General features: G+C 43.6%; 2 protein-coding genes and 1 pseudogene across 3 annotated transcripts; all 3 read right to left on the bottom strand.

Moving 5' to 3' along the window:
* Window positions 1-575: 575 nt before the first annotated feature.
* Window positions 576-9,621, bottom strand: POLE4 (DNA polymerase epsilon 4, accessory subunit; the record flags this gene model as incomplete). Its single annotated transcript, XM_084235459.1, has 4 exons — window positions 576-692; window positions 7,897-7,938; window positions 8,860-8,944; window positions 9,415-9,621. 4 exons carry the CDS (start codon window positions 9,619-9,621, stop codon window positions 679-681), a joined length of 348 nt encoding a protein of 115 aa, XP_084091585.1. The 3' UTR covers window positions 576-678.
* A 28,237-nt stretch (window positions 9,622-37,858) lies between these two features.
* Window positions 37,859-93,980, bottom strand: HK2 (hexokinase 2; the record flags this gene model as incomplete). The annotated part of the gene is made up of 18 exons (XM_084234691.1): window positions 37,859-38,003; window positions 39,139-39,372; window positions 40,621-40,776; window positions 42,428-42,611; window positions 42,704-42,803; window positions 43,273-43,368; window positions 47,154-47,273; window positions 47,516-47,664; window positions 48,957-49,261; window positions 50,577-50,810; window positions 52,170-52,325; window positions 55,523-55,706; window positions 55,991-56,090; window positions 56,857-56,952; window positions 57,566-57,685; window positions 63,304-63,452; window positions 78,636-78,798; window positions 93,918-93,980. The coding sequence occupies 18 exons, from the start codon at window positions 93,978-93,980 to the stop codon at window positions 37,859-37,861; spliced, it is 2,754 nt and encodes a 917-aa protein (XP_084090817.1).
* Window positions 93,981-105,895: 11,915 nt separating this feature from the next.
* On the bottom strand, window positions 105,896-106,573 carry LOC311172121 (STING ER exit protein-like; annotated as a pseudogene). The gene has a single exon. The product of its transcript is annotated as an STING ER exit protein-like (transcript).
* Between the last annotated feature and the right edge of the window lie 37,606 nt (window positions 106,574-144,179).

Consider the following 144,179-nt stretch of genomic DNA (forward strand, 5'->3'; position numbering starts at 1 on the left):
AATACCACATAGTATGATTCCACTCAAATGAAAATGTTCTAAACTTGATAGTTCCAATATTAGTATAGTCACTAAAAACTACTGAAATGTGTCCACTTTAAAATGGATTAATTGTAAGGCGTGTAAATTGTGTCTCAATAAAGTTGCTAAAAAATTTAGTTAGTTGTATATTTATTACCACAATTTATTTGAACTTAAGACCTTAAGTGGCACCCAATAAATTCTGGAACCACATTCTGAATGACATGGTGCAAAGATGAAAATCAAATGAGAAGACTAAGATTTGGAATAACTGGCAGGAAACATAGGACAGTCTGTGACTAGGTATGGTAATTCTCCAGTCATAGAGGCAAAGACAAACACAAAGTTACAAAACACACTAGGTTGAAGTTGATCAGAGACCTTTATTCTGGCCCTCATCATTTATTAGGCAACCTACACAAAACATTTTTTTTTATCTCTGCCACAAGCAGCAACACAGCTTGTATCCCAGGCCTGAAATCAAAGACACAAGTAGTGGAAGACCTTGTAGAAAAAAATCTAACAAATGAGATCTCCGCTTATCCCGGCTTAGATGAAGGTAGAACAGGAAAGTGTAAGTACAATAATCCAGACTGTCTTCAAAGCTGAGGCCTGAAGGATGCAGGTGAAGGGTCACAGAACTGCCCAGCTGAGTAATCAATCCAAAGTACCTAGAAATACAAAGAGCAACGTGTAAAGCAAGGTGCCTCAAGAGCTGGATGAGTGTAACAATCTGGGCAAAGTTAAAATGGAAGCTGTTCTAGCACTGACAGTTTTCTAAGATCGAAATACTCATTTAGAAGAATATCCATCCAAAAGATACTTGGGGGGAAAACATGTCATCACAGAAGGTAGTCAGTTAGGAATTAAGCACAGTGATCTGCAGAGTTAGAAGTGAGAAAAGGGGTAAGTTGCATCAATGAGCACTGTAGAAACCATAAAAGGGTAAGTGATTAAAAAAAACCCATGAGATAAATTCTCTGTGCGAAGTTTATAATCTTTTTAGAAGTGCCAGTTCAAGGTGGGTGACTGACCGATAAGTTCATGGACTCTCCCACGCAAGATTCCATTCAATAGAAAAAAACAGTTCAAAAAAAATTTAATCTACATCAAAGAATAGGTGTCACTAGCAGTTGAGACTTTAACAAAGAACTGAATAATACAAATATGACTTAATCTTATTTATAAAACCATCTTGGGAAGAAAGAACCAGAGGACTTTCTTCTAAAAAACTAAATGAATTAATGGGATAGAACTAGAGCAGCTTTTGAAAATGCCTATTTGTCACAGTAAAGTTTTCTGCGTTCTGGCCCTTGGTGGTCCCCAGCATGATATGTGGTCCAACTCTGCCCACTCTAAACTGTTACATAAAGAGGACACAAACGCACGCACACACACATTTTCCCAAGTCTTCTAATTCCCTCATTTTTAAATAGAATGAAAATTACCAGGCATTTGAAGAAAACCTACACAGTGAGAAACCAAAATTTCTATTTTTTAAAGTGGTAATACAAATTACTGCTGGGACCAACTGACAAAACTATTTTTAAAATGAAAATCCTTTAGACATTGAAGAAGCATCAAGAAAAGGCAAATCCGAAATCTAGAAAAGACAAGAACATTAAGTCCCACCCTGCAAAGCAGCTTCTGGCATTGAGGGTATTTTCCAACCTAAAAGAAAGAGCCGAGAAACTGCTATGGCTTTGGCAGACTGAGAGAATCAAGAGTCAAATGCCCGAATCCTTCCAAGAGGGAAGGATCTTATAACCTCTCTTTTAAAAGCTAGAGTACCAAATGGCTAAACTCTCAGAGTAAAGCAGAATCAGAACTAAATTAGCCCCCTCTCAGATCCTGCAGTTAGGGTTTATTTGCATTTACCACAGTGATCCAAGAATCTGCAAGTCTTGGATTTGAAATAAGGATATTTTGCACTGATAAATGCCCATAGGTGCATTGCAGAAGAAAATTGAAAAAAGAAGTAGCAGTGTACATATACAACGGAATGTTTTTCAGTCATAAAAAATAAGAAAATTCTACCGTTTGCAACATGGATGGACCCTGAAGGTTAAACGAAGTAAGTCAAAGAAGAACAAATACTGTGATTTCACTTATATTTGGACTCTTAAAAAAAAAAAAAAAACCCACCAAACTCACAGAAAGAGAGCTCAGACTTGTGTGCTAACATCAGGCTTTGATAAATTAAAGATGCATGAAGCAACTGAGAATAACAATTAAAAGAATAACAGAAAGAGTATATAACTTCCAAAATGACAGAGGAGAAAATGGAATAAACTCTACTCCAAATAGAAAAAATCAGAAGCTAAAGAAAAAAAAAGTAATACAGGCCAAAAAAACCAGAAATCACAGATGATAGATTTAAACCTACACAAATGACTAATAACATAAAATATAAATAAAGTTCCCATTAAAGACAGTCTGAACTCTTAAAAATAATCCAATTACATGCCATTTACAAAGATGTGAAAGGTAAAAATGGAAAAACATACCATACAAATACTAACATAAAAAAGATAGTAACCTTTAATGTTAGACAAAATAGATTTTTAAGGCAAGAAGCACTACAAAAGTAATCACCAATGATGCCTAACACTAAATTTACATATACCTAATCACATGGTCTTATAATAAATAAAGAAAAAATAGACACAGAAATATAAGTAGAAATAGTCTACAATTGTAGTAGGAGACTTTAGTACACAACTCTTAAAAATTGATTAAGCAGACTAAAAAGATACTCAGTAAGAACACAAATAATCTAAATTGCAGTAACTACAGGTTATATCTCTTCTTTGAGGACAGAAAGAATAGTCATAAGGTTGATCATATACTGGGGCCTTAAAGAAAATTTCAAATATTCCAAAGTACAAAAATAATAAAGTATATTTTCTGAACATAATGTGATTATCATTAATAACAGTAAAAAGAGAACTATAAAATTCTCATGTTTTTGGAAATTAAGAAATATTCATTTAAATAACCCAAGTTCCTCAGAACTTGAAGGTCAACAACAAAAAAAAAATTAAAAATATTTCAAACAAATGATTATAAAAATATTTTCTATTAAAACTTGTGAGACACTAATGCAAAACTTTGTGGAAATTTTACAATGAAAATGTATACAGAAGAAACAAAGTCTAAAGGTTACAAAAGAGAAGGATAGTAAACTTGAAAAAAGTGAAAGAAATAAGAGCAGAAATCAAGTAATATGAAACAAAAATATATATACCAGAGAGAATCAACAAAGCCAAATGTTGGTTCTTTGAAAAGTGACAACTTTCTAGTGAAGTAATCAGCAAAAAAGGCTGTGATTAAGTTTTAAAAGTTACCAAAAAGCCTCGATAGCTGCATTACTAAACTCCACAAACATTCACAATAAAAGTAATGCAATTTTGCAGGAAGTTTCCCAGAGAACAGATAAAGCAGATATATTCTCCAACTAATTTGTATGAAGCTCACACACAGTATGAAAGAAAATGCTAATCTCTCTTACAAATAATGATACAACATTTACTAAGTTAAAATTAATCTGCCAAAAATCTATGGTATTTATAATTACTGGGGAATATCAAAAGTTCTCTGAAATCAAGATAATGGCTATCACCATTTCTAGTGTAGCATAGCAAGAAAAAAGAAATTTAAAAGGATTGGGGAAAATGTCACAGAACTGTCACACTGGCAGATAATTAAGGAAATCCAAAAGAATCAATAGGCAAGTCATGAGAAATAATAAGTGTTGAGCAACATGGTAGATGTAACATTAACATATAAAAATCAGTTATGTTTCCATAACTAGCAACATTTAGAAAATACAATTTTTTTCTAGTAAGATACCATTAATAAAAGCCTCAAAAATAGGAGGTATTTAGAAGAACACATCTAACAAAATATGTCAAGATTTCATCAGGAAAATAAATTTTTTTTTTTTAAATTAAAGACTTAAATAAATGGGGAACTATATCACATTCATGAACTGGAAGATTCATTATTGTAAATATCATTTCTCCCCTAAAGTAATCTATAGGTGTAATGCCATCTCAATCAAAGGTTCTTTTTGTGCAACTTAACAAGCAGCTTCTAAAATGTACAAGAAAATGCAATGAATTGTAAACACACTTAAAGAACAAGGTGGGAAGATTTGCTGTTTCAGATAAAATTAACTGTAATTGAGAAAGTGTGGTACTGACATAGGACTAGACAAACAGATCAATAGGCGAGAAAAGAAAAGCTCAGAAACAATCTTGATTTGAAGCAAAGGTAGCAATGCTAAACAAATGGTTATGGACAAGTGGATAGCTGATAAAGAAGGCAAAAAAAAAATGAAACTAGACCCTATCTCAATTCGATACACAAAAAGTCCACTCCAGCTTTACAAAAGACAAAAGTATAAAGATGTTAGAAGAAGAGAGCAATTTCCTATTAAGCAGGACACAGCCCTAGCTATAAATTAAAAAAATACATGTGACTACTTTTAAGAACTCATGTTTATCAAAAGATATTCTAAAAAGTCATAAAGCAGGAAAACATACTTGCTTCCCATATACTGAAAAAGATTCCTATTCAGAATATGTATTTTTAGGAATAAGAAAAAATGATGAAATATCCAAGCGAACTTAACAACCCCACCCTCAAAATGGAGATACATATGAAAAGATGACCAATGTTTCCAGTAATGAGGGCAATGCAAATTAAAACTACAATGCAGCTGTCATTATACACTCCTATCACAATCAAAAATTGATAGCAAAATAAAAACCTGACAATGCCAAGTGTTGGTGAGAATGAAGAGCAATGGGAACTATACACTGCTGGTAGAAATGTGAAATACAGAAAGATGGCCAGCACCTAATACACAGCCTATGCTCAACAATTTCATACACTCACACACACCAACTTTGTGGAAAATGTACAAGAATATTCTCAGCAAATTGTTCGTAACAACAACAGGATATATTAAACAACAGAATCCAACAAAGGAACATTAAAATGGTTTCACTGCATTATTGTCACATAATGGTACACCATACAGCAGAGAAAAGAACTATCTATAGATATGTGCAGCACATAGCTCAATCTAAAGAAAAAAGCTGTGGGACAGATGCTGCCCAATAAAGAAAGACAGGGTACTTCCATTTTATAAAGTTAAAAAAAAAAAAACTATAAAAGTGATGCATTCTTATATGGTACAACCAGAAAGAAAATCAAGAAAGGTATAAGTCACTATACTATTAGATCAAGAAAGGGATGGAAAGACATGATGAAAAAGAAATACACAGAACTAGAATACTCCTACAGTGCCCTACTTCTAGGCCTAACTGGTGGTTATTATGGTGTTCATTTTATTACCTCTTGATTTCAATTCTATTCTTTGTGTTACAAGGAAAAGCTTAGAAAATATACACTTAAGAAAAAAAATGTGTTACTATGTATGATGATGAATGCTACCTAGACTTATTGTGATCACTTCAAATATATACAAATGTACTGTAAAGTTGTACATCTGAAACTAATGTTATGTCAATTTATACCACAATAAAATAAAGATATACATATACAGACATATTTGCATAACGAAACTAATAGCTGCCTGCAGGAAGGAAATCTGTATGAGGGATGAGTGTGTGTAGAGGAAGACTGTCCACAGCACTGCTAGTATCTACACTCAACCTATACATAAAGCATGGAAGATTTAACTCTGCTAAGATACAGATGTTAAAAGCCCTGACAATGTCAAAGTATAGATGACACAAAATGAGAGCTAAAAGTAGGCTAAAAATGGGAAAGGAAGGAATAGATACACTAACAATTATACCTATATAACAATAGATACACTAACAATTAAGAAGTAGGAGGTCAAGAAATAAGCTGAAAATTGGGTACACAAAAAAATGGACATTTTAGTATGTCATATAAACTGTAAGGTAACAAAGGAACTAAAATTATGATGCAACTACCAAAAAATAGAAAGGAAGAAATGGATTTAATGGGGTAACAGACTAATCAAATCTTCATTTATCATAGCAGGAAATTAACAGATAACATTTTCGGTAAATAGATCACATTTACAAGGATGAAACATATTACTTACACATATTTAAGTTGCTACCAAAAAAGCTAAAGCCAGAAACAATAAACGGATGAGGCTGCATTTCCTTATAAGCCATCAGGTAATTATTTGATGTTTAAGAATGAATATATATTTGTTTGATTAAAAAAGAAAAAAAAACTATTTTCTACTTAGAATATACACATCTAAGTGCATAAGAACATTTATTTTACCAGGTACAAAATAATACTTCCTGAATCCACAAGAGCTAAAATAGCAAAATTCCAATCTATTAAGTAGCATACAGCAGAGAAATTTAAATACTAATATTCCATCAGAAGATAAAAGTGAACATATCTACCACTCAGTAAATGGGCATTTACTAAAAATCCAAGGTAAGTATTATCCCACGGAGTTAAAAATCCAAACTAAGCAGTATGCCATAAAATAGGATAGAGTCAAAAACGATATAAACTCCCCCCACTTCTATTTCAGGCACCCAATTTATTATGTACAGGGTGGTAATATTTGAATACAAATTTGATATCAGTCATCTCTTTGAAAAGCTGGTAATTAAAAATGAGCAATAAAGTAGGCTCCAAAGATTTATTTATTTATGCATACAAGGTATATGCTCTGGGTGTAGGCCAGAGGTGGTGTGGGTAAAGAATGGGTGAAAGGATTCACCAGAGACAGTGTGGGGAGCAGAACAGGCAGATCTACTGAAATTCACTTTTGAGGGGAGCAGCAGAGAGGCAAGAAAGGTCAGCTGTGCCATGTGGATTAGCTCCCTGGACTGGCATTGAGCTCATGCCACAGTGGTTGGCAACAGCCTGACAGCGCTGAGACTTAACCCCTGTACCACCAGGAAGACCTGGCTCCAACCATTTTAGACTGGAGAACTTAACAAGAAGTCAGTCACAAGTAATTGCCTGCCCTTGGTAGGCAGCTAACAAGTTATTTTTAAGAAAAGTGAGTAAGTAGAAAGATAAGCTTGGGAAAGATCTACAAATTAAGAGACTACCCAATAACATAGGTTTAAAGGTAATCATGGGAAAGCATCTTAAAAGAATATATAAAAAGGGCCAGGAACCTAGATTGATACAGAGTTACAGAACAATAGAGCAGCAACAATGAAATAAATTTTTAAAATATGAAGGTAAGAAGGCCTGAGGATGATATGAGAATACCTTGGTGAAGGTTATTTGCTTTGCAAAACTGTTCCACGAGAATGTATGTAATGGAAGAGTAAAATGTCAAATTTAGTTAGGTAGTAGAAATAGCTCAGAGAGTAGATAAAATGAGGTACTTCAAATATTTGCTATTTCAGTAACATGATTAAGCTATCATCCATGTTAACGTAAAATTACTAAGAACAAATACAGGCAAGCACAGAATCTCACTGCAGCAAAACAATCACTTTTCCAAACTATGAAAAAGAAAAAGGCACAAAAAGTAACCTTTCAATGTTGGCAACTGCTTCTGATCTCTAGTATTCTGATAAGGGGAAAGATTTATACCCAGAGACAGAGATCAAAGCAGGAAACAAATTTCTGAATCTACCTAATTCCTCCCCATTTCCCTCCCACTTCTTTATGGTTAGCAATTTTCAAGTAGAAGCGCAAATTCCTCAAGGAAATTAGAATTGCTATATCTCACCAGTTTTTCTTATCTTAATAGGAAGCAGTGAGGAAAAAAATATTCCTATACAAACAAGGAAGAACCAGGCATCCATTTTCACAAGTCTCTGAGCTTAGATCATTTGCATGGAAAAGACAGGTGGAAAGGATTACCCACTGATCCAGACTCACCTTCCAGAAAAGCAAATTCATCCACAGCTTCTATTGCATTATCTGAAACAAGGTAAAAAGACACCTGACTGACTAGTCATTTGGCCATCAGCCCCAAAAAATACACTGCCCACACTGAAAGGAGGTCTAGCAAATAAGAGTGTTTATAAAATTTGCTCTTTGCAGTCTTGAGATCCATTTCTACTCCACCACTAAATCTTGCACTTCAACAGTCTCTTCTACAAGAGTAGAAGTCTGTGCAAATAAATACTATTCAGCAGGAGGAACTACTTCTTTGAAAGTTACTAAGATGTGTTTGGCAATACAGCAGGGTGCAAATATGGTAAATGAAAGGTTACACACGTGGGTAGGCTGAATCAGGTATCAACCTATTCCCCACCCCCACCCCACCCAAGTCTAAGCAGAAAACAAATATCAAGTCTGGTGAAGTAAAATTTAAAGAACAGGGGCCTCCCCGATGGCGCAGCGGTTGAGCGCTGGGTTGCAAAGCTGACCGCTGCCTCTGCAGCGCTGGTTCGATCCCCAACCACTGGCTGAGGGACCCACATGGCGCGCAGACCTCTCCTGCCGCCCGCTGCTCCCCTCAGCAGTGTGTTTCGTCAGTGTCAGTCTGCCTGTTCTGTTCCCCGCTCTGACTCTGGTGAATTCTCTCACCCTCCCGCGCTTCTGACTGTACCCAGTGCTTGTATAAATAAATAAATAAATAAATAAATCTTTAAAAAAAGAAAGAAAGAAAGAAAGAACAGCCGCTTGGCAGCACCTACACTCCTTTCATTCTCTGTCCCACCACCCCTTCAGTCACTCAAATCAGAGACTAACTGGTATTGTGGTAGTCCCAAAGATGATAACACAGAGAGACCCACTGGCAACTCTCAACTTAGTGACTGATACCTTATCAACCAGTGAAAAGTAAAGCTCTCTCCCCGCCCACCCCCCCAATACAAGTTATCACAGTGACACTACCCAAATCTCTCCTCTGGAGCGTTTTCCTCTTTCCTTGTTGAGCACAGCAGTACGCATCTTTTGCAATGGTCTCCACGAACAATTCCTGCGAAACAAACAAATATAGGTGTATCGATGGGCTCTCACAGTTCCCAAGAGCGCTCAAGTTTGTGAGTGAAGCGAAGGGGGTGAAAGGGAGCTCGGGTATGTAGTAGATGTTATCGGGAAGGTCGGGATGTATCTCGAAAATCCATCCCACTCATACTCTAAAGTCTCTTACAACTTCTGTGTGTTTAACACTGGAGATGCAAACTTAAGCCGTCCAAGTCCTCAAGAAGAGGCAGAAGTACTAAACCAGTGCAACTGCTGTGGATACGCCTCCTGTCGTCCCTTCCCACACTCACGTCTCAAAATCCCCGCCCAGCCCCTCTGGCCCCGCCGTCGTCAGCGCACCCCGCCCAGACCCTCCTCTTCCCGCTGCAGGTCCAAACCCGGCCAAAACCACCGCCGAGCACCGCCTTCAGCCCGGCTCCCCGCCCCCGCGTCCCCGCCGCGCTCCCCGCGCCCCCGCCGCACCGCGGCTCGCGCCAGAATGAAGATGGCTTCCTGCCCCGCGAGCGTCACGTCGGGGTCCGCCTTCACTAAGGCCTTCACTCGCGCTAGGGGCAGCCTCGAGAGACGAGCCCCAGGCGCATTAGTCGGGGCTTGGGGCTGCGGGGTCGCGGCCTCCCCACCAGGCCCCTCCTCTTCCCGGGGCGTCCCGCTTCCAGCCGCCGCCGCCATGCGGGCCCAGAGCGAGTGGCGCGCGGCCGCTGACTGCGCGCGCAAGTGGCGCCGGCCCCTTTCCCGCGCGCGCTGGAGGCTCCGCCCCCCGTGGGCACGTGGCCCCGCCCCTCGTGGACACGTGGCCCCGCCTCTCCTGCTGTGGGCCGGGATCGGGCCGGGGCGTGGCGGCTGTCAGCTTTCCACCGTGCCTCGCAGCCGCGGGGCTCCTGGACAGTCCCTCACAGTTTCCCGGGCCTCACCGGCCTTCCGCCCTACTTGAGACCAGGCATCTACACTTAGTCAAAGCATATGGTGGGTGGGCCGGGTTGGAGCCGGGAGTTACCCCCATTCCCGCCCAATCTAGAGAAACCCAGACCCGGCCAGCCACGGGTCAAGTGGCCCAGGGAGGCCTGCACGTTCCCCCCTCTCCCAACCCAGCATCCGGAAAGGAGTGCAAGCTCTTGACCAGCTAATAGGAGGACAAGATGCTTTTGAATGAGGGGTAGAACTGCAGGTGGAAGTACAGTGTAGACAACCATAAGAAAAAGGTGTGGAGGTTGGAAGCAAGATGTAGTTATCACAAGGGCCCACATTCTTTCAGCCACAAGTTGCACCAGCACACAGAGTTCTCAGACTGTTCACAAGATCCCTAAATTGTAGAGGACCCCAAGGAACTTTTTTGAAGGCTGTATCGATATTTTTATCGCATTAGAAATTAAAGCTTTAAAACACTCAAAATACCAAACACATTACAAGTTGACGTAAATAACATTTTGTTGACAACTTTACAAAACCAAATAATTTAGTGAGAAAGGTCTCTGATGTCTGGCTTCATAGAAGCCAAATGGAAGGCCACTGGATTTTCTAGCTGCTTCTGTATGTTAATGTTTAAAATTGCATTAAAATCTGCTTTTCCAGAGCACATAGCTCTGGAAAATTGCATCTTCTTAAGAGTAAGGATGTAAATAACCTAGTATTATCAAGAAAATATTTTTTTTAAAAAGTTGTTACTTCACGGATCCCTTAAGATGGTCACTCAGAACACATACATCACAGGATTTATTTCCTTGTGATAAGAAAAGGAGAGAGTAAAACTAGTGTTTCCAAAGAAATTGTCTCCTAGTGGGGACAGTGAGCTGAAGTTACATGTTGTTTAGTGTGGCAGAGGGGGCTTCAGGAATGTCTTTGTTTCCGTGCTGGTTCCATTCCTTACAACCAGCCTCTTCAAACATTCATTTTTTTCATGAGAAGTTTGCATTTTACCCACTCACCAACCTCTACCCTCTGGAATAGGGAAATAGGACTGAAGTGGAACTTAAGGAGATGTTACAAATAAAGATTAAAGTGGCAATTTGGTATCATATCATGGGCTACCTGCTGGCCTGGGGACCATTTTCCAGAATGACTTCCCCAAAGATTGGGGATTCTGCCTACTGGGACAACCTGGGCTTCCCACTAGGCCTTACTGGGGTCATCTTCATCATTCCATGGAAGATGTGCAATGGCACAGAACTCATTACATAAAGTTCCTGTGCTTTTAACTCTGTCATTGTGTCCGGTAAAAACTCTCTTGCCAGCTTCAATTATGAACAACTTTACAGTCTTACTATAACATTAACTCAAGGATTGCAAACCTGATTACCTTCACTAATTGCCACATATGACTGACCCAGTCCCACTAAACCCACCATCCCCCAGCCTTGTGGACTCCTCCTCAAGGTCCTCTCCATTTACAACCATGAAGCAAGATGCTGCAAAAAGTTCTCATAGTTCTGATAATGTCATTTGTAGGTGTAGATATTATTTTCCTAGAACTGAATAACAAAGTCAAGAGGTTCAGGTGAAAGAAATTCAGCCTTGGGAAACTACTTGGGATGCTGAAAAGGCCTCTCGGAGGAAAAAAATCTCCTATGTATTTGGTCAAGGACCTCCCCTCACAATATATATGGCTTCATTTCTCTGTCCCCTTACAGAGTTATGGTCCAAGTCAGATAAAATATTATTTGTAAACACAATAGCTAAGCTTTGGAAACAACCCAAATGCCCAAAAATAGATGACTGGATCAAGAAGATGTGGTACATATACACCATGGAATATTACTCAGCATTCAAAAAAGATAAACACATGCAATTTTCAACAACATGGATGGCGCTGGAAGGGATCATGCTCAGCAAAATAGCTAAAAAGAAAAAGAAAAATACCGGATGGTTTTCACTCATAGCAGGAATCTAGAAAACTTAAATAAGGGACCAGGAAAATGAATAACTATAAGAAAGTGAAAATCAAAATCAACAAAAACTATGAACCAGAGACACTCTATGGGGGTTGGGGGGCAGGGCGGGGAGGGATTGGGGTCAAAATAAGGGGGTTGCAATTGTATGGGGAATATAAAAATAAAATTTATTTAAAAAAATTATTATTTGTAAACAAAGTTAGTAGTGAGTTTACTAAAACAAACTATATGATTATCATGACATTAAGGTAAAATAGCAGAAAAGAGATTAAGAAGTAGAATAAATAATAGAAAATATGAAAAATTTAAAAACAGAAGTTTAATAGCTAAAAGAAGCGGTGGGGGCCCATCAGCTGGTGATGAACAGTTACTGGACATTTGGTGGTGGGTGTGTTGTGATCTGGACAGTTGTTTGAGGTGAGAAACTATATACCGAAAACCTATACCATGTTGTAAATTGAAGTTGCCTCAATTTAAAACAAACCTGAAGATGGGGTGTAGGCTAGAGAGAGATGGTGGGAAGGCTAGTATTATTGCAATAAAAATAAAATAGATCAATAAATAACAGTTCTAAAAAATAAAGAAGATGACATAAGAAAAAATTAGCTAAATAAAATACAAAGAAGACAAAAAGAAGGCAAAATTAAAGGTAATAACATTATGGAACACAGAGCTAATAGTCTATAACAGGGCACACAGATGAGTCCTCTGGGCTATGGACCTAGCAAGTTTCCCACTTGACTGACCTCCAGGGGTGACAGCCACTGACCACACTCCCTGAGGATCTATTTTCTGGGGAGAATTCCCCAGGTCAGTAATCCCAGCCAGGGCAATAAGCTGTTTTTAAAATCTTACTGTTTGGCTCAAGTTGATAAGGGGCTTTTGGTCACAGCTGAGATTTATGTCTTTTACCTTTGAAGGGAGAAAGACAAACACAGAATTGAGCATATTTGTATTTTAATTATATTTATACTTTACATCAAACCACAGGATTATTAGAACTCAAAAGACTTTAATTAAATTAGAAAATCTTCAGAGAGCAGATCAGAGCTGAGATGGACAAAATCATCGTAAAGAGGCAGAATAAGTCTGAAAGCTTAGCAAGGAAAAAGATGAATCAACAGGGCAGGGCAGGGCAGCCAAGAAAGCTTAGAAAAATGAGTCTCATGATGGTGACCGTCAGCAGAGCCCATCTGAGAAAGCCTGATGGAGAGGGCCCCTCAGCCAATGGCTTGAATATTCTGTTCCCATTGGCGAGGGCATTCTTACAGTAAGAATGGCCGTGTCAGGCTCTCCCAGCCTGATGCCATTAAACATCTGAATGAATCATGGAACTTGCTCTCCACATTTGGATGCTATGTTCACTAAGCAACCTTCTGATAATTTGGCTTCCTTGGAGGTCTGTCTTCAGTGAAAGAATATGCAAGCCATGTGGAGACAATATTCCAGACACAGAAGCAGCCCTCTTGTGAGTCAATAAAAACACATTCTGGTCTCACCTGTCAACTCTGAGCTTAAATAACAAGAATTAAAGTTCAGAGATGACTGCACTGTGGATGCTGGCAGATTCAGTTTCTAAGCCTTGTGGTAAAGACCAGACTCTCTGCAAAATGGGAATGCCAAATACTCTCATGTCCCCACATTGCCTGAGGCAATGAAACTCCCCTCAGCTTTCTGTCTGCTCACTCTGACAGCATTGATTTTTAGGGAAAGAACCCAATGTGGGCTGGCAAACCTCTGGCCCTGATTAGAGAAAGGGTCCTAGAGTGAAATCAGAGCAGATATGACCCTTTTCAATAAGCAACTAAAGCAACTTCTAATGTAGTTGATGCCTGAAAATGTTAGTTGATCCTAATAGATTTTCAATTAATTTTGGTTAATGTAATGCTATTTGTGTTTCTGGGCTGTGAATATTAAGTATCTTTTCATAGCTGTTAATTTTCTCCAGTATAAAATGAGGATAATGATGCCATCATGTTGATTTATTAACCATTCATTCATACAACAAATACTTATTGAGTGTCATGGTAAAAGGTACCATATAAGGCACTAGTGATACTGGGGAAACAGAAATGCATGGTTTCTAATGGGGAAGACATAATTTAAAACAATTCTATTCATATGCTTGGGCTTCTATAATAAGATACCATAAACTGGATAGCTTAAACAACAGAAATATCTCTCTCACCATTGTGGAGGCCAAGTCCAAGATCAAGGTGTCAGTTGTTTCAGTTCCTAGGAGAGCTTTCTTCCAGCTTGTAGACAGCCACCATCTCACCATGTACTCCCATGACCTCTTCTTTGTGCTCGTATACTAGAGGAAAGCTCTCTGGTTCATGTCTTGTAAGGACACTACTCCTAGGGGCCCAACATTTATGGCCTCACTTAACCTGAATTATTAGAGAAAAGGTCCCACATCCAAATACAGTCACATTGGGGGTCAGAGCTTCAATACATAAATTTGGAAGGGGCACAGACATCAATAGTGGCAATTGATTAATTAATGAGTTGTTGTGGTCAGAATTGCAAAGAAACCTTTTCAGGAAGATAAAATGTGATCCTCTTCTTGCTTCTTTGCCCACCTCACTTATTCGAGAGGGTCCATTGTCAAAGATCAGGAGGAGACTGGCACAATCTCATACCAACTTATCCAATGTGCTTCTACTTGAAACTATGAACGAAGCTCCTGTTGGGATAAACAATTGATCACAATAGCCAAGACTGTACAAATGATGCAGCATGGGCCATGCCCTCCTCATGGCAGAGAGCAGAAGCTCAAGAGAGATAAATAGAAACATGTTGTCTCATAAATGCTGCTGAGAATAGGCACTCTCCTATTTCGACCCATGTTCTATGGATCAAATCAACTGTCATGGCCAAGATCCAAATCAATGGAGCAGAGATGGACACTTCCCTAGAGGAAGGATGGGCAAGGCCCATGTTGGGCATGGTTTTGTCATTCTGTTACAGAGAGGGGATAACAGTTAAGAACAATAGTTCATTCACAGTCAGTTAAAAAATACATATATTTACATACATGTATATATACATATAAATGTATTTGTGTATATATAGGCATATGTGTGTGTGTGTGTGTGTATATATATATATATATATATATATATTAGGAATGTGTCTGCAAATGCAAATAGAGCAGTAACCAGAGGAAGATAAAGCATAAGTATGGGTGCCGCTTTGTTTTCTTTTTTAAGTGAAGCTTGAACAAACATATGCTACTGAAGAAGGAGACATAAAGCAGAAACAATAAAAATACAAGAGATGGCACTTTAACAATTCTTTCCTCTCTCTCATGACAAAACCACAACTGTACCAATTAGGGTCCAATTAGGAAACAGAAAGCACACTGAGCTTGAGTAGGGAAAGTAGTTTGAATAGAAAAGTTCATACAAAAATTTCTAGCTCTAACAGGGGTAAAGAGATGTGTAGGGCCTCCCTGGTGGCACAAGGGGTTAAGACGCAACCTATGAAGATATCCGCAGCCACTGCAGCACAAGTTCGATCCCCAGCCAGGGAGCTACCCACATGGCGCAGCAGACCTCGCCTGTCTCGCCCTCTGCTCCCCTCAGTGTATTTCGGTCATTCCTCCCGTTCTGCTCCCCACTCTGTCTCCGGTGAATCCTCTTGCCCCCCACACCTCTGGCCTGTATCCCAGTTTTTGTATGCAAAATAAATAAATCTTTTTTAAAAAGGGAGAGAGAGAGAGAGAGAGATGTCTAAAGAATAGAGGATTTGCATGTATAGGGAGCAGCCACTACCTCCAGGGCTGAGGTAGAACACCTCTGGAGGGAATGAATGTGGGAAAGCAATCCTCCCCCTAGAGCTGAGATCTAGAAGACCTTGTTGGAGAGGATGAAGCCACAACTCAGTGAGCAGGGAAGTCCCTGGGGTGGCCACTGCGGGCCTTGCCGGCAATTCACCTTCTGCGGTGCTTTGGGATGATGCCTATAGAGACAAGCTACACATTCACAAACATCTTAAACTTTACATCTCACGCTTAAAAATGGACTCTGGATTTTATCTTTTACCTGTATCAGCAAGTTCTTCCCCTAGTTTTTCAAATAAAAAAAAATGGCTACAGTCTCCACACAGATTCTCAAGCATTTCTTCTTACGTAGCTTCCTTTCCCTCACTCCCACCCTCAGCTAATCAATCCTTTCCATTCTTTCCACCATTTCTCAAGTGCATCTACTGCTCTTCCACTCTAATGCCAACATTCTTGCTCAAGTTATCAATACCTCTCCTCTGAACTGCTCCAGCAGTGTGCTAACTGGCTCCTCCTGGTCTTATATCACCTCATGTCATGCTCTGTGGAACAACTGGAAGATCCTTTCAAGATGTGAATACACATCTTAAATCTTCTAATAGCCCCAGCTGTACACAGACCAGAATTCAAATGCCTATAACTACATAATATGGTCCTGTCAGCTCTAATCTCACACTCCCTCTCCCCCCCCCCCACTTACTGCACTTCAGCCTTACTGGTCTTTCATTTCCTTAAACACATCAAACATTTTCCATTCCCAATGTCTTTACATACTAGACCTCTTCCTGGAATGTTCTTCCGCTACTTTCTTCATCAGGTCATACCTTCGGCAGGTCCTGTGACAATCATTCTCTGATTTTGTACATACCAAAAGTAGAAACTAATTCCCCAACCTTTGAAGATGGACTGGTCTTAGTGACTTTCTCCTAGTAAATAAAATGCTGGAAAGATGGCTCTATAACACTTCTAAGACTAGGTCTAAAAGGTGACACAGTTTCCAATCTGAATCTCTCTCTTGGGAAGTTCACCCTTGGAACCAAGCTACCTTGCTATGACAAAGATAAGCAGCCAGAGAAAGAGGACATATGCAGGTGTCTCAGCTGACAATCCCAGCTGAAGGCCCTGCCAACAGCCAGTATGACCACTACACATGTACGTGAGGAAGACTTCAGGCAAGCCCAGCCCCAACCTCCAAGCTCCCTTAGCTAATGCTGGGTAGAGCAGAGTCCTGCCTAACTTGCAGATTTATGAACAAAATAACTACCATCACTGTTTTAAGTCACTCAATTTGGGGTGGTTTGTTACATAACAAGATTCTTGGAACACAGCTGATAATGTTCCCTTCTCAGAACTGATCTTCCTAGTTAAGTGTTCACTGGTTCCATCCACTACGGATAAGTGATTTATTATTATTAACCCCACTACCCAGTCTAGTGCCTGGCACACAGTAGGTGGTCAATGAATATCATCAAATGACTGAATAAGTGAGTGAATCCTTCTATCAATTTGAAGTTATCCATCATTAGTAAGACGGAGGTTTGTGTAATCACTGGCATGTCAATTCAGATAATGAATTGCACGTGGAGAGTGGCAGACTTGATGAACACCAGTCAGGGACCTAGACGACCAGAATCACTAGGCTCTGGAAAGGTAAGTGGAGCACCCAGAAATACTAGTCCTGGCATCGACAGAGCAGAAAGTCTGTTTTATGTTTTGTTGAGGAAGCAAGTGACTCTCTTTGTCATCTGGCAAGCCTGCCAGCACATGTCTTTCTCAGAGGTAGGCATATTCTCAATTTGGGAAACAGAAGACAGGGGGTGGAGCAGGAGAAGTTTCAGAGAATCATTCTTGCAAGAGACGCTGCTCTTTGGCAGAGTTGGTAACGATAAACATGTCAGACAACTGAGTTTTAAGCTGGCTCCTGGGGGCCCTGTTTATCACTTTCTGCTCTGACGTGCGGTTTCCTTGGTGACAGGACGGGTGCTGGGTGGACAGCAGCTTTGGGGCCACCTGACTAGCTCTGAGCTAACTGGCTCTGACAGCTTTGATTGGGATGAAAAGATTTAGGGTCCCTACTGGCTTTCTTAAATTAAACACTCCCTCCTGGAGTGAGTTTGTTTATAAACGTTGCATTAGATTAGGAAAATTTTCCTATGACAAGAGTTCCTTTACCATAGAGACAGACTTACTGGAGCTGCTGGCAGGGTTTCTGAGGTGAGGCTCCCTGAAGCAACCCAGCCAGGCAAGTTCACACCCTCACCTGCTTCCCAGGCAATACCTCTGAGGGATGTGTACCACCCAGGTGAACAGGAGTCATGCCAGTTATTTCAACAGAGGGAATTTAATCTAAGCAATATGTGAAGCAGGTATTAGAGGCTTAAAAGAGAATGTAAAAATGAACACAGAGGCAATAACTGCAGGAAACAGCTCCGCTGCTGGAATCAGATAACAAAGGGAAGTGGTTGGAGTTCTAACCACTCTGGAGGGTGGATGAGGGGCCCTGAAGATCTGGGACCCAGACCCCTAAGGAGTGATAGCCTATTATGCCAGAGGTTGGTGCTGGAAGTATCGGGGAAAAAACTGGAAATTGGACTCCATTGCTATTGGGATGAACTGTCACTGCATGGTGAAGCTGCTGCTGAGGTGATGCTCACAGGGATAAGGGACATAGAAGTTCAAGTCCCTCCTCCCACCTTGCATTCCACTCTACACCCCTTATTGACAGAGCCTATCTTAGGTCAGGTGGCCATAAAGAATTGTGGTTTGCAGCATCCCAGCCTCAGTAGCAGAGTCTCCTCTGCTAGAAAGTATAGAAGGTGGATCTGAGCTTAGGGAAGACAGCTTTGTAACTAGCACAGGGTGTCTGAACACAGTAGATGAAGCTAGAACACCCAGCCACAAATAACCACACCTACCGTTTCACTGGTAGAAACCACCTTGGCATATTACAGAGCTTCCTGCATTGTCTTGTTTCAGGACAGATGATGACAACAGGAGAGAATGGGAGACTATCCAGTGTCCAGCACTGGTTCCCTTTGTCCTTTCTTGCCTCTGAGCTCCTGTTCCAGGGCCTGTAACAGCCCGGTGCACCCCAAACTGTGCACCCAAATATTCTCTCATCTAGTGCATTTCCCTAGATCTAGAAGTTTTCCACTTGTTCCTTGGGAACAGGCATGTTTTAGCCTGAATAACTCCACGGCATTTGTTTCTCATTTTAGGTCTCCAGAGCAGTTTGCATTTGAAGAGGAGGTTTTGTAGGGAACAATAGCAGGAAACCCCTTACCCCAGAGAGAGATGCCGTCAACCTGCCAGTTGCCAAGTGAGCCAACAAGGTTCCCTTTCTCTTAGATAGCCTCTGTCCCTACCAGTCTGAGGCAGATTATCAGTCCCTGTTTATCCTCAGGGGCTAACGCTCCCCACTCCCCTTCATAGCATCCCTTCAAAGACATGTTGGCAGGTGGCCTGCTGAATGCCCAGTCCCTGGGACTGAGTCCATTTGTATGTAGGTATAGTGTGAGGTACTCTTTTTCATTCATTTGTTGGTTGATGTGTTTTTCTGCAAAAAGTCTTTTAACCCACCTTGAAGAAGGAAAAGTTGGGAAAGAGAAAACTCAGCAGGAAGGAAGGAATAGTATTTTTCCTTTCCTAAATGAGCCCTGGGCCCACACCTGCTGTGACATTTACCAGAGTAGAAATGGACACAGATGGTCCACACTCCCAACTTCTCTTCCCACACCCAACTCCACAACAGACATTGAACAAACACCTCAACTCAATGTTAAATTCTACCTAAAGGTCCACTACAAACTTATGAGGCCTAGACAAGCCCACCATGATGGGACAACTGGGAAGTGACCCATGCAGCCCTGGAAGAAGCTAGGCTGGGAATTTTGGACCCTGGATCCTAACCATGGTCTAAACAGAGGGCTGACCCTAACTGGCGCACAGACTCAGTCCACGAACTTCTCCTCCTATGGGAGAGGTCTATCAGGTCCACAGCAGAACTCCTGAAATCATGGTCCAGGACTGCAGCCTGAGAAAACAAGAGAGGCCGTCTGGGAGAGAACAGAGCCCGGGAGTCAGGGATCACCATAGAACCAGCCTTCCTGTGAAGCCCAGACCCAGGCCAGCACTCTCTCTCGGGATAGAGGTTACAGAAGTCAAGGTAAGGGGTCAGGGCTCACCAGCAGCGTCGGTTAGCAGAGAGTGCAGGAATTGCCACCATGCAGGATGGCCAGGGCCCCCTTCCTGAGAAAGAAGTCTGGGGGAGCTCCATTCCAGCCCACACAGGGGCCCTGGGGTCCCAGTAAAGCATATGAAGGAGGCGGGCTCCCAAGAGAGGGACTCTGGGCCCCACCCCACCCAGGCTGAAGTTATAGGGAAAGGCAGGGGAAAACAGCAGGTTACAATTAATCCTAGAAAAGCAGAAATGTGGTGTTTTCTTACCACTGCTGTCCTCACCTGCTCCATCCCTGGCTACCCCAACTCCTACAAACAGAGGCCTTGGGTCAACTGCCCCTCATTTTAGCACCTATCATATTTCTAAGTTTTCCTATGGAGAAGTTTGGACAAAAGAGTACAGTGAGCCCCACGTGCCCACCACCAAGGTTCAGCAATCATCAGCGCAGTCTTGCTCCAGCCAAACTCCACCTGTTTCTCCCCTTCTGCATTATTTTGAGGCAAGTCCAAAATGTGATTTGGTTTCATCAATTAATATTTCAGTGTATAATTCCTAAAAATGATTCTTTTTAGGGGCCTCCCTGGTGGCGCAAGGGGTTAAGACGCAACCTATGAAGCTATCCGCAGCCTCTGCAGCACGAGTTCAATCCCCGATCAGGGAGCTACCCACATGGCGCAGCAGACCTCTCCTGACTCACCCGCTGCTCCCCTCAGCAGTGTATTTCAGTCAATCTGCCTGTTCTGTTCCCCACTCTGTCTCTGGCAAATTCTCTCAGCTCCCCAACCTCTCACCTGTACCCCAGTTCTTGTATACATAAATAAATAAATCTTTAAAAAAAATGATTCTTTTTAAAAATGTAACTTCAATACTTTAACCACACCTATAAAAATTCCTTCACGTCACCAAACATCCAGGCAGTATTCCCATCTCCAAGTGTCTCCTAAATATCACTGGCGTGCCACAGGAGGGAGGGGCACCAGCAGGCACCGGCAGAGATACGCCAGCAGGTGGACCTGGCTGAGGCCCAGATCACGGCCCCTGAGAGATGCCAAGGCAAGGCATGATGCAGAGCCGAGGGGGACAGAATCCTCTCCCTTTCTTTCCCAACAAGATGGAGGAGGGTGAAATTTGTCAGGTAACAGTCAAATGAATTTGCCTTCTTAAAGCTGGGTAATTTCTATTATCACTGAGAGAAGTGTCAGCTCGGCAGGTTCTACGGATGAGACTGAATTTCCTCAGGAGATTATCAGTGTGATGGTGATATAGGAAAGGAAGAGGCAGGAAGAAGGGCTGGGTTTGGTTGTGAGTAAGTGTCAAGACCTAGGCTTGCCCCTTTGGAGGGTGAGATATAAAGGGAAAGGCACGTAGCCTTTGCCCTCACAACAACCTGATAAAAGCCTGCCACTACCAGTTACTGCTTGCATTAACTGAGCATGCTGCCTAACCTTTCTAAGCCTACTCTCTCATCTCTAAAATTATAAAATGGGGAAAGCAAAAGCTCCTTAACAGAACAGATTCAGGAGCATTTGTCCAATGGGCATCAACACCTGGCCCGAGAGGGAACTCAGCAGCCTGTTGGCTTTTCTGTTCCCTCCTTTACCTTGAGTCTAGATCCAGCCATACTTGCAGCCTTGTCTACCATACTTTGTGTTGCAGATGGTTTTCATCTGGTGGGCATTCCAGTCTTTCTCTTCCATTCAGGAAAGTCTTTCAGAATGCATATGAGGTTGGAGGGATGTTGTCCTGAACCAGGGTTTTAAGGGATAGCTAAGGACAGCAGCAGGACTAGCCAACAGGAATAGTAGCAGAGATAGCAAGTCTAGGACACCCAGCCCCTGCTGATTATTAGAGGAAAAACAAAGAGGACTGATTATTAGAGGAAAAACAAAGAGGCTAGGTCTTCAGCCTGCAGGTCTTCCGGACACCACTATTGGAATAGATGTGGTATTATGGATGGAGAGCTGGGGCTCGACGATTTCATTGGTAGAGCAGATGGTGAGGCCAGACTAGGGCCTTGGGAAGTAGTAGCTATTGATGGTGGGGCCAAGATGGCGATGGGAAAATGTGGGAAGAACGTGGCCATGTCAACTGGTTGTCTAATAGTCAAATGGAGCTAATCCTTGATGTTCAGTGTTCTGGGCAGCAGGTGGCCCCTGTAAGGACAAGGGTCTCTGCATGGTGCAGAAGACCAAAGTAGGGGACTGCTGAGCCCTGACAGGTTTCTAGCACCAAGACCAGAGCACTATTGGACAAAAATGAAGGTCAGTAGGAATGGAGAACACATACACACACAAAACCAAGTGTACTGCCTGGGAGGACATGAAAAGGCTGGCATCTCCCTTTCCCACACTTTCTGGGACACCTACGTGGCACACCCCCTCCCAAGATTTGGTCACCCTTGACAGCTGGAGGCTCCTGAAAGGGAGACTTTTTCTCCTACACCTGGTCATCCCCAACACAAAGTCCCAAGTATCTGGACACAGCGGGCTGGACACTAGCTGACTGGACTGCTGGATGGCCACTCAACTTAATGGTCAGAGGGAAGAGGGTCCCTGCATGGTGCTGAGCAGAAAGCCTGCAGGCACAGGCACCCTACCCCTGGCTCCCTGATAAATTGCAAGCTTGGCCAAGTTAATTCACCTGAGTTTCCTCACTAGAAATGAACAGTTTCTAATAATATTGTGTACCTTTGAGTTAATATATATATATAAGCACTTAGATCAGTGCTTGGCACCTAGTAAGTGTGCTGGACAAGCCACACCCTTGTTATTGTGTGTGCGAGCCTGTGTGCTTTGCAGCCCTCAGCCCCAGATATATGACTCCCCAACCTGCACCACCAGAGGCTTACATACTCCCTGAGAGGAATCTCCCTCTGCTTTCTGCTCTCCCCCTATTAACATTCCTAAAATATGTTTGAGGATACCCAAGAGCTCAGGGAGGTAAAGCACCCCAGGTGCCAACTGGGCATCCACAGGAGGAAGTGCGTCTCCCCATCCCATCAACACATCACCCATTATGGGGATCTTGCCTGGAACCAGGCAGGTGAGGCTGAACTACAGACGCTGGCACCTTTGAGTAGTTGGCGTCACCTAGAGGCCATATTGATATCTGCAGAAATGCCATGTGCACTTGGGAAAAGGGTGGTATCCTCTCACTCTACTTTATCCTTTAAACAATTATTAAGTCACTGCTGCGTGTTAAACCCTAGTGACATTGGTAGGAGCAAGCATAGTGTCTCATCTCCCATGGCATTCACAATATGAAGGAGAAAGTCTTCTCCTGAACAAATAATTCAATACGTAACCTAAGGGCTGGAAAGATCATTACAAAGGAGAGAATTAATTCCGTTATTCCCCATGGAGTTTACTGGTGGCAGGCGCTGCTGAAGGCATCAAAAACAAAGAAAGGGACAAAAGAGAACTCCTGCTCCCAAGGACCTGATCTCCTGGAGGACTGTCAGGCTACCTTAGAGGTAAGGAGCCCGCGGTGTTCAGAGCTGAGGGGAGTCAGGGAAATCCTCCAGGAAAACATATTACTTACATTGAATCTTCAGGAACATGCAGGGTGTCTCCAGGCTGGGAGGTGGGGGGAGGATTATCTAAGTTAAGGTTTGAAAGCAAAAAGAAAGGGTCTGTGTTTGGAGAGTGGCAAGTTTCTGTCTGAAATACAGGAACATAGAAAGAAACGCTGGGATATGGGACCGGATACAGCATTTGGGGCCAAATGTGAAGAGCTTGGTTTGACCAGTGAAGAAGTTCAAACCAGATCCAGGAGGTGGCAGGGAGCATCAGAGGTTCTAAAGCAGAGAGCAGAGCCATAGAAAGCTCCTCCTGAGGACAGATGAGACTATTAACAGCTCAGACTCCTATGAAGGAGGGACCTACTGAATGCTTGACACTTACTATATTTATTTTAACCCTCTAAATGGGCCTATAGGGCAAATATTATTAGTAGTCTGCTTCCCCTCTCCTCCCTCATGGAAGAACAGGCAGCCACCAAATGCTCCTTAGATTCAAGTGAGGCCCCAACTCCATTTAGCCAGCTGAGGAGCATGAGCTTTTCCTGCGTGTTGAAGCAGAGCCAGGAGCCTGGCAGAGGCAGCTCTGAGGTTAGAGGAGACCCCTCTAGAGCCAAGACCCCCTTAGTGCATGGAATCAACAATCAACTTAATGACTGTCCAGATCTGCAAGATGAAGAATTGCAAAGAGATGATGATAAGATTATAATGAACAGTGCATTTATGAGATAATGAATTTTTAAGCCTAAAAAATCCTTATTGATCATCTAGAACAACCCCCTGTTCTACCCAAGATCCCAGCACGGCATCCATCCCTGTCTGTGCCTTCAATTCCACACACTCTCCCTTCCATAAAAGACGAACATGTAGGTTGCCAAGTGCGAGCCTCTGCTGATCCACTTCATCCACTGGCCCCTGAACAATTTTTTATCTTTCTTCCTACTCAGCCATCTCTTTGAAAATACATACTTACTATCATTTCCATCATCTTAAATTAAAAAAACCACCACACCATTCTATTACTTCAATCTTTTTCAAAAGGGTTCACTATACTCAGACTGCAACTTTCTCTCCTCTTCTTTCTTTAACCCACTTCAATCAGTTTCACTCACAACTCCACCAAAACTGTTCCTGTTGAGGTCACAAGTCACCCCTACCTTGCAATCTCAAGTCAACCAAGAGTCTTCACCTTACAGGACCCACCAGGAGCATTCAGTACAGTTGAGTCTTGTTACTTGGTGCCTTAACATGACCTCCACTCTCCTCTGCCTGTGCCAGGGATCTCACCAGGCCTCACACTTAAAACTCCCAAATGTGTACCTCTCGTGTGACTTCTCCCAAACTCAGACCTGTGTCTCCAGTTGCCAACTCAACATTTGTCTTGGGATGCCCAGTATGACCTTCAAGCTTACCATGTCCAAAAACAGACTCCTAATCATCCCTCAAAACCTGTTTCACCCACATACTCTCCCATTTCAAGAAACGAAACCCCAATCTTCAGGTTGCTCAAACAAACCTTTTCATCCTATTACCTCTACTTGTCCTGGTAAGTATGGTTATGTTGTTGTAACACAGAACCCCCAAATCTCAGTAGTTTAACACAATAAACATTGCTTTTGTTGTTCATGCCCAACCTGAGTTGATTGGAGCTCTACTCATCATGTTCACTTATGGTCATGACCAAATTCCACTCTTTCAGGCACGAGAAGGAGCCTGTAAGACCATGTCAGGGTCTTACAGACTCCTGACACATTCTTCTGCTCACATTTTGTTGTGCAAAGCAGCCACACCTAACTTAAGAGATAAAAGGAAATGCAAAACTACTGTATGCCCAAATAAAAAATTTTTGGTAGACAGTCATTGCTTGAATGACAACCATCAACCTCGGCTTCTCTCCCCTTCCCACCGCACATGCAAGCTGCCAGTAGCCTTGTCTTACTTTCAAAAGTTATCCAGAGTTTGGCCTCTTCTCAGATCTCTACCAAAACACCAACAGCTTTTACCAGGATAATTGCAAGGGTCTCTTTACTGGACTTTCTGCTTCAGCCCTGCCCCCCTCGGCCTGTTATCCATACGGTATCTGAGTGATTGCTTTAAACAGGGAACTTCTCAAGGTTTCCCATCTGAAAAAAGCAGAAAAGCCAGACTCCTTACAGTGAATCATGAGGCATGTAGCCTGCCCACCTGGCTCCCTTTCTCAAACCTCATCTACCCTGGGTGGTTTCTAGGATACCAAGCATGTTTGGCCTCAAGGCCTTTACACCTGCTATTCCTTCTGCCAGGAACACCCTCACCAGGTAACAATGTGCCTTTCTAGTCCAGGTCTCTGCCCAAATATTTCCTCTTAGAGGTATTCCCTGACCAGCTATAAAATCAATCAATCAATCTCTCTCTCTCTCTCTCTCTCTCTCTCTCTCTCTCTCTCTCTCTCTCTCACACACACACACACACACACACACACACAAAGGCAAACACACACACTACTCTCCAGCCTCATTCTTCTGTATTTCTCTTCAGAGAACTTGTCACGGCCTGGCCAATTATATATTTGGTATAACTAAATACATGTTGAATGTTAAATCTTTAAAGATTCAACTCTGCTCACTGTCTCTAGTCTCTTCTGCCTTCTGGAATCCACACCGTCCCCAAACCACTCTGGTCCAGGTCACCAACGGCACAGTTAACTCTCAGTGCACATCCGACTTAACCCTGCACAGCAAAGTGACACAAGCTGAGGATGCCCCAACTTGACACAGTGATGACACGCCATCTCACTGGGCCCCCACTCTCCACCCCCTCCTCCCCGATCACAGCCACGTAGCCCTGTCTTCTGCCTCCTCTTCCAGATCTCTCAGTCTTGGAAATCCTCAAGATTTCATCTGTAGTACCTTTCCTCTTATTTATAGTCACTTTTAAGATGATCTCGTCCACTTTAAACATCTAAAAGTTTACATCTGAAAGTTTATAACTCCTTAATACTTGTCTCTAGCCTTAGACCCATGTACTCCACATATCTGTGTGGACTTCACAGCAGCAACTGAAACGTCACAAAACAAAATTAATTTTGCCCAAAACAAAATTTGTCTCCTTTCTTCTCCCTTCCTATCCTTCTTCCCTTCCTTCCTTCCTTTCTGCCTCTCTTTTTATAGTGTATCTCTTCTTTTTTTTCTTTGCTTCTTACAATGAGGAATTTCAAACACTCACAGGCGACAAACTAGTATGGCAAAGCCCTGTCTACCCATCACACAGATTCAACAACTACGAACTTATGGCCAATCTTCCCTCCACAGTGTATTAGGCTTCATTTTTCAACATAATCATCACACTATTATTGCATCCATGAAAAAAAATAACAATTCCTTAGTATCACCTAAAAGTCTAAGAGTATCATCTAATATCCACCGAAAAGTTTCAAATTTCTGGTTGTTTCATATACTTTTTTTTTTGTTTACATCAAGCTCCAAACAAGATCTACAAGGTGTGATGGTTTGATACATTTTTAAAGTCTCCTTTAATCTATAGGTGTTCCTTCCCCCCCCTTTTTTTTTTCCTTTTCAATTTAACTGTTGAAAGAGGCCATTTGTCCTAAGAGTCTCCCTCAATTTGGATTTTGCTGTAGGCACCCCCTGGTGCAGTTTAACGTGTTCACCCTACAATTATTACTTACAAATCAGTATTTAGATCCTAGAGGTGGCGGTGGAGCTTTCCACAGGGAGGAACATAATGTCTGCTTCTCTCTTTTTTTTGTCAAGTTCCGAGCAGTTTATGCTCACTGCCTTGGGCCCATTCCCTTATTAAATTGCCAACTGGTGATATTCAAGTCCTGTCACTCACCCTCACTCATTAGCTGGGATACTTCCATAAGGAGTACAGACCTTCTACTGTGTGGTTACCCTAGGGTCTAGTTTGTCTGGGAAAGGCAAGATAAAAGCTTGATTCTTTCCCTCTATTAGCCAGTTTTCAAAAATAATGAGTTGGTTCCCTATCATTCTCCAAGACAAACCTATTAAGAGACCCAATTTACTATCATCATAAGCTCATGGATTTAAACTTTGATGATGTCTCCATCCATCGAGTTTTCTCCTTATTAATGCTCTCACTGCTCCATCTTTAGCAAGTGGGAGCTCTTCTACTTGGCTGTCTTTCCCTTTTGACAGGACCCTAATTAACACAGAGTGGAGAGAGAAACAAATAGCTCCCTCACTATCTGGAATTTCAAGACACTTCAGGATCATCTGATGCTTTTCCTGCGGCAGACCTGGGATCAGCACATCTAGGCAATGGATTTCAAGACCACAGTGTGGGTGCTAGGGTGCTCACTGCTTCTAAATTGGTTCTAAATAGATCTTTTGATTTTCTCATCAAGACAACTCCTTTCCCAGTATCCCCATCTCAGAGGATAACAGTTCCATTCTGCCAGTTACTCAGGGCACAGATCTTGGAGTCAGTTTTTTGTTTTTTTTTTTAAAGATTTATTTATTTATTTGTTTGTTTATACAAGAACCAGGGTACAGGCCAGATTCACGGGAGGGTGCGAGGATTCACTAGAGACAGAGCGGGGAACAGAACAGGCAGACTGACTGAAATACACTGCGGAGGGGAGCAGCGGGCGTGACAGGAGAGGTCTGCTGCATCATGTGGGACCCTTGCCGGCTGGCCGGGATCGAACCGGCGCTGCAGAGGCTGCAGACAGCTTCACAGCGTGGCGCTCAACTGCCTGCACCACTAGGAGAGGCCCCTTAGAGTCAGTTTTGATCCTCTTCACACTTCCTTCTGTTAGCAAGTCTGCTGACTCTATATTCAGACTCCGACAGCTCCTTACCCCTGACACTGCTGCTGCCTGCTCTATCATCTCTCATCTGGTTTATTGCAATCGCCTCATAATTGGTTTTTCAGTGTCTGCCTGTTCTCTACATGGCAGCTAATATGGTCTTCTTAAAAACCTAACTCAGATCTTAGCATTACACTGGCTAAAAACCATTTCCAATGACTTCTCATTTCACCTGGAGCAAATTCCAAAAGCATTGCAACAATTTGTAAGGCCTTACATAACCTAGCTTCCCACTTCCTACTTACTTTGTCTGCTTCCCTCTTCCCTTTGCACATTCTGCCAGCCACATAGGCCTCCTTGGCCCTCTCAACAGCGCCTGCCCTCTCCCCACATGTGCACAGGCTCTTTATCTTGCAGTGCATAAAATAGCCACACTGCCTCACACCACCACTCTCTACCTTCTTACCCTGTTATACTTTCTAGAGCAAAGCAAGTGACATAATACAGCTTAGGTGCTCACTCTCTCACTACAAGGATATAGGGCAGGAATTTATTTGTTTTGGTCACTACTACATCCCCAATATCAAAAACAATGGTCCCAGAAATTGTGCAAATAATATTTGTTGAATGAATAAGTAGACTATGGCAAGGAAGAGGAATGACCATCTGTAGATGAGGTTGGACATTTGGGATGTGGAATTCCAGTGGGCACAGGCTGAGAGGAGCAAGGAGTAAACGATTAGTTCAGGGAAAGACAGTAGAGCAAGCTGAGCATGTGTGGCCATAGGAGAGGGAAGGGGCCCAGGGAAGACATGTTTGTACCACCCACTGAAGAAATCAGGGGTGCCATGCGAGCTGATTTTCACTCTGACCCTAAGCAGGACAGATGCTGAACATAATGGGCAAAAGAATAATGAGCAGAAGATTTGGCTCGCCTGTATGGGGTGGACATGTGCAGTGAGAGGCCTAAGGCCTCTCATGTAGCCTTAGGTGGGGTTGACCCCTCACCTCACTCTTCCTGGTGAAGTCATCTCATAGAGCTGCCAATAGGCCACATCATAAAGCTCTCCCCATCCCAAATGTTCTGATTAAAATGCCCCTTCTAGTCTACACAAGTATTCTTCCTTCAACTTTTAAACAAGTACTGCACTACAAGCAAGAAATTATTCCAGAGAGCTGAAGGAACTGATATTAAAATGAAAAAAAATAGTGTGAGCAGGAGGAAATCACACTCCTGAGTTTCTATAACCACAAGACAGCAAGAGTACCCAGACACATCTGCATCCAGCTGGATGCCAGTGGAAGCTCAGTGAGGCTGCTGGGAGCATCCCAGGGAGAGGCCCAGGCTGCATGCACACAGTGCCATCTTCACAGCCAGACGGCGCTCCCCACACACCACAGCATTAAGGTGGGAAATTAAAATCACTGATTTACAACAAACCTGGTTATTAATTATTTAATTATTAAATAATTGATTTACAATAAGTATCTGTGGCTTCTCTCTTAAACAGTGCAGTGTGGGCCTCCTGCCTTGGGAAGTCTGGCCATCTTTTTACGACAATAAACTCTCTTCACTTGTAGACCTCTGCAGGCACCAATGCAGAATGGAGATCTAGAGGTACTAGGGGTGATGGTATCCTAAGCATGGAATGGACAATGCCTTGGACACACATGCTGGACAAGTCATCTGCCTATTGTCCATACATATCACCACCCTCGCCCCTGCTTCCCTGTCCATCTGCTGGGTGTTTAAGCCTTACTTAGCGACTTTTCCCTATACCTTTACCCTTCCACTCCTCCCAGAAATAATGTCTATAGCACAAGATACAAAGGAAACACACATGATTTTAAACTAATCTGCTTGAGGGAATTTAAAGGAAAAACGCTTATTCAATGTCTAAGGTTGGAGCAGCCTCCAGCCTTTAAGATGAGTCAGAGACACAAAGAGTTTTGGATGCGAACACTCAAGACTGGAGGCACTCTCGCAGGTGGCTCTGGACTGTGTCACCCTCAGGAGTGCTGCTCCATCCTGGAAAGAAGAGCCACACCCCAATAATAGCTGATATTGAATACTTCATCCTCTAAGAATGGGAGGACTCAGAGTTGATTTAATTTGGTTTCAGTGCTTTGACATTTCTTGCATCCAAGTGTTATGAAGCAAATTCATAATCACTTCATGCATTATGCATATAAATGAATAATATACATGCATAAATGCCATTTTCCCATTATTTTGTCTCTATGGAGCATGGGAAAATGACCACAGGGCAACATCTAGGGTTCAGAAATGTACGGAAAGTTGCAAAGAAATGTTGGCTTGGTCCCCCTGGAACAGAAACTAAGCTGATACCCTGGGGTGATTCTGGCATCACAAGCTGAGGGCATTCCTGGCAACACTGAGAAAAGGGAAAATGGAAACTTCAGAGGCCCACTGGTACACCCTCCCATTTCCCGGGGTCAGCAGGAGGCTACAAATGGATCTGGCTTATTAAGACAGAAAACACTTAATAAAAGGGAAGTGCACACTGTCCCTTTGCCTGAGGGGCTCAGTTTATCTCTCAGGGGGCCAGAAGTCCTGGCATTGCCAAGAGCACTGACTCCTGTTAATTTCACTGCTCTATGCATCTTTCAAGTCTGCTTTCCCTAAAAATGGGTTTACAGCTTGGAGAACAGAAAGCAGGTGGGAGAAAGAAGTGCTATTGCTAAATGTAGGAAGGAGAAAGCCCACATGGTCTGACAGTGCAGTGAGGAAGGCCCTACCCCTCTCTGGGGAGAGCAGAATTACACACTCCCTCCATGTGAGGTCTCCTGCCTTGCTGGCACCGGAGCCTGGACCACAGCCCATGATCCCAAGATTTTCAGTCACAGATGGAGCTTATAAATAACAGAATATAAATGCTCAAGCTGGGCAGACACTGCAATCCCCTTACTTTAGAAAGAAGGATGGCAGGCCAGGAAGGGTGGGTGAGTCACCCACGCCATCTACATGGCAATCATTCTTTCTCCATACCAGTGTTCTTACCCACCAGGCAATGCGCACCATGTGAAATCTTTGACATCAATTTCAAGAATGTCTGGAAACACAGATAAGCAAAAGTAACTGCTGTACACAAAGAAGAAAATAAAAGGTCACCTGAGGAATATTAAAAATAACTTCAGTTAATGCTTATAATACACCCACAGTCACTCTGCCTCTGTACTTGACTCTCACCTCTTCACCCTCTCTCCATCTAATTCTATATCCAACACCAGAGAACACATAGACTTTAGGGCTACAGCAGTGTCTGTATCCTAGGCAGCATAGATGTCTTGATAAAATTCCAAAGATTCAGTATCAAACAGATCATGTTTCCATAATGCCAAAAAAAAACAGAAATCAAAACAAAGAGATAGTCTAAAAACCATATTATTAGAAACTAAATAAGAAACTATACCCCAGTTTTTGGATGCATAAATACAATAAATCTTAATAAAAAAAAAAAAGTTGGAACCAGAACAAAAGAGCAAGTTCAAGAAATGAGAAGGGGGGAAAAAAAAAAAACAGTGCAAAAAGTCACTTTAAGGGAAAAGGAGAAAAAATGACAAGGCCAAAAGCCATTTCTCTAAAAAGATTAAAGAAATAAAATTCTGGCAAAACTCATCAAGAAAAGGAGTGAGAAAGAAATTTTACCTTAAAATATACAAACATAATGAAAGGAGAGGGGACAATTACTGACACAACAAAGAAGAAAGAATAACGCAGGAACAACAGCCAACAGCCTTTTTGAAGTTGTCTTGCTAAATTATCAAACCTACATATGGTCAAGAGTTGAGATTAAACTACCAATTTATAGGAATGCAGAGGACTGGAAGATGTCAAACCACAAATGTAGTCCCGGGGAACTAGACAGGATTTCTTCAAAAGAGAGCAAAACAGTTGGAGTGGAGCGAAAGATTATGAGAGATTGAAGACAGGTTACCCCAGTGTAATGTTTGGATTCAAATTTTTTAAATTATTTTATGAAACAATGGAAGTTTAAACAGTGACTAGGGGATTTCTTGAGCAATTATTAGTATTTGGGAGGAGGTGATGGCATTGCAGATACGTTTAAAGACAAACCTTGTCTTGTGAACATAGGCAATGTATGAAGTTTGCTTTAAAAAAATATAAAACAGCATGGGGTAAAAACTAAACTAGCTAAATATCAGAGCACAGAAGATTCACTAATGTCTCTCCTCTACTTTTGTATGTATTGAGGATTTCAAGATTTAATGTTTTAAACATATTATGAACACTAAACAATGTGAAAATTTGGACATTCTTGATAAATTTCTAGGGAATACGTATGTCAGGGTATAGAATACTTGACTAGACCAATAAGCATCAAAGGAATTGAAATGGTAATCCCTCTTGAAAACAGCAGGCCCAGAAAGCTTTACATATGTGTGTGTTCTACCCACCTTGGATAAGACAGATAATCTTACTACAATTTTTTCTCAGAAAAAAAGAGAGACAACTGCCCAATCTTTTTTTGTGAAGTTAATGAAATCCTGATTCAAAACTTAATCTAAATTATATAAAGAGGGGAAAAAAAGGTTCATTTCACTTAGGAATGAAAATGCAAAAAAATAAAATACCAGCTGAATGAATCCAACAATACACAGATATAATTTGTCCAAGAGCTAAAGGAAGATTTACCAGAAAATGCACTGACATTATTCATCACAGTAAAAACTAAAGGAGAAAACTCATTTACCTCTTAATAATTTAGTAAAAAATGCCCCATGCAATATTTGGGACAAAATACTGGGCATCGGTATTCCATGTGGCAATTCTATCCCCAGGGTACAAATGGCAACTTCTGAAGACATTTTGTCACAACCGGTATCTGACCGGTGTAAGCCAGGGATCCTAAACCCCTGCGCCTGGGCGAGCCCCCAGTTCCAGCTTCCCCTGCCCCAAACCAGTAGGGGGCAAGGGAGAAATACCCTGCTTTCCACCTGCAGTAGCCAACCAGAAAAATATAATAAAAATCAGAGACCACAAGTATAAACCATCTGAGGATTAACTTAATGAAGAATTCACAAAACCTCCATAGAGAAAACTTTAAAATTTCGAGGAAACACCTCAAATATTATCTGAATACACAAACATTGGTGCTCTGGGAATACACAAAATGTCGGTTCTATTCCTAAAATCGGAATATTTGTTGCAACTCTACTCAAAATTTAAGGTGATTTTTTTCAGATTCAATAAACATATTCTAAAATTCACTCAGAAGAATAAAGGGCCACGAATGGCACAATCACATTTAGGCAAAAAAGGCGTGTGGGGGGGAGACTTGCCCCACTAGATACTGAAGCACTTTGGAATGAGACGGTGATGGAACAGCCTGTTACTGGTCCAAAAACAAACAAACGAGAACAACGGGCAGAAAGGAGACTCTTGCAAACTTATAGGTCAGAAAAGCTGTGACAAAAGACTAACGACATAAATGAAAAAAGAAAACTGGACCTTACCTGATATTATATAGGAAGATGGACTCCCAAAGGGTTTTACATTCACCCCCTGAGGTAAAACTAGAATTGACAGAAGACAGTGTCGGAGGGCTCAGGGGTGGGAAGGACCAAAGCACCGAGGTTCGCCTCGAGCCGCCCGCAAGATGGCGGCGCCCATGTTGCAGCGCTTTTCGCGGGGGCCGCGGGCTCGGTACCTCAGGCTGCTCAGGAGTGTCGACCCTGGGACAAGGAGGCGTTCAGAAGTAGTCGGTGGTGCAGAAGCTGGGGGTCTGTTCGAGGAGTTCTGCCCCCAGAGAGGTATGTAGAGTCCCCAGAGCTCTCTGACTGTGGCACTGTGGGCAACGTTGTTCCTCCAACCACGTACTGCCCCTGACTCGCTTCATGTGGGGTTTCTGGCATTGCTGGGCCTGTTTCACTACCAGGGAGAGGACCACGACGTTGTCACGCTGGCGGGAGGCTCCACGGGAGGCGGGGCCATGAGCAGGAGCCAGACACAGGGCGGGTGAGGAGCAGCGCACACCCTGGCCCGAGGGCCCCGGGCTTTCCCCACCCCCGCCTGATGGGAGGACCTGCACTGCTTGAAGATGCTGGACAACCCGGCCTCGGGAGCCGCTTCTCATGGACACCCTGCTGGAACAACTCAATGGCCAGACTCAGCTCAAGAGCCCTGGGGGCATTATTTTGGTCAAATTCTTCTACCAGGTATTTCAGGCTGCTGACATCTACCAGTTTCGACGTGAGGGATGTCATGTCCAGCAGGGCAGATCTGATCGACTGGGCAATATCAGATAGCAGTTCATCCACAAATTGACTGGTGATGTATTTGGAATCACTGCCCCTCTCATTTAGCGGGAGCTAAACTGGGAATGTCAGCTGCCAGTGCAATTTGGCTAAACAAGAGATAAAGACATGTCCATTTGAACTGTGTTAGTTTGGTGGGGGGGTTATTTGTTTGTCAAGCAGTCAGATGACTCGGTAGAAATTAGGGAGGGCTAGTGATACCTAACAGTGGGAGCAGCATCCTGGCCGAGGGCTGGAATGCCAACCACACAGCCTTCTGCTCCAAATCCTGGCCTGGTGCCTCCACTCAGGGTGCCACCAGAGGAGGGCAAGGGGGTTATCTGAGGAGCTGTTGAGGAATGGGTCTGAGGCCTCTAAGAATCCAGTGAGGCAGAGGAGACATTCTGGTAATACATTATACCTTGAATGTCATATAATAATTTCTCAACAAATTCAGTCATCAGATTATTCTGTAAGAAACTTTTGGCATGAAGCAACACACTTGTCAACACTTACTGTGATAGTAAATATTCATCTCTAACACTGTCATGGTTTTGTTGGGTACATACCAGTTCCTTAGTGCTGAGCTCCAGGCCCCACCTGCTCTGCTCTGCATCAGAAGTACACTTGCCTGGCTCCTTTGCCAGATCCTGTAGGTTCCAGCCAGTGGGCCATACTGTAGAAAACTAGGGTCTAATTTTAATTTCTTTTCCTTCACCAGTGAAGGTGAATCTTGTGTTTTGGCCTTCTCTGGTGTCTTTTTGGCCTTAGTTGACTTCCTAGCCTCAGTGACATTAAGCAAAGCCATGTCAGTGTTATTGGTTATCAACTAGGAACATAAGAAACTTATTTCCCAAGTTTGCATTTTACTTATTAGGGAGAGAAGGGAGAGATTTATAGGGAAAGGTCAGTAGCGAGTGCTTTTTAGATATGCATATAATCAAGGGCTGTATATTCTGAATGTGAATCACATATGTGTATACAGGCACCAGCCAAGTTTCTCCTGAAGGTTCTGCTCAAACTGTTTAAATAACAGACAGCTGGGCCAGTAGTTGCTCCTCAGTGGTGCTTGAAATCTAGAGATTCAAAAATGGCCTAGTATTATAAAAGTCATCTTCCAGTTCCCTTGGGACTGAGTTTTGGGGAAGGGAAATATCTGAGATTGAGGTCAAGTCTTGGCCACATGCCTGTCAAACACATACAGTCACCATCAAGGAACCCATCAATTATTCAGATTGGCCAAGAAGCATTAATGCCCCAAAAGATGACTCCACTCTTGAAAATGCTCATGAACCACACATTAAATATTTTGAAAAATGTTAAAATTTATTAATATTTAACATCACATAGTTAATTCTACTAGCTTAGGTATCTTCCACATCTTCACTAGACTGAGTGCTCAAGAATTTGAGATGATCCGCTATCCAACACATCCCAGTCAAAGATTAAGATTCATTGTATTTACATCAGGCAAAGCAGCATCAGCAAGGAATTGTCACCTAATTGTGGGAACACAAACATTCAAAATGCACTGTATAGTCTGTATTCCTTTTTAGAAACCAACAAAACATCTTTAATAGCCATACACAACTCTTTTTTTAAAAAATATGCAATTTCATAGATGGTGCCTAATTTTCAACTTTAAAAGTTAAAACCCATCTCTATTTCTTGGCCATCCTGTAGTGATACACAAACCTGACATAGTTCTCAGTACAGATTTGACAAATGTGCAAAAAAAAGGTGGGGGTGCTATTGACTTGTGTCTTTTCATCTTTCTGTTTTGATCCTTGTATCCCAAGTCAATAGTGTTACAAGGCCATTAGCACTTTACCGAGTAGTTTTCAGATTTAATGTACGTGGCTGTGCAGATTTTAGTGCAGAAGTGGGCTTTCATATTTAGAATTAACCACACTCTTACAAAGTAGAGCATGGAAATTTTTCCATATGCCATTCCTACCCCTACCCCCAGCAATTTGAAATAAATACTGCATATAAAAACTGTTCAGCCCAGGGAAGTCCTTGAAAAACTGTTCTCCTAAAACATTTACAAAACAAACTCACAGTAAAATTTGCTGGGAGGGCACAGATCCACCGAAAGTATTGTCCCTGAGGTTCTGTTTGATTGTTTCATTGTCTTGTTTTGGTTTGCTGTCGACAGTTACACACAATTTTTTTTAAAAAAATGTTTTTGGTGGCTTCCTTTATCTTATTAGAGAGCTTTAAAAAACTACTGACCGCCCTAAAAAGGAAGATTTCTAAACAATGAGTCTATTTGAAATGATTCCCGTTTCCTTTGGTTAACATCCCATATAATATTGCCCCAGGAAAGTCTTTAGACAGAGCAGCCAGTTGCTGTGGTTTCTTCAATCCATTGGCCCAGCCTCCTCCATTCTGTCCCTGACTTCCCCATGTCTTTCACCTTCTGAGTCTGCAGGGACAGGAGGAGCCAGGAAGGAGCTGCTCTCTCATCACTCACCCTGAAGAGGCTTCCCTTCTCTTCCCAAAGGCGAATGAGGTATTTCTAGTAACCAGTCAGCATCTCCACCTTCCACCCTTTAACTCTACAGATCTACATCTATGGATGAGGCTGAGTCTGAGGAGACCCTGTGTATCTGTACACATAACAAACTGACATATAAATATATTACGTACAACTATTATTACATACAGTGTCAAGATGAAGAAGCTGATGTACTTCATGAACTAAATAAACGTCAAACATAAATTAAAATGAAAATACAGTGTTTCCACTTCTGCAGGAAAAATTTAAAAACAAACCAGAAAGTCCCCCCTTCCCCAAAAGTCCACTGCCCATGGATGATTCATGAACCCACAAGGAGATTCAACAATAAGCCCACTGGCAGGATGGATCAGCTGTTGGCTTTGGCTTGCTTGCTTAGACTCAGGTTGCTTTGATTCCAAGAACAGCAGCTGCTGGAACCTGCTGGGCAAATCCTTGACGATGAGGCTGAAGAGTGGTTGTCATGACCTGCCACCCCTCTTCCCCCCAAGTCTGCCTGTGGGAGAATCAGGCTCAAATTAGTGGAGACCTCCTAGATCTCCTGATAGGAGAAAAAGCAACCTTCGAGATCGAGATAGGGGATGTTCTCCACCTAGAAATGTCATTTTGGGCTCCAAGGTAAAGCAACCGTACCTTTTTCATTAGTATCCCCATCCTGTATGCTTATACAGGAATACACAGGAATTTGGCAAGAAGATTACTAGGGTTACATTTTATGTTTTAAGAGAACCAGTGGGAATGGTTGTGGTGTGAACAAATCCTTACTTCAAATTGCATTAAAATCAGAAGCGCCAAACCTTGGGCACTGAACTCTACTGTGAGTGTACACAGAGACGAAGCCCAGTTCTACCAGGTCCTCTCTGCTAAGAAAAAGTCAAGGGGTCTGTCTCTGACACAAGGGGATGGCATCTTATAATTTGGAGCGGGAAGAGGGGGACCCAGAGGAAGTCTCTTCCAATTTCTGGAACTCTATCGTTGTCCAGCCTCACGGATGCGGCAGGCCACAGCAGTGATGAGAGCAGCCCCCTTCCCGCTGCCGTCCTCTGACTCCAGGAAGGACACGTCACACTTTGGAGCCAGGTCCTTCACGGTCTCATGCATGACTTTAGCAAAGCTGGAAAAGTTGAGAGGAAGACACAGGGAAAAAAACAGCTTAGTCATGACTGATTTGCGCCTTCAAAGGTGAGACCCTAAGAAGTGATGCTAGAAGCCCAGGAATGGATGAGGCAGAAGATGACAGCCACCATGCAGGGACACAATGTGTTAAGTATCAGGAAACTGAAACTTGGAGAGGCTAGCTACGTGCCCAAGTTCTACATCACGGAGGATGAGTGAGAAAATAATTACCTCTGGGACTCAACCTCAAATGTCTGAGGTTCGGGCAAGTTTTGTTCTTAAAAATTAGTCAGAGAAAAAGAAGGTGGAGAGTCAAGTATGCCCTGCAGCAGTGTATAATGTGTTTATGGAGATAAGTACCAAGCCCCACACGTGTAATATTTTATTTTCCAGGGGTATTGACTCATCTCAGACACAGCTAATCCGAAATGCCATTTAAAGACAAAAGGAGGGCCTCCCCGGTGGCGCAGCGGGTTGAGCGCTGTGCTGTGAAGCTGTCCGCAGCCTCGACAGCGCGGGTTCGATCCCAGCCGGTGAGAATCCCACACGGTGCCACAGACCTCTCCTGTTGCGCTCGCTGTTCGCCTCAGCAGTGTGTGTTTCTGTCATCTGCCCGTTCTGCTCCCCACTCTGTCTCCGGTGAATCCTCTTACCCTCCCACGCCTCTGGCCTATACCCCAGCTCTTGTATAAAAATAAATAAATCTTAAAGACAAAAGGAGCCAACTAAGGGGGTTTTCACAGGGCAACATTATGATGATCACAGATCCCTTCAATGTGGGACAAGAAAAAAATATCATCATTGGATCCAACACAGTAGGGTCTCACCTTCTGTAAAGCCTAGAACTGAGGCTCCTTATACCAAATCCTAGTGCTAATGGTTGGACTTCTGTCCTGCTCTGAACCCTCACCTAGAACTGAGGCTCCTATTTTCACAATGACAGGTCTACTTTTGATTAGTAATCTTGCAGTTATAATATATACATTATATTATACTCTTTATAATGTACATTATACTCTTTGAAATGCCTAGTAATTTGCTATGAAATTAAAAAAAGAAAGAGAAGGGAAGCAAAGAAAGAATGAAGAGACAGGAAGAAAGATGGACAGGGAGGGTAGAGGCCAGGAACTCACTGAGGATGTAACTTGTAGAGGGTTCCATCCACACCCACTGTCACTTTTAGGGTGTCTAGTCCACGGTTTTCTCGTATTTTGTCCACCACGGCAGCCATGCCTGCACCACAGAGCTGGGCTGCCCGCCGTGCCACCACGGTGCACACCTCCTTGACAATGATGCTGTCATCACAGGTGCTCTCCAGCCCCAAATGGCGCAGGATGGCGCGGACCTGCAGCAGGGCCAGGCAGTCACTGGGGTGAGAGAAAGACAGCAAGAGGTCAGTCCTATGCCAAGAGGGGCTGGTGGCCTGCCACTCCAGGGACCTGGTTCCTTTATCATGGGGGCATGGCCATCTGATGGAGGCCTGGACATCCGGGAGTGGGGCATAAAACCCATGCCCCTAGGAGATGGCTCCTATTCTTGAACTCAGTTCAGAACCAGTGCTCATGCCACTGGCCCACTTGGACTCCTCCTGCAGGTGACAGGAATAGGAAGAAACAGCTCCCTAGTGCATTTTGCCAGACAAGGCAGGGTGTGGCTACTACAAAACTGATACTCAAAACAAAAGGAAAGTCACTGCCTATGTATTCCACTCATTTGGAAATCATCATCAAGGCAGTGATAATGCCTGTATATGCCAGTTTCAGTTGCAAAGCTCTTTCATGTTCATTCTCTCATTGCCATTCATGGGTCAGCAGGACAAGCATCACCAACCAATGCTAGATCCCTGTTCTATTTCTAACCCCCCCCCACCCCCTGTAGTCTAAAATCTATGTGTGCACACTTGTGGAATAAATGTAAATTGGATTTCAGGGAAGAAATGAACCACTATTATATTATATATTATACTACTTGAGAACCCTGGAATCTTCTTGTGCATTAATAGAACATATTCTTTCCATTCACTGGTGCAGACAGCCTAGGGGCCCACTCATGTCAGTATTCCAATTCCTGTTTTTCTGTGTGGCTGAGAGTAATGACACAGTATTAAATTTTAAAGGGCTGATTTTTCACTGTTCTAATTTGGAGCAGACTTTTCCACCATTAGACTGGAGGAGGAAGGTTTTGCTTTAATGAGCTGACATACACAAGTTTCTGCATTGCCTGATGTGCAAACTTTCATTGATCCTGGTTGCTTTATTACTGCAGTCAGCAGTTAAGAACTCTCCAGCTGAGAATAGGGCTTTAACAGGTCATCTTTCTCTGTGTATATCAATTTGCATCCTATAAGGTGTCTTGCTACATTTGATATATGGTTTAAAATCCAACATGGAATCATGCGAGCTTGGAGTGATTTTTCATGAGAATATTACATATTTTCCCATAAAACGTCAATTGTCCATAAGGTATTTTAAATTATAAACACTATAGACATGAATGTGTTAGCTACTAAACTGACTTTATGTAAGTCTGATATTGAGTAGTGGAAATTCCTTAGCTTCTTTACTCACAATCAGAAAGGACACTGTCCCCCATTTCCCCTGACCCTAGATACTCACCTCTCAATCTGAGAGAGAAATTTGGTTTCAAAGATTCCCGGTGTCTTGAGTCGCTCTGAGATGCGGCCCCGGAAGAGTAGTCCACGCTTGGTGAAATCCATGAGGATGTTACGGACAATCTCACCCAAGTACATGCCACTGATCATTTTCTCAAACCTGCAATGTGTGTTACATTAGTGGAGGTTAAATAGGAAGGTGATGGGATGTGTCAAGACGTGACAAGCTTAGTCACCCCCAACATGTTAGAAAACAGAGAGCACTCAGGTTCCCTTTAGTGGGAACAGAAATGCTACTTGATTCATTTGGGCAGGACGCCTGGTGTCTGCACATTCTGACCCACGGCCTTTGGTGAATTGACCACAGTGCCCGAGGCCCACAGGCTTCCCACCTGCTGGGCTTATTTCTCTCCAAGGCTTATCCCTGTCTCCTCAAGATGGAACATACACCTAAACCCCACACTTCCAGAAGGGTCAGATGCTGAGTTTTAATCTTTAACTTCACTTAGCGTGCTTTCTCTCCAACCTGATCATTATCACTCAAGTAACCAGTATGAGCTGGAGACCACCCTGTCTGAGCCACTAGAACTGCATATAACTACACGGTGGCTTCAGGATCTTTTGGCCTTGCACAGAACCTTAAAAATTTTGTGGTCCCTATTGTCAACCAAGACTACATCTTGTCTTACCCCAGCCAGCTTCCTTCATTAATAAACATGTGTAGGCCTAGTGGTATTTTATAAAAGCCTTTGACCTCCACTCTAGACAAATGTTTTGCAAGTATAATCTTGTAGGACTATGGCCCCTGATTAATCCAATTAGGAAACCTTACATACAACTCCTTATTGGAGAGGGTGTGGGGTTTTACTCTCGCTCTCTCAGCCCTGAGCCCCCAACACTATACATGAGGCTTGGTGATGCTGGGACTGGCCCCTTGCCCAGTAATGACAATAATGGGTCCACGAACTGGGTGGAAGGGGGAGGAAGAGACTTGCTTCTGTTTGCTTCCTCTTCCTGTCTGGGTCACCCGAACAACACTTCACCCTGAGGGCAGCAGGTATTTCAACTTTCTACTTGTTTTTCCTCACAGTCCCAGACCAAGGTTTAAGACCTTCTCATCAGTCCTCTTGGCAAAAGCCATGTCTCATACATATTAACTCTGTGTTCTTCAGTGTCCCTGTTTTGTCTTTTCATCCCTCTAAAGCCTGTGGGACCAATTCCCTAGATGAAATTCTCCTTGCAACATTAACTGCTGTCATTTGTTTTTCCAACTAGACTTTGAAAGTGCCTCAGTCCAGCAGTAAGAAAAAATGACTTAACATAGAACTTTCTTTAAAAAAAAAAAGGGGAGGGGCCTCCCTGATGGCGCAAGGGGTTAAGACGTAACCTATGAAGGTATCCACAGCCACTGCAGCATGACTTCGGTCCCAGGCCGGCTAAAGAGCTACCCACATGGCACAGTAGACCTCTCCTGACTTGCCCGCTGCTCCCCTCAGCAGTGTATTTCAGTAGATCTGCCTGTTCTGTTCCCCACTCTGGTGAACCCTCTCACCCCCCACAACTCTGGCCTGTACCCCAGTTCTGTATGTATAATTAAGTAAATCTTAAAAAAATAATATTAAAAAAAGAAAAAAACCCACAGAACTTTCTAGGAGTAGCTGACGAGAAAGCCTCTCCAAAGAAATCTCTTCTGTTCACATCTCTAGGGATGGAACATTCTGGAATCACTGTTGTAGAGGATCACTCATCACTGTCCAGTCCTAGGCTACGTGTAACCACACGCACACACACAAACACACACACGTGCCTACCTTTGTTTGCCAGGGTTGAGGGAGAGCTCATCCACAGCCACATCAAATTTTGTGCGGAAGTCATCTAGGCAGCCATTGTCCCCAAAAGCCCCCCATTCCATGTTGATACACATCTGTCCCTCTTCCCCTTCCACCAGCTCAATGTTCCGCATCTCTTCCATGTAGCAGGCGTTGCTGCCCGTGCCTGCCAATCACAGAGATGCCAGGGTCTCAGCACCATCCTCCCACCCATCTGAAGCTGAGGGACCCCACACAGCAGCACAGCTGGGTCCTTACCAACAATGAGGCCGACTTCACAGTGAGGGTCTTCATAGCCACAAGTCATCATAGTCCCGACTGTGTCATTCACCACCGCGACCACATCCAGGTCAAACTCCTAAGAGGGCAAGAGCAGACACCCCAGTCCACAAGTGAGCCACAACATTCTCCCTTCAGACACTTGCAAAGGAGACGTATATGTACATAAAATGTCTATTATACAGATGATGTGACTCTCATTCTCTCTTTTCATTTTCTGTTCTAATATCACCTCCTCGAAGACCTTCCCTGGTTACGTGCAGTATGTAAAAGAGTGCCCTTTCTCCAGCCCACTCTGTCCTCACCCAGCTTACCTCTTGACCACTTCATGGCAGCTGACGTTAGCTCATGGGTTTGTTTATAGAACAAGAGCTGTTGTGCTCACTCCTGAACACCCAGTGCCAAGAGCACTGTTTGACACACAGTGGACAGTCAATAACTGCTGAAGGGCTCCATTAATTTTCCCCCTAAGCAAAATCAACTGTACTCAGCAAGTCCCCACTTTCTGAACACACATCATTTCAGGTCTCATGCCATGTCTCTCCTACCTCTCGCCGGTGGATGGCTTCCTTCAGCAGGGTGACCACGTCCTCGCCCTCGCAACCAGATGCCTTGAAGCCTTTTGTCCACTTGAGGAGGATGCTCTAAAAATTACACATGAGCAGAGATGACGGTATTAAAGAAGGGCTCCTGGGTCATTCTCAGGGGGCTGAGCTGTGCTCCTAGCTTTCAACTTCAGAGGCTACAGATTCCCTTTAGTTGCCAATCATCTCACTCACAAAAGATTCTGAGCCCATTAGACTTGGATTTCTTGAGCACTTACTTTGTACCATGTACTGGGCTAACCACATCAAATGCATTACATCATTTAATCCTCACAGCAACCCTGTGAAGTATTTATCACTACCATACCCACTTTACAGGTATCTGAGGCTCTAGAGTAACTTGCCCAAGGCCTGCATCTTGGAGGAGAGGAGCAGGACTCACTCCTAAACCCGCTGACTCCAACAGATAAGCTCACAAGCACCAAAGAACTGCCCAAGCCAGAGAACTAACTTCCATGGCTTCTCCCTTCACTGGGAAAAGCAGTTTGCACTGTTCTGTCTTGTCCTGTATTTACACCAGAAGGGTCAGTGTGTAGCTCTTAATTTTCAAGTTTCAGTGTGAACAGTCCCCTGCCCGTAGTAGGGATGATGTCACAGCTGCAGCACCACCCCAGTGAGAAAAGCACACCAGGCTCCCCATAAGCCCCGCGTTTAATGTGACCCTTTACTGTGTTAACATAGGGCCCTCCAGGAGCAGCATGGCATTGGACATGGGAGAACTGTTTAAAGTGTACTGATGCCTGGTTTCCACTTTGCTGCCCAGCCCATCAGGAAACAAGCATCATGACTCTCAGGCCCCCGCCTGCGAGGCCAGAATCTACACATAGGCTATGAACAGATAGCTGCCTAATTGCATGGCTTCTCCTTGCTAGGTTGCTCATGCCCATCAGCATGGCATCTTATTGCCCTGGAGTTTGGTATCACTGGTCAACCTGGATGTGTCACCCTTTGTTCAGACCCGGGAGAAACAAGCACATCCCAGCACTGGCCTGGCTTACATGCCTACATCAAAATAGCTATGTGTGCATTTCCACCAGTTCTCTTGTCTTCAAATTAGCTTTATGTATCTGGCAACATTTTGTATGTGGCTCTTTCAAGTTTACAGAATGTTTAAATAACATTATTTCAGGTGATTCCTAATAACAAGACAAGCAGAGGCCCCAACTGCTGGGGTGAGGAGCCCAGGCCCCCTACTGGTGAAGGCTGTCTGAGGCCTCTGGGCCTGGGCATTTGCTGATTTCCCCTCCACAGGGTGATGTCCCCAGAGCAGAACCGGGGAGAACAGAGAGAACCCAGCTTCTGCTTTATTTGCTCTCCATATTTACAAACCTCCTTACAGAAACCTAAAACCTACAGAATACAATCTAATACGGGGCTTCCCTAGTGGCACAGGGGTTAAGTCTCAGCACTATCACGTTATTACTGCTGTGGCCTAAGTTTGAACCACAACCAAGGAGCTGCCCACATGGCGGAGCAGATCTCCTCTGTCTCGCCAGCTGCTCCCCTCAGCAGTGTATTTCAGTAGATCTGCCTGTTCTGCTCCCTACTCTCTCTGGTGAATCTTCTCACCCCCACCCCACCCACAACACCTCTGGCCTGTATTTAAATAAATAAATCTTAAAACAAAAATAAATAAATCTTAAAACAAATAAAAAAATAAATAAATCTTAAAACAAAAAAAGGAAGGCCTCCCCGGTGGCGCAGCAGTTGAGCGCTGGGTTGCGAAGCTGCCCGCAGCCTCTGCAGCGCCAGTTCGATCCCCGGCCGGTTAGATCCCCGGCCGCCGGCGAGGGTGCCACATGGTGCGCAGACCTCTCCTGCCACCTGCTGCTCCCCTCAGCAGTGTACTTCCTCGGTCTGCCTGTTCTGTTCCCCGCTCTGGCTCTGGTAAATTCTCTCACCCTCCCGCGCTTCTGACTGTACCCAGTGCTTGCATAAATAAATAAATATTTTTTTTTAAAGGAATACAATCTAATACAATGACCTAGAATCTTAAAATTCAAGCAAAAACATGTCTTGGGGCCACCTGACAAATGTATAAGGACATACATACATTCTGTCATGAACAGTCAGTCTTTGTTTAAAAACATTCCAGTAAAAAAGTCTGGTAGTATATACCGTGAGGGATTTTATTTCCCTTTCTATTTATCCCATTTTTATATGTATCTATATGATCAAAATTATACTTTTCTTTAAAAAAAATTTCCCCATACCACTATTATTTTCCCTTTTCGAGATTTCTGCCAGAAAACTAGTCACAATACAAGGCAGTAAATGGCTTATAATCTATTAACTTTTTCCTGACAATGAGTGATTAGGTTTGTTTCTAATGTCTTTGTTATAACAGATAATGTTTCATTAAGTAACACATTAAATATTCATCCACATATTGGATAATTCCCTTTGATAAACTGATGCACATAAGAAGCCTTTGAAAACCCAGTGTACTGACAATGAAAAATAGAATGGGTGTAGAAGCACCAATAGGTGTTGAGAAATACTGGATCAGGCCATATTTTTATTGCAGGGCTTTCCCAACCTAAATATACCAGTGCACAGGGTGAATTTAACTGCCAGAGGGGCAAAAAAAGCATTTATAAAACTCATTGGCAGCGTGGGGGTTGCCATTCTGGGAAACCTGTGGCCTTTCTTCCACCCAAGACCAAAGTCACTGAACTACACTGTCCCTCCCTATACAGCCTCCTCCACAGCCAAGTCAACCTGTCTTTTGCATCCACTCATTCTTTTGGCTTGGCTGAGTCAAGTATTCCTCATGCCCTCTGTGTACTCAGATTAGCATCACAAGGTAGATCCCCAAGGCTTCAGCATCTCCTTGGTGCCACATTCCAAACAGCAGGTCTTGCTTTTCTGAGCTTGAGTCATCAGCCCAGTTTATAAGAACCCAAAGCAGGAGCAACGACTTTTTTACCCTTGCAACTCTGTATAACACACTGCCTACTTGTAACATGCATAGAAGCATCTAGATATACGATGGGGACAGAGAGAAACAACTGCTTAAATAACAGCAATCTGATCTCTAACTTACCAAGAGTGACCCAGATGAAACCCAAACATCACCTATTCAGCTCTCCCACAGAGTTCAACTCCACCAGCATTGACTTACTCATTCTCATCAATGGGCCCCCCTCATGTCTGGTCACCCAAGCCCTTCTTTTTCTCCTCTCTGCTCAACTTTCTCCCCATGTCCAGAGAATCTGGGAGCACCAGCTCTCTACCCACCTGCTTCGTTCATCCAAAGAAAATTGAAAGGGGATGAAAAGCAAAAGGTGAGACTGGATAAGAGCCAGAGCATCCAGGAGATAAATGAAAATATCTCCTGCACCCAGACAAGGGCCTCAGGAGCATGTAAACTTAATTGAGAGTATGGGCTCAGGTGTTGGGAAACAAATTCAAATCACAGCTTGGCATCTCCCAAGCAGCCTGAGGCAAATACTTGGCATCTCCATAAGCCTTATTTTCCTTTCTGCACAATGAGTATACAAACACCTACCTTTATGGTTGCTGTGAGAATTAATTGAGATAATGCATAGCATACTACCTGGCATAAAGTGCTTTAAAAATGCTAGTTAATATTTTGATTAGCATCATTACTATCATCATCCCAAAGATTATTACAGCTGAGCCAACTTGCTTAACCTCCACCAAGCCTGACTTACTCATTCTCATCAATGGGCCCCCCTCATGTCTGGTCACTCAGGCCCTTCTTTTCCTCCTCTCTGCTCAACTTTCTCCTCTACGCCAATCTCTAGCTGGTTTAGAACCAATAAAGCCCATTAGGAGAGCCCTCAGGAGGGCACTGTTACCTTATCCAGGCTGTTCTGCTGGCAGGGGAAGGAGAAGGTGAAACCCAGAGGAAGGGACACACCCTTCATGCCCATGTACTCCAGGAAGTCAGCAATGCACTGGACAATGTGGTCAAAGAGCTGCAAAGAGAAGTTGGGGTACTGAAGAAAGGGGGCCGTAGGCAGGGCAGGACCTGAGCATGAGTTTTAGGTCTCCATCCAGGAGAGATGCAAACTTGGGCACAGTCCCGGTTAAAGCCAGACCAGGGTCACGTCCACGGAGCTCTCCCTGAGACTATGAATGAGCAGAGAAATCTCTGCCCTCCCAGGCAAGAAGTGGGTGTCTACTGGGGCCCCCTCCCAGAAGTGCCACCTTGCCTCACCTCATCCCCTGTGCCATGCATGACCTCCTGTGGGATGGCGTAGATCTTGTTGTGCATCTCCACTCCCCGCCGCTTCCCGTTCCGCACACGGACCAGCAGGACCCGGAAATTTGTTCCCCCAAGGTCTAAGGCCAGGAAGTCACCTTTCTCTGGAAAAGAAACCCAGGAGGATGATGAACTGGGGCATCACCACTTCATCACAGCAAAGTGGCAAAGCCTAAAGCACCTTCTCCTAAAACAGGGAGCTCTCCTGGGCCACCTAACAGTAAAGAATAAGATTCCAGAAACCTGAGAAATACTGACTCTTTAGCAGTTTTCAGATGAATTCAGGAGGCGGAGCCCCGGAAATCACAATGGGCTCTGCAGAATACAGGAAATACACTCAAAAATATCCAAACACACCACCCAAGCTAAATCAAAGGCCACCTTATGTTAGGGTCTAGACTGCAGAAGGAACAGCATAGTTCCACTCCTTAAAGGAAACGGAAGTGAAATCTTTTAAATGAGAAAACTCTCTTTAGTGGGGCAATCACATTGAGCTGCATGCCTCACAAACAATCCTCATGTGATCTATGGGCAGCACTGAGAGGGAAGCATGGCATTCCCCTCTGATGGAGGAGGGTGACCCTGGCTCAGCTAAGTTGAGTCATTTACCAGGGCCACACAGCTAAGCAGGGTAGAACAGCAAACAAATCCTAGTCTCTACTTCTAGAACCTGTTGCAATTATGCTATCCTGAGCCTGGTCAATGATCGTTTCTCTGAATTGGGAAAAGACCACCATTTCTTAGAAGACATACCAGCAATCTTTTTCAGAAAAGGGGTGGGTAGTAACAGTTCAGGTCCGTGAACCATAGTCTTTGCTGCAACCATACAAGTTTGCCATGGTAATACAAAGTAGCCATAACAATGTGTAGACAACTGGACATGGTTGTGCACTAATAAAACTTCATTTACAAAAACAGGCAGTGGGCCAGATTTGGTCCATGGGCCATAGTTTGCGAACCTCTGACCCAGGAATACACGAGCTGGCCCTGGAACCAAAATTCCTGGGTTTGAATAGCAGTTCTGTCATTTTCTAGCTATGTGAACTTGGGAAGGTTTTTAGACCCTGTGCCTCAGTTTTGTGCCAAACATCAAATTTGCTGATAAAATTACCTACTAACCTCCATTAGTGGCTAGAGATTAGATGAAAATTAATAAGTATAAAATGCTCAGAGAGGTGCTGACACATAGAAAGTATTCAGTAAGTATTGACTACTATCAACTTTTAACAGAGGAATACCTTATTTGAGTTTATTAAACATTAGAATTTCCTAGTTAAATAGTTGAAAAACATATGCTGGCCCAAATGTCCAATGCTAAGGCTAAGAAGTCCGCTGGGCATATCTACACCAGGACAAAGTTCCTAAGTGGTGGGATGGGTGTAACCCTGCCACATACCTGTGCCATCAGGGGTGGCACACACGTAGGTCGGCAGCATCTTGACAGGGGCCATGGCGTGAGTCTCCTTTCTCAGACCTCGCTCCATTTCTACCTTCATCCTCGCCTTGACCTCCAGCAGCTGCTCACGGCTCAGCTTCAGAGACTCAAGAATATTCTGGCGAACTCGGTGTTGGTCGGCCAGCCGATGGGCCACTGCTGTTACCATGGCTGCCCCCTTGCCACTGCCATCCTCAGAGCGGAGGAAGCGGACATCACAATCGGGCACCAGACGCCGCACAGCCTTGTGAAGTCGCTTGGCAAAACTGTGGTGATAGAGATGGGGGTAAGAGACCACAGTTAAGGTCAACAGTACTAATGGAGCCACAGCAGCTCACTGCCTTGGCCCAAATGCCAGGAGGTACCTGCAGGAGCAGATGCTGCCCCAAGCACCCTCTCCTCATTCTTCCCCAAGTTAGGAGTCACTGTGTCAAAGCTCAGATAGTCAGCTGTGACTCAACAACTGCCAAAAGGAAAAGGCGCTTTCAAGGAAGCCACAGTCCCCTGCATGCAGTCACATAAGACCTCTTTCTCCTAATCAGTCTAGGCCACTGGCCTCTCTCCTCTGCCCAGCCTCTTGCTGGAGCAGCCCACTGGAATCAGGTGATAGGTGCAGCAACTACTATTCACATTTCATCATTCATTTCACTAGCAGCTGCCAGGGAAAGACCCAAAACAGAAAAAGTAGAAATACTCTTCTTCTGGACTTTGGCCTCTCTATGGCCATTTTCTGCCAATGATCACAAAGGTGTCTGAACAACTAAAGCTATGTTCACTAAGAAGTTCTGGAGACGTGGTCTCTGGGGTCTCACTGCTCCAAGTAGCCTGTGAACCAGCAGCATCACTGGGGACTGTTAGAGATACAGCTCAGGCTGACCCCAGGCCTTCTGAATCTACTTCCAAACAAGATGATGTATGTGTGCACTTGAACATTTTTGAAGCACTGGGCTAGAAGACTAGGGGATGATGGGGCTAGGACCTTCTGCATCAACCAATTCAGTTAATGAAAGCCCACTGATCTGGCACTCATATTGGCATTCAAATTAAGTGAAAAGGATGGGATAACAAGTGGGCACAATACAGAGATATCTTCCATGCCCCAACTAAAATATGAATATATTGCACTGATGACCCAAGGGAGCAAAACATGGAGGGAAGGGCAGATCAATTCAATACCAAGGTAACCAGAGAGGCTGGTAACCCACTGGGCTGGGGAGGTCTCTGCCAGAGGACACAGGATCTGAAGGGACCACCAATAAGCATGAGAGTCAAAGATAGAAACACTGACTCCTTAACAAAATGGTGGCATGAAAAGCTCCCAGTGGCCATGGGGAGTTCTGAGTTGAGCCCTCGCCATTGGCCATCTTCAGAAATCGCCTCCACCCATGCTAGGGACAGCACCTTCCTTGCTCCCACTTGCCCAGGTGGGAACTTTTATTTTACAAAGACCTTCATCAAGATGGTCCCTCTCTACCACCCCCAGAATGCAATGTAGTGCTGGCTCATGAAGTCACTGAGCTCTCTCTCAAGGCTGTCATCAGTTTAGGGGCTCCATCTTATGGGTTCCAAAGGCTGACTCACTGAGGGTGTTTCTTGTAGACAGAGCCGTCAACCCCAATGGTAGAGCGCAGCCTCTCTTCGCCCTTGTTCTCCTTGATGCGCCGCAGGACGGCCGCCAGGGTGGCTGCACACAGGCTGGCTGAGCGAGTGGATACAATCTGGCAGATCCGGTGAGTGGCCACACAGTCTTCATGTGTGGGGTTTATGCCCAATCGCACCAAGACCTCTTGAGCCTTCCGTATGCCATCCTTTTCCCTAAGAAACAGATAGTATGCCACCTGTGTCCTGCCCACTGTGGCCAGTGGGAGAGGTATGAGGTGAGCACTGACAAGGAAACCCCTCAGATGCAGCAAATGCCATCTCCCAAAGAGGACAGCCACTCACTTCACTGTTCTGCCCACACTGGGGGCCCCAGGAGTGGAGGGAGGGGAAGGGAGCTGTGGTTGAACAAGGGAGGAGAAAACACAGCAGAGCCAACCTGAGGCTTCTCTTCTAGACAGACACCACACACACACACACACACACACACTCACACACACACCCCTGCAGGTGCCCCTTTATCCAGGTGCCTAGTTTGTAGTGAGAAAAACTATTATCTCTTATGCACATACTACATAAGGGCAGGGCCTGTTCTTGGGCTCTGAGTTGTGTGTATGACTTTGTGCTATATTTGCTTGTCTTAAGGTAAAAGGGCAGTGTCTCCGCCACTACCACCCTGTGAAGCCCACCCTTCTTACTCTCTGTAAATCAGTCAAGAGTTGTCTGTACTTCAGGAAGGAGCAGGTACTGCTTTCACTAGTGCTAGAGATGGCGATAAAGGGCTGGTGCCGTGAGATTAGCACCCTTCTTAGGGAACTAAGTGCCTCACAAATATGAGAACTTTCTTCCCCTCCGGGTTAAACAAGTAGGCACAGTTCCTTCAAGAGTTTCCACTTAAAATCATCTGAACTGTTGTAGTGTTCCTGTTAACATCAAAGTCACCTCCTCTCCACTACCTGCTCCCTGAAATAACAGGGCCTCCTCAAGCAACAAGAGGAAGTCTCAAAAACAGAAACTAGGTCCAATTCTTTGGGGGTCATTAACTGACAAACAGTGGCTGACTGTCCTCAACTCCTACCCCCGCCACTCTGTGAAAATGCAGGCCTCAGCTCTGCCTATTAGAACTAAATTGGTAGATCTCTGGGTTATCCAAGGAGTTACTTTTCTATTATGAAGCAGAGGTCAAGATAGAGTCCTTTCTGAGAATCACCAACAGAGAATCACCTCCAGAGAAAGGACAGGAAGTAGATGCAAATGACTCATTAAGGGGCCCACTGGGCGTCTCCAGCCTTACACCAAGAACCCCCCATCCACATGCATGCTGGAACTGCACAACATCCCTTGGGGGTAGGGGGACAATTATTCCAGCATTGTGAGTCACTTTGATAGTCAGCAGGACAAGTATGGAGACAGATCTGGTAAGTGAAGCAGGCCCACCATGGCCCATGTTAGGAGAGACCCTCTTGCCATTCTTATTTGAAAGGTCATATTGAAAGGTCAATGCCCCTTCCTCACTCCCAGCTGCCTGCTATCCCTCTGGGGATCCAGTGAATAGAGAAGAGCCTGGAAGCTTACCCTTCGATATCTGAAACATCTTTGGTCTCAAAACGGCCTGTGGCAAGGAGTTCTGGGCTGAGCTTCCCCCCGAAAAGCAGCTCCTCCTTAGCCATCTTCACCAGGATAAGTCTCACCAGTTCCCCCATGTACATTCCACTGATCATCTTCTCAAATCTGCAGGAGATACAGACCAAAAAAGAGAAAAAGTCCCCGCTGTCAATGAACTCACAAGTTTCCTGTGGTGACAACACACACATATATGAAACCTCAACATGCATTAGAGGCCAGTGCACAATTCAGTGTTCACGGGTGTGGCACTGACATGGAATGAAACGTGAGAAAAGAAAAACAGCTGGGTGGGGGCTGGTCTGGAGAAGGAAAGCTCAGGCTGTCTCTGCAGCTGGGATGGTTTTGAACTATGGAGAATGAATAGGCCTTTTGCAGTCAGACTAAACATCCAGGGAACATGGAACATTCTGGAACAACAAGTTTTAGCTAAAGTGAATTATGTGTAGGGTAATGGTTTTTAAATTTTTTCTCTAGTAAAGAAATGCTTTTTTAAACTGCAACCTCATGTAGAACAACTTCAATACCTATTTACAAGAGGGAAAAAAAAAAGACAAAACAGATTTTATTTGGGGCTTAGGCCAATTATCACCTCACACTGCCCCTCCCCTTATGGGTCAGGCATGGATTCCTAAGGAAACAACCAGGGTATAGGGGGCTGATGGAGCAAGTTTAGAAAGGCAGGTAGGGACAGATGAGAAAGAGCTCTAAATGCCAGGGGGTCTCAGGAATCTGAGAGTGAGACATGTTGGAAGTGTCTGAGCAGGCAGGTGACAAGATAAAGTCTTACTTTGGAATGACAAACAGCCACCAAGCAGAGGGTAGTCAGGTAATTTATTTTTTCAACACTAGGTGACACTGTTTACTTCAATGACAGTCAAAAGACTGGTTCAGATTATGTCACAGGAGAAACTAAGTCCTTATCAATTTTTGGCAAAGAAAGCCAGTTTCTTGGTAGCTCAGAAAGGATCTAGGCCTAAAGAAAGCAGGCACCCAGGACCTGCAGGTACTAGTTAGCCTATGGAAGGGATCTGAAGTCACTTGGTAGAATCTACAGAAGAGGTGGTCAGGTCCCTAGGTAGTCACTTGCTCCAGACCTAAGGCCAGATATTGGAGCTAAGTGGAGAGCTGGCAAAATCCATTAGGCCTAGGGTACATTTAAAATGCTTAAGCAGGGCCTCCCTGGTTGCACAGGGGGTTAAGCACCGCACTATAAAGCAATCCGTGGCCTCTGCAGCACGAGTTCAATCCCTGGCCAGCCAGAGAGCAACCCACATGGCAAAGCAGACCTCCCCTGTCTCGCCCGCTGCTCCCCTCAACAGTGGATTTCAGTCAGTCTGCCTGTTCTGTTCCCCAATCTGTCTCTGGTGAATCCTTTCACCCCCTGCATCTCTGGCCTGTACCCCAGCTCTTGTATGCATAAATAAATAAATCTTTTAAAAAAAGAAAAAAAGAAAATGCTTAAGCACCAGCATAGGCTCAATGCCTGGGAGGTAGCCTGGCTCCAACAGTATGGAACATGTTTGTTTGCTTCTGCACCTTCTCTGAAATAGCTGGTTCTATGGCACATAGGGTAAGGGGACCAGTGGGGCCCTAAAGTGTGGGTGGGTTTTATACGTTTTTATTCCATAGAGAAGCAAAACAAAGTGTCAGACAAAACCAAACCAAAAACAAACCCTAGAAATCTGATTGTAAAATTGAGGCTAACAGAGAGGATGGGGAAAATGGAGAGCAAAGTGTGAGGGGATGCAACGGACGATGGTGGAGGACTATGGGTGCCTTGGTGGAGGGTGTGGTGTGGTGACATACATCTGAAGGTGTGCCTGTATTCCTCTGAATCATATACAGCATTGTAAACCAATGGTACCTCAATTTAAAAAAAAAAGGAAAAATAATAAATATACCCAAAACATAAATAAACAAAAATCCTAAAAGTGAAGGGAAAACATTTTTTTGTTCCAATTTTCTTAACACTTTACTTCAGTCAATGCCCATACAGATGTTGGCTTATGATGCACACCTGAAATTTATATAATGCACTATTACTTCAATCAAAAATCATTTTTTAAAGAGGTGGGGAGAAGAATTCCTAATGGAGCCTGGTAATGACTTTGGGACTACCATGGCTGACGCTCTGGCATATGTCCGCCCAGGCTTTGATTTGCCTGAAGCTAAGCCAGAGGTGCGTTGCCAAGGCCTGGCTGGCAATTCTGTCTTCTGACACTTTAAAGGGCAAGCATGTGGCTCCTTGGAATGGCGTGGGTTTACTTCATCATGGAGGCAGGCATTGAGTGAGTGACTTTTCAGTCTATAAATTTTTCACCACCCATGGAAGACACTGCCAGTATGTTCCTCTGAACGTTACAAGTAAGTGGACTCACATTTCAACATGTGAGAGAAGTGTATGACTTAAGCCATGCTTTCAGGAAGCAAGGATGCTTCTCTCTGTAAGGAAGAAGGCTGCCTGCACCTCGCTGGCTGACAAGGATGGCTGGATGTCCCTCTCTAGGCAGAGATGTGTGCTAAAAGCTTTGTTGCAAGAGTCATAGCAACAAGAAGACCAGAGAGGGCCTGTATTGCTCAAAATGTTTTGTAACTGCCTTCAGAGCTTGCTGCAATTCTTCTTTCAAGATCATTAAGAGGGAGGGACATTTGCAAAGGTTTGTAAGAGGGAAATCCTGTTTTGAAAGAGTCAAAGTAACTAAAACCAAGTCTGGCCAGACTGGAGAATGCAACATTCTGGGCCCAAAATGTTGTGCCAGTGCCCTCCCAGGCCCCCAACTGGGTCACAGGGAAGGCAGACAGGAGGGTTCTTGGCCAGCTTCTCCATGGGCCTTGGGTCTGCTTACAGCTTGGACAGGAGACCCTGGACTCCGTGGGGTCCAGCCTAGATCACAGGCAAACCCACCAGAGGTCTAAATCAGAGCCTCAGCCAGGAACGAGGATCCATCCAGTGTCACAGTCTTGTCTTCCGGGTAGTGACAGGGGTGGGAGCTACAAAAGGAGTTTTCAAAGACCTTTATCTTGCCATCCCAACGCCATTTATGTGGCTCATGACCTATTTCCATGAACAACTTACAAAGTGAAGGTGGAAAGAGCAGGGACTGCTCTAAAGCTTATAACCAAATTGTTACTTATTGTCTAGTTTGTCTGCTGGCTCTGTAGCCCCATCACCAGTGGATGCCTTGGCAGTCTTTTGGGGATATTAGATGTAAAGCAAACACAGAATCTGCCTGGCCCTTGCCAGCCCCACTTCAGCTCTTGAACCCACTCCTGAGCACAGAACAAATGCAGGACCTACTCACAGTTGCTTCCCGGGGTTCAGGGAGCCCATGTCAATCTCCTGGTCAAATTCAGTGCGGAAGTCATCGAGTGTGCCGTCATCCCCAAAGGCCCCCCACTCCATGTTGATACACATCCGCCCCTCATCACCTTCCACCGTGTCAATGTGACGCATCTCTTCCATGTAGCAGGCGTTGCTGCCCGTACCTGGCCAAAGCAAGGGACTGTTCAGCATCTACCCATATCACCCTCTCCCCAGTCCCCACTTCCCTCTTCCCATTATCCTGAGACTGCCAGGGTGGCTGGAGTTCTTTATTGCAGGTTCCTGGGGCATTCTAATGTGGTACGATCCACTACCACCCCCAGTTCCACAAGTACTGGCTTAGCCCTCCACAGTGATAAACCATTTTCTTCTAATATGAAGTACAAAAGAACACCCAGGTCATGGAGTCCTCTTCTTTTTCCAGCCCACACACCCCCCTCACACTCACCCACAATGAGGGCAATTTCACAGTTTTGGTCATCATAACCACAGGTCATCATGGTCCCAACTGTGTCATTCACCACGGCCACAATGTCAATATCAAAGTCCTGGAGGGATGAAAGAGGTAGGGGGCTCTGACCTTCACCATCATAGGAAGGTCACACTCGCAAAGATGGAGAGAAAGAGTAACAAGACACACCTCAAGTGCTACAGGACTTTACTAGCCCTACTTGGAGCCAAAGGTCAGAACTGGAAATGAGGTTCAGATCCAATCTAACAGCAGCAGCTGGCTCCCCACCCTGCTTGCCCTCGTCATGGGGAGCTGCCTGGGGTCTAGTTTATATGCAGCACTGCATTGAGAGCACATCTTGGCATCAGTGTCTCCTTTTCTTTCTCTGTCCCTCCCTTCCTATAACCCTGTGACAAGACCTTTATCTTAACCTCTCCCTGCCCCATTCCACTCTCATGTCAGCAGCACCCCAACTTTCTGACTTGAAAATAAAATTCGGATCTTCTTCAAGTTAAGAACTAGGATTTTCTTGCACCACCCAGGTTAAGATTATTTATCCAGCATGCAATTTGAGGAGTCCAAAGACATCTAATATAAGATTATTGGTGTGATAGTCATTTAGCAATATATGCATGCCAAGGTATTATGAGGTACATTGTAAACACAGAGCTGTGTGTCAATTACATCTCAGTAAAATGGAAATAAAATTAAAAAGTAATGGGTAAACATACCAGGGAAGAAGAAAAGTTTTCATGCTGACTTGAGGATAAACTGGGAAAAGACTTCAGAGTGGACCACAAGAGGAATGTAAAGAGCCTCCAGACCTCACCTCCTGCCTCCCTATCCCCACCATCCCTACTCACCCCTCTTCTCTGGATGGCGTTCCGGATCAGATTAACCACATCTCTGCCTTCCACGCCACTGCACTTGAACCCCTTGGTCCATGAGACCAGGACACTCTGAAAAGGATCCAAGAATAAATATTGATTCCTCTAAAACACAGACCACTGATAATGATGTCCGCCACGGGCTAAACTGAAGTCGTGCTTGAATGTGTCTATTGCTTCCAGATCATCCTAGGAAGGAGCTACTCAGGTCAGGTCCCATCAAAAACCCAAGAAGGAGAGCAAATGAAAATGATTCCTTTATGATCCACTGCCCCCAAGAAGTGGAAAGAGCAGGCTGTAGAACTGCTAAACTAATATTTGTAGCCTCTCACCATTAACCCCAAGGTGTCTTTCTTTCAAAGATCTTTATCATAACACTTTAGATCAAAGGAGCTCTGGGCTAATTTCTCATTCTTGTTTCCCTAAGAAAGATAAAGACAATGCGCAATATATGTGGGGTTGCACATTGTCCTGCAAGGGTGATAAAGACACCCCCCTTATCTGATATTTCTTCACCATCCCCCAGACATACAAACACTCATCCAAAAGGACAGGACTCTCAGTACTCAAACCTCAGCACTGAACTGGCAGTGCCACCTCCAACGCCACAGCAGCTGGTGGCTCTGAGATCTTCCCAGTCCCCCCAGCCTAAAGAACTAAGCAACAAGAGTGTGCAATATCTTACCTCATCTAGCTTTGTCTGATGGCAGGGGAACGAGAAGGTAAAACCCAAGGGGAGCTTCTTGTCTTTGATTTGTAACTTCTCCATGAAGTTAGCCAGGCATTCAGCAATGTGGTCAAACAGCTAAGGACACACAACACAGACAATGAGCAGGGAAGCAAAAAGGGCATAGAGATCAAGAGTATGGACTTCTGGCCCAGAAACCTCGCTGGATGTGTGCAAGATATATAATCCCTCTGATATTTCCATTTGCCCATTTATTAAATAGGGGGATACCTATCCTTGCCCTCACAAAGTTAATGAAAGAAATTTTAAAAAAACATAGAAAAATGCATTATGCCTTTTCTGATAACCCTATACACACACACTTACACAGAGATGTATACATACACATGCACACATATATGTATATATAACCCTGTGAGGCAGGGGAAATCATAGCCAAAGTCAGGGCCCCCTGACATGGATGCACAGCTGGCTATTTTACCAGGAAGAGCAGCTCATCTACTGCCAAGAGGCACTTTAGTATTCCCACCTCTTGTGATTAGGGGAGAGTCTGGGACATTTTCTGCTGGCATTCTATGAACTAACTTAACAAAAATAAGTAACATTTATGTTTCTTCTCCCTTCTAGAAAACTAATTTCCTGGGGGCAATTCAAAGGACTTATCTTTGTTTTCTAACATCAAAATGGAATACCCAGGGAGTGGCTCAAACTAATTAGGGTTTTGTGGATAGGCAGTCTCACATTCGTGACCATGCTGACATGATCCACAGCACCCATACCTAAGAAAAAGCTGTATTCACAACAATCTAGCTTTCAATCAGCCCCAAAGCCCGCAGTCCCACGGCATCTTTCTTGCCCATTCAACATCCTCAAAGAGAAGCTGATGACCCTTCCAAATGTTTAGAGGCTGAGGTCACGGTCATTCTGGTACAAAAAATAAGCAGAGGCCAAAGGGACTGAGCAGATTCCAAGGGCCAAGTTGGTCTGAAGGCAAAATTTAAAAGCCAACTGGGTCAGGGTTGGGGGAAGAATGCTTTTCTTTTTTCTTATACAGGAGGTACAAGAACAAGGAAGATTCCACTAAACCAGGTGTTCCCAAAGTGTGGGAACATCTTAGAAATGCAAATCCTAGGGCTCTATTCCAACTAAATCAGAATTAGTGGGAGTGGAGCCCTCTAGGTGATCCTGATGCACTGGTTTGAGAACTAAACCACAAAAAGTGTTTGCATTTTCAAAGGAAAGGAGAGATTGGGGGGAGCAAGGTAGGCTGAGAGGCTTACTGGCTCCCCAGATGTCTGTGGTATATATGCTCAGTGGGCAGGATCCAGGAAGACAAGCTACCCCCTCTAGAAGATAGACAGCTCTAATTTAACTTCCAGCAGCCATCCTGTTCCTCTGTCTGATCATAGAATTATTTATAATTAATGGATTAATCATAGCTAATGCTGAAACAATCACAGCTGCCAAATTAATCACAACTGATGCTGAAACTCTCAATCTCCCAATCAAAACATTCTCAAGGGCAAAGTTAGGGCAATGAAAAGACCCTCTCAGAGGAGGATCACCTGTGCACCTGAGCCAACTCCTGTGCGCAAAGGTCAAGTATTTGCACATGTAAATAGGGTTTCTAGGTAAAATATTCAGTAAGTTCTGTTTTCTGCTGAAAAGTCGATCAGAGACAAAACTCGCAATATGGTGAAGCAAACTCCCAGCCCCTTTCTTAGTCAAAATGATTGTTAGTACATATAGTTTTTTTAATCCAGAAAAAGGAAGTTGCGGATGCTGTCCAAAGAGACACAGCCAATCATTACCTGTGCGGGTAAGGGGGGTTTTAGAAGGAGGAAAAGCAACTGCGTCATCCTGACTACTGCTCCCTCTCCAGCTGCATTGCCAACAGGGGGAGACAGAGGAAAAGTAGGTAGTGATGAGGTATTGAATAATGCGCTGCCCGATACAGTAACCATTCTGTCTCTATTTTTATTTTTTTAAATGTTTCCTTTTTTTTTTTTTTAAGATTTATTTATTTATTTATACAAGCACTGGGTACAGTCAGAAGCGCGGGAGGGCGAGAGAATTCACCAGAGCCAGAGCGGGGAGCAGAGCAGGCAGAAGGACCGAAGCACACTGCTGAGGGGAGCAGCGGGCGGCAGGAGAGGTCTGCGCGCCATGTGGGACCCTCCTCCAGTGGCCGGGGAGCAGCCGGGGATCTAACCCGCGCCGCAGAAGCTGCGGGCAGCCTTGCAACCCAGCGCTCAACCGCCGTGCCACCGGGGAGGCCCTGTCTCTATTTTTAATTAAATTTTTAAATAATTAGAAATTCACTTCTTCAGGTATACTTGCCACATTTAAGTTGTCAATACCACAAGTGGCTGGTGGCTACCAGGTGGTACACTGCAGACAGAGAACAGACCTACCATTGCAAAAAGTTTTATTTCCAGGGCCTCCCGGGTGGCTCAAGAGGTTAAAATGCAACCTATGACACTAGCGCAGCCACTGCAGCATGAGTTCGACCAGGGAGATACCCACATGGTACAGCAGACCTCTCCTGACTTGCCCGCTGCTCCCCTTTGCAGTGTGTTTCAGTAGATCTGTCTGTTCTGTTCCCCACTCTGTCTCTGGTGAATCCTCTCACCCCCCACACCTCTGGTCTGTACCCCAGTTCCTGTGTGTATAAATAAATAATTTTTTTTAAAGTTTATTTTCAGTAGTTAGAAAAACCTATACCTTTACCTACACCTCTTTAAAAGTGGTTAGAAGAACCTACACCTATATCTCTTTAAAAGTGGAGCACATCTGCTTCCATAATCAGAAGGCTATCTCCTTTTCTGTTAGTTTATGATGTAAGGACAAGATGCTGGGAAGAAGAGCTAACACATTCTGCCATAAAGAAAGCTCAAAGGGCATCTTTGTATAGACATTAGTTCCTTTTCCTTATTGGTCTGACAATCTGCTCATTCCTCTTCCCACAAGATACACTGAAAAATCTTAAGTGGTCCTATTACCATTTGTAATACCCTGCTCTTCAGTGGCAGATCAAGTGCTAGGAAACAGGTTCCCAGGGACTCACACTGCCCGCGGTTCACAGATCTTGAAAAGCCTTTACAGGTTTTGGGTTTGGGGATTTGGTTTGAACTTAGATTAATTTCACTTTTATAATCCATTTGTTTTTCTGTAATTAACAAATTGATATCTAAGATTCCATCCCCAGACCCAACCAAAAAGGGAGACGAGCACTTAGAATTCTACCACTGCAATAACAACTCTGAATTTCCTTCCATTTTAAGTGGCACACTTAATGTAGCATATAAGATGTTGATTTAGAATGATGCACACCTGAAACATATAATGTTATAATGCAATGTTACTTCAATTAAAAAATATATATATATAGGGCCTCCCCGGTGGTGCAGCGGTTGAACGCTGGGTTGCAAAGCTGCCTGCAGCCTCTGCAGCGCTAGTTCGATCCCCAGCTGCTCTCAGTCACTGGAGGAGGGTCCCGCATGGCGCGCAGACCTCTCCTGCCGCCCGCTGCTCCCCTCAGCAGTGTACTTCGGTCCTTCTGCCTGCTCTGCTCCCCGCTCTGGCTCTGGTTAATTCTCTCACCCTCCTGCTCTTCTGACTGTACCCAGTGCTTATATAAATAAATAAATAAATCTTAAAAATATATATATATAAATATATATATATATTAAAATATATATATATAAAATAAAAGCATTTCCTACCAGGTTTTTCTAGCAGTAGTTTCCTGCTGCTTTTAGACACACAGTATTATTTCCCTTTCTTGGGGTGAGGTAAGCACATATTTTCTTCTAGTTTTTGGTTTGTTTCATTTTTATATGACATTTTTTCCATTTATTCAAGATCTTTTGAATATCATAATAGTTTTATAGCTTTTTTCCAGGTGGGTTTCATAAATTTCTTTTTAATTTGGACTAAAACATTTTTTATGTATCCTGCAGCTGTGTGACCACCTCAATGGAGCTTAAGTCTCAGGGACTTAGCCTCCCTTGACCAATTCCGGCATTAAAGGAGGGAAAGGAAGCTTTACCCTCAGGGCCAGGCCCAAGTGCATATAAGGGGTCTAAAAATATTTCCAGGACAGGTACCCCTTCCCAGGAGGTAGTCAGGAGAGGTGAGAACAGTGGGCTAGAAATAGCTTTACACCAGTTGTGCTGGCAGGAACGTGTTCAGGGAGTCTCTGCATGGACAGACAGCAGCTAGAGAAGGGGCAGAAAGAACATCCCAAAGAAGGTTTCTAAACAGCAAGTGAAAGGGGAAAAAGTTCTCCTGGAACCCAAGAAAAGGGAATGATGACTGGACCTGTGGCCGTAACTCATTAACCAGCCAGATCTTCAGGTGTGGGGGCAGAGAGTGCCCCCTCTCTAGTCGGGTTCTCTTGTAGGAACTCTAAAAAGGGAGAGGCCACACACAGGATCTTATATTTGCAGAACCACCAGAGACCCTTTGGGGAGTACCTCCCAATCTGCAAATAGAAGCAGGTGGTCAGGATGCAGGGCAATCATGGTGCAAGGAGCAGCACACCCATAAGCCACATCGTGCAGCCTACCAAGTAGACGGATCCCCCCAGACCTGTGCAAACACAGGCTCTGGTCATATCAAACTGACTTTGTATCTCACTGCTGGCCCTCCCTACCCATGTGATCTAAGGCCATGTCAATCTTTCAAAGCCCAAGTCTACATTTACAAAGCCGAGATAACAAGACCAGACTCACAGGGCTTGAGTAAGGGTAAAAAAGGGGAAATCCCCACAAAGTGTGTCTGTCCACCCAGACACACAACAGATCATGAGTCAGCCCCAGCCCCTGATGACTGCCCATCCTTTTCAATACAAGGCTGAATTGAAGTGTTTTGGAGGGGGGAAGGGTAAGTGAGGAAATACCTGGTCATCCAGGTAGACTTCAAGCCTGGAGGGAAAGGACCAGAAATTTGATTCTCAGCAAGGAGCAGTGCCCAGTGCTCATGGCAATTCCACCCCTGATGTTTATCTTTCTGGCTATTACTGAGGATTCTCTCTTGGCTTTCACATTTCTTCTCCATTCACCCCTTTTATGGTATAGTTGTTGAGAACAACCTGACTCTAGAAGCCACTGAGGTATGAGGATAACTAAACATGATTTAGAGCCAACGTGGAGGCACGAAAAACCAACTGCAATGCCAGATGGGATAGATACCCCAAAGCTGGGTTTTTGGTGTTTTCTCAACAGAGTCTCATCCCTGTGTACAAAACCTCTTCTGTTTTAGACAGTCAAAAGGGAGACGGGCAGGTTTCACTGCCGTGAGATGCAATGGAGCAATCACGAGTGAAAGAGGGCTGTATGGGTGACCACAGTGGCTAGTGGAAGTGTCAGACCACAGCTGTATTCTAGGGGTCCACAGAGGGCAGATCTCACCACCACAGGTGACCAGCCACCTGACAGTGGGCTTTATATAACAAGCAGGGCATGCAAGCAGACCTCATAAAAGATGGCAAATCAGAATACCCCCTGCTGCAGCACATCCAAAACCCAGGGACTCAATAACATGTTCCCTGGTCCATTTGTACCTCTCATGACCAAGGTCCCCGAGCCCCACTTCCAGGCATGTAAGGGGACAAAAAGGCAGAGAGAGGCCAGGAAATGTGAGTTTCAAGAAAGGCCTCAGTCCACACAGGAGAAATGTTTACTTCTGAGGGGCATAGAGCCCCCAAGAGCACCCTGAGAGAAGGGTCAGACCTGGGTCCCGCTGCCTCGCATGATGTCCTCAGGGATGGCGTAGATCTGGTTCTTCATCTCAACAGTCTGGAGCCCATTGTCTGGTACTCTCACCCAAAGCACACGGAAGTTGGTGCCTCCAAGGTCCAGAGCCAGGAACTCTCCATGTTCTGCAGAGAGAGGAATGGCTAGTAAGTTCTGGGAAAAACAGCAAGACCAAGACTTAAAATTTATGAAGTCCCAGCAAAATCACTGGATGCCCCTGGATGACAGGGTGGCCAGTAGGTCTTACGTTTTTCTACACACATTTATTTATTATCGGATTCTTTTCCTCAACACTAAGCACTCTTATATTACATTTACAATTCGCATATGTGAGACAGTTTCACAACCAGTCATGGAATACCCACCTCCACACAAGGGCCGTGTTCCTAAGCGCCCTCAGCCAAGGCCCTATTGAGTTCTCAGGGCCCATCAAGCCCAGCACCAAAAGTCCAGGCCTCCATTTGTTCTTCATTCCCCCAGGTCACCCAGCACACTGCTACAGGTCTGTGAGCCTTCTGCCAGATTATGATCCTGATACAAAATTTACTTTTTAATATTTGCATATGATGGTAACAGTGTTCTACAGCAGGATGAGAGAGGCTCACGTGGGGTGGAATGGAGTCCAATTGGCTCTAAATTAAGAGGCCTAGGAAATAAGCCAAGTGGAGAATGCAGACCTCAAGGTATGTAATACAAGAGTCAGCTGTTTCACTCAACTGTTCCATTCAGACAAGCCACAGAGCTAGGGCAGAAGTGGGAGAGCAAAACTCCACAAACAGGTCAAGATCTTCAGGTGTCGCCCCTAAGGTACACAAGGAAGGCCCTACCTTCCAGGAAACAGGAGTGCAGACAGGAAACATCCAGATTCTAGACAACAATACTGCTGGCTAGTAGTCCATTGAATGACACAGAATGAAAGTGCTAAAAGGGAACAGGGGCCAGAGCCAGGGTTGGGCCCTAACACCACAGACCAGGGCAGAGGGGGAGGCGAGCTCACCCCTATGGCTGCCCCCTCAATCAGTACTGGCTCCATCAGACTTCTGCTGCTCTACCTTGAATCTTCTCTAAGACACAGGGTCATTTCCTGGGGGATTCATTTAACTGCATGTTTTTCAACATTTAGCCCCTTTCCCAATGGGACTCTGATGCTGAAATAAGGTAAAATGGATGAGAGGATGAGGGAAATACCCTGAATAAATAGGTCAACAAGGGTTTATTCTGTCCTCTGTAGCTCTAGCAATTTGGTCCTGAGAAAAGCCACGCTTCCCCAGTTCCCCGAGGGTATCACCCACAGCCCCTACAGTACAGGGCAGCAACTTGGTGAATATCACCCACCCTAGAGACAGTGGGACTCACCTCTACCTTGGTGGTTGGATAAATGGAGACTGGCCTGGGGCCCATATGACCTTTGTGAGACCACCAGCCACATTTTAACTGCAGCAATTTCCTGAGCCTCAGGCCTGGGAACATGGTCCCTCACAGGGTTGTCATGAGGGAAGAAAGAAAATAATGTACCTCAAGCACCCAGCACAGAGCCAAGAACTTAGGACATGTTCAATAAGTGCTAGAAACTTTCCATCCAGGCTCTTGGCAGACACAGCCTAACACCCTCCTTGAGTTTTCCAGGCCCAGTGTTACAGAGAGCACAGACTGACAGGCTAGGGGAGACTGAAGAAATCTGTCCCAAAACAGCCATTGAATCTGCTCCAGTGATTTCGGCATACCTCCTCAGAGGTACTAACTTTCCATTCCCTCCCTGGCATGTGGAATGCCCCCTCCACTAGCTGCAGTAGTTAGACAGCTAGAGTGACCTCAGACCCCTCTGGGGTGACTCTGCCCTCCCCGTGGCCACAAGCAACTATTCCAGGCACTCAGGTTCTGAGCCTCCCCTGTAAAAGGGAGCTCAGCCAAGCTGTATGGAAAACTATGTAGTAGTTGTCATGAGGATTGAAAAGGAAAATTCAAGATGAACTGGCTGCATCAGCACTCTGAAGCCCAGGATACATGCAGTCTGCTGAACTGGCAACAGAGGGGAACTGAGGCAACTGAAGCTGACCCTTGTTGGTCATGATTCAAGGCCAGTCCAGCTGGATTTACTAAGGAGCTCAGCTCCATCAAGAGTGGTGGTTTGGCTTATTTTCTGATGGGATGAAGGGAAACCACAAATAATAATGTGCTGTTGATAATTCCATTCCTAGGAAGGAATGCCATTCCCTGGCTTTCCTTTCAGATCTGCCAGAATCGACATTCCTCTGCATCCCTCCTCCCCAGCACACCCTCCACAAATATACAAGAACACAGCTACCATAGCCAAGGGCTATATTCCTTCCAGAGTCCAAAATCTGAGGCAGACTCAGCACCGTGTCTCCTGGAGCTAAATCCTAAGGTGACCCCTCAGGACAGTGAATCTCTTCTCCTAGTACCCACCTCCACATGAGAGGCCCTCAGAAAGAATGGTCAAGAGATGGGTGGGCAGACTGTGATTTGAATCTGACTCGCTGCTTCCCTGCCTGTGTGGCCTTCCCTGAGCATGTCACCTCACCTGTAGAGCACAGCTCACACTGCTGACTTTTCCTGGGGTCCTGAGGCTTGCGTGAAATACAGAACAGAATGTGAATATGCACATGGCAAGCAGTCAAGAAATGAAAGTACACAAGCCTCACAGCAGAGAGTCCTGGAGGCCCAGAGAGATTATTTTGCTGGATGATTATAGTTGAGATTTGAGGCAATATATTAAGGTAACATCCGTATTGTTTTTGTTTTGTTAAACAAAATATTTAAGTGCCAACTGTGGGATTTATATATGAGACCATCAGGTAAAGTGCTTTTTTTTTTAATGCTAAACATGCTGTTATATCTAGAAAATAATTTCAATTTTTTTAAATATAAACATATAAAATATAAACATCTGATTTTTTACAGGTTCAAACAATACAGAAGTGGAAAAGATAAAAAGCAAACATTTCTTTTTTCTCCACCTCCCCAAAATAACCATGAAAAGATGCAATTGTTTTATAAAGACAGTGGATACTATAACAGACACAGCCCCCAAAATATGGTTTGAATCATTGATTTTTAGAATGTGCATTTGGAAGAGATTGCCAAATTCGCTTCCTCGAGGTTCTCAGCAATTTCTACACAAACCAACAGGTGGATTTCACTCTCTTCATGTCCCTTGTGATTTGGAATTACTGTTTGCCATTTCCTAGGTCAAAATGGTGTCTCATTTTTTTTCACTTGCTTTCTTTCATTTGTGTAAGGTTAGATTCTGAATACTGACCAGCCTTTTGAATTCCTTTTTCTGTTCATTTCCTGTTCATCTCTTTTGCCTTTAAAAAAAAAAAATCTTCATTATTTTTTCAACAACGTAAAAGAGTTCTTTGCATATTAAGGAAAACAATTTTGTTGGTTGTGTATTTGCAATGACTTTTTTCCAACTAGGTGTTTGTCTTTCAGTTTTGTTCATGGTGTTTCAGTCACACAGAAATGTGTTTTATGTTCTCAAAATATTAGTGGTTTCTAAATTATTTCTTGTGTCTGTAGAAAGTCTGAAGAGGATTCTAAATGTCTCCAACTCCTTCTAAATATGGCCACCATCGTGGCTAATATAAAGGAAGCAAGATTTCACTATAGGATTTGTTCAAATATCAAGTCCATCTTCATGTGACTTTTTTGAAAAATGAAGCCCAGAAACTGGTCTGTATCGCTCTTGTTCCCAGAACAGAGTTTGGACTTTCTCACTGACATATGAATTATTATGGTAACAAAATAATGGAAAGACAGAAGCAGGTATGGGAGGATTTAGCTGACTGAAGGCTCAATGTGTAGATGTGTTTAGCAGATGAGAATTTAACTTCTGTTAAGTGATGGTCACTTTGTCTGTAAGCATCTCATTAATCCTCAACAACTTTGTCAGCAGTATATACCAACTTTCTGGATGACAAAACCCAGGCTCAGGTCAAGTAATTAAAACCAAGCTTCTACTCTCAGTCTGACTCTGTAGCAGCTTTGCACAGCAATGAGCAAAGAAGCTGCTCATGAAAAAGTTATAAACCTCAAATAAGAAATTCTTCAGTGACAATGCCAAAAACATAAAACTAGAGGTGACCTTCAACCTCCAAGCTGGCCTGGGTGGCAGAGGAAGTGACACTACAATTAAGAAGTTGAGTTACTTGGTTAAGGTCATGCAGCAGTAAATGACCCTGGGTTTGAATCCAAATCCATCTGACCCCAAAGCCTATGCCTGTCCTATTGCACCACACCCAGATATCTCAAAGTTCTAATTCTTAGAAGCTGAGGATTATCTGGCATAGAATCTGGGATGGGAGCAAATCAGATATAAAGTGGTAAAAACTAAAGCAAAGACACCCTAACCTTTATCAGTAACTGCAGCCCATTTCCTGGGCTTATTGATGGGCCAAGTGTCCTCAGACTGGAGCGGAAAGTGGCAGACACATTCACCTGGCAAGAGGAACTCAGGGCCTACTAAAGTTTGTTGGTGCAGCCTTTTTCCATAGCCACAAATTAGTGCCATCTTATATAATTATAGTGTACAATTTGCAAGCCCTTGCTGGTAACCCTCTCCAAAAATAGACAAGAGAAGGGCTATCAATCCTTTACTGAAAGAAAAAAGTATTCAAACAAGTAATGCTGGCTCACAGTGAAGAGGAATTGGCACTAAGAGTATAAAAAGTCAAGCCACCCTCCATTAAATTGCCCAACAATTAAGAATCAAGTTGTTCTCTCTGGAGTTTGCTGACTCATTTCCCATCCTGGACTACCATTCTAACAACTTTCAGTAAGACGTTATCAAATAAGGAAGGTCAGCAAGATAAGGATTTCAGTTTCTCCTGGGAACTAACCTGTCCCAGAGAAAGGCTAAAGAGGACTAAAATGGCATTTGACTAACTGCTAGAACATAAAAGTTACTGTCATCTTAGTTGACTTGGCACCAGTAGTGAATCTGAGCAGGCTCTAACTCCAGCATTGTTAAAACCATACACTAATGGTGGCCTGGTACCTGACAATGTCCCAACTCATCTTTGAGGGGTGAAAGGCAAGGGCCAATTGAATTTTACAACAGGGTCTATTTCCAATCATTATTAACTTGCAGCTAATTAAAATAGATAGCCACCTATTCATCTCATCAGGCATTTGGAGCAATGTGCCAACCAGCACACTACAGTGACTTGCAAACAGGTTTGGTTTGGTTTGGTTTTTGTTTGTTGTTTTTTTTTGGGTTTTTTTGTTTTTTTTAATTTTTAAGCAGCAGTGCCATTTCATCCAAGGCAAGTGTTCAAAAGTGGCAGTGCCCTGCCTGGTTAAGGATAGAGCCTCACCCCAGGACTTCATCACCACAAGTTCCAGAAGACCCTCATACCTTTTATTTTTTATTTATTTATTGTTGCTGCAGAAAACCTTAGGAAGGCACAGGCTGACTTGTTCCATGGAGTTAAAGACTGAAGAGCAAGGGAATCACAGCTGTTAGAAAAGGAAAGCATCAAAGAAATCTACCTGCCCTTTGCAGCTGCTATTCCCTAAACCTGGAATGGAGGCCCTCACTCACACACACAACAGATATCTATTTCTCTATATTCAAGGCCCAAATACTATCTGGTCTCAGGAAAAGAGAAAGCCCCCTCTGCACATAACCTCTCATACCATGCTCCTCACATTATGTGGTCATCATTTCCCTAGGCCACTGGGCTGTGAATAGGGCCAATTGTATCTTAGCAGCTTCTCCAGCAACTCCCTGGACCTCAAGTCCAGAGCTTGAGTGTGTGTGATGGGGGAAGGATTGATTAGAGGGGTGGACCCCACCTCAGGCAGGTACCAATCCAGGATCAGAGGCTATTGCTATCCTCTCCCCTATCTACCGCTAATGCCCCCGTGCCCCAGGCTCCTTCCTTACAGTCACCCTTGGGTCAGGATCTTCCTTCATCCCCACTTACAATGGGGCCTCATACCTGGCTAGCTGGACGCTGTTGGATACTTTCCAGCCAAGTGGCGGTCAAGGCACAGGGCTCCTCAAAAAAAAATTGACAACACAAGACTGCCAGGTCTTAGTGGATGGGTATGAGGTCATCAAGCTGAGCAACAGAGACATATACAGAAGTGTGGAAGTTCATCAATGACATACTGAGAGAATGGTATGTCCAGAGTGTCTGCAGCATATAACACTTGTGACATGGCCACAAGTCCTTGCAAAGGCCAAGGACTTCGGGTTTATAAGCAGAATTCCAAATTTGTGTTTCCAAAGGGGCTCCAGTAGCACCATAGAAGATACATCTAGAACCAGGGAGGCTAGTTTGGAGGCTGCTGTGACAGACTCAAGCCAAACAGTGATTAAGACCTGGGTCCCAGGGTGGTCAACCACCCCAGCTATCCCAAGACCAACATGGAACTTTCAGTGCTAAAACCCAGAGCAAGTCACAGATAACCAGGATAGCTTGTCACCCTAGGGCCATGTTAAATCCAGTCACTGAACCATTAGTTCTTCCTTGTTACCCAATACCCAAGACATGCAATCTTGACCCCTGAAGTCAAAGACACACATTCAAAATTTCACATCTAGTTTCTTAAGTCCCTATAATTCACTGCCCCTAAAGGAATCTGCTCCTAGCTACTCTACACTTGAAGAAACATTTTTGGGGACACCAGGTGATGGCACCATATGTTCCAATCTTCCTGCATAAAGTCACTCTGGATTGGAGGGGACTTTGTTAATTCTTTAGTTTTCAAGTGCTTGCTGGGACACCACAGTGGAGCACTCTAAGAATGTAAGGCATGAATTCCAATTGAGAGGACAACTAAAAAAGAAAAATGTCCAGGTCATGGGTAGGTAATCAGCAAAATAACCTTTGGCAGACATGGGTCTCAAAGAACGAATTTCCCACGTACCTGGAACCACCAATTACTACCACCTCTGGAGGCTTCTTCTTATGCTTCAGGATGCCCACTACTCCATTATTATAATATCAATTTCTACTCAATAACACAGGAATAAAGAAGTGACTTCATGTTATTAAAGTATCAATTCACACAGTCAGTTAATGCAGGTATCTGGCATAGCCAAGGAATGGGATAATCTGATCTCCTAAATGATTGGTTTTCAAACCATTTTAAGCAATGGATGCCCAATGTCAAAGTGTAGCAATAGATAAAAATGGAGCTGCTCCAATTGAAGGGAGGAACCAAGAATATAAATGCATTGTAAATACCCCCAAAGCTCCCAGCACACCACAAGAAAGCCGCCTCCTGGTACTTCTATACTCAGGAAATGTTTCCTAGTCTCCAAATGTGCCAGTCACAAGAGGTATTACAATAGCTCCACAGATGTGAAACCATTCTTCAAAAGACAAAAATAAGATTATATTTCAATATTGTAGAGGCATTGACTGTGTTAAGATTTCCAAGCAGGCAGACCTGCATTCAAATCCCATTTTGACAGATAATAGCTAAATGACTTGGGGTAAATGATTAGAAATCTGATAACCAGATTTTACCATCATTTATTTATTTTTTTAAAAGATTTATTTATTTATGCATACAATAGCTAGAGTACAGGCCAGAGGTGTGGGGGCTGAGAGGATTCATCACAGACAGAATGGGGAACAGAACAGGAAGATTGACTGAAATACACTGCTGAGGGGAGCAGCGGGTGAGCCAGGAGAGGTCTGCAGCGCCATGTGGGTATCTACCTGGCCGGGGATAGATCTCGTGCTGCAGAGGCTACAGACAGCTTCATAGGTTGTGTCTTAACCTCTTGCAACACCCGGAAGGCCCTTACCATCATTTAAAAGGGAAAAGTAATAACTCATCTCTAGCCAGCACCTTCTCCCCTTCACTTCCCAGGACACAGAGACACACATACAGTTTTTGGTCAAGATTCAATCCAACAAATGCATAACGTGTTTGGCACAATGCCTGGTGCTTGTAAATGTTTAATAGACTAGCTGCTATATATACATTTGTTATAAATACAATATTCAGTTTATAATGTAGGCATCAAATAAGCCCTCTTGTTAACCTGTGTGTATACTGGTTATTGCTCTATCTCCATTACATGACTGTTATCATAATGCTAGGCTACCGCGATAAGGGCTTCTCTAAGGTTTTATCTGCTTCTATATAACCTTTCACCAATCTAGTCTATCATATTGTGTGCCTGCTTTATACGACCCAGTATCATTCTGTAATCATTTCATCTGTGAAAGCAATATCTCCCCAGAACAATTTTCACTCTTCAAAGGCAGAGTGCAATGCAGCTTGGCACATAGCTGCTCCAAAGAGGACCAACGTTCCAACTCTGCCTCAGAGGGGATTCTGTTAAACTGGTTAAACTAAACAACGAGCCTGAGTTATGAATGGGAGAATTAATTCATTGGGTAGCAGTATGTGGGGTATATAAGCATAAAATACGCCATAGGTGATGTACCTAAGGGCCCAGACACTGGCAAACAAACCAAACCTTCTACTTTCTCCCATGTGACTTTGGGAAAGTTGCCTGATCTCTCTAAATCTAGTTTCTTTTTTCATAAACAGGGCTCATAGTGCCTACCACTGTGAGGATAAATAAAATCACTTGAATACAGTGCTCACCGGCATTTAGCAGCCCTGCACTATTTAAATATCATCATTGCCATCACCATCATCATTCCCTGCTCTCTAGGAAATTAAATCTGGCTAGAGGGTGGAGATATACTCACCTGTGACAGTAATTCCAATTCAGGGAAGTGTGGAATGGCCAATGAAGCAAACTCTTCATCTTACTCTGCCTTGTAAGACATCTATCTAAACACTCTAGTCAAGACAAGGGTGATAAAGACACTACAAAGATATTTACGTCTAAACTGGAATAGTTATAGATTTTCAGATGGGTTGTACTTGAGCTTCTTATTATAACTGTACAAAGCCAACTCACATTTATGATCTATTAAAAAACATCACTCAATTTGTTCTACAAATGTCTGTGCAGCAACATTGGCCAATGTAAACTATAAATTTTATGGTCACAGTGTCAGGACTACATTAAAGTCCCAACTCTGCTACTAACTGGTCACAGGTGACCTTGGCAAATACCATTCAATCCTTGTTTAGCCTCAACTGCCTTATTTTTAAATCAGGAATGTCTTTCTTGTAGCATCTGCATGGAAAGTAAAACAGATTATTTATGCAAATAGGCTAGCGCAGATTATGTATGTAAATAGGGGCTCATCAAATGGTGTCAATTATTCCTGTATTTTCTCTTGAGATGGAAGTGCCCCTCTGTAAGTCAGGTCTCTGACTTTGTGGAGAGACCCTGACAGGACTGTGTCTGGAGCTGGTACTGCTGTCACATGCAGGTGAGGACTGCCTACATAGAGGTTCCTGGCAGATACAAATGAATGATTTCTTTACTCAACTCTGCACTGCAGGGAGGGGTACAGACAAGACATACTGGTGAAAGAGGAACTCCTCACACATTGTTGGTGGGAGCATAAAATGGTTCAACCACTTCAGAAAAAAAGATCTAGCCATTTATTATAAATTAAGCACACACCAAACTCTGTGATTCAGCAATTCCACTCCTAGTTGTTTACCCAAGAAATTAAAAACATGTGTCCACAAAGAGACTTGTGCAAAAAAAAAAAAAAATTAAAGATATATATATATGTTTATAGCAGCTTTAGTCATAATAGGCAAAAACTGGAAAGAGCTCAGGTGTCCACCAATATTCATGTTACATAGGATTCCAATCACACCTTGGAATCAGCAACCAAAAGGAATAAACTACTTATACATACAACATAAATAAAGCACACACATTAGGATGAGTAAATGAAGACTTGTATGAAAAGGAAATGCTGTAAGACAGTATTTATTGGAAGTTATAGAACAGGCAAAACTAATATGCATAAAAATTTTAAAACAGACCCCACCCCACCCCCGCCCCGGGGGTTAGGGACAGGGATTTCCTGGGAAGAGGCACAAGGGAACTTTCTGGACTAATGATAATGTTCTTTATCGTGGTGGGGTTGTATTAAACAGGTGTACGTAATTGTCTACTCATCAGACAATACTTAAGATTTGTTATCTCACTGTATATAAATTTTAAACAAAGAAAAAAGTAAATATAGGACTCAATTTAATAAGCTACATACTGAAGTTTTACAATTGAAATAAACTGGTTTCTGCAACTTACTTGGTAAATGCATCAGATAAAACACAATGAGCTGATAGATGGCCAGAGTATGATAAAGCCAGTCTAGTAAAATACCAGTGTAGAACCTAGGTAGCCTATATGCATGTTCATTATACATTTCTTTCAACTTCTTTAAATTGGAAAAAAAAATCCAGAGCATTTTTTAAACATACCCTGGCAGACACCAAACTTAATCACCTGATTAAGATATTTTTGAACCATACATGTATGGCCCAATTATATAATTTCATTTGCATCTGTGCCAACCACCTTTCTTCACACTCAATGGTCCACAACATCTATGAAGTGCAGGTATTTTAGAATCAGCTCCCATGAGGCTTGGTGGCTGTTGACATTCCCTTCCTTCTCACAGAGAACTCAAATCATGACCTGGAGGTCATTTTTCTTTAATATAATGGAGATTCTGTCATAAATGGGAGAACTGAAGCCAACTGAAGCCTCCTGAAATCTCCCCATTTTCTATCAGGACTTTAACATTAGACGGGTGGGATATGCAGAGAAGAGAGCTGGGACCTGGTCCTCACTCCATAATGCAGGGCCTCTGGCTGATGGGAGTGACCCTCATACCTGCTCCCTCCAAAAGAAAGGACCTGGGAGGCTTACTTGCTTTCTTGGTAAAACAGGTGCTGGGCATGCCTCTTGCTGTGGCTCACCGCAGCTGTGTGGAGCTGTATTTTTAGCACACATGAGAAGGTCATCTGTTCAATTCTCCCCTATAGTCTCAATTAGCCAACCCCAGGAGGTTTCCTCTTTTGCAAATGAGGAAATGCAGGATCAGGGCATAATTGAACTGCTCAAAAGCAAACAGCTTGAATTTAACCCCATTTACACCTAGCGTTCTCATCCTCAATCCTCACATGGAACTACTTCTCAACCCTGGCACTACATAGCCAATTTTGCAATGCTAGTCTAGGACCAGACTGGGAGGGGGTCATTTAAAGCAGCAGCTTTCTATATAACTAAAGGCTGGAAAAGAAATGAGTGGGATCCTGACTAAAACCCTTTTTAAATTTACTCTCTTTAGAAAAGAATAATAGATTGGGTCACATTACATTTAAGAATAAACATTGAGGGCCTCCCCGGTGGTGCAGCGGTTGAGCGCTGGGCCTCTGCAGCACCGGTTCAATCCCCAGCTGCTCCCCGGCCACCAAAGGAGGGTCCCAAAAGGCGCGCAGACCTCTCCTGCCGCCCGCTGCTCCCCTCAGCAGTGTACGTCTGTCCTTCTGCCTGCTCTGCTCCCGGCTCTGGCTCTGGTGAATTCTCTCACCCTCCCGCGCTTCTGACTGTACCCAGTGCTTGTATAAATAAATAAATAAATCTTTAAAAAAAAAAAAAAAAGAATAAACATTGAAATCTGTTTCAATTGTATATAAATATCTGTGTTTGTTTCTTGGCATGAGTATGTAATACAGAAAAGCTAGAAAGTCACTGATTTAAAGATTAGGTCCCTCTAGATTAGAAACTTAGATCAGAGATTTACTTTCCCAGATTAGAAAAGTAGCACTGGAAAGGACTGAGCTGAGAAAGATCAGCATTGAGCAGACACCACTAAAGTAAAGTTCTCTTGCTTTCTATGGGAGAGCCGCTGCGGCCAGCAGCTTCAGCCACAAAGCCCAGACCGACCTGGGTCAGGAAGCAGATGCATCAGCAAGGCCCAGGGTCTGCGTGATCACATCCAGGAGAAAGGCCAGCAGTCCCTGCACGAAAGTGCGCCCTCAGTCTCCTGTCTCAGCACTTTACTGGGATACTAATAACAAAGGAGAATTTCCACTTTTGACAGCAGGACTTTTCTATTGAATAGTCATCAATCCTCACTGCTAACATGCCATAACTCATAGTCCGAACTGACAAAAACTAAAATTGCTAGCCTTGATGTTGACCACTTTCAATTACATTCCCTCACATTCCTCTCCCAAATTCCATTTCCTTTTCTGTCTCCAAAAGCTACTCCTATCATTTATCTTCTGTACATTCTCCAACTTATGTCCCAGTAATTTTGTGATGTGTGTGTATCCATAAACAATATACAGCTTTGCTTTGAGGGCTTTTTTTTAAAATCTATATTCAACTACTGAGGTACATGTTCTTCACTCATTGTTTTTCAGATATATAAATATTCATATATGTTCACTCATGCAACTGTGCTGTATAGTATTCTGTCAAGTAGCTATTCCATAAACTGTTTCCAATGTGCAGTGTTCCAAGCAACACTGTTATAAACATACTTAGGCATGTCTCCTTGCGTTCATATTAGAGTTTGTTGAAGATATAGTTGGAAGCAGAATTGCTGGGCTGTCAACCCACACATTTCAGCTTTACTAGTTATTGCCAACTAACTAATAACAACTATCAGTAATTTGGTGTATATACTTTATATACCAGTACACACACACATATATAAATGACTTTACAAAATATAGATATATCTACTTCATGTTTTATACTAGGTCACAGAGGACTGCTTTCTGCACTAACTAATCAGTGTCCAGCTGTGGACTTTGTAAAGGTTTTAAGAATTTTCTTAGTGTGTAAATACACTAACACACTAGCTCTAGTACACGGGCAGATCAGGCTGAGACTGCCAGATACACATCTGATTTTACAAAGAAGAAGAGGCTGAGTTCCAGAGAGCAGGGGTGAGGAGCTGGCCCACAAGCCCCCAGCCAGTGCAAAGGAAGCAGGGCTGGGGTCTGGGCTTCCTATAGTCTGTCTACAGTCCTCAGGGGCACTTGCTCTGCTTCAATGAATAAACCATCCCAATACATGCTATTCCTTTTCCACGCCATCACCATTTATACAGTAGAATTTGAGGTTACAAAAAGGCCCCCTGGGTATCGCAAAAGTGTAAAAGGAGAAAAGGGGTCAAGTCCTGCCCCAGACCCTTCCATCCCAGAACCTGCAGGATCAGCCTCTGGTTCCTGTACTCAGTCTAGGTAACTCACATTCAGAGGCCAAATGCCTACCTATGCACTTCAACACAGGGCAGAGATGGAATGCCAATGCTCCCAGGGCGCTGGCCTGAAGTCAGGGAAGGAGACTCAATGCCGCACTGTGCAGGGCTGCAGCAAACGTCAAGAGGCAGAGAGAGATCTCAGTGCCTCTGATGTCATGAAAGTAAGGAGAAGAGGAAACTGCCTGTCCCATACCTGGTTCTTCCCAACAAACCGATCCACCGCCTGTAATACAGGCCAGATATACAGACAACCCCACTTCAAAACAGTTCAGCTGAGCGTGTGCTGCATGTGGCCACACACCTGCCACAGCTCCAGAGCAGCCTTGATACGTGGCCCTTGGCATAAATGAGCATGAATCCTGACTCAGCCTCTCATTAGCTACATGATCTTAGGTAAGTATTTGACTATCCAGCTTCAAGTTCTTCATCTTTAAAAAAATGTAGATAAAATCTACACCTACCTTAGAGAGTTTTGTGAAAAGTCAAAGAATTACTACACTTAGGTGCTCAAAAAAGCTCTTAGTCCATACGTATTTAGCAAATATTTAGGGTACTTGTTTATTGCTAGTGCATGAAATAAAGACAAATTATCTGGCTAATTGGGGAGCTAGTAAATTTATCAGAATGTCAAGTGGGAACAATAGAAGTGGGCATGGTCAGAGTCAGAGGGAGTGACAGGAACAGTAAATGTGCCTATCTAAAGGACACAGGAATTGGACCCAGGCCCCTCACTCAGCTCAAAGAGCTCTTTGAAGGACTGAGACTCACACACTCAGAGAGTAATGCAGAGCAAGGTCATACCCTCTGGGTCCAGGCTGAGTGGCCAGACTTTAGTAAACAAAGACTTATCTTAGGAATCTATCTTAGAAAGATGCCAAGTCTTGTTAGGATAGACCAGGCCCCTAGAGGTTCCCGCACAGTAAGGCTCAAGGACACAGATATGCTGCAAAGACCAAGGCCATCTGGTGCCCTCCCCCACCCCCAGTTCATGACTTTTCTGCATCCGTACCAGCACCAGCACCAGCATCAGCAGGCTTCTTGGTGTTTTTGGCTGCCTCAGGCTCTCAGACTCTGGTTCCAGGTTCTTCTACTGCCCTGCAACTGCCCCTTGCACTCTTTCTCCCATCCTTTAGATGTGGTAGCTGTCCCCCATCCCCCACCTCTCAAGGCCCCCAAAGGTACCCCTCATTTCTAAAATGGAGCATTTTATGAGGCTTAAACAAGACAAGCTATGTGAAAACGGTGACACAACTTGGTTCCTTTTCCCTCTCTGAAGATGTTACCACCACCAAACCCCCTTCCCAGGGAGCCGTGCTCAATACCCTGGCATCACATTAGTCCTCTCCCTGCCCTGTCCACTGTATCTCACCAGGACCCCTTTCTGTGCTCTACCAACAGCCATCACTGCCCCCTTCCACGCCACATACTGCTGATAGTATGCATTTCCAAGACAGTTCTGCTCACATCCCTCAAAATTTTCCAGTTACTCCTCAATGTTTACTGAAGAAAGACTATGTTTTAGGCTTACATGCAAGGCCTTCTGTAATCAAGTCCCAGTCAACTCTTCAATTTTAGTCTCCACCATGGCCCTTTTCTCTGGTTTGATTAAATCACTTGCTGGCTATGTCTTGAAATAAACACACTGTGTCCAAACAAGGGAATTAAACAAGCTTAACAAACTCTCAGTGCACAACTTCAGAGCTTTTACTATCATAACGTGCATACCTTAATGTGCACTGAGCTCTTCCCACACTCCCATATTTGAACTCCTCATTCTCTTTTTATGGAAGCTTTATGAAGTTCAAGAAACAATCTAGGACAATCTGTATCACACTGTTTCTCAAGTATGTCTGCAGAATGGGCCAGTTAGGAGGTCCAGACAGGAATTTCCATGGCCTATGGCTGTGACCATATTAGTCATATTTACTAGGACCAAAAAATCCCAAACTGAGCCAAGCCACCTTTCTCAGCACATGGATGGAAAAAAAAAAAATGGGTGACGGCGTTGGTTCCTAAGGTTTTGAAAGCAAAAAACTTCACTGACATATCCTTCTTTGGATCCCTGAGCAAAGCCACCCAAATCCGCCCCCTGCCCCCCCCAGCCAGAGGAATCAATGGAGCACCCAGAGCTAGCTCCCCCAGGCACAGTACCTGTCCCATCTGGAGTGGACCTTACAAAGGTGGGCAGCATTTTTACTGAGGCAGTGGGGTGGGTGTTGGCTCCAAGTCCCTTCTCCATTTCCTTGCGGAACCGTTTAGAGATGTCTAGAAGCTGCTCATCAGAAAGGCGCATATGGTAGAGATACTGGTCAACCTGGAAGAGGTGGGAAACAAGAGTGGAGACCTATAGGTTAAATATATTACAGTGTATCTGTGTCATGGAACATCACTCAGCCCTCCCACAGAAAAGAATCTGTTAAGTCTGTACATATTATTAAAGGCCATTTAACAGGAATTGGACAGGACCTTGTCTTTTTTTAAAAAAGCAAAAAATTGAATTTAGAAAAATTGGTTTAATTTTATTTCTAGAGCATGGTGAAGATCAGGAAAAAGACATATTTGGGGAGAAGAGAGTTCTTTTCAGAAAGGTTGAGTTTCTAAACCTGTGGCAACCTCCCTGGAACTGGAGTTCATTATTGAACCTCCTATCTTGTTCCCCCTCACCTCCCAAGACAGTCATGTCCATTCTAGCGCCACTCAGCGCAGCCAAGCAGCCATCACCTCTTGACCAGACATATACAATCCCTAATTCTACCTTTACCTCTTCCATCTACTTTATACTCTGAGCCAGGGTCTGCTACTCCCCTGCTTAAAACCTTTCCATGACTTCCCATAAGAACCAAACCCAAAATCCTTCCAAGGTTCTGTATGATCTGGCCTCTACTCACCTTCTCATTGCATTGATGGCTCCCCATTCCTTGTAGTCTCAACTGCCCTTGATTCAGTTCTCCAACTCACCCTTCCCTGACTTAAGCCCACTCACACAGGCTCTGCAGAAGGCAAGCACCTCCCTTTTGGTGCAAAGAGAGACAAATCTCTGGTGATTGCAGATCCAGAGAAATTTTAATGGCCTCAGCAATATCCTGTTTTGTTGTTGTTGTTGTTGTTGTTTTGTTGTTTTTTTTAATGTACTTTTTTTTTTTTTAAAGATTTATTTATTTATACAAGCACTGGGTACAGTCAGAAGCATGGGAGGGTGAGAGAATTCACCAGAGCCAGAGCTGGGAGCAGAGCAGGCAGAAGGACAGAAGTACACTGCTGAGGGGAGCAGCGGGCAGCAGGAGAGGTCTGCACACCCTGCGGGACCCTCCTCTGGTGGCCGGGGAGCAGCCAGGCATCGAACCGGCGTTGCAGAGGTTGCGGGCAGCTTCGCAAGCCAGCGCTCAACCACTGCGCCACTGGGGAGGCCCAGTATTCTGTTTTATATATGCAGTGACACCTGGGCTGGCCCAAGAATGCTATCTCATGGCTTATGCATCTCGGTGCTAATGTTCAAAGTTCAGGGTCACCAGACCAGAAGCCAATGCCAGGCCAGTTCTGGGAATAATTTAAGATGTCATCGTAGGCAATAGCACTAACAGTAAACCCTGATGTGGCACTAACAGTAAACCCTATCCTCAACCATCATACTGTATTAACTCATTTACTCCTCACAACAGCCCTGTGAGGGAGGCAATATTTTTTCCTCCACTCTACCAAAAGCAGTGTGCCCAAAGTCACACAAACACAAAAGGTCAAACCCCCTCTGTAGACAGCAGCGGGTCTATACAGACCAAATGGCAATGTAGTACATTCAGGCCTTTAAAAGGCCAACTTCTATTCCAGCCATTCCCCAAAACAGAAACAAAGCAACAAGCTGAGGGCATGATCCACAAGGCTGGCAGGCAGGTTGGAGAGTAACAGGGGCTTCAGACATGTCTCCAAACACTGGCATGAGTTTAGACACATGATAGTATTGCAACTCCCACATGACTGCTTTCCAGAGAGAAGGAAAGGGCCAGGAGCCTCACACTGCCACCCCCACCTCCCATGGATGGCCCTGGATGTTGCAAAGGAGGCAGGAGAGCTCCTGCAGAGTGGACAGAGCCTGTACCACCTTGCACAGACACTCTTGGAATATGAGCGGCACACACAAAAACGAAGTGGTCACAATTCCACAGTAGCCATTCTTAGTGTAACATCTGTGTTTTAGGTGCTACAGTATTGACTGGAAATCCAGCCAATATTTCTTATTCTAACCCTCAAAGAATTTAACAAGTTAAACAGCCCAGCCTTTACTCGAGTCATGTTGCCCTTATAATCATATTTTAGTGTTCAATGACAGGTGGAAACGATGATGATGATAATTACAATAGCTAGACAATTACCAAGCCAGACACCATCCTATGGCTTTACTAACTTGACCTCATTGCCATTTTGCAAAACTTCTAAATCCCTTCGACACTCAAACCCCTACGGTGGTGAGAAGAAAAGCTAGGGTTCAAACTGAGGTGTATCTGGCTCTAAATTCAAGCCCTTGGAACAAATCCGCTTGCTCATGTTTTATTGAATGACTCCAAGGGCTTGGTTTCCTCTCTGTCACGTGAGACCAAGAGAAAGGATATGGAACAGCTGTAGGAAATGCAGGTATGTACATCTGGATCCAAACTTCCCCTCTTTGACAGCATGATGATGTATTCATCCTGAGTTTATTAGGGACACTCAGAAAGGGAGGATGAATTCTCTAATGTCATAGCCTCCTAAATACACCACAGGGGGCCCCCCTAGCCCTGGCTGGCACTTGTGTGTTGGGTGAAGGGTGGCCAAGGGAAGCAGAAGTCAGAAACAAAAAGCAGTCTCCATACAAAGACAGGTTTTCCTGGCTTGGGGAGGAAGTGAATGCACTTTGCAGAATCGTGCCAACTTTATCCCCGAGGCAACTGGGGGGATGGGGGAAGCACCAGGTCCAAAGTCATTGGAGAAAGTCATTTAGGAGATACCAAATGTACACGGGACAGTAGGCCATTTCTTAACCCTACTTAGTCACTTGGGTTAACAAAACAGAGGTGGTTCCTCTTTGATTGTTCCTTCTCTCTCTGTGGTGGGTGTGTGGCTTATCACACTGGGCTATTTCTCTTTCAGTCTCTATCAGGGAGGAAGAGGGGGAGAAGGGGGCACTCAAGTTGGGGAGACAGGCAGGATGGGAACAAAGCCAAACTGAGGTGTGAGTTCACCTGCCTGAGGGAAGGGTGTGTATTAAAGAAAGAGCAGTTTTAGGACATCTATTTAGCAATCTTGAAAAGATTAGGACTTCCTTATTGGGCAATTTTGGTCAGTTTCTTTCTTTCCCTAACACTCCAGTCTGATATGCAGCTTCCTCTACAGAATTATGGGAAGATCCTGGAGAAACTCTAAACAGAAATTAACCCCATCCTCCTCTTGAAACAAAACAATAACCCAAATGGAAAACTCATCTCCTTAAGTGCCCACATGTTCTTCCAGACTAACACTCACAAAGAACGGGAAACTGAAGCCAAGCAATGATGCAAGGAATGCAGGAGCAAAAAAGGTTGCCCTCATACGGACTTCACTTCAGAATGTGCAGTGGTTCGCTGAGACAGCAAGCCCCAAACAGATATGGGAAAACCCTGAAAGCAAAGGCCTGGAGAGGAGAGCCAAAAAGGGACCTCAAGCAAAGAGGTTAAGAGACTGTGTCAACCAAGGTCACACAGTTGAGACTACAGTTGTCAGAAATTATAAATAATCCTACTGCTGGTCCAGAGGGTCCATCTCATCTTGCAGGCCAATTCCAGCTGAATGACAAGTGACCACTGGCTGGATCCTGGGGCCACTCTATCTGGCTCCATGGGAAAATGATCCTGACCATTTCATTATTTATATCTAGGCAAGCACAACATTCCAATCTGAACAGTTTGTTCTATAAAGCACTATAAATGCTACCTTGAATACTTTACGAGGTTTTAAAGAGAAGTGTGAAAGCTTAAATTTCAATGTCTAAATCTATAAGATTCATATCATCTAATTCCTGAATCCCTGACCACTACTGGGACCCCAGTTTTTTCCATTTTCTGACCATTATTGAAAGCCAATTATATGCAAAGCACTGGAGTGAAACTGGTACAAAATTTTATTTTTTTAGATTTATTTATTTATTTGTTTGTTTATTTATTTATACAAGCACTGGGTACAGTCAGAAGCGCGGGAGGGTGGGAGAATTCACGGGAGCCAGAGCGGGGAACAGAACAGGCAGACTGACGAAATACACTGCTGAGGGGAGCAGCGGGCGGCAGGAGAGGTCTGCGCACCAAGTGGGACCCTCACCTGCGGTCAGGGATTGAACCGGTGCTGCAGAGGCTGCAGGCAGCTTCGCAGCCCAGCTCTCAACCACTGCGCCACCAGGGGAGGCCCAGTACAAAATTTTAAAAGAAAAATTCTGGAGCTAGATTGTGGTGCTGCTGTCACAACAATGTGAATGTACTTAATGCCATTGAATTGTATGCTTTAAAATGGTTGCAGTGGTAAATTTCATGATATATATATATATGTATATATCCACAATTAAAAAGAACATTACAGGAAAACTCAACTCATATTACAGATGCAATAAATGTCTCTGAAATGGAGGCATGGGTCTGAGCAGATAAGAAAACTCCATGCAAGACAGACCACAGGAAATATCTCGCATGTGAGTAAATGATCTGTGAAACTGGCATTCAGGGAAACTGTTTTCTGAGCTAAGAGCATACGGCAGGTCCATTTCATTCATCAACATTTATTTTAACATTGATGAGGGGAAAAAAATCCCAGCCAACATTAACACTAAAACAAAGTTCTCTGAAGACCTGGTTTCAGTATGTTGTTTCTCTCCTAGTCATAGTTTCCAAGAACATGTGAATGACATTAAGTGAGAACTTACTGTACATATACAACATGTGTGGCTTGGTGGATGTATGTTGACCTAGAGACAGTTGGAAGATCGTGTAAAATGGTTCGGGAGAAGTGAGCAAACCTAAAATCCTGCAAGGTGACGAATTCTGGATCAGAAAGCTACTTACCTCACTGCCTTGCTCTGGCTCTCTGACTTCTATTAGTATGACTCTCAGTCCTATCACTTTTTATCAAGGGATCACAGGAAGGGAGGATCATAAAGATTGCCCCACCATGGATGATTGCTTTGTTGTTCACTGGCCAATCAATTCTCTGTGGTCTAGTGTCAGGAGAAAGTCTGGCTGCGCACGTTCACTGTGCTTCCTACATGGGCCAAGGAAAATTAGGCCAACTCCAAAAGAGTTGTCCTTTTGCCTTCACTGTCAGGAGTCTCAGAGCTCTAGCCTCAATCCAGTAAATTATCTTTAGTCCCAGTTTTTGGGTTTTTTTTGTGTGTTTTTTTGTATGTTTTTTTGTTTGTTTGTTTGTTTTTGTAATAATCCCTGTCTGTTCCATGACTCTTGTTCTAGAAATTCTTTTACTGCAAGCTGAACCACATTACCTAATCCTTTTGGTAAGCAGATAAATAATACACAATGGAGCAATGCTCATCAGTCATCCTTACAGGACACACCCTCCTGGGAGAGGGTGAATTCAGTGACTCCACAAATATAAGCATTAGGGCCAAGGACACAAAGACACCTGACTCCAGCTGGACTTCCTTTCTCCCATCTTTGGATATTTCTAATTTAGTACCTAGCATCCTCTCTCTCTCTCTCTCTCTCTCTCTCTCTCGGACCTGCCAGATGAATACTAGTTTTAGCTTCTAATAGATTCTCAACAGAACAATTGACTGAATGTGGGCTTCCCCAGCACTCAATCGGGACATGGGTATATTAGGCCACGTCCAACCTGACCTCCTTGAAAGAAATTTAGGAAGGACCTCTCCCTCTTGAAAGTGACGGTCTTTAACTAGATTCACCTACTTTAATTCAAAATAGTGTTGTGGGACAGAGGCAGGGATGATCTACAGTAATAACAACACACCACCTACCACCATAAGGAACATATATAGAAGAAATCGCAAGATAAAATGTTGGGTGAAAGAAGCAAGACACAAAAAGGGACATTCTGAGCCCACTTATATTAAGTCCAGACACAGACATATGTTGGTAGAAGTCAGGGTTGTGCTACACTTAGTTGGGGTTAGTGCCAGTGGCTACTGGTAACAACCTGTTGCTGAATCTAAGTGGTAGTAACCTGATGTGCTGTTTCCTATGTATATTATACTTTATTCCTATGTATATTATACTCTATTTTGTAAAAATAGAGAGGGAGAGAAAGAAACAAAAGCAAGGCACTGACTAGCCCCTAGTCTACCCAATACACATGGTCAGAGGGTCAAAGGAGATCAAAGTCAAAAGAGATCAAACCAGAGGAGAAGGTCACAATGTAAACACAACCACATGTAGCCTTTCATCGACTGAGCTAGCTCTTGAGTTAGTTTCAAAATGAATTTCATATTTTTGCATCATTCTTTTGCTAGTGTTTTACCATAACTCTTTGAAAGGAAACCAAGGTTTAGAGAAGCTTCCCCAAAACCACAGGTCAAGTCCCTGGCAGGACCCACCATATCCAGGGGCCAGCAGAGTGCTCTAATCTGGGGCACAGGTGTCCCCATATGGGGAAAGCCAGACAAGTGTTGTCAGCGACCTCATTAGTAATAAAGCCTTCATAGACTTCTCCTGGGAGGACCAAGGCTGTGCAGAGAGCAGCAAGTTTACCTTGTAAAGGTTCAAGGCAAAGCCAGGTGTTTCTGATAAGAAATTATAAAGAAAGAAACCGATCTGCCAAAATACTTCCTTCAGTGGGAACACAGAGGGCCCTCCCTAGGACCAGTGCACCACCTTGGGGAGAATCCAGCTCTGAGGCAGGAAGGGCGCGCTCACAAGCCTGGGGTGGCAGGTGAGTGTGGAGCTGACCTCCAAGGCTCAAAGGCTCAGGCCACTCCTCCAGGATCCTGTTGCACGGTCCTGAGTCACAGGGTTTCCTGTTCTTCCAGTTCTGCTCTCAGCCACGGAGTTACAGCCCAGCAGGATTCAGGGAACAGCACCCAGCAGGGCTCCAGGAGATGGGCATTGGGGATGCCCTTCTGGGGATGCTCCTGTCCTCAGACATTTTGTCCCAATTGCGGGGCAGCAGTGCAAGGGACTAATATCCCAGATGTGCACAGACCCTGGCACAGTTCATTTACCAACAGACATTGATTGCACATACCAAGCACTCAGGACATTTAGATAATGGAGGCCTCAGTCTTTGCCTGGAAGGGGCCCCGTCTACTGGCTGGTGGGAGGTAAATATATCAACAAGTAATTACAAATTTAAGGTGAGGGTAGATAGTAGGCAGTTTCTCACAGTAATAAAATACAGATTTGCAATCATTTAAACCATGCACATCAATACCAAGAGATATTTATCTGGAAATATAGAAACATGTATGTGTTGATTCCATGCCTAGAATGTTCCCCTCCTCTGGGGAATTCCCACTTGCCCTTCAGGGCCCAGAGGGAATGTCCTCTCCCCAAATCCCTTTCCCAATTCCTGTGCCAATGATGCCAATGCACTCTTGACACCTTGGATTTCTTGTCCCCACTGATCTGAGGGGACTAGAGGCACTGCACAAATGAGCCTGAAAGGACACAGGACTGAGACAGAGGAAACATGTTCCAGCTCTAGGGTCTGCCCAGTGGAAGCAGAGACTGGTCCCTTTGTACCTGGTACTTCATCTGTAAAATGAAGGGTTTTTTGGCCTAAACATCCCAAAGGTCCCTTCCTAACCGATACCTGACTCATCACCCCTGAAACTGCAATATCCACATTCACTGCCCCAGGAAGCCCCATGCTGGGGTGAGGGCCTGGGGTCCAGAGTCAGGCTTCCTGGGTCTGAATTCTGGCTTTCCCTTGAGCAAAGTTCTGTCCCCATGCTGTGTTCCCTCCCTGTGCCTTCATCTGAATGATCAGTAATAACTATGTCTAGCCTGGAGGTCTGCTTGAGGATGGCCTAGTTACAGGAGGGTACTAGACAGAGTCTAGCATTTAAGACACACTGCATGTGTTTGTGGTTTTAAGACCTTTGAGGATTAAAGGGGAGAAAGGAGTCAATGAACATGGCTGGAAGGCTTCACAGAAAGGGTTGAGAAAGGAAAATTTGGGAGGAAACAGGAAGCAGGGGGAGGAAGTCCCTCAAATGGGAAAAGGAAAGGTGGCAGCTTCAAATGCCCTCATTTAACCCTAATTAAAACTGTCAGGTGGCTTATCTGGCTTCATTCCTTCATTTATCAGAAGAGTAGAAAGATGCCAGAAGGAAGAGGTTGGGAATAAGGACTTTTAAGAACATGGCCCACCTCCAGGCCTCCAGGGCAGGGATGCTGAGCAGAGCGTGAGGAGAGCCAGGAAGACAGGTGGGCAGTGGGCTCCAAAGGCCCCGGGGCTGGGTCCCACTCACCTTTGGCATAGGCCATGCCAGGGAAGGAATGTCAAGGAAATGCTTAGAGATCCACGGATGTCAGTACAAAAAGTATGATCAACCCCCAAAATAAAAGTAGAACTTAAGGAGAAATGAAATTCTCTGGCTCCTGTTCCCACAGGAATAGTCAAGACTCCTAACTCAGTTATCACAAGACAAAGGCTGTACATGGATGGGGAGTTGTGGGAAGTGAGGAGGGAGCAGAGTGTGGGTTCCACACAGATGATCCCCTGGAGCTTTGTCAAGAACCCTGGGCACCCCTGTCAAGAACCTTGACCTGCTGTGTCAAGAGGAGCCACAGTGTGTGGCCCCAGAGTGTGTATCTGAGAGGCAAAGAGCTCTCTGCTGAGTCCCAGGATGACCAGGGATCCCCCACTCATGTGCAAAAACAACGTGGGAGCAAATTACTGTTCCCTTCAGCGAAACTCCAGGGTCAGTGAAACCAAAACCCACCATCACCTGATTTTATGACTTGAACACACAGGCACCTCAAACAGTTTCCCCAGTGGAAAGGCGGAATCTGGGTAGATGTGGGGGAGGGTGATAAGCATCTAATTGGCCCAGTCTAGCATACATGGCCTCAGCGACTGCTGGGAGCCTCTGCCCTTCTGCTCTTAGGAGGAAGCACTGACCGCAAACAGATCAGATTTCTGCAGCAACAGGGGGCTAAGCTAAAGCTGTCATTTTTCAGAAGCTGTGTCTCTCATGATGGTCCATGGAGAACACTTCAACCTGAGGTACATCAACCTGAGGTACATCAATGGACAAGATATCCCAGAGAACCCTGAATGGGGAATGTTAACTCCCCAGGGGACCAGAAAAAAAGCAAGTTAGAGGAGAAAATCAAGGATGGATCTCCTATGCCCAGTAAAGCAGTTTTAGAACCTGGAGGAGGCAAATGAGGACAGTTCCTCAACTTTAAGAATTTTCCATCCTCCATATCCAACATCAGACACAGAGCATAAAAAGGCCCTAAAAGCCCTTTTGAAAAAAACGGGACCTCCCTTTTGCTCCCACAAAGATTAATAGTGCAGCAGGGTATCTAGAGTCTTTGTTTATATGGACTAATATTTACCATATACATTTGTGACACATACCACATATGTCAGACACAACTCTCAAGATCTTCACATATATTAACTCCCTCTCTAATCCTTGCAACACCCTATTAAGGTGTTATCTAAACACTAATTTTACAAGAGGAAGAAACCCAGAGGTTAAATTAACTGGCCCAAGTTCACACGGCAAAAGAGGATTCACCCAATTCAACCCCTGGAAGTCTGGTTCTGCATGCATTTGGCCACGCTGCCTTCCCCATGACTGCAGGACTGGCCATCCATGCGTCCCATCCTCTGCTCTGGAGCTCCTGCTCTGCCAGCTCACACGCAGCCTTATTTAGAAGCCGAGTAGAAGTCTGGCCTCCATAGAAACCCCAGCAATAGCCAGGGTGAGATTCTCCCAGGCACAACTAGGCAGACTTCTCTCTGACAGTTCTCTGGGGCACTTACGTTTTTCTGGTTGACGACAACAACAGGCTCCTCCCCTCTTCCCCAAGCCAGCCTTCAGGGGTTGTGGACATCTGCTGACTGCTATGGTCTACAGGCCTCATCTTAAACCCATCTTTTGTAAAAGGTCACTTCCCATCATGACTGTCCCACGGTGTAGCACTGTTGAGAACTGAGGGTTCTGGTGCCAGTTGGGGCTACCTATCAACTAACTGTCTGACAACAAGCAATGCACTACAAAACTGCTCCATCCACCTTGTGACAACCAAAAACGTCTCATGACATTACCAAATGGGGACAAAATTGCCCATAGTTGAAAGTACACACACACAAATACACACAGAGGCTTTGGCCCTATAAATTTCAGTAGAGTGGAAATCCAGTTCAACCCTACCAAAAATGTCAATAGCACTCAAATTGATGGACCTGGTTTAGAAGTTAACAGTAACAGCCACTCCAGGACAAAGAAGCATGGCTTATGATCACAGAGTGATAATAAGTAGTCACGAACTCTGGGATTTGATTTCCTATGCCCCCATCCCCACTGCAAAAGACAAAGACAGACAAAACAGTGTTGGAAAAGAAACCAAAATTGCTGACTTCCAAACTCAATGATAATGAAGAACTCCTTTATCAAATTTGTCTTTTAAATCGGAAGTATCTGAACAAAGAAAGCCAGAGTTCTTTTAGCACATCAGTTCTCCCTACTCAGCCAGATTTTGGGAGAAAACTGTTGTGGTTTGTGTTGCTATGATTCCCCCTGGAAAAGGGCCCCTAGCAGCCTCAAACTCCTCAGGGTGCAAAAAAAAAAAAAAAATGTTGGCTTTGGCTGAGGGGACTCAGAGGGAATTTTAATTCATTCAGGGGTAAAGAAAAAAGTGCTTCTTAGAGTTCTCTGATGCAAAAGTTTGGAAATATCAAATGAATGAATGATTAGCAAGAGCTACAAAATATTCCTATTATTATCATTTGTCTTCTGAACGGGGAAGGGACAGTATTAGGATACTAAGAATTACATTAATTTGAACAAATGAGAACTGACAATGTCAGTTAACCAAGTCAAAAATAATCTTACTAAGGTTTTAATCAGTTTACTGCTGGTACTTTAATCCCTATCTAAAGATTATCAGCATGCAGTAGGTGATCTTAAAACATTTCAATCAAGCCTCCCTTTAGGTCCCTAACTCCCCACCATAATAAGCCACCTTCTTAGGACTGTACAACCTGGAGGGACTAAACACCACCCTTTAGAGACTGTGAAGTATCTTTTCCTGGAACCTTATCTCTCCAGACAATTAAAAGGTGTCTTAGTTTTCTACATTGCTGCCAGAGGGCCTTGCACCCAAAATAACATGAAAACTCTTCTCTCTCTTAACTGTAGGGAGCTGTGTTGGATCTTTTGGCTTCCCGTTTACTCCCCCATCTCTTAAATCCAGAGTTAAAAGTTACTCTCCATTCATATAACAAGGAGCATAACTAAGTTGTTTTTTTTTTTTAAATTTATTTATTTATGCACACAAGAACTGGGGTATAGGCCAGAGTGCAGGGGGGTGAGAGGATTCACCAGAGACAGAGAGGGGAACAGAACATGCAGATTGACCGAAGTACACTGACGAGGGGAGCAGCAGGCGAGTCAGGAGAGGTCTGCTGCGCCATGTGGGTTGCCCCCTGGCTGGCCGGGAATGGAACCTGTGCTGCAGTGGCTGAGGACAGCTTCATAGTTTGCGTCTTAACCCTTGGCCCATAACTAAGCTTTTTATGCTCCAGGGTTGGTGTGAAAATATGTCATCCCCTGTCAACACATGTTAAATCATTTTGGTCAGTGGCTAAATGAAGAACATAGTCTTCATTTTAGTTCTATGCTTAATCCCAGTTCTCATTCCTGAAAAACAAAAATCCTGTGTATTATATATTAACTAAAATTTAATTACTAAAGAGAATCCTTTTTCTCTCCAAGATTGACATAATCATAATGCTTTAAGAGCTGGAGAAGAGGAAATGCCCTCAGGATCAGCCTCAAGCCAAGCCTTGATGAAGGAGTAGCCCACTGCCATTCCCTTTGAGTCCCACCCATTCACCCACCATTCCCTTCAATCCAAGACCGCCCCACCCGCCTCATCCTCTACTTCTTGCAGCCCTTGCACAGCTTCTTTCTCCAGGAAGATGCCCTCCCCTTCATTCTTGCACTCCTCAGCACCAGAGCAGTGGCCAGAAACTGTGGCTACAAAGGTGAACAGTCAGAGTTCTCCCTGTCATTGAATCCAAAGGAAAACTGTCAACTCCAATATATGGTGACATGAAATAAATGTCCTGATAAGGCAAAAAACTCCTAGTGTGAATGGATATGACATTCAGAGGAATGTTAACTCCAGCTTCCGGGCAATGAAGAGATAGAGAGGATGAGGCTGATGACAGGTGGGGTCAAGCGATATTCAGTATGAAGGGTGATATAGGGTTTCTGAAATGATCCAGTTTGGTTCCAGAAAGAGCATGGAAACAAAAAAAAAAAAAAAACTATAGGAGGCTTCTGAAGTAACCCAGAGACCAAGTTGACAAAGATGTAGCTACCAGAAATGAAAATGAGTCCCAGGCTCTCAGTCAGAATATTCAAAAGGTACTGGCACCATTAATCGAAGAAGAGAGCAAGTTCCTCTCGGGACATGCTGGGTAAAGGGGCTTCCAGCATCCAAAAGTGAATGCACACAGTCAAGATAAGTCCACAAATGTTCCCAGAAGCAAGAAGTATGGCAGTGAGCATGGGGCTCTGAAGTCCCCTGGTATGACTTCAATTTCCAGCTCTTACAAAAAAGTTAGTGGCCTTGGACAAGTTACTCTGTGCCTCAGTTCCTCACCAGTAAAACAGGGATGCTGAACCTAATTGTTTCTATTTCACAGGGCTCCTTAAACCACTGCCCGATACACAAAAAATTCTAGATGCTTTTGCTTAGTTTCAAAGTGTCAATGGGCAGAAGTAAGCAAATAACCCTTACTCTTCATCCCAAAGGCACAAAACAAGGCTTGAACACCAGGAGACAAGTAATCCAGATGGAGCTAGTTCTAGACAGGTTAACCTAAGCCCTCCATGTGGACTAAAACCCAGCATATGCAAAATGATAGCACAAGGGAATTTCCAAATTCCGATCCAAAAGACTGTAAAGCTAAACTCAAAGTTCATGCTTCTCTCCCAGTTCTTCCATCCAGGAATCCTTCCTTTAAGCCACTTGAAAAGACTCTTCCAAAGTATTCTTCTCTCTGATTCTCTTCCTACTTCCTGTCTAATTTCAGCGAGAGTCAAACACCTTTACCCACCTAAGCAAGAAGGCTGAACCAGTTTCTGACACCTAGCGAGTAAAAGCCCTGACTCAATTCTGCCTCCATTGGTAATTTTGAGGAAATACACCCAAGTGTTGGCAAGACACTTCACAGGCTGAAAGGTAACTGCATGTGTGTAAAAAAAAAAAAAAGCCTACAGCAAAAGATGATTTCACATTGCTGTACTTAATCATCTTAACTCCATAAAATGGACAGCAGAGTACCAGCAGGTACAGCCCTTTTGACAAAAAGTAGTCAGCAGTCCAAACAGGCAAAGTGACTTGCTTAGGGATCTTGCGGTTAATAAACCACAGAGATTAGAACTCATTTCCAGATACCCTGGCTAATTCTCTTTTCACTGCCCAGACCAAAGGGAAATCCCCTAACGCTCCCGACTTGCAAGCCAGGAGGGTGATACAGCTCCCAAGTTCAGGTCTCAGCTTCCTCTGCATTGGAGGAGAAAAATATTGTAAAAGAATTCAAATGTCTTGGGGCCATGATTACCCAACTGAGAAGACCTCCCCTGGATTAAAGACCCTCTGGTTCGGTACTTTAGGACTTACCAAGAGATGACAGTCAGCCCAAGAGTTAAGCTCACTTCTAGGGCAGAAATGCCCAAAATTGCCAAGATCCTGCCGGTTCACAGACATGTTTTTTAAATCAACTGGATTAAAAGTGCACAGCTAAGCCACATCCCAGAAATGAGCTAGAGTATCAATCCTTTTATAAACAAAATAAAATTCGACTAAACCAGCTGCCCTCTGCTCCCTATGCAGTCATAGTGAGTAATGTCATGCTTTATCTGGGGGTTCATCTGTCATGACTCTGAAAGCATCAAGATGGTAATCCACCATCCTTTCCTTTGCTCTCAGGACACCCGGAATAGCAGGAGGAGGTCGTCTCACCAAACGATAATGTCAAGACATTTTCCAAAAAAAAAGTATCCCCACTGAGACACAGAAATTTCAAGTATGTAATTGAGCAACGCTCTATCTGCTTTACAACTCCAGACACCCCCCGCCTCCGCCCCAGCTTCTCAGGTCGCTCTTCTCAAGTTCTAGCAGAGGACGGCCTAAAGCCAATCCTGAAATCCCGAGCACTTCAGAAACTCAATTCTCCCCAGAGAGAGCGCCTCGGGTCCAGCCCAGCTCCACCCCCACCCCATCCCCCGAGGCGAGCAGGGCTCCGCTCCAGGCTGGGCCGGAGGCGCTTTCTTGTGTAAATGACCCAGACTTAGTGAGAGCTTGGGCTCGGGAGAGAATAAGGTGGGCACAGATAGCTGGGGCCTAGGGCAGAAAAATTTCATTTTCGTAACTGACAAAACTTTCAAGGAATACGGAGACCCGCAGGGGACGGGGGCGGTGTAGGTCCTCTCCGACTAACTTTTAGACGCAGCAGAAAGTAACATCCAAAGTCACCTCCTCCCATTTGGGGGCGGGCCCGGGGTCCCCAGGGCGGGGCCCTCCCGAGACAAATCTGGAGGCGCGCGCGCCGGGCAGATGGGGAGGGGGGGCGCTCCTCGCGGAGCTCAGTTCCGGGAGGCTCAGTTCCGGGGAGGGGGCGCGGCACGCGGACGGCTCTGCGAGCTTTCGGGTTGCTTCCTGACTCCGCTTCCCCGCAACCCCACCTCCGCAAGGCCGTGGGGAGCGACTGGGGAAACCGCAAGTCCACTAAGCACAGCCCTTCAGAGCTGGAGGGCCCCAGCAGCCCCCACGCGGCAGCAGAGCCTCCTCCCCCTCGCCAGGATTCTCCCCACGTGCTCTCGCCGGAACTCGAGCTACACAAGGGGGGCGGGGGGGGACTCCTCCTACGTGAGCCGGGCTGTGTAAATGAGCGCCCCTCCAGAAACAAAAAAAAAAAAAAAAAAACTGCGAGTGCGCGCAGGGTAGCAGAAACTGAGACAGTGGCTGCGCGCGAGCCCCAGCGCCTTGCACGCGCGCACACGCCCGCCGGTGCCTAGCGGACGTGGCTCCTCGCACCCAGGAGTTTCCACTCAGCTCTGACTTTCTCCACGTCCTCGGCCCGAAATAGGAGGAAGCGGGTCCCTTTAGAATCAAGGACAATATCGTCCCCGCCCACCCGGCCGGCCCGGCAGAACGGGTCGGAAACGTCGCCAAGTCTGTATTAGAGGCGAGCCATCTGCCTCCGCCCGCGCGCACTTACCTTCTGCACTTGGTCATGGTTGAGTTCCGTGAAAAAGTAGGCGAGCAGATGCGAGGCGATCATCCTGCCGTGGCCCGACGGTGCAGAGGGGAGACCGAAGCTGGAGCGCGTGCGGGGGAGCGGGGCAGACCGCTTTGTACCTGGGCTTGGAGGCTCGGCCCCGAGCGGGGAAGCCGGGCAGCACAAAAACGAAGACTAACGGCGGGGGCGCGCCCGGCTGGAGGATCTCGGGTCTCTGGATACAGGTTTCTGGAGCCCGAGTGTTGGAAGGTACCCAAGAATAACTCCCGGCGACGTGTCGGGTGGCCCCACAGTGAAGAGACTAACTTCAGCCACAGGATCACTGAGGCTCAACTTGGAAAGAGTCACTCTTGGGCTCCACTAGGGCGCTCGGACTTCCCCGGCTCACACACGCGAAACTCGCCCGCGGATCTTGGCTCAGTGACACGACGGCTGTAGCGGCGGCCTGGGACTCCTGCTATGAGTTTCGTGCAACAATGTGGCTTATTGAGGGGCTGCCGCCTCGTGGGCCGCCCGGTCAGTGACGCGCGCACGCCCATTGGCTACACGGGGAGGGTGTGTGCGCCCACGGCCCGCCCGCCGCCGAGGCGCAGCCAATCCGCGCGCAAAGCCTGCGGGCGCGGTTGCTCTGACACCCGAGCCGGCAAGTTGGAGGGGCGCGCCCTGGGCGGGAGGCGGGGCCGGCAGTCGGGATGGGACGTGTGGTCCGTGGCAAAAGGCTGGGGCGGAAAGGCGCATGAGCCACCGCTGTGTCAGGCTCGGCTATGGGTGGGGGGCGCGTGATCACAGACCCGGAGTGTGGGGCGACTGGAAAGACAGGTCACCGGACCAGCTCACGCCCTCTGCAGGGAGAGAGCCACCTGGCATTTCGGGGTCATGTGAGGGGCCCCCGCTGCCAGTCACATTTCTGAAGCATCTTAGTTCTCACCGATTGTGGCTCAATGCGTCAGCACAACGCTGAAGCAAAATGAGGCGACGCAGCTGCTGCTTATTTTAATGCCAGGCACCACAAAACTGATGGTCTGTGGGGTTAACTGACCTCCTTTAACAGATGAGGAAACTGAGGCACGGGGTCATGAGACTTGCTCAAGGTCACACAGCTAATTAGTGGCACAGGGAGAAAGAAATACAACTTCGTCCATCTGACTTAGAAGCCCTATTCTGCCTTCTAAGGGCTGGGGAAGTGGAAGGCAGGAAAGAAACGTTGTCTGCAGCTATGATTCTGATGCTTAGGTGAAACTGGGTGGGTGATAAGTCCGTAACTGAATGATTCCGTGGGGTGTGATGGCATGGCATATGTATGCTGAGAAGAGGGGTTGTCGCACCACAGCTAATGCCTGGCACCACACTCTCCAAATATATATGTGTGTGTGTGTGTACACATATATGTATATACACACATATATACACACACATATATGCATATATATTTATATATATACATAAAGCTGGCAGGAATGAAATAGTGATTGCGGCAGACAGAAGACTGGTGCTTGTGAAGAATGGCAAACGAATGCTTGGAGAGTTAGTGTGGAGGCAGATGAAGTGTCACTGGTGCTCTACTGAAGAACAATAAACAGTGGAGCACCATCTGCAACATGTATAAGAAATACTATTAATACTACACAAGTAATAAATGCTAATTTTTGGGAAATATTTGTTGGATAAATGAATTGAAAAAATCCTAAAATAACAAAAGAACGTAGCATTCACATTTTGTGAACAAGCAGAAATAAACAAGAACATCCATGATCTGGCTTCTGGACAAAACTTCTTGAGAAAACTTTGTACCTCAGGCAATTACACATTCTCATCTCTCCTCTTCTGTGTAGTCAGGTTTGGGTCCTAAACTGTTTTTGCCGTAGTCTACATAATGACCTACATGTTGCCAAATTCTGTTTTCTTATCTCTGTTCTGCCCTTTTCTTCCCCCACCTCTCAGGGATAACACAGTTGACCACATGCCCCATCTGAACATACCATCTTCTGTCAGAGCCAGCAAGCTCCACTCTTCTGGTTTCCCTCTAACTTCTCTCTCCAGGCTCCTCTGTCCCTATTTTCTCTAATTCTGGAGTGTTTCGGGACAGTCCTCCACCCTCTTCTCTGATCTAGTTACACTGTCTCCCTGGGTGATTCCTCATGCTGGGCAAATAGTATATCACCTACACCTCAATGACTCACAAATGTAAGTTTATGATAGGGACCTCTCCCTGAACACCAGACCTATTTCTCCAACTACTTCCACTGCAGTGACTAGCAAATCACACATGTCCAAAGTGGGACTCAACTTTTCTTCCCAAATCTATTCATTCCCACCCCAGTTGTCTCTGCAAATGGCACTACCATCCACCCTTAATATACAGCTAGTCCATCAGCAAGCAGTCAATTTGACCTATAAAATAGATACAATATCTAACTTCTCTTTGTGGTCTTGGACACCTCCTACTTAAGCCTCCAGCAACCTGGCCAGAGCCAATACCACATCATCCTATTTGTCCCCCTGCTTCCATTATACATACCTCTGTGCTGACCTCTATGGTCTCTTCTTCATTCAGACTAAAGTGAACTATTTAAAATATACACCATTCTAGGGCCTCCCCTAGTGGCGCAGTGGTTGAGTGCTGGGTTGCAAAGCTGCCTGCAGCCTCAGCAGCGCCGGTTCCATCCCAGGCCCCCAGCGAGGGTCCTACATGGTGTGCAGACCTCTCCTGCCACCTACTGCTCCCCTCAGCAGTGTATTTCAGTCAGTCTGCCTGTTCTGTTCCCTGCTCTGGCTCTGATGAATTCTCTCACCCTCCCACGCTTCTGACTGTAACCTCTGCTTGCACAAATAAATATATAAATCTTTAAAATATATATATATACACACCATTCTATATCTCTCCCTGGCTCAAAGCCATTCAATGGAGTCCAATCTTAGAGTAAAATTTAAGCTCTTGACAGTGATTGCTAAGTCTTTATATAACACGATCCCTTCCTCCCTGCCCACCCTTCCTCTTATTTTTTCACTAGTACATTGTTTGACACTGTCACCAGCATGTTTTCTTCAAAAAGTGCCAAATTCTTCCCACCTTTTCTTTTCCTTTTTTTTTCCCACCCCAGTTGGGAAAAGGCCTTTTCTTTTTTTTTTGGGGGGGGGGTGGGTGGGTGGTCTGGAATATTCTCCAGATCTGTCCAGCTGACTCTTCTCGCTGAGGTTCAATTTATATATCCCTCCCCAGAGGAGTTCCCTTGATCAGTTTATCTCAAGTAGTTCCCCTAAATCACTATCCCGTGGTCATGATTTATTTCCTAAGTGATTTTCTATAACTCCTCTCCTCACTAGACTGAACTACCAAAGGGCAGAATCAGCATCTATGCTGTTTGCATATAGCCATATAGCCATAGTGCCTAGAATGCTGCCTGGCATATGGAAGGAAGACAATGAATATTTGTTGAATAAATGAATTGAAAAAAATCCTAGAGATAACCATTGTTCACATTTTGTATAATACACACACAGGTACAAAAATGAACAATGATGTAAAAATATACAAATATAAATAATTTAAAAAATACACACACACTGTGTGGTTTTATATGTTTTTGGCATTATTTCTTAGATTTTCTCCCACCTCTCCAAGTACTCTATTTCACAAACCCAAATCTCTTAACTGATTGCAATAGCCTCATAACTGGTTTCCTTCTTTTAAAAAAAAGATTTATTTATTTATGCATACTGGGGTACAAGTCAGAGGTGCAGGGGGTGAGAGGATTCACCAGAAACAGAGTGAAGAACAGAACAGGCAGACTGACTGAAATACACTGCTGAGGGGAGCAATGGGCGAGACAGCAGAGGTCTGCTGTGCCATGTGGGTAGCTCCCTAGCCGGCCTGGGACCAAAGTCATGCTGTAGAGGCAGCAGAAAACTTCACAGTGCTGTGCTTAACCCCTTGCACCACCATGAAGGCCCTTTTTAAATAGAGAAACACAATAGATAATAGCTTCTTAGAGAAGTGATGTGATGTGTTTTTAGGACAACTCCCCTTCATGTGGATGGGGGTGGGGGTTAGGGGAGGAGGTTAGAAACCAAAGGTAGAAAGAAGTTGAAGCTGTAAGATAGGACAGGGTCTGAATCAAGGTGAAGGTGGGACAGGGAGTTGGGCTATGGGCTTAAATGTTTTAAAATATGAGGCAAAAAACATGGCTTTGGCTAGCTGTAAGGGATAAAGATGAGGGTGCCCGCTGCCTAGATATACCTGAAAGCCTCTTAGTTCAGTGTTTTTAAATCCAGGCAGGTTAAGACCAGGCAGGTGGGACACACCCAGTGGGTCATGTCAGCTATGATCCCTTCTTCACCCACTAATTTTAGATCCTCTTCTCTACTCCCCTTTCTGGTCCTATTTCATGTGGACCAGCTAATAATCAAAAAGTTCTTTAAGTCATGTACATCTTATGAAGGTCCTCTAATCCTGAGAGGTAGTGAGAATAGGTGTTGGTCTAAGTACTCATTTAAACATGACAAATTAAAGGTAGGTTACCCACACAGGCTGAGACTTGCATCTTTGACTTCTCTAACTCCAAGTTCCATGCCTTCTCTAACTCCAACTCTCCATGAAGAGTTTATTGTTTATTGATTCTCAGATCTTCCTTTCCTTCTCTCTCCCTCCCTCCCCATCACCCACCCCCCCACACACATACACACACCGAAGAGTGATAAGACATGAAAACATGTGATTGATATTCCACAACCCCAAGAAACCCCTTACAATGTTCAGGATACTGCTCAGTGCAATGGAAAATCCAAAAGCAACATAAGATGTAGTTCTTTCTTTCCTCCAGATGAACTGACTTTTTAATCAGAGATACAAAACACATGAAACAATTATTGCAGAATGAAAAAATCATTAAGAGCCAAATGAGCACACGCCTTTATATGTGATGATGGAAATTTGGAGGAGGAAGAGACAGAGCCACAGGTCAGAGTCAGTCAAGGGTGGTCTTATGGAAGCAAATTCCAGCTTTTGCCCTGAGCTGGCTGTGGTCTCACATAGGACTGACCTGAGTTCTTGCCATTAGACCCCAGGGAGCTGTCTGGGAAGAGAGCACTTTGCCAAAAGACCTCCATCTCCCAATATCCCTTTTTCTATTTAGGATGTGGTCTTCACAGCATGTGTAAGTGATGGGGTTCTATAGAGAATTTTAAGGCTGATGGTAGGCCTGCCTTAGATGTACATACTTACCACTTGTATCTTTCTAACCTTTAATATTGGGCTCTAGGGGCCTCCCTGGCAGCGCAGCAGGTTGAGCACAGCGCTGTGAAGCTGTCCACAGCCTCTGCAGCATGGGTTCGATTCCTTGCCGGCCCGGGAGATTCCCACATGGCGCGGCAGACCTCTCCTGCCTCACCCGCTGCTCCCCTCAGCAGTGTATTTCAGTCCTTCTGCCTGTTCTGTTCCCTGCTCTGTCTCTGGTGAATTCTTTCACCCTCTCACGCCTCTGGCTTGTACCCTAATGCTTGTATAAATAAATAAAAATCTTTAAAAAAAACTAAAACATTTTTTAAAAATTGGGTTCTAATGGTCTGGATAATCTCTTATGTTGGATAGTTTAATTATAATGTATGAGTTTGGGGTATTGGGAAACAAAGTTATTGAAAAGCAGTTAAAGTAGAAAAATGGAAGTCATAGGACATATAGCCACCTGATTTTATCTGTGAGATTTGGAACCATTCAAGCTAGTTTAAGCAGAAAAGGAATTTATTAAATTGTTAAGTCCCTTTCAGGACCTTCAGGAGGACCAGAGACTCAGGCTCAGAGGATAACCAGCCTAGAGTGATGCCCAAGTTATGCCATCAAGCTACACTAGTGGAACTGCTATTGCTATCGCCACTAGGCTTGGGCACTATTACTATTGCCCACACTCACCTTTTGTGGCTCCACACATGTATGGTCTTGTGCCTCTTAGAGCCTGTAGGGGCAGGATGGGCCAGAGCAGGATCTCTATGATCAAGCAGATGGGTGAAAAAGGGAGTCCGGAAGCCCTCAGTGGCTTTTAAGGCTTTTATTGGGATTTTACTGGGTACACACCAGGCAGGGGTGCCGGGGGGCTGGGAAGCTGGCAGGCCTCCCATTCCGCAGCAAGTCTTCATTCTTTCTGGGCTCTCTGGCATTCTCTGGTGGTCCCTGCTTCTATTTCACTCTCTCTTTCACTCTTTTTGCTCTCCTGGCATCCCCATGACGCTGCCCTTATAAGCCCAGTCTCTCAGCCCAGGTGAATCCCATCTACATATGCCCACACCCCACTCCAGGTGCCCGCCATCAGGCATGCTTTCAGGACCACAGAGATCCATCATCAATCCTAATGGCGGGAGGGCAGAAAAACCTGATACTTTACCTTACCCTACAATCCACTCTCTCAGGGTTTTCTTCCATACAGTCTATATCAGTCTATATACAAGTTATATACACATTTCTCTTGGCAATAGAACACTTCAGCCACGGCCCACAAAAGTAAATAGTATACATCACAATATAACACAATACAACAGAACACAAATAAGTCCAGGCAGGGCACCAACCTAGTGGCAAAAGACAAGACTATTGGCACTGGCAGATGATCCACTATTTCCGTTGCCGAAGGCACTGCTCATACAAAAGGGAAACCACTCAGGCATCTGCCATCAGTCTCCCTGTTCTGTCCCCTGCTCTGGCTCTGGTGAATCTCCTCACCCTATCGCGCATCTGGCCTGTAACCTGGTTCTTGTGTAAATGAATAAATAAATCTTTAAATAAAAATAAATAAGTCATTATAAATCAATGTTACCTCAATTTAAAAATGTATGAACATCACTTCTCGGCCTTTTGGCTAAGATCAAATGTAGTAAAAATGTATGAACAATGATAAAATCCTTAGTCAATTTTTTTATCATCATAGGCTGGCAATTCTAACACTGTCAATGACAAAATATGTCTTTCTGAGTAACAGAAAGACACCCTCCCTGTACGGCCCCCTTTTCATTATATTAAAGTCACCTGGTGAATCCTTACAAATCCTGGCACTATATAAACTAGCAACAGATGTAATCTTTTTTTCCATTGCAATAGTGAACAAAATGACAAAATAGCAACGTATGAGGAATTTAGATGATGACTAGAACACCTAAAGCTGTGTAACAGCACTTTATCTAATTTCAGTTCCGTGTAGGTAAGCCTGTACACTTTAAATGCAATCCAACTAAAAGCAATGGCTAAGGAAACAGTGAACGGAGTGATCCTGATCACATGGACAAGTAAACAGGACTAGCTCCCCAATGTCTGCAAAATCTGAATGGGAAACAGGTGTGGGAGAGACTTTTTGGTGTTGTCTTTTGTACCAGGTGCAAGCATTAGCTATTTACCAAAAAGTGGAATTAAATTAAGAAATGATACACTGGAATAAAGGTAACAGACAATGGAAAGAACATGGGATTTGGAGGAAAGGCAACTGAATTCACCAAAAATTAAAATTTTTAAGTAAAAAGTGATGCCCAGGCGCCACCCCAGTCCAATTATGTCAGAATGTCTGTAGGTGGGATCCAGGCATTGGGAGTTTTTAAAGTTCCCAGGGGACCCCAACATGCAGTGATGGTAGCAATCACGACAGGACCCTGACTCCGGCTATTCTGTTCAGTGCTGGGGAATCAACTGACTGAACCGAAGCCAGTCTTAGCATCTAAATCTACCTCTTCTGTCCCCTAAGCACCACTTTGATGGTGCAAAGGCTTGTCTCTGATCTTTGTGTCTGTTCCTAGCCCAGCAGTTTACAGTTCTTACTCTTTGTAGCTGCCTCATCCCTCCCCTCTAGACAGTCAGAGCTCAGTTTTCTTCTTATGAACTTTACAAAAATCCAAGTAAGCTTCCTGACCTCCAGCCACTTCAATAATGGGAAAGGTAGATCTTCTAAGAAGGTGCTTATCCCAGCAAGAATGAGGGAGGGCGCTGCCTCTTTCTGTGCCACCCTCTCCTGATGACGTCAGTCTGGATGGTTTCAGGTGCAAGGAACAGAACACTCCAGCTCTAACAATAAAGATTTTTGTTGTTTGAAATAAAAAGCTGCCCAGTAATGAGCCAGGCTCCAGGCTGGGTGTGTCAGGCCTCTGACCCCACTTCTGTGGGAATCTCTTGACTCTGCTCTGAGTTGGCTTCATCTTCATGCTGGTAGCAGGATGGACGGCTGCAAAGATTTCTCTCTAACAACACATCAGAGAAAGAGGAAAGAGTTGTCTCCTCCTAGTTCCCTTTCTTACAAGCACACACAGGCAAAAAAAAAAAAATTAAACTTCCTGAAACTCCCCAGCAGCTTTCCTTCCCCTTTGCCTCATTAGCCAAATTGTCACATACCCATTCTTATACCAGTTATCCAGAAAGAGGAATAGGCTTGTCTCAGTTCAGAGTGATTTTGCCTCCCCTGAGACATTTGACAATATCTGGAAACATTTTTGGTTGTTTCCACCAGAGTTGGGATGCTATTGGCAGAGATGCTATTTGACATCCTACAGCACACATATGAGGCACCACAACAAAGAATTATTCAGTGCCAAATGTCAATAGTGCCAAGACCAAGTCATCTTGACTTAGACAAATCAGGGCTCATTTCTAGAGCTGAGGATGGGGTCACCTTTTCTTAGTCATTTGGTGGATCCCAAACATCATTAGGTTTCTGGTAGGCAGCTAACGATCTCCCCCATGTCATTGTTTTATAGGTGTTGGGCAAAGTAATACAGATGAGAATTTAGAAATTAGTGGTCTGTAGAATTTTAAAGCCAAAGTAAAATTATGACATGCAACTCAAGTTGAAAGTATAATGGATAATTGTGGAAAAAAATTCCTAAGTGTCCTATCAAAGTTTTTATCAAGCTAATTAAAAGCAATCACTAAAAGTAAAATTAAAAATAAAACCTAAGACATTCTGCAAATGTGTTTTATATATGTGATTGCACCACTATCAGGGTGTTCGTCATTGTATTTTTTACAAAACGTGGCCAATCCCTATTGCAGGTGTTTCTTCACTAAATCAAAAGGAATTTTTAAAGTACATCAGTAATTCTATGGAATTCTGATAATTAGCTCTACTTTTAAAAAAAAACTTCAATAGGAAAAACATAGAAATTGGTAGTTTCATCATAACAAATTATATGATTGTGCAGCCCCAAAACCCAATAAGTTTCCTTTGTTTTAATTTTAGGTTTTTTTTTAAATAAATTTTATTTTTATATTCCCCATACAATTGCAACCCCCTTATTTTTACCCCAAGCCATCCTTTCCCCGCCCCCCACCTCCCATAGAGTGTCTCTGGTTCATAGTTTTTTGTTGATTTTGATTTTCACTTTCTTATAGTTATTCATTTTCCTGGTCCCTTACAGCAAAATAAGCCAGAAAGAAAAAGAAAAATACCGGATGGTCTCACTCATAGCAGGAATTTTAGTTTTTTTTTAAGATTTATTTATTTATTTATACAAGAACCGGGGTACAGGCCAGATGCATGGGAGGGCAAGAGGATTCACCAGAGACAGAGTGGGGAACAGAACAGGCAGCCTGACTGAAATACACTGCTGAGGGGAGCAGCGGGCACGACAGAAGAGTTTTGCCGTGCCATGTGGGACCCTCCGCCAGCCGGGATCAAACTTGCGCTGCAGAGGCTGAGGACAGCTTCACAGCACAGCGCTCAACTGCCTGCGCCACCAGGGGAGGCCCTAATTTCAGTTTTTTTTTTTTTGGTTTTTTTTTTTGAGATATAATTGACATATAACATTGTGTTAGTTTCTGGGGTACAACACAATGATTCAATAACTCTGTATATAACAAAAGATCATCACAAGAAGCCTAGGTAATATCCTATCACCACACATAGTTACAATTGTTTTTCCTTGTGTTGAGAACATTTAAAATTTATTCTTAGTAACTTTCAAATATACAAATATTGCACATTACATCTCCAAGACTTATTCATTTTATAACTGGAGGTTTGTACACCTGGACCCCCATTGCCAATTTTGCCCACCCCCACCCCTAACATTCTTGATTCAATAGTTTTATTTCTTTGGAACTAGAAACCTGGCCATCAAAATGGCCACAGGACCCTTGCTCATTGCTTAACCCAAGAACATTATAAATTTGCTTCTCTAAATCCTCTCAGAGAGGAAAAGGTGATATCATGAATGGCAGGATTTTAACCATGAGGGAAAATGTAGAGACAGGCTGCTCCCACTGGCAACATGATTGGTACCTCAAGGAGACAGAGGAGTTCAGGGAGTCGAGATTAAAGTATCAGTGGACACAACCAGAACAGTATATTCCTGTTCTTCGGTTTTTGCTGCCAGTTATTTATCCAATATCTCTTTGGCCTGAAAACAAAACCATTAATTACAAAGACCAACTTTGTAGGGCAAAGAGCAGGGTTGACATGCCTTCCTAGGAACCGTGTGTGTCTGTAGATTTCTGATAAGATTTTGGAAAAATCTTAAGAACTAATACATGCCTGCAGAACAAGCACAGACTTCTATTGTCATCAGTATTCTGCCCCTCACCAGTGGATGGCAGTTGGTTTCCATGCCAGCATGACTCTGTCCCAGAGTTCTGTTCCAAACTTAAATTCAGGTAAGTTCATCCTATGGCTCACATCCCTCTAAACTATAGTCGCTATCAGTGGTAATCATTAGTTCTAGTCACCAGCTACATCTAATACTTCCCAAGTTCATAGTAAGAACTCTGTCCCTGTAAAGTTAGATGTGGTCACGTGACTTGCTTTGGCCAATGAAAAATCCAGCAACGGAAGACAGAAAATTGAGCTTTGGCAATCATGGAAGTACAGAGGCAGCACCTCCGTCAGCCAGGATCTGTAAATGAAGATGACATGGAGCAGAGACACCCTGAACCTTAATGGACATGGAGCAGAGTCCCCATTAACCTGTAATGGACAAGAAATAACCTGTAGCTTTAAGGCACCAAAATTTGAAATCACCTGTTGCAGTAGCCTAACCTATTGTATCCTGACTGCTACAATTCCCAAAATGTCAGCTCTCCTCCAGCCTCCAGCCTTCTGTTTCTTCCTACAGTACTGACCCCCACTTGCTCTCCTCCTTTAATTTCCTACTTCTCTTTTTGAATGTCCACAGTGAGCTTACTAGAGCTCGAATTTTGTGCTAAAGTAACACTTCAGAACCCTTGGTGTCTCCATGGAATGTGTCCTTCATATCTGGGTCTTATCTGAATCTGACTCCTTTAGAGGCCTCACCTCCCAAAGAGCTGTGAGTTTTGAGCTAAGATTAGCATTCCCAGGGCCAGTGCAGCTGCTGTCCATAGGTAAAATCCCACTCCTTTAAGACTCAGGGCCTCCAGGCGGGTCACCCCATGCTGTCCTCCTTTTGCTGCCATCTTGGGCTTCTAGGTCATAGTTTTCCTCTCCTCTCTCAGTTCTGCAGAATCCTGGGAGACTTCAACAACCCTATGGACAACTACCAAACACCCTGCCTCGCAGCTTCCTGACCTTCCCAAATCCAGTGACTTAAGCTTTTTTGGACTCTGTTCATTCTCTCTGAGACTACATCCTAGACCTTGCCACTGCTCAGAATTGTGTTCCTTCTGCAGTCAAAGCTGTGGAGACGGCCATGGAGAAGAGTGAAATGGCTCGGTAGGCTGGGCAGCACTGGACCCTACGCAAAGTTCCACTTCCCAATTGCTTCTAAGAGCAGAGGTTCTCGAATTTTAAAAATATGCATTCTACCACCTGGGGATCTGGTTATGCAGCTCTGACTCTGATTATGCAGGTCTGAGGTGGGAACCTAAGCTTCTACTCACTGAATATAGGAGAATCAATGGGAAGCAACGTAAAGACTTCTGCTGGGGACAAAGGTAAGAACTAGTTCACATAGGCAAAAAAATTTGCCTTCCTCTTGATTTAAATGCTTTCCTCTAGCCTGGGTTCAGAAAAAGGTCTTGATCATTTGAACTGGTTGTCAGCCAAGGTCACCTTCATTTCCACCCTCTTGGCTTCCAGTTCAGCCAGTTCTTGCAGACACCTCTTGTGCATGCCTTTGTGCTGCAGCTGTTTTCAATCTCTTTGGTATTTTGTGCATAAGAGTCAGCAACTTTCCTAGCCCCAGTGTCCTCCTCCTTTTCATCAGAGGTAGACACAGTGACAGTGTTGAACTTTCCCATGTCTTTAGTCTATTTGGTCATCGTCACTTTCTTAAGAGGCTCTTTCTTAGGAGTGTATATATATATATATATATATATATATATATATATACACACTCATTTTCCCAAAACCCTGGCCACACTTGACCATGGCTCCATCCACATGAAGGTCATGGGAGCATTCTTCTGCTGGGGCTGATAGAAGAGAGGCAGTCCACACTTTGCATACTCTTCTTTCTGCACTGTTTCAATGCCTTCAGGCAATGTCTCCTCACCTTCTATAGTACAAAACTTGTGGACATGTTTGCCACCATCAATCACATGGGCTCCATCTGGAGCCCTCATGCACTGTACTGTACAGCACCAGCACCATCTGGCCACACAAACAGTAAGAGATGTGGAGGGGCTTCTAGCCATCATCACAGTCCTCCTGGTCCCGGGTGTCAGAACAGACTACCCACTGGGACGCTACTTTAGGCATGCTTCAGAGGGACAAGCAGAACACTCAACACTCTTGGCTTTTAACTTTTTAAAGGATCTCAGATGTAAGTGGTTAATTATTCTTCAATGCATAGCATAGTCTCACCAGCCCATGCAAGGCCCCTCTATTGGTAGTTTATTTTGTGCCATATTTTTTTAACCCTTCAATCTGACACCTGAACCCTGCCCACCACCACCCAGCCTTTGTCATAAGTCAGGATTCTAACATATTGTTTATAGGTCCTTTAGTATGCATGCATTCAACCTTGTAAGTGAGTTTTGTTACACATATTCTTAAATTACATGAATGATGTACAATTTAAAAAAAAAACTATGGGGCCTCCCCAGTGGCACAGCGGTTGAGCACTAGGCTGCAAAGCTGCCCACAGCCTCTGCAGCGCCGGTTCGATCCCCGGCCGCCGGGTGAGGGTCCCACATGGCGCGCAGACCTCTCCTGCCGCCCGCTGCTCCCCTCAGCAGTGTATTTCGTCTGTCTGCCTGTTCTGCTCTCCCCTCTGGCTCTGGTGAATTCTCTCACCCTCCCGCACTTCTGACTGTACCCAGTGCTTGTATAAATAAATAAATAAATCTTTAAAAAAAAAAAAAACAACTATGAAACCTCAAAAAAAGGAAGTTAAAACAGGAAGTAGAGATTGGAGAGAGGGTCTGTCTTTACTCTGCGGCTTTTTCGAGGCACCTAACAGAGGAGTACAGCCTGTTCTTTCAAACACAGGAGCATGAGAAATGACGTTTCTTCCCTCCTGCTAGAGAGAGCTGCATGTAGCTTTACAGAGTGGGTGTCATACCTTGAAGATGACATGCTGATGAGGCTGTGGAGGCAGACATTAGGGGCTCTCTAACCCACACAGTAGGCAAGATTAGAGCATATGGGTTGTTTATTCAGGAGTCACTCCCCAGGACAGAGGCCAGAACACCTGAGACCCTCTGGAATGCAGGGATTCTAAAGAAAGGTCAACCTTCTGAGCATGGTGAAGGGAGCACCAAAAATGACAGACAGGTAAGCAGACAGCAAGCAGAGGTAGAATATGGCTGCTTGAAAAGACAAAGATTATCAGTGCATGGAATGGGTGAGAGGACAGAGAAAGGTAGAGATGTAGTGTGGCTGAGGCCCTTTAACGGCAGCTGTTTGACCAAGTTGGTATCTGCAGTGTCTGGATTAGAGCACAACACCTCGTTTCCCAGAGGCCCACTTCCCTGGTATGTGGGAATTCGCCATTTGATCTCTACCTCTGATTCAGGGTCTATTCATATGTTGATTAAAATTCTTTTATTGTTTTAGGGCATAATAATGTTACACTATATTTCAAAGTCTCTTCATTTTGCTTGGTTGATCACTCAGGGTAATAATTGTGTTACTATTTATCCCTGCTTAAAGAACCATCAGCACACAGTGCTAAGAGCTTTGACAGATGGGACTCTCCAAGACTCTCCCAGTATGTCATGCCCTTAAGCAGCCAGTTCTCTCAGTACCGGTGTCATGCTACTGCTGAATTCAACTTTATTTATTTATTTTTTTAAGATTTTTTTTTAATAGAGGCATGTTTTTATTTATTTGTTTGTTTGTTTGTTTGTTTTGTTCATACATGCACTGGGTACAGTCAGAAGCGCGGGAGGGTGAGAGAATTCACCAGAGCCAGAGCGGGGAGCAGAGCAGGCAGAAGGACCGAAGTACACTGCTGAGGGGAGCAGCGGGCGGCAGGAGAGGTCTGCGCGCCATGTGGGACCCTCCTCTGGTGGCCGGGGAGCAGCCGGGGGCTGAACCAGCACCGCAGAGGCCGCGGGCAGCTTCACAACCCAGCGCTCTACCGCTGCGCCACCGGGGAGGACCCTGAATTCAACTTTATCCAGTCCTGTAAGACCCTGTCCTCCTTGCCCCATAGGCTTACATTCATTCATTCATTCATTCATTCATTCAATGGGAATTTTTTAAATAACTATTATGCCAAGTATTGTATCAGCCCAGAGAGACGGTTGTTAATACAACCAATATGGTCGCACCTTCGTGGAGTTTACAGTCTAGTGAGGAGACAGACAGTTAAAAAGTAGGAAACATTTAGGCAAAAACAAGCCCCTATGAGAGGTGCAAGCAGGGGCCGCATCAGGAGGGCAGGGAGTGTGGGATGAGGTTCAGATTCAGAGAGATTCTGGAAGCCTGTGGGAGGAAGGTGGGATTTTATTCTAAGTTCAATAGAACGGTAAGATTCTCATGGATACTAAGCAGGTAAGTGACATAATTCAACATATAAATACTTTTAAGTCACCGTGGCTATTGCCCAGAACATGGATTAAAAGAAAGCAGAAGATGAAGTGGGTAACCAGCTAGAAGCTCACTGAGTCAACCAGATAAAAGGTAATGGCTACAGAAAGAAAGAAAATTGGGTGGCTCAAGACATGTTTTGGAGATAGAACTGCCAATACTTGCAGATTAGATGTGAAAGGTGCAGGATGGCTCCAGGTCTAGAATTTAAGCAGATGGGCAGTACCATTTATTGACAGAGGGCAGTATAAGGAAGAATGGACTTAGTGGGTATGTCCAGGGATCCATTTTGGACATGCTAAGCTGAAATGCTTATGATAATCTTGGAGGTCATGATAAGCAGACAGCTGGCCCTAGGAGGAGTTGTTCATATCAGATATCTAGCTCGAGATAAAATAGGGGAGTTGTCAACACAGGTTGTACTTAAAGCCCTGGGAAAGGATGAGGTCCCCTAGTGAGGGAGTGTAGATAAAGTTTTATTCTCTCACATGCTTGAAAAGTTTCAGTCTCCCATGTATCGTGGACCACATAACAAAGCTTTTCTGGAGCAGCTGAGTGCAAGCCTTCACCTTTGCCTTTAGCTTTAGCTTTAGCACAGACACCAAAGCTTCTAACCTCTCCCTTTAACAGCAGCTGTTTGACCAAGTTGGTATCTGCAGTGTCTGGATTAGAGCACAACACCTCGTTTCCCAGGGGCCCACTTCCCTGGTATGTGGGAATTCTCCATTTGATCTCTACCTCTGATTCAGGGTCTATTCACATGTTGATTAAAAGCCTTTTATTGTTTTAGGGCATAATAATGTTACACTATATTTCAAGGATGGATTACAAACAGAGATGAGGACTCAAGGGGATATGAGGGCATGCTCAGTTTGTCTGGGTTCCAACATAACCTAGACTTGGATGACTGGAAGCCTTCAAGGAGACCTAAAAACACCAGTAACTTTGCTTGCTGAGGGTGTGCCACCGCCTTCCTGTGGCATACCCTGTGGCTCTGACATTTATACTTTTCAATTGAGATGATTTGGTGAGATTGTTTGTCCCATTGAAAATGGGTTGTCTGTCCTGAGCTAAATGTTTTCCCCAAACCACCTCGCAGTGGGTTGAGCTCCATGATGTCCAATCTATTGGTACTAGCTGCCTTTGGTATGGATAAAGGACTCCAGTTGATTCCGTTTTTATAATGGAAACAAGGTTAGTTCCACTTCAGGGGCAGGCCTAGGCCACTGCAAGAAGATGCAGCCTCCACTTGAGTCCTCTAGTCTCAGAAGGAGCCAAGGATACTCCTTTCCTTATAGTATTTACTTGAAGGAGCTACAGTTCCTGGTCCCATCTCCAGGATATTGCCACAGCTCACCTTCATCTGAAGTTGCTGAAGGTGAATCTCAGCCCTGTGAGATTATAAAGTAACACAACTGGTGGCTCAAAAGTACCTTCAAGACCTGGAAGCTTATTCTCTTCAACTGCGTCATAGTAGCTTTCATCAGGATGTGTAAGCCACTCTATTTTACAGTTCCTGGCTGCGAGGCTCTATCAAACTTGAGAAATTTTTTTTTTTTTAAATAGAGGCATGTTTTATTTATTTATTTATTTGTTTGTTTGTTTGTTTGTTTGTTTGTTTGTTTGTTTATACATGCACTGGGTACAGTCAGAAGCGCGGGAGGGTGAGAGAATTCACCAGAGGCAGAGCGGGGAGCAGAGCAGGCAGAAGGACCGAAGTACACTGCTGAGGGGAGCAGCGGGCGGCAGGAGAGGTCTGTGCGCCATGTGGGACCCTCCTCTGGTGGCTGGGGAGCAGCCGGAGATCGAACCTGCGTCGCAGAGGCCGCGGGCAGCTTCGCAACCCAGTGCTCAACCGCTGCGCCACCGGGGAGGCCCAAACTTGAGAAATTTTTGAGGAGAGTTTCTAAATATTCCTCACATATCTCTTAATTATGATTATCAGGCTGCACATACAAGTGCATAGCATTGCACTTTTCATGAGGCAAAATTCAAAAATGTCTCCCAGTTCTTACAAATAGTCCCAGCACCCCCAGCATAATTTGGGAGACAAGAAGTAGTGATCATGTGTGATAGTTGCCACACAACTGGACCAGATGTCTTCAAATTCTCCTTCCTGATGACAGCCTAGAGCCTCACCCCACCATCATCACCAAGAGCTCTCTTCCTCCCTCCTGACTGAGATGGGGGTTCTTCTTCCTCCCCCCTTCCTTTTCCTTTTCTCTCCTGATTCCTTCCTCACTGCCCACAGGATCAAATCCAAACTACTTAAGCTTGTATTCCCCACTCCCTGTTCTGCCCCAATTCATTCCTCTTCCTGACACAAACTCTCCCCTCTGGCAGATTTGCTCTCTTTCTGGTGTAGTGGAAACTGGGCCCCTATCAGCCTTCTTTGAACTTCTGTTGACATCATGGCTGCACCCGCTCTCTCAGCTGTCCAGCTCCTCCACTATGGTCTTCTCAACATTGCTATAAACATAGGACAATGGACAAAGTCATTTCTGGTCACTCCAGTCCATTGTGAATATGTGAGTGTATAAGTGTGTGTGCCCTCAATCTACCGGTTAACTCCATAAAGGCAGAAACTCCTCTCTCCACCCCACACTACACTCTCCCTCAACATGCACACATGCTTAGAACCTGGCTGTAGCAGATTTTGTATATATGCATTGTTTTGTGAAACTCAAGAACCTTTTCTCTGCTTTCTCACTTTTGCGGATGTATACACATTAGCTTGGGATCTTTGTGCAGTGAGCTGCTCCATTGCCTCATTTTCCAACCTGGTGTGTCCTGTCCTCGTCTACTTTCGTTACCCACCCAATTCCCACTTACTCTTTAAGATGCACTGCAGCTGTCACCTTTTCATCCAGCCCAAGTTCTATGTCATCCTGTACAAGGTCAACCGTGAGGTTGAGCCAGTCTATGTCTGGGTTCAAAATTCCTTGATCTTATGGATGATTTAATAGATCCATATCAAATTTTGTATCTTACAAATAGATAATACACTGCTCACCTCTAATACCTTTTCCTCATCACCCTGTATTGTAAATGTCTACTTTGAGTCCACCTCACTCTCAGAAATAATGAGCTTCTTGGGAGAAAGCGGTAGAGAAAGAACTGTGTTTTCAGATCCTCATCCCATAGCACAGTCAATGTGCTCACCTATTTGCTAAATGGAAATGTAAATTTTCATATCTCACATTTTCAAATGTAATAGTTAACTTTATATATCAACTGGATTAGTCTATGTTTGGTCAAAATATCTTTTAGATGTGATTAATATTGAAATCAGCAGATTTTGAGTAAAACCAATTATCTTCTGTAATGTCGATGGGTCTCATCCAATTAAGTGAAATCTTTAAGGGAAAAAACATTGAGGTCCCCTGAAGAAAGAAGGAATTCTACCTCTCTGGAGATCCTAAATATGTCAGACATGTGGGTATAGAGGTAGCAATTGGTGAGGTGGATTCAGAGAAGGCAGTGGTTGGTTATTGGCAACCTAGAGTTGGAAATTGGCAGGACAGTTGAAGCAAAAGGAAAAGTGGGAGAGAGCTGAACATTTGGATGAGAGTGACTGAGATAATGAGTTGTGGAAGCTTAAGCTGAGTGAGAAAGACAGAGGAGTCATTCAGAAGAGGACCAATGGATGACGAGAAAATGTAAGGATGACAAGACCAGAGCTTTTAATGAGACTGAAGAAACAGGTAAGGACACAGGTGTGAGATTCAAAGTGGCATCTGAGGTTCTGAGTGGGTAAAAGATTTTAGACAGTGGTACAAATTCTGATTATGACAGATGTGGTCACAGAAATGGACAACTGAAAAAAACTGCATTATATTAGTCAGGGGTCTCCAGAGAAACAGAATCAATAGGACATCCATGTACAGAGAGGGCTTTCTTTTAAGGAATTGGCTCTCACAATTGTGGAGGGGCTGACGAGTCCAAAATCTGTGGGTCCAGCCAGTGGAATGGAGACCCAGGTTAGAGTTGATGCCTGGGAAGGCAGTTTGGAGACAGAACTCCCTCTTCCTCTGGGAGACCTGAATCTTTTTCTTTTTTTTTTAAATATTTTGTTTTATATAATTCTTACATCATTTTTCATTTTTGCACAATGTATGCATTTTCATTTTGGTTATATTCCCCATGCAATTGCACCCCCCTTATTTTGACCCTAATCCTTCCTCTCCCCACCTCCCCTCCGCGCCCCCATAGTGTGTCTCTGGTTTATAGTTGCTTGTTGATTTTGATTTTTACTTTGTATTAATTAGTCTTTTTCTTGGTCCCTTATTTAGGTTTTCTAAATTCCTACTATGATTGAGAGCATCCGGTATTTTTCTTTTTCTTTCTGGCTTATTTCGCTGAGCATGTGGATCTTTTTCTTAAGGACTTCAATTAATTGGATAAGGTCTACCCATATTATGGATGGTGAAATGCTTTACTCAAAATCTACTGATTTAAGTGTTAATCACATCTAGAAATACTTCGACCAAACATCTAGGCACAAAAGCCTAGCCAAGTTGAAATATAAAATTAACCATCACAGACCTCAGCTTTAAAAAAAAAAAAAAGCTTTTATTATATCTTTTTATATGAGCAATAAATGTTCATTGAGAAAAACCCAGAAATCCCCTAAACAACAACAAAAAAAATCCAACCTCATAATCGAGACCTGATTACTAAAAATACCTTAATATTTGTCCTTCTAAACATTTTGAATGCACATCTATGTGTGCAGTTATAATTGTACTTATATAGTAAAACTGGAAGTACACTATTCTACTGTTTTGTAAGAACTTACCAACTTACTAACGTACTAATATAGCAAGAAGGCTTTACTATATCAATAAACATGTGGCTTTGCCATCAGTTTTAAAGGCTTCAAAATATTCCATTACAAAGATACAACTTCATTTAATTATTTCCCATATTGAGTAGGATTAAAACAAGGGGGGTGAGAATTGTATGGGGACTATAACTAAGATTAAAATGCATACATTGTGCAAAAATGAAAAATGATGTAAAAAATATATAAAATGAAAAAATAATAATCTCCCATATTTAATGTACATACCATTTCAAATTTTTTTATGAAAAGTATTAAACATGCTTGTCTAAAATAAGATCAATATTTTTATGAGAACATAATGATTTTTTTTTAAACAATATTTGCTTCCCCCCCCCCTCAGGTTGAGACCCCATACAATTTCCTCCACCAATTCACCCATGCATCATCACCACAGTCCCCTGTGCTCCTCCCTCCCTCCCTCTGCTCCCTCTCCCTCCTCTTCCCCTGCAGGATGTCTCTGATTTATAATTGTCTGTTTTTGTTTTGCTGTGTTTTGTACTGGTTTTTTTTTTTTTTTGCACTGATGTCTTATTTGGTTCCCCTACATTCCTGTTATAAGTGAAACCATCCGATATTTTTCTTTTTCCTTCTGTCTTATTTCATTGAGCATAATTCCTTCTAGCTCCATCCACATTGCTGCGGATGGCATGAGTTTATCTTTTTTGATTGCTGAATAATATTCCATTGTGTATATATACCACTTTTTCTTGATCCAGTCATCTATTTTTGGGCATAAAATAGGATCAATATTTTATAAGTATTCCACATATACAACTTTGTATCTTAAGACAATACACTGCCTTTTCCAAAACTCTGTATCTGGATGTAGATCAGTCAAAGAAGATTGAGTTTGCAGAACATGATGCCAGATAGGAGCATGGAGAGAAAGCCTGTGAGCCTCAACTCTAAGTTCTAGATGATTGGGAGCAGGACCAGCTACAAAATTTGTGGGTTCCAGGACAGTGTAAAAAATGGAGAACACTTGATGCAAAAAGTAAGAAGTGTCATTAAAGATATTGCAACATAAAACTTTTTTCTTCTTTTGTGTTCTCTTTCTTGAGGTATCATGTTGTTTTATATTCTATTTTTATGACTTTTTAATATCACTCAAGGTACAGAAAAATTAAAATGTTTAATTATTAGCATGAACTTTACTCTTCATCTTTATATCATGCAATGCCAGTTTAAAATGCAAAACAACTGCAATTTAACTTAGATGTTAAATTACAAGAATTGTATTTTGAAGCTGGTGCAGTGCATGTATTTGATTCTCACCAGAACAGAAATGCTACACAAAACTAATTCATGTGCTCTTTTTTTAATTTTTTTAATTGCACATATTTTTACATCATTTTTCATTTTTGCACAATGTATGCATTTTCATCTTGGTTATAGCCAGAAAGAAAAAGAGAAATACCAGATGGTCTCACTCATAGCAGGAATTTAGAAAACCTAAATAAGGGACTAGGAAAAAGACTAATTGTAATAAAGTAAAAATCAAAATCAACAAGCAATTATAAACCAGAGACACACTAAGGGGGTGGAGAGGAGGCAGGAGGATCATGTGTTCTTGTTTCACTTCTTGCAATTCTACCAACACTCTACTGCATGTTCACTGGGGAGGAAGGACTGACTGACAGGAAGGACTGACAGGAGAAGAAAGTATGGGTTGCCCAATCTTCCCTTTCCTCTGTCATCATTATCAGAATAACTGGTTGACTGATACAGTAAGAAAGGATAGGATAGGGTTTCTGGTTTGTTTTTGTTTCTTAAATGCCTGCATTTGAAGCAAGTTCTAGGAGGAACAGAACACGTAGTCTCTGGAGCTGTAAAAATGCTCACTTATTCCTCATAGACATAACACACTTTTGTTTACTTTGTATTTACTTTGAGTCCCACTGGACTCCCACACATCCTGAGTCGCCCAGAATTCTGTGCTCCTGGGGTTTCCTAATTGCCTTAGCACTGGCTGACACTGCAGCTGTTTGCAACTCCTCTGTTCACACACATACTCCACTGTCCCATTGGACATCACCTACTAAACACAAGTTCAAAGACAGAATTATTAAGACTTTCAAGATAAATAAAAGTTTCTTTAAGAAAAAGAAGTTCAAGATGACAACAGGAAAGCATTAAGCCAAATGTGGGGCCCTCCTGAGTGTGGGACCCTGCGTGTCTCTCCACGTGAAATGTCCCCAAACCATCAATGTCAGTGATGAGACAAGGCAACAGAGTGAGATGGACGGGCCTCAGAAGAACTGATTCTGAAAAACAAAGAAGAGTGATATGTTAGCAAAGAGTTTAGAGAAGAGTGATAACCTCTGCTTCCAGGTAAATGACCCAGGAATGCTAGGAAAACAACATGTACATTCTATTTGTATGAAACAAAATTTAATATGGATTGATAAGTTCCATCATGAGATGAGGGAACTTTGAATCCAGATATAGACTGGATGGACCTGATGGTTGAAGTTGTGCAGGATAATATAAAACTCAAGTTAACCAAGGCCCCCAGGACCTCAAGGACTAAGGGAACATCCAGACCATGTTGGTGAGCCAGGCTACTACTGTCCCCAAAGGTAAAAATAAATAGATAGATAGATAGATAGATAGATAGATAGATAGATAGATAGATAGATAGATAGATAGATAGATAGAATAAAGGGTTTTCCAGGAAACAACCCAAGTGCCCAAAAATAGATGACTGGATGTAGAAGACATGGTATATATACACAATGGAATACTATTCAGCAATCAATAAAGATAAACTCATGCCATTCACAGCAACGTGGATGGAGCTAGAAGGAATTATGCTCAGTGAAATAAGGCAGAAGGAAAAAGAAAAATATCAGATGGTTTCACTTATAGGAGGAATATAGGGAACCAAATAAGACAGTAGGGGGAAAAATAGTAAAAATACAAAACAAAACAAAACAAAACAGACAATTATAAACCAAAGACATCCTGCAGGGGAGGAGGCAGGAGAGGGATCAGAGGGAGGGAGGGAGGAGCACAGGGGACTGAGGTGATGGTGCACAGGTGAACTGGTGAAGGAAACTCTATGGGACTACACCTGGAAGGGTGGGAAGCAAACATTGCTTAAAAATGAACAATGATGTAAAAAATATATATAAATAAAAAGAAAAAAATTTTTAAAAAGGGTTTTAGAAGAGGGTGGAGGAAAACATTTTATGAAGAGCAACAGGATGCTAGGAGAATTCTGACAACTTAGCCCTACTCCCTAGATGGGAGCTGGTGAATGAACAGCCCAGTGCTTTCCAAAGAAAACTAGGTTTCAGGGTGGCAGGGGGAAGGTTTGTTTGTTTTAGCCTGAAGAAGTTCAGGCTATAAGTAAGTTCATTTACCATAACTAAGAACTCCAGAGACTTGTAGGGATGGAGGTGAATTTTTACTATAACAGACATCTCAAGCTTGGTGAAGCTTCCTGGACTCCAGAAGGACTTTCCTGAAGGAGATCCTCTCTTAGAGTTGCTTTGGGTCTGCACAAGGAGAGTCTTGGCCATGCGCTGTTGAGACTCTCATGGTTTTCCCTGTCCCCGTACAAGTGCCTCCTAGCCAATCTTCCTGCTGCCAGTCCCACTGCACACCTGTCCACCAAATACTCTGCTATCAGTTATTATCCTCCTAAAAATAAACCCCCAAGTACATCTGCATGGCTCGCAAGGCCTTACTCAAGGTAGCCTCCCAGCCTTCCCTCCGTACAGCAGGCTTTCCCAAGCAAGCTACCTTCATTCTACCTGCCTCGTCTCTTACTCGCTTTGCCTAAAATGTTGTTCTCTCTTCTCTGCCACCTAAGAATCCCCTGGTGTACAAGTAAAGTGGCTCTCCTATTAATAAACATGTCCCAATTTATAAAATTTACAGATTTCTGTGGTGTTTTCCATAAAACTGATCTCAAATCACCATCGAGGTCACTGAAGAAATTGAGATGAAATGGGTTTGGCATCTTAGAAACCAGGAAAAACAACCCCAACACACCACTGTATCTGGACATATCACTTTTCTTGCTTAAAAATTCTTTCAGCAAATTGTACATAAGAGAAAATGAGCATTAAGTAAAATAAATATCCACATTAAATCTGCACATAAGAGACCTGGGAAGATGCACCCAAAGTGCTAAGCAATGTGAACTCTGGGATGAATTTTTGGCCACCTGCTCCTCCCAACATCCCCCACCCCACTCCATGACTGCTGCCCCCCTTTGCTGCCTCCTCCACTGCCTTCCTGCCTCCACTCCTCCACTGCCCTCCTGCCCCAGCCAGGACTCAGGGGGAGTGAGTAGAGGGAGTCAGGCTGGATGCTTCCTGAGGGACACAGTGGCAGCCTTTCTGACCCTGGGCTGGCAGTCCCTCCTGATAGTCTTTGGCAGTAGGGGCTTCTCAGTAGGGGCTTCTCACCCACTTCTGGTTCAGGACCCGAACATGTCCCTCCATAAAGGAGGCCATCTCTTGGGGACTGGCCATCACACATAGGTTGGGGCAGGGGGCCCATAGGAAGGGGAGATTTAGTTCCCACATCCCTGACCAGACCTCACATTTCACTTTGTGTTGGGTCCTGAAATTATGTAGGCAGGCCCTGAAGTCCCCTCTCTCCAGGATGCCCTACCGCTCTTACCTGTTCAATACAAAATAACAATAATAGTAGTGACAATCATTTATTGAGTTCTTTACTGTATACTAAGCACTCTAGACTAGAAAGAAGGCAAGACACACAGGAATGGTGGTAATTTCAGGTAATTCCAGGTTTGGGAGTAAAGTCAGTACAGTAAAGCAGAGCTGGCTTCCAGGTGAGGGATCTGAAAGGTGCTGGAGTCGGCCCTGAGGGAGTCACCTTAATTCAGCTACTCCTGGCCTCCTTGTTCTGCAGCCAAGGTGGGTGGGAGGCTCTGTCCTTGGATAATGAGAACAAGCAGGCAACCACCAGAGTCTGGGGAACCAGCAGGGAACACTTTGTAACACCCTAGAACTGGATGACCCAGGGCCTTCTGAGCACCTCTTGGATTACCTCCAGATCTTTTTCTCCCAAAGACAGAAGCAACTGAATTTGAGCTAGCACTTTGAAGTCTGTCTCTACCAAACACTTATCTGTCTGTAAATAAAATCCCAACTAATCATTGGAGGCAAGTCCTCTCCTCTCTGCCATTATGTCAGAGAAGAGGGTTTCTCTCGGACTTCTCCAGGACTCTCCACAAGACAGTGAGCCAACAGATCATGGAGGGAACTGGCTCTTTTTGACTAGCTTAGTGGGGGCTGACAGCATAGCCCCAACCTGGAAATACTCGAAACCGGTGGCTTGCAGGCTTTAAATGCACCAAAATCATCTGATAGGCTTACTAAAACAGAACTAAGTGCTATCCCCAGGGTTTCTGATGCAATAGATGTGGGCTGGGGTCTGAGAATCTGCATTTCTAACAAGTTTCCAGATGAGACCAGTGTGCTGGACTAGGTAGCATGCTTTGAGAATCACAGTTTTCAAACTGGAGCAAAGTGGTAAAACTGTAAAAAGAAGCCCACAAACACAGCCTCTGCCAGGTTGTCAGCCACTTCCGGCACACATCACGCCTTCCGGCCAACCTGACCTCTTGAAGTTCCCCAAACCTTCCTCCACTATTTTACATGTCCATGTCTTTGTTTTCTTTTCAATGCAGAATCATGTGTAAAATAAAATGAGAACCTGCTCTAATACCACCACCTAGAGACACTGCCTCTGACATTTGGGTGGTAAGAAAGAAATGAGCAAGTTGCCAGTTTTTTTGGAGCAAAGCTTGCAAATAAGTCTTTCAAGGGCGTCCTTTTAACTGCTCCAGCATAAGGCAGCAACTCTATTGCCTCAGGAAAGGTGTACAGGCATTCTCTCCTGTCCAAAGATTGCCCTCCTAAGGAAGGTTTGTCCATCATTGTAATATCTTATTCTTGGATAGCATTTTACAGAACTGTTTTGCATATATTGTCTTCTTTAAGTTGAATGTTTGCTGAGGGAGGGTTTGAGGTCTAATGAACAGAAGCCAAGACTGGATGAAATCCCGGTTTTCCGGTTCCAGGTTTTGCTCTTCCCCAAGGCTTTCCTCCCAGGCCTCCCAGCTTGTGACCACCCTGTGGGAAACCACTTCCCAGGGTGCTCTATAGAGCATAGCAATCGCACTGTCCACCATTCCAGCAGCTTTTTTCTCTTATAATCTGTTCTCTCCCCACTCTGTCTCCTCCCCACCCCCCCAAAAAAAATGCCATGGGGTAGAAATTGCAGGGAGTTCAAAATCCTCACTTCCAAGTCACCCTCTCCTGATCACATCTGTTGCTGGTTGCCAGGCCTCCTCTCCCCACTGCCCCAGTTTCCTCCTCACTCTGAAAGGTGATCACAAAGGAAATAGTATTAGATTGAAGAGGGTATAGGAAATTCTGAAGGTTATCTGGCCTAGGAGATTCTGCAGTTAGAGGCCAGGAAGCTGTCCACTTACTCACTGGGTGATCTAAGATGAGAAACCTGTTTCTTTATCTGTACAATATGAATGATAAGGGTGGAGCATTGGGGAAGTACACAGTAGAATTAAGCAACTCTCATTAAAATTACAACAGCCTAAAAAAAAAAGAAAAAAAAAAAAAAAAAAGGTGGCAAGGTCCTGAAAGCCCTAAGAGAAAGTAGGAGCCTGCAGTGGGGGAGGCTTTGAAGTCAGGAGGAGAAATGGTAGAGAAGCTAGTTGGAGCCAAACATAACAGATTATCAATAAACTCTTAGTTCTTCCAAAATTGTTTGTTTTAGATTAGCTGAAGGTATAAAAATCTCATAGGTTATCCTCCTTATCCTCCCTCCCAGCCATCCTCTAGCACGTGTGCACGCACACACACACACACATACATACACAGACAAACACACACACACACTCTCACTCTCACACATCTGGGACTGTTACAGATATGATTAAACTAAGGATCTTAACATGGGGAGATTATCCTGGACTGTGAGGTAGACCCAATTTAAGTACAGGTGTTCTTATAGGAAAAAAGGCAGGAACAATAGAGTCAGGGAAGGAGAGGACAGTTGCAGATGCCGAGTTTGGGGTGCTGCAGTCACAGACCCAGGAACCAGCCTGTAAAAGTTGCAAGAGGCAAGGAACAGATCATCCCTGGAGAGCCCAGATGGAACCAGCCCTGCCAATGTAAGATTCATTTCAGATTTCTGACCTCTAGAACTGTAAGGAAATTAATTTTTATTTTAATCCTTTAAGTCTATGGTAATTTGTTATAACAGTAACAAGAAAATGAATCCACTTCCCTTATCACACCCAGTAAAGACTGAAATCGGTTGCACTTCTTTGAGCTGTCACCTGTTACCTCTCTGACTACATCTCCTGTAGCACTTTGCTCAGCCCCTGGCTGCTCTGCCACAGGACTTTTGCACTTGCACCTTGCTGCTTAAAATGATCTTCCCCCAGATGTTTCCTTCAAGATTTTATTCACTTGCTCTTTTTTCACTCATTCCTTCCCTGGTCTAAATGTTAAATCCTCCCTCCACCCCCACTTACACCCTGCCAGTTTCCCTTCCTTGCTTAATTTTTCTCCCTAGAACTGTTCACCTTTTAGATACCATATATTTCATTTTTTATCTCAATTAAATTTTACTTGAAGAATGTAAGCTCTACTAGGAGAAAAGTTTTAGTCTATTATGTCACCATTGTCTCCATGGTGCTAGAATAACACCTGACCAATCAACATTCATTATGTAAATTAATAAGCAATGAGGTCACTTTAGTTCAACAACTCTTTCATTCCTAAACTGCTTCTTTCTTTAATTCGGCTACCAGCCACTAGTTAAGAATCACAAAGTTAAAAAGATGGCCTTAAATTGCTGTACACCCTGGGGTCTAGTTAAGAAATCCTCACATGTGAGAAGGCATGGGAATCACTGGAGGGTGTGTTAAAACAGATTCCCAAACCCCACCCCAGGTGTTTCTGACTCAGCAGGTCTACACAGGGCCTGAGGTTCTGTGTTGCTAAGAGCCTTCCGGATGATGCAGACACGATACCACCAATGCCAAGACCACACGGTCAATGACAAGTGTGTAGATCTGGAAGCTGGACGTTCTAGAGAGCCAGGGCTTTAAGTCCCACTGCAGTGACTACCTGGTGGAGACCATTTCCAGCTCTGGTCATCTTTCATTGGTCTCCTGGCAGAATTCATTTCCTCTGCCCTCTGCCTTACACCCCTGCTTAAGCATTCCCAGACATGCCCTGCAGGGCCCAGGGTGGTAATGATCAGGTCCTGAGTCTTGCTTTAGTTCTGCTCAGTGGGGCAGGGAGCCTCTGCTACTCTCACCACCTGTTCTACAGCCTCAGCCACACTCCTAATTCATCCCTCCCTCACCCCTTTCTTTTCTCGCTTCCTCTCCCGGCCCACTACTTTTTAGTCTCTAGAGTCTCTAGAGTCTCTAGTCCATCATTGCTTGAATAAGTTTGTTCCTCAGACTATCTAGGCCCATGTTCAAATCCAAAAAGCAAGTACAAGTTTCACTGGTCTCAAATAGAAACAATGGGTCCAATCACAGCCACACTAAAGAATCAGGAGGTCAGGGGTAGGCTAATGGGACAGCATCCAGCTCCTGAGGCTGGAGAAGCAGGCTGTGGATAGAAGCTGCCCAAGGAGAGAACTGGAACAGCATTTGTGATGGGACCAGTGGCTTACGAAGATTGTAAGAGGAAAGAGGAGGTCTGAGGGGACAAAGGGATTGAATGCAAAAACTAGGAATCTTGATCTCTAGAACTTGCTACTTGTGAATCATCTTGTGAGGCACACCAAATTTTCAGTGCCAAGACTCATTCCTGGAATCTTCTTATCATGACCTCCCAACAACTTGGCTCAGAGCGCCAACTCTCTTTTGGAGTCCCGCACAGCTGACACACCCAGGATGCAGGTTTCCTAACAGAATCTACACCAACTGCTCTTTGGCATCTGTGGTTTGGAGAGTGTAGCCTTTAATTCTGTGCAATCTTATGTCAGTGATTTTATTTCTAGGTAGAGTGCAAACTCCTAAAATATGGAGTAAGAATCTAATGCTTACAATCTAAGAACTTAGCTGACTTTTGAACATAACTCTATTTTGTTTTACCCTTACAGCAGCATCAAATGGATCTTTTAATGAGATTTAAGTTATGAAATAATAATGTTAAAATAGAATAATTGAAGAATTTATGGATGAATTGGTAAGAAGCCTGTGGTAAGCCTATGATAAGATCTACAGGAAAAAAAGCAAAGAGAAAAAATTGGAGGGACAGATAAATAAGAAAAGTTATCCTACAATCCTCTCTACTTTCTAAGTGTATTTCTTAAGTTTCCATAATAAAAGTTTAAAAAGGAAAAACGCTAAGATGTAATACATCCTGTGGATAGGCAAGACATCTTGGTGCAGGGGGCCTTGCAAATTCTCTACCCCTCTCTTTTTGGAAGTTAAGGGGGGATTTATTTAAATGTCTCACATCTATATATAAAATTAATGTTAAAATATAATTTAAAAGGTATGTAACATGACTTTTATCATGTCCTCTAACCTGCTCAGTGGTTTTTGGGTGGTTTTTTTTGGGGGGAGAGTGGAAGGATAAGGTGTCAGAGGATGGCAAATATATTATATATTTTATATATAATATATACATGATACAGTATATATTATATGAGATATATATTTTTATATTTATATTTATAATATATAATAATATATAATACATATTTTTATATATATTACATATATCATATTTAGCCTTTTCAAGTGTACAATTCAGTGGCATTAATTACATTTATGAAGTTGTACTACCATCATTACTGGGTTTTTTTTTTTAAGATTTATTTATTTATTTGTTTGTTTGTTTATTTATTTATACAAGCACTGGGTACAGTCAGAAACACGGGAGGGCGAGAGAATTCACCAGAGCCAGAGTGGGAAACAGTACAAGGCAGACCAATGATACACTGCTGAGGGGAGCAGCGGGCGGCAGGAGAGGTCTGCGCGCCATGTGGGACCCTCCTCCAGTGGCCGGGGAGCAGCCGGGGATCGAACCGGCACCGCAGAGGTTGTGGGCAGCTTTGCAACCCAGCACTCAACCGCTGCGCCACTGGGGAGGCCCCATTACTGGGTCTTAAATGTTAAATGTTTGCAAAAATTTCCAAAATGGGGTGGGGCATGCATGTCTGGGGCACAAGACTTCATGAGTACATGCAGGCCTCTGAAGGGAATTTAGGCAGTAGGAAAACCCTTATGTTTAGACATTACTTCCCTATGACACTCCAAGTCCTTTCCAGAGCCTCCAGCTTGAGCTGAGGCCTTGAGCTCACCCACCACCCCTCCCCATCACAAGAGGGAAGTCCTGAAGTAAAAACCACATTATTCACATTGTCTACTAGGTCCTGCCTCCCCAGGCCTTGTACCCTCTCAGCGTCCAATTCTCAGCATATGCTGCTGCTGAAACACCAGCCTCTTACACAGGAACAGGAAGCCCTGGCTTTATAGACCAGCTGGGGTTTTTGTTTTTTCTTCATTTTGTTTTTTCCCCACCACCATCCCTTGTGTCCCCTCATACCTTCTCCTTCCCCTTTCACTCTTAACCTCAGAATCCTCAGGATATTTACTGACGTCTCCTCCTTTTTTTAAGTGTTTTACATTGTCAAATTATCTGTTATGTTAATGTCCAATATTTGTTTTGTCATTCTGACTTGCTTTGCTATATATACATAATTCTCTCAACTTCCCTCCATTTTGTTTAAAATGGCTGCATTTCATCTTTTCTTGTGGCTATGTAACACTCCATGGTTTGTATGTAGCACATCTTCTTGACCCATTCTTCTGCTGAAGGCTCTTTAAACTGCTTCCATGTGCCCACTATTGCAAATAATGCTGCTGTGAATATTGTAAAACATATGGGATTTTTTTGTTGATGGCTTCATATTCTGTGTATATATATGCCCTAGAGGAGGATTACTAGGTATTACTAGGTACTTATGTTATTTCTATTTAAAATTTTTAAGGTAAATCCAGATTGCTTTCCATAAAGATTTCACTAGTTCACATTCCACCAACAGTATAATCAGGCTTCTTTTTCTCCACATCTTCTCCATCATTTATTGGTGGGGTACCATTTTCATGGGTGTGAGGTGGTTTCTCATTGTGGTTTTCGCCTGCATTTCTTTTTTTTTTTTTTAAAGATTTATTTTATTTATTTGTTTATTTATTTATACAAGCACTGGGTACAGTCAGAAGCGCGGGAGGGTGAGAGAATTCACCAGAGCCAGAGCGGGGAGCAGAGCAGGCAGAAGGACCGAAGTACACTGCTGAGGGGAGCAGCGGGCGGCAGGAGAGGTCTGCGCGCCATGTGGGACCCTCCTCCGGTGGCCGGGGAGCAGCCGGGGATTGAACCAGCGCTGCAGAGGCTGCGGGCAGCATCGCAACCCAGTGCTCAACCACTGCGCCACTGGGGAGGCCCCTGCATTTCTTATTAGAAGTGATGATGAACATTTTTTTCATATGCCTTTTGACCTTCTGGAGATCCTCTTTGGTGAATTGTCTGTCCATATCTGCTGCCCATTAATTAATTGGGTTATTTCTTTTTTATTGTTGAATTGTATGTGTTTTTTATATATCTTAGATACTAATCCTTTATCAGTTGCATAATGTAAAAATATTTTCTCCCAGTCAATATTGTGTCTTGCATTTTCATCTTGTGTTTTCTTTCGCTGTATAGAAGCTTTGTAACTTGAGTTCATCCCAATTGTTCATTTTTGTTCAACCCCTTGCCACAGGAGTTGAATCCTAAAATATTATTGTTATTAATATTTTGGAACACACTGCCAATGTTTTCTTCTATTTATTTTATTGTTCCTGGTCTTCTATCTAAATCTTAAACCATTTGGAATTTATTGTTGTGTATGGTATTAGCAAGTAATCCAACTTCATTCTTTTATGTGTGGCTTTCCAATTTTCCCAACATCATTTTTTTTTTAAGATTTATTTATTTATTTACACAAGCACTGGGTACAGTCAGAAGTGCAGGAGGATGAGAGAATTCACCAGATCCAGAACGGGGAACCGAACAGGCAGACTGACGAAATACACTGCTGAGGGGAGCAGCGGGCTTGGCAGGAGAGGTCTGTCACCGGCAGCCGCGGATCGAACAGGTGCTGCAGAGGCTGTGGGCAGCTTCGCAGCCCAGCGCTCAATCGCTGCGCCACAAGGGGAGGCCCCCAATATAATTTATTAAAGAGACTGTATTTCTCCCATTTTACAGTCATGGAGATTTTATAAACCACCTGCTTTTTACCTCATTTGGCAACTGTCTGGCCTTTAAGTCCCATGAGTTTTGAGCCAAGAAAAACTCATACCACAACTGGCAAATCTGTTGGCCTATCAAAACCAGTGGGGGACTCAAAGACACTCCATCCCTGAACCCCCTCAGATTTACTGAAGACAAATCACCAACAGTAAGAGCACTTCAGGGTCCCCCTGGTGGCACAAGGGGTTAAGCGCAGCACTATGAAGCTGTCCACAGCCTGTGTGGACAAGTTTGATCCCAGGCCGGCCAGGGAGCTACCCACATGGCGCAGCAGATCTCTCCTGTGTTGCCTCCTGCTCCCCTCAGTAGTGTACCTCAGTCTATCTGCCTTTTCTGTTCCCCACTCTGTATCTGGTGAATCCTCTCACCTCCCACACCTCTGGCCTGTACCCCAGTTCTTGTATGCATAAATAAATAAATCTTTTTTTAAAAAAGCACTTTAAAAAGTCAACAGGGTGGGCTTCCTTGGTGGCACAGTGGTTGAGCGCTGGGTTGTGAAGCTGCCCGCAGCCTCTGCAGTGCCAGTTCGATTCCCGTCTGCTCCCCTGCCACCAGAGAAGGGTCCCACATGGCACGCAGACCTCTCCTGCCTCCCGCTGCTCCCCTCAGCAGTGTACCTCGGCCCTTCTGCCTGCTCTGCTCCCCGTTCTGGCTCTGGTGAATTCTCTCACCCTCCCGTGCTTCTGACTGTACCCAGTGCTTGTATAAATAAATATATATATATATATATAAATCTTAAAGAAAAAAGTCAATAAGTAAGTTTATTGATCAGAAGACAAGTGGGGTAAGATGTGGTAAGACTTAGTCAGGGGCTGAATCACTCAGGATTGAGAAGGCCATATTAAAGGGTGTGAGTTCTCTTCTAATTTCTCCTTTAATGATCTATGAAGCAGGGGGCTATTCTACATTCCCAGCTTGAATAGCTTTCAGCAAAACCATCTGCTATTGACCATTGAGTGATGACAATGATGATGGCAATAATAATGACAAAAGATACCTGATGTCTATTGCATATTTTAATTCAGCTATGAGGTTAAGTGTATTTTCCATCACATTGTAGGGCATGCACCCTGAAGTGAATTCAATGTTCAACCTTTATTGATCATATACTAGCCTTTGAGATAGCAGTTAGAAAATGGTAATGGTCACAGGCTTTGAGCAGTATTCATGCACTTGGAACATGTCTCTTACAGCCACCTCCAGAGTTGGCAGGAACAACCAGGCGTGTATTGACATAAAATCACTTTGGGGTGTGTAGCTGAATATCCTCCTGCTGTTGAAAATTAAAAGGAACATATTGCAACTGTTATTTTTATCTCTGCAGCTACTTGGGTGTTAGCATCTTTTACCAAGAGCAGTCTTAATAGATCAGTTCCTAATTGTCAGAACAAATATTCAAGACCAAATATTCAAGAAAGTTAGCATCAGCATTTATGGCTTCAGTCCTGCAACATTGTGTTGAATCATATTCAGTTTTTTTTTTTTTCAGTAAGTCCTATCATTGAGGTCCTCAATGATTCTCAACACAAGGCAATTTTATCCCCAGGGGACACTTGATAATGCCTAGAGACACTGTATGTCACAACTGAAGGAGTTGGGAAAAGGGAGCATTGAGTATGCAGAGGTTGGGGAAGCTACTAACATTCTTTAATGCACTGGGCAACCCCCACAATAAAGAATTGTCTGGCCCCAAAACATGAAGTTTGCCAAGGCTGATACTTTGAGTTACTGGAAATACATTTTAATATGACTGTATTTGGGGAAGGTTCAAATGAGGTTATATTGCTTAATATTTTAAGTTCCTGGGTTCTTTGTTGATGGTTTTTTATGGCCATATTGGGCAATTGGTTACAACTCTTTAAAGCTTTTCCAGACAAAATACGTTACAGTCAGGCTTTTGAGTGAAGAATGTTGAGGCTTGTACCACTTACATGTTGGAGCTTGTTTGAGGCACACCCAGAATAGTTTTCAGTTGGAAAACCTTGACCCTGAATATATGTCAGGCATGTCTTCATTAGCAGCTTTAACTTTCTTTTCCTTAACTATTTCACTTAAATATTTTTAATTGCATTATTTTTCATTGAGGTACCTTTGGTTTGCAACACTTATACCCCTATAATTATATCCCTATAATTTTAGAGGTATAAGTTCATACCTTTCGCATATATATGAATTATATGTACACATATATGTTGCCTACCACCAACACATCAAAAATCCTCCAAGTAGCTTCAACTGTCATAGAAGGATGTCCTCTACTCTCAGCTTGGTTCACAAAAGGACCATTAATCAGCATCACTAGCTATACTCAAGTGTTTGCCCAAGAAAATGACGGTGACGGGGACAGCTAGCAGCCCAACCCCGACCTGCATGCCTCTCACGGAAGCAGCGTGTCCAGACAGTGTTTGACCAGCCAGCTACTGTCGTTCTCAGCACGCTCTCCTCCCAACCCCCTTTGCTGTATGTGTCAGAATCCAGGTCCCTAAATCACCCTTTAGGGAAAGCTACGCACTCATTCAGAACACCTGTTTGGACTTTTCATGAGCAGATAGACACATGGCAAAACGTTGAGATTTTGAGGTCTCGGTAGTTAATGTTACCCACCTGTTACAGTACTTAGTACTACCCAAACTAACCTCAAACACCTTGCCTCCTGCTTTCTTAATCAGCTATGAAAATTAACTTTTTAAAGGATCATCTGAAGTGAGGGTCAGCAAACAGTGGCATGTGTAGCACACCCTGATGCCTATTTTTGTATGGCTTCAATTTACAAGCTAAGAATGGTTTTCACACCTTTAGATAACTGGAGTTGTGGGAGTGGAAAACTCTAAAGTATGGTATGACTTTGTGGCACGGAAATCAAAAGAATTTCAAATGTTAATGTTCCTTCATAATGTTTTATTTGAATCCAGCCACACTCATTTGTTGACAGAGCCTCTACGGCTGCTTTCACCCTACAATAACAGTGCTGAGAAGTAGTAAACCAGATTTAATGACCCTAAAGGTGGAAATATTACTATTGGATCTGTCAAGGCCTGGCTTGAAAGATATGCAGATCACCCATTTATCTGCTTAGAATGTTTAGAAATTGTCTCCTCCCTGCTCCTGGTGAAGAGAGCCTAGAACTCGCTAGGTCTACTTTGTTTGAACCCCTTGTAGTAAATCCCAAATTGAAAAGTCCTAAAGCACAATATTGCAGGGCTATTTTTGAGACCCCGGGAGATATGTCTCTTTATGACCTTGTCACATAATACTTTGGTTCCAACGATGTTCTGGACCAAAACCATAGCTTTATCATCCATGAACAGGCTCTTAGATTAATTTCTTTTTTTAATCAAATTTTATTGATTTTACCATTCATTTACATAACTATGTAATTTCAGGAGTACAACTTCATACCTTGATATGTGCTCATGCTTTACTCACTCACCACCAAAGTTCCAGTGCCGTCCACTATCATATCACCCTCTCTACCCCCACTTTCGACCGCCCCCCCTCTGGTAATCACCATGTTCTTCACTGAGTCGAAGAGTAAACTTTTTTTTAAAGATTTATTTATTTATTTATTTATACAAGCACTGGGTACAATCAGAAGTGTGGGATGTTGAGAGAATTCACCAGAGCCAGAGCGGGGAGCAGAACACACAGACTGACGAAATACACTGCTGAGGGGAGCAGCAAGCACAGCAGGAGAGGTCTGCGTGCCATGTGGGACCCTTGCCGGTGGCCGGGGATCCAACTGACACTGCAGAGGCTGGAGGCAGCTTCGCAGCCCAGCGCTCAACTGCTGTGCCACCAGGGGAGGCCGTCAAAGAGTAATTTTTATTGTATTTTTCCAGTTTGTTTACTTTGGTTACTTATATTACACAAATGAGTAAAACCACCCAATAATTGTCTTTCACTTTCTCATTTATTTCGTTTAGCATAATCACCTCAAGTTTCATTCATAATGTCATGAAAGACACAATTTCATCTTTTTTTTATAGTTGAGTGGCATTCCATAGTATGGACTCCACAATTTCTTTACTCAGTCATCCATCGACAGATTTTTAGGTTATCCACGTCTTGGCTACTGTGAATAATGCTGCTATGAACATAGGGATGCATATGTATTTTCATATTTGTACCTTTATATTTAGATGAATTTCTTGACACTAAAACGACCCCATCATTATTTTTTTGCCTTTCTCTTTACCCCTATCATCTCTTTTTTTTTTTTAAAGATTTATTGATTGATTGATTGATTGATTTATACATACATACATACAAGCACTGGGTACAGTCAGAAGGTGAGAGAATTCACCAGAGCCAGAGTGGGGAGCAGAGCAAGCAGAAGGACCGAAGTACACTGCTGAGGGGAGCAGCAGGCGGCAGGAGAGGTCTGCGCGCCACGTGGGACCCTCCGCCGGTGGCCGGGGAGCAGCCGGGGATCGAACCGGCGCCGCAGAGGCTGCGGGCAGCTTCGCAACCCAGCGCTCAACAGCTGCGCCACTGGGGAGGCCCTATCATCTCTTTTTACAATATAACTCAGTTGCAAATCTTCTCCAAGCTGCTTCAGAAATCTTTGGAAACCAGGCAAAATAAGAATTTATAAAAATATAAACAAACCAAAACAACCATGAGTATAAATGTGCTCAACTGTTCTAAAATTGATTTGGTTGTGCTAGGATCTCTGTCTCATCATATCCCCTCAGCTAGCTGGCCATGGGTCTCACAGGTGAAGGTGAGCAAGATGCAGGGGCAGAAGTAGCAGCCATTGCACTCTCAAGGCCTGTGTGTTAGGGGAGTAAGAGACACCCACACAAGCACAGGTGAGTTCCCCACCCCATAAACACCAACTCCTTTTCTAGCTCTCTTTCCTGATTGCTAGCCCTGCAGGCCAGTACTGAGCTCAGCTCCCACCACCACACTCTTTGCCTCAACCCAGCAGAGGCAATAGCTCTTCTGAGTCTACTGCCTTCCATTGCTTTCTGCACCAGCCCCAAATGCAGTGTAACTCCAGCTGCAGGACACTGCCTGCCCATTACGTTTTCCTGCAAGTTGTAGCTTATTTACCAGCAGTAGGCGTGCTTAGTGACTCTTCTCTGACCCTTCAAATCCCCTTTGCAGACCTGTGCTTTCCCAGACTCTGCACAAATGTGTAAGATGTACTTCCTCTAAGCTCCTTATTCCACAACACTCATAATTCAACTTCCCTAATACAAATAACGTGACACATTTTATTACAAATAGTAGAGAACACCTCTCTCCTAACTATTTACTTCTGTTACGGGTCACCTGTGATCCTCTCATTACATGAAAATGTCCTCATTTCTAGACCCTGACATACAGAAGAAGCATTTCTAATTATGCAAGGATTTAGTGCTGTGAAAAATTCTCAAATCTTGAGCCAATGGGGAAAATGCAGGCTTGTTAGAGGTGGGTGAACTCAGAGTCACTTTGAGTCACCTCCTCCCTCCCACTCTCCAGAGGAGAGTGAGTGAGGCCATCTCTCAAATTTCTCTTTCTTAGGAAACAGAAGTTAACAATTTTGCTGGCTTCTTAGCATCAAAAACTACTCTGCTGTGCGATATTCCTAAATTCTTTCTCAGTCCCAGGACATGAACTGAGATATGGGCGACATTACCTTTTTGGTGTATTTTAAAAGATATTGGATCTCAGTCATCAATCATCCATTCTTTGGGATATTCCCAGTCATAAATGCTTCTTCCACATTTAGAGTCTCTCTCTCTCTTTTTTTTTTTTTTAAGATTGATTTATTTATTTATACAAGCACTGGGTACAGTCAGAAGCGTGGGAGGGTGAGAGAATCCACCAGAGCCAGAGCGGGGAGCAGAACAGGCAGACTGATGAAGTACACTGCTAAGGGGAGCAGCGGGCATGGCAGAAGAGGTCTGCGTGCCATGTGGGACCCTCACCAGCGGCCGGGGATCGAACTGGTGCTGCAGAGGCTGCCAGCAGCTTCGCAGCCCAGTGCTCAACCGCTGCACCACTGAGGAGGCCCTAGAGTCTCTTTTTAAAATGCAAATGTGTCTCAAAGAGAGAAGAAGAATGGCAAACTACTGTATAGTTCTCTTACTCTGTGTCAGAATTTGTTCTAGGAACATTCTGGATAGCACCAAGACTCATAAAAATACTTTGAGGGAGTGACTTTTATTATCATCCCTTTTTCAAATGAAGTTAAGTAGCTAGTCCAAGGCCTCCAGCTAGTCAATACCAGGATAATGGCCCAGCAGTCTGGCCTCGGAGTCTATGTTTTCAACCAACACATTGTGCTGTATCTCTGAAGAAAAAGCATATGATTTGGGGTTGATTTTATTTATTCATTTATTCAGTCAATATATATGTATTGAGCACTTACTATGTGTTAAGCAGTTTGCTAGTCTGGGTAGATATGGTGGTGAATGTATCCCCAATGTCCCTGCCACATAGAGATGGACCTTGGTATCCTAGATTAATTTGCATTCTGATATTTGCTACCAGTTGTATCATCTAGGATTTCCAGTATATGAAGTGCTTGAAAAAATAATAGGGTACAAATTATAATAATAACTATCATCTATTACATGCATACTGTGTCCTGGACACAGTGCTTGTTTTTATAAAGAACACGTGAAACTGCCTGATTCCCAACTGCAAGCTACTCCACCCCACCATGCCTGAGTCAGCCCTCCACAGTTCACCACTGGAGCCCTTTAACCCCTTGCTGCCCAGAACCAGCTCAGATCCACCCTAATTTCTGTGCTCAGCCTTGTGCTTGACTTGGAAGGAGGAAAGGGATTAGGGTAGGATCCCTGTTGGTCCTAGACATTTGAACACTACACTAGGATTAACTTGGCTAATCCTTTCCTTTATCTGAAAAAGATTTGGAGTCTTTTTAAGTATTTCCTGAGCACATCTATTAAGAGACTTTTTAAAATCTTATTACCATTATTACTAGTTACCTATACATCAAGAAGGTCTACAGAGATCAAAATAAAAGTTTTATCTCAAATAGCCCACATCCATTCTTAGCTTTCCATTCATTTGCACTTACTCTTAACAGGCATTGACAAGGAATTAGGAAGCCCTAGACATGAGTCCTGTCTCCTTTCACTCTCTAAACCATATAAGCACAAGAAAGCATCTTACTTCTCAGGACTTCAGCTTCTCACCTGAAAATATCTACCTTTCTTCTCTCCACACTCAATTAGTCCATGTCTTAGCCTGTCTGTTTGGGAGGGGCACCCTATTCGGCGCCCAGAGCCTACTATGTTCACAGGCAGCTCCAAAAGCTGATGCTGAGATAGTAAGAGGAAATGCTCCACTATTAATGAACAGAGTCACTCTTCTGCCATATCTCCAGTCAGTCTGGATCCTGGGAGAATCTTATTCAAAATGCTATGAGGAAGACAGGGGTACAATTAGGTGTTATCCATCATCTAAGCTAATGTTTGGAAAGCTCAAATTAAAATTTGGGGATGGGATGTATTTATCTTCCAAACAGTGGAAAGCAGGCTGCTTGCCTGGTATGGTCACCCCTCTCTCCTCAGAGACTGGTCCTTCCCTGGGTGGTTAATCCTCAGGAGGCCAAAGCTGCCCAGTTATAGCCACTTAGTGACAACTACAACCACCCACCTGTCTCTGGGGAGATCAGAGGCAACTTAGAACCTGACCTGAGATTGGAAGAGAGGGGTGAAGTGTCGGCTTGCATTAAAGGCCGAGAACGTTTTTAAGTAATTAAGTTCACTTCCTATTTAACCTGTTTTGAGTATTCTATTCTCACCATTCTCTATGGAGTACTTTCACCAAGTAAGCACTGGTCACTCAAATGCTTCTTGTCTTTCCCTGACTTGCCCACAACTTGGGTTCCTGAAACTTCACCACTGTCCAGGCCTCCTTGTTCTTGAACTTTCCTTGTTAACAGATTTTCATCATGATCCCCTTCCATTTCTCCAATCCCTCTTCTGGATCTGTTGAAATTTCCACTTTTTCCTCCCACCCTCTAAATACCAGTATTTGCCAAAGATCAATCCCTAGGTTACCACTTGTCTCTCTTCATACCCTCTCCCCTCAAAGAGACCGCCACCTCTATCTTAATTGGCTGTCTTCTCCGGGTGAATTATTCACAGGTAATGTCATCAGCTATACCTGCAACAACTCTCCCCAATTCCCTTGCCTTTCTTAAAAACTCTGCCATTCTTTTATCATCCAAGATCAACATAAAGGGGTCATTTGTCTCTTCTCTCTATCGTCCTGCTCATTCAATCAAACCTAAGTCTACCCATATGCCTTGCTGAATCTTCCCACTCCATTCCTATTTCCACTGCCACCCTGTAAAATGAGACTTCAACACATACCTACATACAGATCTCAGTCTCCATCATAATGGTTCTGAGTGCTTATTCTAGGCTTTACAAAAATATAAGATTTGGCTCTTTACTCCCTCAGATCCAAATCATTTGAGACATTTTTATTACTTCTACTTTGGATTCATAAACTTTTAAGTCAGATGCAAAAAATGAACTCACCTTCCATCCATCCCTAGCTTTCTGATATACTGGGATACAGTGTTAATCCTATTAGAGATTTAGAATTCTATACAAAAATATTTTTTAAAAAACAGTTATTTGAAGTCACTAGAGAACAGTGAAGTACAGGCATAAATTAGAGAGATTTTATCTTTAAGAGAAGGAAAACACACTGGATTAGCTCATTCCCTTTAAGATAGTGTGATGTGGTACATGGGAATAGTGTCAAGCAGAAAGCATCAGTCTTACTGGATTAAAAAAAGGTCAGAGTAGACATTGAAGGGGAAATACTGGAAAGAAGGAGCCCCAAATCTGTGTTAAAATTTGTGGATGACTTTAAAATGGATGCGCTCTGGGAAAGAATCCAAGATGCCCTGCAGCAAAAGCTGAAATTCTATGGAGACATTTTAAGAGTTAGCTGATACTAAGACTTAGTATAAAGTTCAAGTTCTAACAATTTAGAGGGTCTTAGTTTTCCAGTGAAATGCCAGAAAGGTCATGTCTTAGGAGTAATAACTATACCCCAAGACTAAGAGAAAATTATCCTTGTTATAGCAGAGCCTAAACAAGGCCTCCATGGAAAGAAAGTAATTCACCAGTAATTTAGCTATAATCTAGAATAAAACTCAACCCTCTTTGAAGTAAGATAATTAAACCCAGAGTCCCTACAAAGTAACATACATAATAAAAAATTATTACACTTAAGAAAAATCTGGAAAATATACCCATAATCAAAAGAAAACAATTAAAACAGCTCTATTGGCAACCTATGTGTTGAAATTAACAGAAAGGATTTTTAAATAACTATGATACATATATTAAAGCATCTATGGATAGATAGGATGGAAAGAAATGAAAATTGTAAAAAATCAAAAGTGGTATAAAACTGAAAATTCTGACATCTGAAGTTTTAAAAAATTCATTGGATAAGATTAAGGGTAGATTAGATAATGTAGAAGAAAGGATTGGTGATTTTTTTTTAAAGATTTATTTATTTATTTGTTTATTTTTTATTTATACAAGCACTGGGTACAGTCAGAAGCGCGGGAGGGTGACAATTCACCAGAGCCTGAGCGGGGAGCAGAGCAGGCAGAAGGACTGAAGTACACTGCTGAAGGGAGCAGCGGGCGGCAGAAGAGGTTTGCACGCCATGTGGGACCCTCCTCCGGTGGCCGGGGAGCAGCAGGGGATCGAACCGGCGCTGCAGAGGCTGCAGGCAGCTTCACGACCCAGCGCTCAACCACTGCGCCACTGGGGAGGCCCAGGATTGGTGAATTTAACTGGTCAATAAAGTGTCCATACTGAAATACTAAGAGGAAAAACATTAAAATAAATTAACAGAGCCTCAGTGACTTGTGAGATAATAAAAGTAATCACACAGGCCATTGGAATTCCAGAAAGAAAAAAGGGATAGAATTAAACAGAAAAAAAGTTTAAAGAAATTTGAACCAAAATTTTTCCAAATTTTATTAAAATCATCAACTTGTGGGCCCAAGTAGTTGAGCAAAGCTTAAGTGTATAAATACAAAGAAAACTACATTATCAGTTGAATTTCTGAACACCAAAGAGAGAAAATCTCCAAAGCTGAAGAAAGGAAATCTCGAAAACTATAAAGGGTGGTGGAATAAAAATATTACATTATATATTTGTATTGTATACAAGAATGTCAACTAATTTTCAGTGATCACATGTACTCAGTTTCGGGTTCTGGAGCACCTTGACCAGAGGAATTAATAGAGATCAGAATGCCATCTGTAAAGTATAGAAAGAATAACACTATCAAATAAATATATACCCAGTGAAAATAGTCTTCAAAATTGAAAGTGAAATAATATCTCATGGATAGGGTGGGTACCTTTGTAGAAATAAAAAACATAACTAAATCCAACTACCTCCTGTTTCCTTTCTTACCACCTAAGCTATTCCTAAGCTAGGCCACCTCAAGACTCTCAAATAAACTGCACAATGATCACAAATATTCTCTTTTGTTAGAAAGGTACTTCCTTTCCTGATTCTGTCCCCTTTGCAGGCTTCCTGATACCTTCCAGGGTCGGCCAATCTCCCTAGATATGTAAGGAGCCTGAACTCGCAATCACTCTCATAGAGGGGAGCCCATTAATTCTATTCAGGCAGAAGGCACATCTCTACAGTCTTCCTTTTCTTGAAGACATTTCCTCCTCTTGTGTCTATCCGTACACATTTAGCTCAAATATCATCCCTTTAAGGAATCTCTCACTGACCTCCCACACCTTCGTTATACCATAGGTCTTTGGGATAACCTATTCAGTCTCCTCATTCCTCTGGTCAAGGTGCTCCAGAACCCAAAAACTGAGTACATGTAATCACTGCTGGACTCATGGAATACATTCCTACCTGTCTAGTTGATCTGCCAACCAGGATATTCTTCTGGGCTCTTTAGACCTTCTTAACACTGACTGACCTACAGTCTAAATTTCTCATCATTAATTGTAATATTCTTCCTGCTAGGCCACCTTCTTTTCTTCAATCCATTCAAACTGCTGGTCAAGGACAACTTGTTTTGCTCTATCCTGCTGCCAGTAAATGCCATTTAATATCTGTGCAAAACTGAGCTTGGGGAATGTCTGTAGTCTGAGGCAGAAAAAGAACAAGAAGATATTCAGGGCTAGCCTGGGTTAAGAATTTCTCCTAGGTCTTCCAATGGTATCTTGATAGCACTCGTGACAACCTATTGTAATTAGCCTCTAACCCTGTCCTTCATTGTCACCCCATTGCCTGGCAAGAGTGTGGCTGCATGTATGCATTCAATCAATATTTATTGAATAAATAAATGAAAAATTGAAGAGTCAAGAAAGACCTAGGGGAATGAGCTTACTAAAGTAAAGAAAGGAAAGCTTTAAGAAAGTATTAGGAATTCTGGAGCCTCTCTGGTGGTGCAAGGGATTAAGTCTCAGCACTATGAAGCTATCAACAGCCATTACAGCATGAGTTCGATCTCCGGCCAGGGAGCTACCCACATGGTGCAGCAGACCTCTCCTGTCTTACCTACTGCTCCCCTCAGCAGTGTATTTCAGTCAATCCGTCTGTTCTGCTCCCCACTTTGTCTCTGGTGCATCCTTTCACCCCACCCCTACCTCAGGCCTACACCCCAGCTCTTGTATGCATAAATAAATAAAATAAATCTTAAAAAAAGAAAAAGAGGGCTTCCCCATGGCGCAGCGATTGAGCACTGGGCTGCGAAGCTGCCCGCAGCCTCTGCAGCGCCGGTTTGATCCCTGGCCACCAGCAAGGGTCCCACAAGACGCGCAGACCTCTCCTGCCACGCTCGCTACTCCCCGTTCTGGCTCTGGTGGATTCTCTCACCCTCCCGCGTTTCTGACTGCACCCAGTGCTTGCACAAATAAATAAATAAATCTTTAAAAAAAAAAAAAGAAGAAAGAAAGAAAAAGAAAGTATTAGGAATTCTATTCTTTGGCCCCTCCTCATGCAGTTCTGGTGTGGGGTAGGAAGGTGATTGACAATTCTTGGGAGAGGCCGGATACATACTCCCAAACCTGATGCAAAAGCAGACACATGAAGTAATGCCTGTCTCAAAGAGCTTCAATGATGGATTTTTTTTTTCTAAAAGACACTACATAATAAGGTAGGTGGCATCACCAGCATAAAGGCCTGGGACTAATCAGATAACATACTCTGAGTGCATTCTCTACAATTATCTGAGTGCACTTGACATTTATCTCTAATTCAATGATTCATGGTCCTGGCGTGACTGCTCTCAGGTGTCTCTAATTATCTAAAGTAGATCAACAGATTCTTTCAAGTGAAATGAATTTACATTCACCTTAATACAGATTCCCACCCCTGTTTTATAGGAATCCTTGGAATTGGTCCTCAGTATCTGCATTTTAAAATAAAGATTCTCATATGGTTCTGATGCAGCACTTTGAAATCACTGCTCTAAAGGGAAGAAATCCTACATCGTTAAAATATTAAAGATGTAGAATAAGCATGTACTTCATTAATTTAAAAAAAAAGAAAGAAGTCATTTCTCTATTTCACTCCTCTATGAGCCAACTGAGCAAAAGTAAAATGACTTGCCTAAGGTCACATGTTGCCAGTATTAGGAGCAGAATCCAGGTGTCCTGACTCCTGTTCCAGTGCTCTCTCACTTACTGCACTGCCTCAGAGTTCTCAGTCCCTTGCCCCTAGTTTCTGGGAAACTGAGCAAGGCTTAATGCCAGCAATTCTGCTCTGCTGGCCTTGCTCCTAATGGCCACTCAGCTTGTGGGGGCAGGGAATCGGGTGAGCATTGGATTTAAGATGATCAGCTCTGGGGTCTTCTACAACAGAAGCTATGTTCGTGTGTGTGTTTTGCTGCGAGGGACTGAGGAAGAGTCTACAACATAGCTATAAGCTATGGCAAGAGCCCCTGCCCACTGATCTGCTAGGAGCTCTGCCACCCACCTGCTACTTTCCTACCCTGGCTTCATTCAGCCTCTCCCCTTCCCATTTGCCAACAACTCTCCGAGATTGAAAAAAAAAAGGAGAGACAGCGCTGCATGTGTCCCCTTGGAATGAATGGCACAACAAAGGAACCTAGAGGTGGTGAGTGGAAAGGCTGCCTCTGCAGTTTCCATAGCAACACATCTATCCCTGCCCTAGCAGCTACGTGCTGCCTGGCATGTGTACTTTACCAGATCCCTGAAGGGCATGGCTCTCTCTTACTCGCTCCCAGTTCGGGAGGGAGTTTTAACCCTGCTATTTAGATAATAATATCCAAAGGCATTTGTGAGACCTTGAACCAGCTGGAGCTAAAGGCACATGTCTGCAAGTCTTCTATGAGTCCCGAATGTGGGGACTTCTACATGCCTCCTCCTGCCACAAGTTTGGCATGTCACAGGTGCTTAAATACTGTTGGAGACTGGCTGAAGACTACAGGAAGTTCTGCTCATGGAGGTGAGAGAAAACCAGAGTCTGAAAGGGGAAGCCGTCCCCCTGAATGTGGATGACACACATTTTTCTCCACATCACTTCTACAGCCTTTCCTCTGCACTCCTCATGCACCAGGGTGTCTCTTGGTCCCTCTGACAGGCCATCTACCAATACTAAGGAGTCAGTAACAAAGTGTTGCCCCTCCCTGGGAGTGCTCCCCTCCCTCTGCTGAACCCTCCTCCCACAGTTCCTCCCAGCAAAATACACACACTTTGGGAGCGAGGTTTGCAGCAATGAATCAGTAAGAGTGGAATTTCAAACACCAGTGATGAAAATATTTTTAGGAAAGGCGAGGGGATACTTGGTGTCCTGCAAATTATCTTTCATCATAATCTTCCGTATCCTTCCTTTGAGAGTGGTTTCCATATTTGACCACAGCAAACAAGTCTGGTAAACAAGTTGAGTACATAAACTGGACAATGTCCGTTGGGATAAAGACTTCTTACAGCTTGAATAAAGTGTTAAGACAGGTTTCTGTTTGTTTGGTTTTGCTTTTGCAGAGTCATTGAGTAAGCGGGAGAGATTGCCTGCATGTGTCCCATGATCCGGTACCCTCTTAGGTGCTAGGGACCTTGGGAAGCGGACCTGAGGGCTGCAGCTCCCTGGCTGGGGTGGAAGTCACCCCAGCCCACTAGGAAAACAGACATGAGACCATAAAACTTGACTGCTCACCTTCTCCCCACTTGGCCTCAGACTTCATCCACCCCCAATCCACTACCCTTCTCCTTCACTTTCTGCTGGGCCCCTGCTCAGTGTCCCAGAGAAAAAACAGCCATGCATCTTCGCTGAAGGTTTGTGGCCCCCCCAGAGCTGCCCACTATCACCTTCTGAGCCTCCCAGGCTTGCCTGCTTTCACATAATGGCCACTTTAAATTTCAGCCGCAGTCCTCAACCTCTGGACCACCACGTCCTCTCTCACTAGCAGCAGATAACTTATCTAATATTTTCTAGAAAAAATAGAGGACAGGAGGCTGTAACTTCCTCAAGTCCACTCCAATACCCCCAGTTTTACCTTCCTAGGGACCAAACCTCCCCTTATCTGTCTCAGGGAAAGAGGTGTGTTTGTCTGCTCTGCCCCAAGTCACTGCCTCCCTTGTGATCTTGATTTTACTCCCTAGATAACTGCCTATCGAGCCTTTTCCTTTCTACTGATTTTATCTCTGCATCACATGAGCTACCCAAGTCTTCCCCTGGCTGCTTAAAAACAAACAAAAACAACAAACCCTTGACCCGCTGTCCCTTCTACATGCCATTTTATATTGTTCTTTGCCTTTCCACTGAAGTTTTATTTAAAGAAAAAAGAATTCTTGGAGAGGTTAAACATTGACTGGGCTTTGAAAAAAAATCAACATAAAAAAAGCACACAATGAAAAACGCCTTTTCTTTACATTCCAGTTCTCTTCCCAGAGGCCACTTTTCTTACTGTTTTCCTACCTGCATAGAATTATGTCTATTCTCTTTTCATTTTATACTTGCTGCTTTCAGATAGTGACAATCATTCCATAGTAGCCTATATAGCTCTGCCTTCTCTTTTTACCACCCCACATAGTACTCCAAAATACAGACAATGGACACATCAAAATTAACAAGTCTTCTAGTCATAGATGCTTGCAATTGTTTGCTGTCTCAAAAGATGTTAAAGTTGATAATCCTGTATATGTACCATTTTATATATGAATCTTTCTATAGAATAAACCTTGATGTAGATTTATGCTATCAAACTCTATGTACTTGGGAATTTCAACTGATACTGTCTAAAGGGCCCACCCTAGGAAATTTACCAATTTATACTCCTACCAGCAAGAAACAAGATTGAGTTGTTCCTGAGGCCCTCGCCAACAATGGAGTTAGACAATCTTTTTCTCAGTCTAAGTGAAAATGACATTTTAGTGTTTTTCTTTTTAAGATTTATTTATTTATGCATCCAAGAACTGGGGTACATGGCAGAGGTACGAGGGGTGAGAGGATTCACCAGGGACAGAATGGGGAACAGAACAAGCAGGCTGACCAAAATATACTGCTGAGGGGAGCAGCAGGCGAGACAGAAGAGGTCTGCTGCGCCATATGGGTTGCTCCCTGGCCGGCCAGGGATTGAACTCGTGCTGTAGAGGCTGCGATAGCTTCATAGGTTGCATCTTAACCCCCTGCTCCACCAGGGAGGCCCCTTTAGTGGTTTTTTTAAATTTAAAAAAATTAATTTTGGGGACTCCCTGGTGGTGCAAGGGGTTAAGATGCAACCTATGAAGCTTGCTACAGCCACTGCAGCATGAATTCAATCCCCAGCCAGGGAGATACCTACATGGCGCAGCAGACCTCTCCTGTCTTGCCTGCTGCTCCCCTCAGCAGTGTACTTCAGTCAGTCTGCCTGTTCTGTTACCCACTCTGTCTCTAGTGAATCCTCACCCCCACACCTCTGGCCTGTATCCCATTCTTACATGTATAAATAAATAAATCTTAAAAAAATTTTTTGATGGCATCTTAATTTTATTTTCTCTTACAATTAATGACAAGGGTCTTTCCTGTGTGTTTAAGAACCACTTACATCTTCTTTTCTATAAAATATCTGTTCATATCTTTTACCCATTTTTACATTGGTTGCTCTTTTTCTTATTGATTTGCAGAAACTCTATGTCCCTATTTATATTAGGTTACCTTATTTCTTCCAATCTTGCTATATTTTCATTATCCCTATGGTATTTTTGTAGTGCAATTTTTTATTATGATAAAATATATGACACAAAATCTATCAGTGTAACCATTTCTAAGTGTGCAGTTCAATGGCATTGGCATCTTCATTTTGTTGCACAAACTTCACTACCATCTGCCTCCAGAATGTCCCAAACCAAAACACCATATTAATTAAGCAATAACGCTCACTACTGAATTCACTGATTTTTTTCAAATTCTGAATCTTAAATAATACATAGAAAAACTTTCACTTTTCCTGAATATTTTTAAATCTACACATTTATTCTTTTGGTCAATGTTTCTCAGCCCTGGCTGCAATCCACTCACCCAGGGAGTGGGTTAAAAATACTATTGCTTACACCTTACCTCCAGAGATTCTGATTTAAATAGCTTGGGGTGGGACCCAAACATTACTAATTCTTCATAAATTCCCCAGGTGATTCTAAAGCTCAGCCAGCATTGAGAATCATTGTTGTTGCATAGTTTAGATTTTACCTTGTATATTTAAGTCTTTGATTCTTCTGGTATTTATCCTAAGGCAAATTATGATATGAAAGTCAACCAAATTTTTTCCTGACATTTATTCAATTATCCCAATGCAATGTAATGTGAACTACTAAAACTGACTTCAGAAGAGAGAGAAATTCCTGCTGCCACCACTTAATATCTGGGTGCTTTCCAATAAGTTACTTGAACTCTTTATGCTTCAGTTTCTGCATCTGTAAAGTAAGGATAATAATACCTTATAAAGTTGTTCTGAGGATTAAAATTTTTCTAAATTTAAAGCATTTATCTGGGCCTTAGTAAAATACCACATTAATATTTGCTCCTATTATTTGTTTCAGGTCAGCAAATGCACACACATAGACCCAACATAGCAATGATGCCTGTTACATAATCATTAAAAATTATACCTTTTAAAAGTTAGTTTATGAGAAAAGATGATAGAAAATTAACTCATATAGAAAAAAATGTCTGTATGTTAAACAAATATTGCAACGTTTTAAACTTTAAACACTAATGTGTTACCAGTGGTTATATTTGAGTGAGGGAAGATCATAAATTCTTTTATTTTCTTCCTTTTTCTTTCCTATATCTCTCAAATTGCCTATAAAGCGCAAATATTACTTATATTCAGGGAAGGAAAAGGAGGTTATAAAAATTGCTATGTAAGGTCTGTTGATCTGGATTCCTTCTGCTAAAAATAGAAAACACTATCCCAAAATGGAGTTCTTCGTGCTGGGCCGGCCCCCACCCACACTTAATATGTAATCTCAGTGCAGTTGCAACCTCTCCCAAAAGTATGCTCCTGAACCAATCCATCTGGAGTTTATCTCATAGCACCATTGAGATAATCTGCATGTTAGACCCCTCTGTGTTCCCCTGAGGGAATTAATCTTTTCTCCTGCTAAATACCTTGTCCCACTCTCTTCCTGTGTATAAATGCATTTCATTTTTGCATGCTCCCTTGCAGCATCTGAATGGGATGCAGTCTGATTCATGAATCATTTAAGCCAATTGTTTACAACACTAATTTGAAGGGAAATAAGCATTCCTATATTCCTCAGCATATATGTTGCCCTGCTCTTATGCTCTGTTCCCGATGCTGTATCCATGTCATGTCAACTCTAGAGGGGTGTGGGGGGGTATGTCCTGGCATCAGGACACTTCCAGGCTGGAATGAATTGCATTTTCTGGGCTATTCTATTCTAGCTAATTCCCTGCATCCTTGCACTTTATTAACCAGGTCACAAAAGACCTTATCAAAAGTCTTGCAAAGCCTTCCTTTGTTCCGTCAACAAATAAGGATTGAGTCTTTATTGTGCTCCAGACCTTATGTTTAAGGTATTTCCTTAATAGATGAATCTAGAAACAAGATTAAGGAAAATAAAAGGTCAGATTGATATATTTTGTTTTTTAAAAACCCCAGACTCAAATTGCACTCCTAGGTATCTAACCGAAGAATACAAAGGCACTAATTTGAA

Source organism: Talpa europaea, assembly GCF_964194135.1.
Source record: "Talpa europaea genome assembly, chromosome: 6".
NCBI lineage: Eukaryota > Metazoa > Chordata > Mammalia > Eulipotyphla > Talpidae > Talpa > Talpa europaea.